The sequence below is a fragment of the Saccopteryx leptura genome, chromosome 2 (genome assembly GCF_036850995.1).
Source record: "Saccopteryx leptura isolate mSacLep1 chromosome 2, mSacLep1_pri_phased_curated, whole genome shotgun sequence".
NCBI lineage: Eukaryota > Metazoa > Chordata > Mammalia > Chiroptera > Emballonuridae > Saccopteryx > Saccopteryx leptura.
This window is the reverse complement of record NC_089504.1, coordinates 2,805,085-2,940,520: the sequence shown is the minus strand read 5'-3', so window position 1 is coordinate 2,940,520 and position 135,436 is coordinate 2,805,085. Positions and strand designations below refer to the sequence as shown.

Genomic DNA, 135,436 nt, shown 5'->3' with positions numbered 1-135,436 from the left:
CTCTTGGCCAATGAGCCTTCCTAAGTGACAGCTCCCCTACTGAGAGGTGGAGGCTAGTTCTTCCCTCCTTAAACCCAGGCTGCCTCTACAGCCTGCTTCCCCAGTACAACACAGTGAAAATGATGCCACGTGACTTCCAAGTCTAGGTCAGATGGAACCTTGCAGTTCCCCCAAACCCCAGATCTCTTAGGGTATCCTGGGAGCCCTGAGCCATGACACAAGGTACCCAACTACTCTTATGCTGGAGGACACATGTGTGGACATGTCCCAGCTGAGCCGAGCCTTCTAGTCATGCTGTGCCGGAGCCAGGCGTGGGAGCAAAACCGTCTTAGACTCTCCAGACTGGCCCGGCTGCCCCCTGCATACCCACCACCGTGAAGTCAGCCAAGGCCACACGGAACAGAAGGGGTTGCCTGCTGGGAGTCCTGCTGGGATTCCTGACCACACAGTTGTGACACAATGAAATGGCTGCTGTGAGCGACCAAACGTGTGGGCAGTATGTGACACAGCATTAAGCCAACTGGAACAGCGGGTCTGGATATTTCTGGTTCCCAGCCACGTCCTGGATGAACACGTGTCTACCGGTGGCTGCTCAGGTTGCATCACAGACCTACGCCCCCCTCCCCCGCCCTGTGCCCTTCCCCCCGCACCTGGGCCTTGTCCTTGCCCTGCTATGGGGTCCACTTGAGACCCAGAGCAGTCCAGCGCCCTGCCTCCTCAGCGTGGGGAAAAGCGGGTGTGTTTTGAAGCTGGTGCCCGCAGAGCTGTGAGAAGTCACAGACGGGAGGCTGAATAGAGCATGGAAAGAGCCCGGCACAGTGTGAGCCAAGGGCTGCCCTGGGCGCTGGTGGGCACCACCAGCAGCTCCAAGCCTGTCCACTCAAGAGCAGGGCAGCCCTGGAGGGCAAGCTCTTCTGGAGGGTGGCCCCTAGGCAGCCCCCAGGGGTCCCCACGCTGACCACAGCCTGGCACTTTCTCCTGCTCATGGGGGAGCCCTGGGGGCCTGGCTGACTGCCTGAGGGAACTGTTAGGGCAGGAGGAAGCAGGGAGGGGCAGGGGGTGAGCACGGGCAATCCACCTGCTCCTCCTGTGCCCGGTCTGGAGGGCGAGGGGTGTGCACGCCCCCAGCGCAGACCGGGGCCAGCTCCACGCTTGCAGAGCCTATGCCACGCTTTTCCACCCATTTCACAGGTGAGACCTTGGGGCCTCCGAGTTTTAGGGACGGGACCAGAGTCACCACGCTGGGGCCAGAATGTGAAGCCAGGTCTGCCTGACCCTCCACCCTGGGCCCTCTGCCCCTACATGGGGCCACTCTATAAGAACGAGAGCCTGCACTCAAGGATTAGAGGGTGCGTTTCCTCCTCGGAGGCCCCCCAGTTTGTGGCCACAGCAGGGAGCCTGCCTCACTTATCTTTGGATGAGCTTCTCCTGAAATCCCACCCCCTCTGGGGACACCTGTCTCCCTGTCCTGGGTGAAGTTCAAAGTCCTCTCTGACAAGTCAAACAACACAAACAACCCGTGTTTTATGTTGTGGGCTCAGAAAATGCCGCCAAGTGCTAGATGACAATGGGTGTGGGGAGCAGGGGCGCCCCGCGAAGCCCAAACAGCCTGGCACTTGGGGGGTGGGTGGGGGCATCTCTTTACAGCCTGCAGGAGCCCTGGTGTCCTGGGTGGACTGGGCATGGGCTTGATGACCGTCTGTGAGGTCGGCTGGAGGCTGATGTGGACATGGTGCTGCTGGGTCCTGTTTCTGTTGGAAGCTGTCATTGAGCTGGGGCTGAACCCTCTGCCCTCTGATCTGGGGGGGGGCACCCCCACCTGGCAAGACCCCAGCACAGATGCCAGGCCAGCCAGCGGGGTGGGCTCCAACATGCGGGCACACTGCTTACGGGAGAAAAGCCACCCCTTCCTCAGCCCCGTGGACAATTTGGAGCCTCTCTGGGTGCCTTCTTTTCCCCACAGTCAAATGTTACTTATTCAGTTTTGATTTTAGGGAGGCAAAGAGAGAAAAGGGGAGGGGGGCTGAGAGGGAGAGAGAGAGAGAGAGAGAGAGAGAGAGAGAGAGGGAGGAAGCATTCATTTGTTATTCTACTTAGTTGTGCATTCATTGGTTACTTTCCATATGTGCCCTGACTGGGGATCGAACCCACAACCTTAGTGTTTCGGGATGACACTTGAACTGACTGAGCTAAGCGGCCATGGCTCAAGTGTTATTTTTGTAAAACAAAATGTATCGACTGTTTGCTCTGTGTGTCCACTGTGCCACTCACCACAAGCACCCTGAGAGGGCCGGGTTGCTATGACAGCTGCCCACTTTACAGGTGAGGAAACTGAGGCCTGAGGAAGTAAGTTGCCTCAGAACACACAGCCACCCCATGGGCCCAGCCACTGCTCCCTCCGGCCTGCTCCGGAGCAGCCTGGGGGACACGCCCCTTGCGCCTGTGTTGGAGAGGGCCTTGCAGGTGTCCCCCCGGGCCAGGGGAGGCCAGCCAGCCCCCTTGGGAGACACTAGGCGTGTCCATTAGAGGGTCCACTGCAATGAGACACGAGGCTCAGGTAGAGTCAGCCTCCTTCAGAGGCGTGGCTGGTCCTACGACACTTCCCAGGAGTCGTGCACCTACTATGTGCCCGGCACTCTACGTGCGTGCGGCGTCTCTGACACCTACAGGGTCTCCCCCGAAGGTGCTGGACCCTCGCTTAGTGGGGGGGGGTAAGAGTCAGAGCGGCCGAGGTGCTCACCTGAGCCCCACGGACATGTGAACAGGCAGAGCGGGGATCCCACCTTGGGCACCGAGAAGGTCCAGCTCTCTCTGTGCCCCCTCCCCCTGGGGCCCCCAGTACTGGGACGGGGCGGCCTGCTGCGAGTGAGCTGGCTGGCCGTCCAGGCGCCTTTGCCTGCCAGTGCCGGTCAGGGGCCTGACCTCAGGCTCAGCTCCGAGCCGGACTGCGAAGTGCCAGGGCGAGGCGGGCGGTCAGGCAGGTGGCCAGGCGGGCGGTCAGGCTGGCGGTCAGGCAGGCAGTCAGGCAGTCAGGTGGGCGGTCAGGTGGGCAGTCAGGCAGTCAGGTGGGCGGTCAGGTGGGCAGTCAGGCAGGTGGTCAGGCGGTCAGGCGGGCGGTCAGGCGGGCGGTCAGGCTGGCGGTCAGGCAGGCGGCCAGGCAGGCGGTCAGGCAGGCGGTCAGGCGGGCGGGCGGGCGGTCAGGCGGGCGGCCAGGCGGGCGGCCAGGCGGGCGGTCAGGCGGGCGGGCGGGCGGCCAGGCGGGCGGTCAGGCGGGCGGCCAGGCGGGCGGCCAGGCGGGCGGTCAGGCTGGCGGTCAGGCGGGTGGTCAGGCCGGGCCAGGCGGGCGGCCAGGCGGGCGGTCAGGCGGGCGGTCAGGCGGGCGGTCAGGCAGGTGGCCAGGCGGGCGGTCAGGCGGGCGGTCAGGCGGGCGGCCAGGCGGGCGGTCAGGCGGGCGGTCAGGCGGGCGGCCAGGCGGGCGGTCAGGCGGGCGGTCAGGCGGGCGGTCAGGCGGGCGGTCAGGCCGGGCCAGGCGGGCGGTCAGGCGGGCGGCCAGGCGGGCGGTCAGGCGGGCGGTCAGGCGGGCGGCCAGGCGGGCGGTCAGGCCGGGCCAGGCGGGCGGCCAGGCGGGCGGCCAGGCGGGCGGTCAGGCGGGCGGTCAGGCCGGGCCAGGCGGGCGGTCAGGCGGGCGGTCAGGCGGGCGGTCAGGCGGGCGGTCAGGCCGGGCCAGGCGGGCGGCCAGGCGGGCGGTCAGGCGGGCGGCCAGGCGGGCGGTCAGGCCGGGCCAGGCGGGCGGTCAGGTGGGCGGTCAGGCCGGCGATCAGGCTGGTGGTCAGGCTGGCGGTCAGGCTGGCGGTCAGGCAGGCCGTCAGGCAGTCAGGTGGGTGGTCAGGTGGGCGGTCAGGCAGGCGGTCAGGCGGGCGGTCAGGCGGGCGGCCAGGCGGGCGGTCAGGCGGGCGGTCAGGCTGGCAGTCAGGCCGGTGGTCTGCACGGAGGGAGGAGCAGGGACACTGATTCCTTTTCAGACGTGGAAGGGAGTGATGGCGGGGGTGACAGGGCCGAGCAGCCCCGCCCGTCCTCTGCTCAGCATGCTCTGCGGAGCGGCTCGCAGACAAGGCCTCTCCCGGAGCGGAGTGGCCGCCCGATGAAGGTAGCTCCTGCGTCCCGGGAGGGCAGGCGGCCGGACCGAGAGGCTGGACCGATGCCCCACCGCTCGCCAGACGTGGAGTCCCGGGCAGGGCTGGGGTGCCCCTGGGAAGCTTTGGAGGGTTGGAAGGCCTGGCAGGCCCTGCCAACGGGGTGGCCAGGGGGGCCTGGCAGGGGCGAGGACCTTCAGGGAATTTAGGGGGTCTGGGGTATCCTGATTCTTGCTGGGGACAGCTTTGCTCACGAGTCCTTGGAGAGTGATGTGGGCAGGGTGAGGCCACAGGCTCTCTCCTTGGGCACAAGGCCCAGAGCTGAGCTGACCCGGGGTGGCGCTGGGAGGGGGGGGGGTGCGCAACGGTGCCCCGCCACCTCCTGCCCTCGCCAGGTTGGACCAGGTTTGCCCTCTCAGACCGGGTGCCCCGGCCACGTCCCAGCAGGGCTACGGTGTGAAGCGTGTCACCTGGAGGCTCAACGCGCTTTGCCCCCTGCAGAGTGGAGACGATGACGGTGTTCATCTCTGTGTGACAGTGAAAGCACCTGGGGGGAGGTGGGGGTGGTGGGAGGTAGTGCCCAGGGGACAGCAGCGCCCTGGCTTTATTGTCACCTGATGTCCGGCCCCTCTGGGCTCAGCCCTCCTGGGGCTCCTGCTCCCCTTTCAGCAGCACCCGAGCTGGGTGGTCAAGGGCCTGTCAAACCGGGGCCCCCGCAGCCCTCAGGGGCAGGACCCTCTCTGTCCAGCGGGCACCCCGAGAAGCTGGGAGCCCCGCTTTCCCGCGGCTGTCCCCCACCCTGACCACCCAGCTCCAGTCTGGCCTCCCTACCTTAGCCCTCCATGTCCCCTGCCTGACTTGGCCCCACCTCTGGGCCCCTCTGGAGGGTCCCTGCTCCCTCGTCCCCTTTTTCCTCCGGGGTCCTGTGTCCCGTTTCACTTCTGCTCCGTGAATGTCGGGTTTACCTTGGTGACCACGGGCAGGCCCGAAGGGGACCAGGCCCACGGGACATGCATCCACCTGGAATGTCACCTGGAGAGGGGAAGGTGACCGTGCAGATTCCCCATGCGGCCTCCACCCCGCCACCATGCACCGCCGGCCCACAGGAGTCCCTCCTGAGGGAGGGGTCTTTGTGTGTGTGGGGGGCGGGTGCCAGGGTCCAGGGCACCACCCCGCGCTCACAACCTCTCAGATGAGCCCGGCGACCTGCCGAGCGCGGCGCTGGCAGCCGGCCGCCGAGAACAAAAGCCAAGCGGCTTCCGCGCCAGCCTTGAGAACCGCTGAAATGAGCTCACTTGTCGCACCGCGGTCCAAATATTTTGGCCATTTAGACGCAACCTTCTGTGCTTGTGAAATTAAGTGTACTATTAATCTCACTTGGCCCCGTGACAGGGTGGGCAGATCAGATAAATATCCCGGCAGCGGATCGAGGGAGGGCGTGCCCACGCTTATCAGTGCACGGTAGACACGAACACGGGGTGTTTCCTCCTCGGGACACTGATGGAGCAGGACCCTCCCGGAGGAGGAGGGGGGGCAGGGGCAGGGGGCTGGGAGCCCCCCACGATGAGCACGGCGAGGAGAGGAGCATTCTCCGGAGGCAGGGTCACTGGTTTCCAGGGTCCACGATGCTGGCGTCTGGGGGACAGGAGGGCACAGGGCGGGCTGGGGGGGCTTCTGAGGTGGGGAGCCAGGGTTGAGCCGGGGTTGGCCACTGGCACCAGGAGTCGGGTTTCAGATGCATTTCAGACAGGCCTTTGCTAACCCTCCTTTTTTATTTTTCCTTTTTCTGATTATAAAAATAATAAAAGGCTCATTATCAGAAAATGACCAAGAAGGGTGTAGAATGTTGCCTGGCTTTACCACCAGAACTCTCCACTCTGAACAGATGGGGGGGGGTTCTCTCCCAGTTTCCGTGTCTGCATTTATAATTAGAATCCCTCTGTATATAATTTTAAACAGCCTCCCCACCCCCCTTCACTTGCCAGTAGGTTATTTTTAGCACACGCAGGGGTTTTACCAGAGACTGATCATTCGGTGTTCAACGGCCCGTCGTCAACGGTCATTGAGGCTGTTCCTGCCCCTCCAGCCGCCGGCTGGGCCTCATCGAGCCCCTCGGCCACCGAGTCTTCCTCTGAGTTTGTTTCCTTGGCCCCGGAGCCCTTGCTGGGCGAGGAGCTCCTGGCTCGGGCTCAGCCCTGGTTCCTGCTCTGCCCCGGGTACGGCAGGGATGCGGGCGGCCAGGGCAGCCCCGGGAGAGAGTTCCGGATCACACACCTGTGGGCGGTGGGGGGCTTGTTTTACAGAGAAGAGGTTGAGGTCGGGAAAGAGGACAGGCCTGCCCCATAGCCAACCAACCATCTGACGGGCCGAACAGACAGGGGCACCCACCCCCCTGAGCCTGAACCCAAGGAAGCAGCCCCACAGGCTATTGGGGTGACCGTGTTCCCGTCGGACACTGTCTCTCTGAACCTGGTGAGCCCAGAGAATCAGAGGGCCAGCGCCCGAGCGGGCATGTGCTGGGTGGTCTGGGGCCGGCCTAGCCCCCCAGCTCCTTGGGACGGTCTGATCACGGTGTGCTGGGTGGTCTGGGGCCGGCCTGGCCCCCCAGCTCCTCGGGACGGTCTGATCACGGTGTGCTGAGTGGTCTGGGGCCGGCCTGGCCCCCCAGCTCCTTGGGACGGTCTGATCACGGTGTGCTGAGTGGTCTGGGGCCGGCCTGGCCCCCCAGCTCCTCGGGACGGTCTGATCACGGTGTGCTGAGTGGTCTGGGGCCGGCCTGGCCCCCCAGCTCCTCGGGACGGTCTGATCACGGTGTGCTGAGTGGTCTGGGGCCGGCCTGGCCCCCCAGCTCCTCGGGACGGTCTGATCACGGTGTGGAGCGTTTTGTGTGGGGACAGTGGGGGGCTTCCTCTCTGCCCCGTGGTGACTCAGTGTACAGTCGCAAGGCGAGAGCTCACCTCTCTGCTGGTGTCCCCGTGGCCACCCCGTGACAGCAGGAACCGGTGCCCTCCCCGGTCAGCTCTGGGGGGGAGCACTGAGGGTCTGTGGGGAGGCGCTTCTGCCTTTCTGAGCATAGTGCTTCTTAAGACCTGAGACCCAGGGGCTGAACCAGCTGAACTCAGCTCGTGGGGAGGAACTCTGAACCCCCCCAGATCCCAAGGCCTGACCCACCTCCTCGTCTCCCTATCCACGGGTCGACCCTGCTAATAACAGACCTGTTCCCACCAAGAGGCCGCGGTGCCCTGGGAAGTTAGGGAACAGCACATAAACCCCCGGACGATCAGGAAATCTGTGCCTTGTGTGGCTTAAGGTGGGCAATGCAGGGGCCTTGCTTCTCACCAAACTGTTGGGCGCTCGGCTGGAGGCTTTGGTGGGTGACGGGCCCGAGGTGTGCTCTGAGCAAAGGCACCCCTGTCAGGGGTGATGTGCCTGCTAACTGTGGCGCTCAGGGCAGGCCTAGGCGGACTGCGGGGTGGACATCGTCTGACTCGACATCCCCTCCAGCCCGACAGGGTCAGTTCCGTCACTTCCCTCTTCCCTGGCTGCACGGTGGGCGGGGCGGGGGGACCGAGGCTGGAGGTCTCACTCTCTGGCAGAGAAGGGACTTGGGTCAGGAAGGTCTGACCCCTCAGAGCCCAGGACCTCCGCTCCCACCACCTGGCTGGAACTAAGCCGGAAAACATCAAGCGAGGAACAAACTCACTTTTTCTCAATAGTTCGGTATCTCCCGACAACCGCGCTTCAGACAGCAGGCACGCTGAAAAGAGTGAAGACCGACACTCCCGGGGGGTGGGGGACACTGGTGCGGCCCCCTCGCGGCTGAGGCGACTCGGGGAGGGGGCTCGCTGCCTTCCCTGAACGCGCACACTCCCCAGGTGGTTCCGAAGCCCCTGCTTCACTACCCAGGGAGGGGACGTGGGCCTGGTGGTGCCTGCGGTCCCTCCTGACTCAGTGTCCGTGACTCTGTGGGGTCCGGCCCGCCCCTCAGAGGTCGGGGGAGTGGGACGGCTCCAGAGGCTCCCCAGGGGGCCTCGGCCAGGGCGTGGCCCCTCCCAGGGCTCACACCTGCCCTTCCGCACCGGGGCATTTGAGGAAAGGGTCTGTTGCTTGGTGCACGTGAAGCCTCCTGGTCCTGGGCAGGCAGCTAGCTAGCTGTCCAATCTGTGGGTGGGACCCATGACCTCCTGGGTCTCCATTCCCCCTTCCAAATGGGGAGCCTGTCCCTCACATCCTGGGGAAGAGGCGGGGGCAGAGGGCCCAGGTGAGGGCAGCACGCCCACAGCGTGGGTGCCCTCGCAAGGCTGTGGGGGGCTCTGCAGGTGGGCAGAGGTTGTGGGCTGCCTGAGGGATGTTGCCATGCCAACATCGGGAGCCCCAGTTGTTGGTGGAGATACCTGGGGGGGAGGCCCCCCCCCACATGACCAGCATAGCTACAAAGCAGGAGAGTGGCGGGGGCCCCAGGAGGAATGGGGTCTCCCCAAAGGGGCTTAAGAAACGCATGCGATGTCTCCTTTGGCTCGTCAGTGAGGCTCTGGTCCGGTGCTCACCTCTGCTGTCCGTCTGTCCTGCCTGTGAGGGTAGCTGCCCCCCTCCTGCAGAGGAGGGGCCCCGGGCCCCAGGCAGGGCCTCCTCCTGGGTGACCCCGTTTCCAGGACAGCCCTCCTCTCCAGGCAGCGCCTCAGCTGTCCTTCGGGACCCTCGTAAATGGGGAAACAAAGGCCAATTGTCAGCCTGCGTGTAATTCATCAGCCTGGAGGGGTGGGGCTTCCCTAGAAGGAGCCCTGGGCGGGACCCAGGTGGGGGGGAGGCGGGGTGATCGTGGAAGGGGCTGAGCCCCCCCCCCCCCACCGTCAGACATTTCCTCAGGGCAAGACTCCGAGCCCTTCCCAAAGCAGACCCCGAAAGGCTTCCTCGCGGGTCAGTGCTCCAGACCTCCAGGGGCCCTCCACCTCCAGGGCTGAAGGCTCACTGTACTTGTAGGTAAACTGAGTCCCGGGAGGAGAAGGATGTTGTTCTGAGTATAGAAGAACTGAGAGGTCACCGGAAACCCTGGGCGTCCATTCCAGGTGACTGGAGCCAGGCCGTGGAACACAGGATCTCCCCTCCCACCCTCCCTCCTGGCGTGGACATTGCACGAAGTGTCCGGTGGGGAAACGGGAAGCCGGTGGGCCCTGGGCTCCGGAGGTGGTCAGGGGAATATCGAACAAACCGATGGGCCACAGGGAGGGACGGAGGGTGCTGCGGGCACAGAGAAGCCTCAGCCAGGCCCGGGGCTGGAGCGGGGCCTTCGAGGGCGATGTGGAGGGGCCGAGGGCGGACGGTGGCCCTGAACAGCAGTCCCTGTGCTGGCCTGGGCGGGAGGGGGCTCACGGGAAGGGCTGGGTGTGGACAAGAGGCAGATAGCTCAGGGGAGGGAGGGACAGCGGGCCCGGCGGGTTTTCTCACGAGTTCGGACTTTTATCCCAAGGGAGACGGGGGGAACACGAAAGGGTCTTTAAGCTGTGAGTGACCGGAGTGGACAGGCGGGGTAGTGGGCCATGGGTTCTGCTCTCTGCTGGGCCGAAGGAGACTCGGGATAGGACGATGGCTGGTCAGAGGTCGCTATCCAGAGAGGGCAGCGCCTGGGCCTTCCGGGGCCTCCTCCACGGGGACGCCAGCTTCGTGTCAGACCGGGCCCTCCACGGTCCTCGAGGGCTGCGTGACGGCCCGGCCCGGGCGGTCTGTGCCCCGCTTGCCGGCTGGCTGTGGGCGCGGGAGCCGCAGTGTTAAGGACGGCTTCTTAGGCTGCGAGCACCCAGGAGCGCCGGGCGAACACCTCGGTTCCTGCTCCCTCTCTCCGGGGCAACGGCCCCTCTTTAACGGCCGCCATCAATAATAACGGCTCCGTCCCTGTGGCCGCGGCGGCCACATATATAATATTTAAACCACGTCGGTGGGCGACAGAGACGTACGGGTATTTTTAATCCCAACAGGCTATTACGGTTCATAGCGTGTCTGTCAAATAAATATTATGAATCATTTCTCGTTATCTTTATGGGGGCAGGTGACGCCGTCGCCGGTGAGACGGGGCCCGGCCCCTCTTAGGTGCGTGGACGGGTGCAGAGGGAGATGGATGGGGGGACTGTTGACGATGAGGGCCCCTGAGAAAACGTCCTTTCCTTGCTACGGCGGAGAGGAGCCGGCCGGGGGGCTGGCACCCCAACGCTGGCCTGGGGCCGTCTCGGTCTCTGCCCGAGCCTTCTCCTCAGGTCCCGCGATGATGCGTCAGCATCGGTTTCCCTGTTGTGTGACGCGTTCTCACCTCATGCCAAAGAGACCCCCGCGATCGGCTGGCTCTTCACCCACCTCGTAGAAGAAGAGACCGAGGTTCAGAGAGGGCCATGTGGGAGTTGGTGGCTGAGCCAGGCTGTGACATATCCTTCCTGGGATCCGTTTTTTGCCCCAAGTCTGCTGCCTGGCCCTTCTCTCTGGACTCTGGTCTTACTTGGCACCTCCTGCCACCCCCTCCACCCCCTGAGAAGCAGGGAGGTGTAGCAGTTCCCTGAAGGTGGGTGTCCACAGCCTCTGGTTGTCCCGAGGCTTCTCGAGAGGGTTGGACCATTAGCCTCCGCTCTGGTGACCAGGTACTGGGGCCACGGCCCGCCTGGGAGCCAGGCACTGCTCTTCTGAGCCTCAGTGTCTCCCTCTGTGAAATGGGAGACAGGAGTCTGCAAGGCGGGGAGGGGACGGTGTCTGGCAGTGTGCAGAAGGGGCCCCTGGGGACGGTGTCTGGCAGTGTGCAGTGTGCAGTAGGGGCCCCTAGAGAACACCGGTGCCCTCTCCTGACTCAGATCTCTCTGGACCACACCCGGACTCGCCAGCCTCCGTGTCCCCCCCCCCCCAGGCCGCTGGGACACTTTCCTGGTGGCCTTAGGGTTGGGTGGGAGCATCTCTTTGGAGACCTTTTGGAGAGGGGGGGCTCCTCTGCTTGGAACTGCTCCGAAGTCCTGGGCTTCCCCACAAGCCAGCCCCTTCCCCGTAGGCCCGGTCCCCTGCACTGGTCTGCCCAAGTGGCCTTCCAGCTCTCTGGGGTTCAGGAGCCAGGCTCCCAGCTCAGGACAGAGGTAAGCTGCCGGCCTCAGTCACCCGGGACACAGAGTTCCTGACCTTCTCCTTGCCCCTTCCCCTCCCTCCTCTCTTCTCCTCGCCTCCCCCGGCCCCCCCGTGCTTTCTCCTCTCCACGAAGCCGAATGCGGGAAGCCAGTGGGGACCAGCACCTTTCCCCCAGACTGACGGAGAGGCAGGACACGGCGTGAGTTGCTCTACCTGGCTTTGCCGTTTGATTCTGGGCGAGTGTTTGCCTCTCTGGGCTTCATCCCCACCTCCCAGCTTGAGTCATCTGTCACCACAGGCAGAAAGTGTCACCCCCAAGGAGCCACAGAGACGGTGAGAAAGGGCCCTTCGGGGTAGGGCGCTTGGGGACAGAGACAGACCACCTGCCCAGGAGGACAGGCTAAAGCCACTGTCTAAGCCACCGCCATGCCCATTGGGGACAAGGGCCTCAAACCCCTGTGAGGTCCCGGCGGGCCACCAGCTGAGATCACAGGGATCCTCGTTCGGGGGACTGAACGGGCAGCAGTGGAGGTGCCCCTCGGTGCTGCAGGAGCTGCTGGGAGCCCGGATGCCAGCCCCAGGAGCCCCAGGCCCTGCAGACACCCGCCTTTAAAAATATTATTCACCAGCCATTCCAGAGACTGTTTACAAGACTGAGCTGAGGCAGGCGCACGGAATAGACCCGAGTGTACCTTAAAAAGCATCCTTCAGGAGAGGGGGGGAGAAAGGCCCCAAACAAAAAACAAAACGCTCTCAGATCCCACGTTGTAAATAGATGGGTATTACTACAAAAATACCCTTGGCTGCCAAAGCGCATGGCAGGAAGGCTGGGGGCGGATTTTTCCATGGCGAGCCTGGGTCTGGCCACTCCACACGGGGCGGCCGCCGTCTGGGGCGGGCGGTGTCGCATGGGATCATTTGCACCGAAGGGCCCCAGCTCGAGGGGAGAGTTGAAAATAGAAATAACAGGCTGTGCCTGCATTTTCCAGCCAGGAACCCGGGTGTTTGTGGGCCCCCCCGACTCCCAGCCCCCCCACCCCCCGGTTCCCCTCTCCCCAAGCACCCCAGCGCCCTGCCACCCCCGCAGGTGAGAGGGGCCAGGCTGAGAGCAGGCAGCCTGTGCAGGCACCACCGAGGCTGGATTTCAGCCAGGCCAGCACGGCGCCGGGCCCCCGGCTTGCTCTGGGCGGGCAGGCGGGCCACGTGGTCTCCGGGAGAGAGGCCGGGGCTGGGCGATACCTTCTCAGGTCTCTCCAGAACCGAGGGCCCCTTTCGCACCCTTGGCAACCCTGAGCACCTTGTTGCCTTTCCCGGAGTGGCTGGGGAGTCCAAATAAAAATGTGTGTGTGTGTGTGTGGGGGGGCTCCCTGTCTCCAGGTGCCAACAGTTCCGAACCGTCCTGAGTTTTCCGTGGCAAGGGTGCGGCTGGAGGAGGGGAGGGCAGCCCGGGGTGCGGCTGGGGGAGGGGAGGGCAGCCCGGGGTGCTAGGCTGGAGGAGGGGAGGGCAGCCCGGGGTGCCAGGCTGGAGGAGGGGAGGGCAGCCCGGGGTGCGGCTGGGGGAGGGGAGGGCAGCCCGGGGTGCCAGGCTGGGGGAGGGGAGGGCAGCCCGGGGTGCGGCTGGGGGAGGGGAGGGCAGCCCCGGGTGCCAGGCTGGGGGAGGGGCGGGCAGCCCGGGGTGCCAGGCTGGAGGAGGGGAGGGCAGCCCGGGGTGCCAGGCTGGGGGAGGGGAGGGCAGCCCGGGGTGCCAGGCTGGGGGAGGGGAGGGCAGCCCGGGGTGCCAGGCTGGGGGAGGGGAGGGCAGCCCGGGGTGCCAGGCTGGGGGAGGGGAGGGCAGCCCGGGGTACCAGGCTGGGGGAGGGGAGGGCAGCCCGGGGTGCCAGGCTGGGGGAGGGGAGGGCAGCCCGGGGTGCGGCTGGGGGAGGGGAGGGCAGCCCGGGGTGCCAGGCTGGAGGAGGGGAGGGCAGCCCGGGGTGCCAGGCTGGAGGAGGGGAGGGCAGCCCGGGGTGTGGCTGGGGGAGGGGAGGGCAGCCCAGGGTGCGGCTGGGGAAGGGGAGGGCAGCCCCGGGTGCCAGGCTCCCTGCCGCTGGAGGTGCCTGCCGATGCCTGGAGCCCGGCCTCCCAGGCCTCCAGGACCAGCTTTCCCACGAGCGCCTGGCGTGTTCCAACCTGCTCGCCCGGCGGGCGGCCTGCTGTTCCCTCGCCCGCCGGGCGCCTCCCACCTTCAGGCCCCTGCTCCTGCCTGTTCTTCTGCCTGGGGTGCCCTCACCCCTGCCTCTCTGCCTGACGGGAAGCTCCCACCTCCAAAACCCAACTCAGAACCAGCCGTGCCTGGGAGCTGCCCGGGCCCCCTGGCTGGACACGGCCTTGTCCTCCCCCCACGGTCCGGAAGGCTTCCTGTCCGCCTCACACGTTCTACCTCCGAGACAGTTCCCTGTGGGGCGTGTCTCGTCGCCTCTCTGGGCGGGGGCTGCCGGAGGGCTTCATCCGTCATCTCACACGAAGAGTAATAACAGTTCAAGTAACACGCTTTACTGCACTTCTGTTCGCTGCCAGACTCTCCCCGTGTTATCTCTCTTAGTCACGCCAGTGACTCAGTGAGGAAGGCGTGGCTCTCCCCACTTCACAGGGGAAGAAACTGAGGCACAGGGAGGAAAGGCACCCGGAGCAGCAGAGCTGGGGTCTGGCACAGCCTGTCCATCTGGGACCACCCACCCCTCCACCTGAGTGCCCAGCCTGAGCACAGGGTCTGGGCCTTGCTAAGGGCCCAGCAGAGATAGGTTTGTTGAATGAATGAACGACCCACCGGCACTGGGAAACAGGGGTCATTCATGTTTTCCTGTCCTCCCCTCAGAGGTCTGTCCTGAGACCCAGTGCCACGGAGTGGGAATGGGCTGCCCACACAGGAAGTAGCGGGCAGGCAGAGCTGCACCGCTGGTCAGTGGCTCACATCCTCCGTGGCCCAGAGGTTCTAAGGAGGGGCCCCCAGGCTTCAGATGCTGGCTTCATCCTCACAGCTGTGTAATGCGCCCTCATGTCACCTCTCCCAGCCTCTCACGGTCCTCACCAGTCAGGTGGGTTAGAAGTGCCCACTGCCCACCGGTTGTTGAGGTGACTGGGCACATAGTCCTGGAGGGCGGGCTACTCTTCCTGGTCACTTGTACCCAGAGGGGCCCCTGCGTGGTTTTTCTTCTCTAGCACGAGGGAAGCCGTCTGACCCCGGCCAGGAGGACAAGCTGGGGGAGGACGGGGCCCAAACAGGCCACTTTTTGTGCGCTGCGGCCAAGGGCACACCGATGGTGATAGAGCCAGGCCTGAGCACAGGGCTGGCACATGGCACGTGCCCCATAGATTTCAGCATACCCAGGTTTGCTCATCAGACCTTTCCGGGTGTGACTGCCTGCCCCCAGCCCTGGCAGGAAATCAGATTCAGAAGTGGGTGGCTGCAGGTAAACAGGCTGGGGGCTGGCGGGAGGGGTGGGGGGCAGAGGGGCCCAGGAGGCAGCACCGGGCAGGTTCGCTAGAGCAGGGGAGGGGTTCACAGGTCAAGCAGAAACCAGGAGGACAGGACAAGCAGGGGCCGTGCCCTGTGGCTGCACTGGGGGAGGGCTCCCCAGCCAGAGCTCGCCCTCCCAGACCCCCAGGATGCTCCTACCCCAAGGGCATGAGTGCCTCCCTCCTGGGCAGGTCCCAGGGCCCCTGTGGGACCCGACTCCTGGTGGAAGTTCCTCCTGCTACTACCCCATTTCAGAGAGAGAGAAAGTGAAGGCCACAGTGCTGTGAGCCTTACTCGTGGTCACACAGGACGCAGTGTGCACCAGGCAGAGGGACTCCCTCTCCTGCCCAGGGCTGTGGCTGTCTCTGGGCCACCAGGAGAGCCATCCATGCTCAGTCATCACCTTCCTCTCCATCAGCGCCGTCCTGGCCCCAGGACCACCACGTGCAGCCCATGCCCCTTAGGAAGGCTCCTCTGTCTCCCAGGGCCTGGGTCTGTCTGCACGGGGGAAGGTGGGTTTACACGGCAACAGACCCGTGGAGACGAAGAGGGCGAGCTGCCCGCTGCCCGCACTGCATCAGCCAGGCGCAGGTGGGCGCACGGAGGTCCCTCGGGGCTGTGCTTGCCCGGGGAAGCGCGGCTCAGTGCAGGGGTAACTCACACGACTCAACCCCAACTCCAGCCGCCCAAGCTGTCCAGGGGAGATGGCTTCCTTTCGTTTTCATACAAACAAATCCTAAATTTTAAGTCCAGGCAGAGCAGAGAGCTACCTACCCAACGCATAAAAATAGCCACCAGCCACAAGGTCAGTGCCCAGCTCTCCTCCGCAGCTGCATGTGTTTCAAACAGGGGGTCTCCCAAAGTCGGGGCTCATGTGCCCCGGAAGCGTGAGACCCCTCCTTCCCGCGGGCCCGTGGGTCTGTCGTGGGGGTGGGGCCAGGGTGCCCTTCAGCCTTGGCTTTCCCGTAGGCGTGAAGGGGACAGGCAGACTGGGGGGGGGGGGAGTAGTGCAAAAAAGAAAACGCCCCCGCCCACCCAGGGACGAGCAGAGCCCCGTGCTCCCGCGTCGGGGGCTCGGCCCCTCGGCCTCAGTTTCCCCACTGTCGGCCTCGGCGGGCGCTGCGGGGTCGGCGCGGCCGGCAGCTTTGTGTGGCCGCGCAGACAATGGCCCGGCCGCGTCGGGCTCCCCAGCCCCTCTCTTTTCCTCCTCCTCCTTCGCCGCCCGAGTGGCTTCTTTTTCTTTTTTTTTCTTTTTTTTTTTTTTGGCAGGCTTGGGAGGGAATTCTGCTCCCGCCCGCGCCCCGCCCCCGCCCCCTGCCCCCGCGCGGCTCCCGGGAACCCCTGGCGGAGGCAAACTTGCAAGTTTGCACGGCGCTGGCTCGCTCGCAACTCGGAGGCCGGGCCGGCGGGAGGCCCGCGGGAGCGCGCGCGGGCGGGGGGCGGCGGCGGAGGGGGGTGCGCGCGGGCGGCGGGCGGGGCGGGAGCGCCGGGCGGGGCGGCGGCGCTGCGCCGAGTTCGCGCCCGTCGCGGGCCCCCCGCCGCCTCCCCCCCCCCCCCCCCCGCCGGCGCCGCAGCGGTCGGAGCGGGGCGCGCGGGCGCGCGTGGCGGGGGCGCGGGCGCGGGCGCGCGGCGGCGGCGCGCAGCACAAGTAGTTTACATTGTTGGGCGACTTTTGCAACAACTCGCCGCGCCGCGGCCTCCGCGCGCCGCCGCCGCCCCGCCGCCGCCGGCTCCCGCCGCCCGGGCCCGGCCGGCTGCGCCGGGGGCCGCCGCGCTCGCTGCTGCCCGCCGCGGCCGCGGAGCCGCCGCCGACATGGATACCAAACATTTCCTGCCGCTGGGTGAGTGCTCGCGGGCCGGCGGGCGGCGGGCGGGGGCGCGTTCCCGGCGCGCGCGGGGCGCCCCCCGCCCCGGGCCTCCGTGGAGTTGGGGCGCCGGGCTCGGGGCGGGGGGCCGGGCAACTTTTCCCCGCGCGCGCCGGGCGCGGAGGGGGCGAGGGCGGCGGGCGCCCCGGGGCCGCGGCGGGGCCGGCGGGACGACTGGGACGGGGTCCGTGCCGCACGGCCTGGCAGCGCCCCCCGCGGCCCCGGCGCCCGGCTCCAGCCGGCGGCGCAGGGACCGGGCCGGCCTGGCGGGCGGAGCAACTTGTGCGCCTTGGGATCGGGACGGCTTCCGCGCCGCCCGGGCCGCCGAGTCCAGCAGGCCGCCGGCCGGAGCACACGGGACCCTCCTCCCCCAGCGCAGCCCAGGCGCGGTGGGCAGGGTCAGCGAGGGGCCGAACGGCCGGGGACGTCAAACCTGCCGGTGCCCCGTCCCAGAATGGGGCCCCCTTACTCTGGCGCACTCCGGGTGTTCTCCCGGGCCTTCTCCGGGGCTGGCCCTACACTTGGGGGGGGGGGAGGACGCCCCAGAGGTACTGACGGTCACTTTTCCTGTCCTTCCACTGCCATCCTGCTCGGTGGCTTCCTAGCCGCAGACTGTCTTTCAAGTCCAGGATGGGACTCACCTTGGGAGGAGGAGGGGGCATGGCAGGCGCCCCCAGCCGTTGCCCTCCCTAGGGGTTGGGAGCCAGTAAAAAGCAAGGGAGGGGGAGGTGGCCGGGAGACTTTATAAATGAGTGCAGGGAAGGATATTAATTTGGTGGTGGGGACAGCAGCCAGGCTGTCAGGCTGGGTGAAGAATTTGCCCTGAATGGAAATTAAAAAAGCTGATTCTCAATGAAACCCCACGGTCGCTTCCCCCCACCTCTCTGCCCACCCCTCTGCAGCCTGGGGTGCAGTTTGGCCACCTGCTTGGTGGTCAGAGAACCTAGCACGGCCGTGCAGGGACCTTGGTGTGGTTGGGAGCTGGTCCCCAGAGTGTCGGGGCCGGGCTCTGAGCACTGAGCGCCCTCACAGAGGACGAGGGCTTGCTGCAGGATGAGGGGGGCAGGGTTCCGAGTTTGTCAGATCGAGGACTCCCTCCCTGACTCTGTTTAATGAAGACCTCGGGAGCACCCCCCCTTTCCCTAAGCCCTGGAGGCGGTGGGCCCTCGCACCCATTTTACAGATAAGGAAACTGGCTGGCCACGGCCGGGGCCACCAGCTACCGAGGGGTGGACTTGGGATTCAGACCACCAGCTCTCGGAGCCGGGGTGTGTGGAGCAGGGAAGAGAGCGGAGTTGTTTGTGACTCGCTGGTGCCTGGTGTAGTGTGGGGCTGGCGGGCTCCTGTGTGGGCCGGTGTCTCCTCCCCATTAACGCGTGAGCACCGTGCACAGGCACACGCACACACACACACACACACACACACACACACACACACACACAGAGGCAGAGCTAGGTTCTCCCAGAGGAACCCTTCTAGAACAAGAATGCTCACTTTAAGCCCCCCCCCCCCCCCACGTGGCAGGGTCCTGCTGGGTACTGGGAGCAGGACAGGTCTCTGTCCCTGACGTCCTGGGTGTTGGCACACGTGGGGCCCAGGTGGCAGGATGGCTGTGCCCCATGAAGGGGAGAGGTCACGCCTAGGAGCCACCTCCGTTCTGCTGGTGGCCTCCCTTCCAGGCAGCCCACACACCCCAGGCCTGAGCCGAGAGGCCTGGGCTCTGATTACATTTTATTTTTTTCTAAGCTTGTGACCAGCTCTGAAGTCCACTGGAGTTGAAGGTCCATTTCAGCGGCTACTTGCCTAAGCCCTTTTGTCAACACAGCCTAATCCCTCCTGGGGGGTGGTGAGTGTCAGAGGAACGCCTGGGAAGGCCCTACCGCCCCTCTGTGCTGCCTGGCCACCTCGGTTAGAGAGGGCTTCCTCCTCCCGGCACCGCCCCTCTGTGCTGCCTGGCCACCTCGGTTAGAGAGGGCTTCCTCCTCCCGGCACCGCGCCGTGGGGCTTGGTGGGCTGGGACACTCGCCCTCACCCGCCAGGCGCCTCCCAGCTCCTGCCGGCTGGGCCACTGGCGAGGGCAGGGATGAGCCCAAGGCATGGGTCTGAAGGCCTCTCCTTCCTGCCCTGCTGCCCAGCCCCCCGTCTTCTTCAGTGGGCAAGGCCTGTGCTGCCGGCCTCCAGGACCGTGGGACGGACGGCGAGCCTGTGACGCTCTCTGGAGGTCTCAGATCACACCAGTCTCCCTTGGCAGCTAGTGACCCATTTCCCCAGGGAGGGGCAGGTGGCTAGTAACAGACGGATAGGCCTACCGGCTCCCCTCTGAGGGGCTCTTTGGGACCTGGATGAGCTTGGAGCCCTGGCGAGGGGGCTTCTGGTAACATCGGAGCCCTTGGGACCCAAAATAGAGCACGTTCTGGGGCCTCCCGAAATAACAGGGTCACGTGACTCGCAGGAGGCCAGGCTGGGAGTTGGGGCCGGAGCTCCCTTGCCCAGGGCTGGGAGTTGGGGCCGGAGTTCCCTTGCCCAGGGCTGGGAGTTGGGGCCGGAGTTCCCTTGCCCAGGGCTGGGAGTTGGGGCCGGAGCTCCCTTGCCCAGGGCTGGGAGTTGGGGCCGGAGCTCCCTTGCCCAGGGCTGGGAGTTGGGGCCGGAGCTCCCTTGCCCAGGGCTGGGAGTTGGGGCCGGAGTTCCCTTGCCCAGGCAGCTCTCTCCAGCCCGGGCACTGCTGACGGCTGGGGCGTTTGTTTCGGTAAACTCGAGAGGGGGATCTGTTTGTTGACGGGAAAGTGTCAGGGTGAGAAAAACAGCTGTCAGATGTGGCCTGACCCACCGTGGCCTGACCGCCTGACCGTGGCCTTGCCGGCCGCATCTTCCCCCAGGACTGGCTGTCATACCCGGGCCCAGCGTGCAGCCTGACCCCCTCTGCCCAGACATGGGTGGGACAAGCAGCTGGGGGCCCCCAGGATGGTCGGGGCTGTGAGCCAGGGTTAGGCGGCTCCACCAGCTCTTCCAGCTGTGCCTGTCCTTCAGGGCCTGCGGGGAGCTGCACCTCCTCCAGGAGGCCCTCTGCCTGCGCTCTCTCGGCACCCACCCCCACCCCACCCCCTCTGGCAGTATTGGTTGGTGGTCTTCATTTCCTCTCCTGGGAAAGGAGCCCGGAGGTGGGGTAGTTGTGGAATGACTGTGCAGGCGCAGAACGCGTGCTTGGGGGTGGGTCCCCTGCCCGGAGGGGCTGAGTGTGCGTGCCAAGGCTCTGGCACCCAGAGAGGGGCCCCGCGCTGAGTGAGGTGGGACAGACGTGAGCTACGCACAAGGCGGCGTGGGGGTGGGCGGGAAGCCTCACAAGCCTTCCCAGACCTGGTGGACGCTGCCCGCGGGGCCTCCTGTTCTCGGGTCGGGTGGGCTCTTTCCACAGTTGGCGTGTTTCAGGGCTGGAGCCTCGTGGGGGGTGGTCAGGGCCAGTCTTTCAGGAGGTGACGGCTCCTGCCCAGCTGCTGGGCCCGGTGCAGCAGCTCTCCGACGGACACGGAGCGGAGACGTCTGAGCTGGCTCGGCTGAGGCTTCACAAGCCAAGACCTGCCCTCTTCCCTTCGCCACCTTCGCCACCTTCCCCACCGGCTCCACCTTCTCCACCTTCCCCACCTTCCCCACCTTCCCCACCGGCTCCAGGTGTTCAGAGCCGCCTTTTGTGGCCAGGGCCCATTCATCGGCCTGTTTCCATGGGAATGGGCCACTGGTGGGGCTAGGGATGGGGGGCAAGGGTTTGGGGGCCTCGAGCCTGGTTGCCTGGGTGGTGGGGCTGGCATCGGTTTGGGGATCACCTTCCAGGCCTGTGTTCCCATGCTGGTTAGGGTGGTTGATTTCGAGGATGTGGGGGAAGGGTGGGGGAGGGGTGCCCCTCCCCTCGCCTCCCCTCCCCCGCCTGCAGCGTTGATACTTTGTAAGGTACGTTGATACTTTGTAAGGTACGGCGCCAGCCTTGACTCTCTCTTCCTCTTCTCCTTTTCCTCACGTTCAGACCCCGTTGTCATTGGCTCCCCCAGACCCCTCTCTCTGGAAGGATGTGGCCATCCCTTAGGGGAGGACCCTAAAGCCATACCTCCCGGTTGCTGGTCAGGCCACTGGGCATCTGGTCCTCTGTCCTTGCAGCCTGTGTGTGGCCTGCCTCTCCGAGCCTCCCCTGTCCATCTGTACAATGGACACACGTCTGGGCTCTTCCCGGCCGCGGGGGAAGGGAGTGGGTTTGTCGTGGGGGCGTGTGTACCTCCGACTCCTACTGGGGCAGCTCAGGCCCTGTTCTGAGTGCCGGGCCAGAACAGGGCCCCGAAGCCTGGCTGATGGTCAGGCGTGTGGGGCAGATCGGGGGCAAGGGGGCTGCCCCATGTCCTCCCCTGCTGGGTCCCCCTGCCCAGGCTCTTCCCGAGGCCCACAGGAGGCGCGTGGGAGCCAGGGACTCTCCCGCAGGCTGAGTCGAGCCAGGCGTGAGCTGTTCTGAGCGGTGGTGCCCGGGCGCCTCCCAGACGGGGAAATTGCACCCTGGAGTGACAGAACGCTCCTCTAGCTCAGCAGCCGAGCGTGCGGGAACTGGAGCAGAAAGCAGCTCGTAGCGTCGGCCCAGGCCCGTGCGGGGAGAGCGGGGATGTGTGCACACGCTCGTGCAGGGCCTGGGCGTGCAGCTCGCACACGCGCTCCGCCGGCTCTGGCTGCACTGTGCCCCTGCCACCAGCCCTGCCTGCAGCTCTGCCGGGCACTGTTGTGTGTGTCCCTGTGACCCCGTGTCTCTGTGTCCTCGTGTCCCTGTGCCCCATGTCCCTGTGTCCCTGTGCCTGTCCCTGTGTCCCTGTGCGTGTCCCTGTGTCCCTGTGAGTGTCCCTGTGACCCCGTGTCTCTGTGTCCTCGTGTCCCTGTGCCCCATGTCCCTGTGTCCCTGTGCCTGTCCCTGTGTCCCTGTGCGTGTCCCTGTGTCCCTGTGAGTGTCCCTGTGACCCCGTGTCTCTGTGTCCTCGTGTCCCTGTGTCCCATGTCCCTGTGTCCCTGTGTCCCTGTGTGTGTCCCTGTGTTCCTGTGAGTGTCCCTGTGACCCCGTGTCTCTGTGTCCTCGTGTCCCTGTGCCCCATGTCCCTGTGTCCCTGTGCGTGTCCCTGTGTCCCTGTGTGTGTCCCTGTGTTCCTGAGTGTCCCTGTGACCCCGTGTCTCTGTGTCCTCGTGTCCCTGTGTCCCTGTGCCCCTGTGCGTGTCCCTGTGTCCCTGTGCGTGTCCCTGTGACCCCGTGTCTCTGTGCCCCATGTCCCTGTGTCCCTGTGCGTGTCCCTGTGTCCCCGTGTCCCTGTGAGTGTCCCTGTGACCCCTTGTCTCTGTGTCCTCGTGTCCCTGTGCCCCATGTCCCTGTGTCCCTGTGCGTGTCCCTGTGTCCCCGTGTCCCTGTGAGTGTCTCTGTGTCCCTGTGCGTGTCCCCGTGTCCTTGTGAGTGTCTCTGTGTCCCTGTGTGTGTCCCTGTGAGTGTCTCTGTGTCCCTGTGCGTGTCCCTGTGTCCCTGTGCGTGTCCCCATGTCCCTGCGCCCCTGGGTGGGTGGAGTTGGTGACCGGGGTGCTGCTCGGCCTGGCTTCTGCGTCTCCCGATCTGGATGGATGGAGCTCCATGGTCCCTGCCTGTCCCATTTTTCTAAGTCTGTCCTGGCTGTTCAGGGCCCCGTGCTGCCCCTTCCAGGGTGCTGGTGGTTCTGCCCATTCTGCACCTGCTGTGTACCTGGGACTGGGCCCTCAGACGGGGAGACGGGGGGACCGGGCCCTCGGACGGGGAGACGGGGGGGACCGTGCCCTCGGACGGGGAGACGGGGGGACCGGGCCCTCGGACGGGGAGACGGGGGGACCGGGCCCTCGGACGGGGAGACGGGGGGGGGGGACCGGGCCCTCGGACGGGGAGACTGGGGGGGGGCGGGCCCTCGGACGGGGAGACGGGGGGGGGGGGACCGGGCCCTCGGACGGGGAGACTGGGGGGGGGGACCGGGCCCTCGGACGGGGAGACGGGGGGACCGGGCCCTCGGACGGGGAGACGGGGGGACCGGGCCCTCGGACGGGGAGACGGGGGGGGGGACTGGGCCCTCGGACGGGGAGATGGAGCCCGAGGCCTGTGGCAGCCTCAGTGCTGTGCCCGGGTCCCTGGGCGGCGACCTGCTCTTTCTTAGCCGACTGAGTTCCTAGTTGGGGCTCCCTGAGGCCCCGCCGAGCAGGACCCGTCGCCGGGATGGGGGGTGCCGCTCCCCAGACCTCCTTGATCCTCAGGTGGCGTGTCCCGATGCTGCTCACCTGCTGGGCCTGGGTCTGTGCCCCGGCCTGGGACTGGGGTCTCGGGCCCCTGGGAGAACCAGTGTTCTGTCCTGTGGACCTGGCGGGAAGTGGGAAGCTGTCTGTTCTGTTCCTGTTCACGCCCTGAGGCCCTCTGGGACCGCAGACCCTCGGTCCTTATTCAGGGTGTCCTGGGCTGGGGTGGGATGAGGCAGAGGCTGTCAGTGCTCTGGAAAGCCATGGGCTGGGACAGCAGCCGAGGACCCCTGTGGCCTGGTGCCCACCTCCTCACCCCTCCAGGGTGGAGCTGTCTGGAAGCAAATTCCTGAGGGACCTGGTGGTGGCAGCGGTGGGGGGTGGGGTTGGACAAGTCCCCAGGGCAGAGTGGGGCCTAGTCCTGTGTGGCCTCCATGCCCAGCGCACACGTACGCACGAATGCCACGTGCACACGCAGATGCACACAGGAATACATAAACGGTGCACGCACAGACCCACATGAACACGTCACAGTGGCATGCACACACACACACGTGCACACACAGGAATGCACATGCCTGTGCACGCACGTTCCCAGCCTGCCTGGCCGATCCTAACAGCCTCTACAACAGCCTGTTTCTTAGAAGGACCAGGCCGGCTGGCCGGGTTCCCTCCCCGCGGCCCCTGGGGCACACCCGCTGGGTGCTGGCCTGGTCCTGTCTTGCCTTCCTCCAGAGATGGGCGGGCGTGAGGAGTGGTGGGGTGGGGAAGGCTCCCTGTTGGAGCCGTTCTGGCCTGGGCTCTGCGGGAGAGGCAGGGCTGCCCCAGGTGGTGGGGGCAGGGCTCTCCTGCTGGGGGCAGGGCCATCAGTCCGTCTGTCCATCCATCCGTCCGTCCATCCGTCCGGCCGAGACAAAGGCCAGAGGCTTGTAGGGCTGGAGCTGGGTGAGGTGGCGACGGGTGAGAGGAGGCTGGAGAGACACGGGGCCCTGGGACCGGGTCAGGTGTGTGGGGGTCTGGTGTTCGGGGCCTGGGGTGGCTGCGGTCACAGCGACATTCGTAGTTGGAACTAGGTCGCCCGCTCTGTGCAGAGGGTGAGCTGGAGGCAGGCAGGGGCTCGAAGGAGGCGGCTCTCAGGTGGCTTGGAGCCGGACAGGCAGGTAGCCCCACGAGGGGCCTGTTCCTCCTTTACGCTGCTGGGCTTCTGGGCACAGCGGCCAGGGCTGTGGGTAGGGGATTTCAGCAGGCTTCCTGGGGGTCAGGCTGGGCCCCTGGGCTGGGCTGGGGGGTCTCCTCCTTCCCTGAGCACCTGGCTGAGAGAGGACCCTCTCCCCCTCCCCCTGGCTCTCATCTGGTTCCCTCTCTCCCTTCCTGCCACTTGAGCTTGGCCCGTCCTTGGGGAGATCCTCTCCACCCCAGGGGCCTCTCCCCGTGTGGATGGAGAGATCCTGGGGCATGGGGTGCCCGTGGCGTCAGCGAGGAGGCCTGGGGTCTCTGGGGAAGGTGGCTGAGTGGTCTGCTGGCTGAAGAGGCTCAAGCCCAGAACGCCGGGTGACGTTCTGGGGACAGGTTGTCCTTGGTGGGCAAGGAGGCGTCTGGGCTTGCTGAGGTCAGGGCAGGGCTCTGAGGACCGTGGTGGGGAGTGACCTTAGGGCCCTTGGGGTACCAGTCCCCCTGGGGTCACCATGTGCAGTGTTACCTCAGGTCCTCGACTGGCCTGTGGCTCAGTCCCTGAGACAGGTGGCCCCGGGCTCTGCCAGTGGAGGCCGGGCACACGAAGGGGAGTCTCACTCGGGTTCGGGCCGACCTGCGCCTGGCCCTGGCCTCCCCACGCCTCCCTGGGCTCGTCCGATCAACAGCGACGTCCCGCTGTCCCTCACTTTCCCTGGCTGTGCCCTGTACCCTGGGCACCGGGCCGGTGGTGATGGGCCTCAGCAGAGCCTGTGGCCGCGGTCCTGAGCGAGGGAGGGAGCGAGGGAGGGAGGGAGGCAGGAAGGAGGGAGGGGAGTGAGTTGGGCCACGGCCAGGCCGTGTGTAAACCCTCCAGTGCGCAGTTGGATAAGCCCCACGGAGTTCAAAGCCGCCCCGGTGTGGGCTCCGGGCTGTAATGAGGTTACTGATTCAACAGGCTTCCTGGTGCTGCCGCCCAGAACCAAGGAGGCTGGGAAGCCCCGGGGAGGGATCTAAGTATCCCATAATTGACCAATTTAGCTTAAGTGTCCGAACTGGCCCCGGGCAGAGGTCAGGTGGTGACAGCCCAGGTGGCCGCCCTCGCTCTGCTGGGCTCCCGTGGACGGCTCGGCAGGACGGCTGCCCTGTCCAGAGCCCTCTGGGGCAGCTGGGCCCGGCTGGCCTGGTGCCTCCACCTGGGACTCCCTCCCCCGGCCCTCTCCCCCTCCCTGCCGTCTGCTGTCTGGGGATCAGCCCTAAAGCCATGTCCTTCCGAAGCCTCCTGGCTCGCCCCAGCCCGAGCCTGCCGGCTGCCCCCTCGGCCCTCCCGTCTCTTGTGTGTGGTGGGGAGTGCAGGGTGGGGGGCACAGCGTTGGACGTGGTGCCGGGCTGCCGGCTGCCCCCTCGGCCCTCCCCGTCTCTCGTGTGTGGTGGGGAGTGCGGGGTGGGGGGCACAGCGTTGGACGTGGTGCCGGGCTGCCGGCTGCCCCCTCGGCCCTCCCCGTCTCTCGTGTGTGGTGGGGAGTGCGGGGTGGGGGGCACAGCGTTGGACGTGGTGCCGGGCTGCCGGCTGCCCCCTCGGCCCTCCCCGTCTCTCGTGTGTGGTGGGGAGTGCAGGGTGGGGGGCACAGCGTTGGACGTGGTGCCGGGCTGCCGGCTGCCCTCTCTGCTCTCCCCGTCTCTGGTGCGTGGTGGGGAGTGCAGGGTGGGGGGCACAGCGTTGGACGTGGTGCCGGGCTGCCGGCTGCCCTCTCTGCTCTCCCCGTCTCTGGTGCGTGGTGGGGAGTGCGGGGTGGGGGGCACAGCGTTGGACTCGGTGCCGGGCTGTCTGGGTTCCAGCCTCGCTCGTCAGGACCTCTGGCCCACGGCTGTCTTCCGTGGGGCAGTCACGCTGCTGTGGGGACATGTGAGGTCGGTGCACACGGGGCGGGGGCCTCAGGGCTGTCCTGGGAGAGCAGGTGCGTGGTCAGTGTGGGCCCGGGACGTGCCAGCCGCCCACCTCGCCGCCTTCTCTCTTTTCCAAGGCTTCCCGAGGGCCAGGCCGGGCCGGGGCAGGCCGATGTAGCCCCGCGGCACCCACACGGGGGTCCAGGATGTGCAGGAGACCCCCATGGCTGACGGGCCAGCCCCCGCTCTTCAGTGAGCCCGGGTTTCGTAGCCAGAGCCCCTCCTGCCTTGCTGTCTGCTGGCCCCTCAGAGGCAGGGCTGGGCGAGGGGTAGCGTGGGTCAGCAGTGGCCACAGGGCGGCCCTGTGCCGAGCTGTCCCGTGCTCCGTCTCCACGGGGACAGACTCAGGAGGCGGGGGCTGTCATTCCCACGTTTCCGGGACGAGGGCTCAGAAGCAGGGAGGTTGAATGACGTGCCTCAGATGCCCTTGCTGGGGAGGACCCGGCAGGCCGCCTTGGGGGGGTTGAGCCACAACGGGTGTTCTTCCTGAGACAGTCAGCACTGACCGCACAGCTCCTGAGACCCGGGTCCGTCCAGAGTGGCTGTGCCCTTGGCAGAGGTGGTCACTGTTGCTTCTGGGGGTGGTTTGTGGCTGGGAGCTCTGGGAGGTCCCCGAGTCCCCTCGTCCTGCCCCGGTCTGGTGGTCGGGCGGTCCCCGAGTCCCCTCGTCCTGCCCCGGTCTGGTGGTCGGGCGGTCCCCGAGTCCCCTCGTCCTGCCCCGGTCTGGTGGTCGGGCGGTCCCCGAGTCCCCTCGTCCTGCCCCGGTCTGGTGGTCGGGCGGTCCCCGAGTCCCCTCGTCCTGCCCCGGTCTGGTGGTCGGGCGGTCCCCGAGTCCCCTCGTCCTGCCCCGGTCTGGTGGTCGGGCGGTCCCCGAGTCCCCTCGTCCTGCTCCGTTCTGGTGGTCGGGCGGTCCCCGAGTCCCCTCGTCCTGCCCCGGTCTGGTGGTCGGGCGGTCCCCCACTCCTGAGCTGGGGTGCGGCCTGAGGCTGGGGCGGTGGCCCAGGTCTGCCCTTCGCCCAGCTGGCCGTGGGCCTGGCGTGCCCCTCTCCTCTCTGGGCCTCCGTCTCCCGGGGGCCCTCTGGCAGGACGCCTCCTTCCCCTCCGCCATCTTGGCCTTGTTCCCATGAGCTGGTGGCTGTCTGGTGGGGATGGTGCAATTGGGGGCCTGTTCCTTAGGAAATGACTCTCGTCACCTCCTCTGTTGAGGGTGCGGGGTTTGGTTCCTGAAGGCTGGGGGCGGGGGAGAAGCCATGGGCTCTGAGTTGGTGGAGTGGGGCGTGTGTGGTCACTCCAGCGAGGCCTCGCTCTGGGTTGAACTAGGAGTGTGGTGGAGAGACACTTTGGGGGTGAGCAGTGTGCAATGGGGAAATGGTGAATCTCACTTATTGGGGTTGGACTCAGCAGGGGGCAGTGGGGCCCCGCTTTCCTTGGTCTCTGACTACAACTGCTACAACTCTCTAGAACCCCCCCACCCATGCCCCCCAGGTGACAGCTTGGCCTCTACACAGTGTCACGTGGCCCTGTGGCCTTTTCTGCCGTGTCAAGAACCACTCCCCCGTCTCTCTGACTTGACTGGGTTTAAAACTCGATGATGAGAGAGGCTGCCCTGTGTGGTGAGTGCCCACCAGCTCTGAGCGGGCGGTCCTGGGGCTCTGGGCCAGCAGAGCCACTTGTCTGGACCTCAGTTGCCTTCCCTGTAAAGTCAGGGAGGCTTCAAAGAGGAGGTGATGTTGTAGGTGGGTTTTAAGGGATGAATAGGAGTTCTGTGAAATGGACGATGGAAAGAAAGTCAGGTGGAGAGAATGGTTGGACCCTTCCCAGGGAGTTCTGGCCCCAGCCAAGGGTCCGGAGAGGGCATGTCCATGTGGCCGTGGGTAAGGTCGGGGGCCTTCCTGGAGGATTTCAGAAGGATCTGACTGTGTGGCCCGGCTCCTCCCTTGCTGGCTGGGTTACAGGTCCCTGCTGGTGAGCAACCATGTGAGAGCATGGGGGGTGTGCGGGGTGTGGTCAGCTGGTCTGGGAATAATTAACTGTGGGAGGAGGTGGGGCTGGGAGTGGGCCTGGTCACCACCTGGAGCCCCCTCTGAGTCGGCCGGTCCTCTGCCGGCCCCTGGGCTGACTCCCCACGCTCTGGAATGTGCCGATCCAGAGCATGGCCCATGCCGGCCCTCCGCGCGCTGCTGCGCCCGCCCGGACCCCCGGGCCCTGGGGTGAGTGCCGCTGTCGGGCCCCCACTCCGCCCGGTCGTCTGTTCCCACGGCCCGTGACCCGGCCCCTCGGCGCCCAGCGCTCCTGTCCTGTGGGTGCTGTTTGCCCAGGGGTCTCCCGTGGGTGCTGGGCTGTGTGGTGGCCTGTCACCGGGTCCTAGCTGAGATTGAGGAAAACAGCTCTGATTGGGGGCAGAGTCCAGGGGAGAGTGGGGCGGCCCCCGCCCCGCCCCTGCTCCCGGACTTTCTGCCTGGGATCAAGGTCAGGAGGCGGGCTGGGAGGCGGGGCCGCGGCCTCGGGGCGGCTGGTCCCTCTGGGCTCAGCTGTGGTGAGGTGGGCCACGGCCGGGCGGGGGGGCAGTGCTGGCCACGGCCTCGTCCTGGGACGGCAGGGAGGGAGCTGGCCTGCCCTCCGCCCTCTTCTCTCCCGTGGGCACAAGGTCTGGGCACCGGCTGGGACCCCAGGAGAGCCTGAGGGGCTGGCACGCTCAGGGCCCCTGCCTGTTCGTTCCGGCTGCGCCACACGAACTTGGTGACTTCCTCACTCTTTCTCTCAGTTTCCTCATTTGTAAAATGGAAGGAAGGATGTTGGGCCCCGTGGGAGGTGAGGGGCGGTGTCGCTGCTGCCGCCTCTCCTGCAGGACCCTCGGCCGGCATGTGTGTCCTCGGCCTGGGGCCCTGCGACCTCAGCCCCTGCGCATCGGTGGGGTTGGCTCCGAGGTCTTGTTCACCGAGCCCGCAGCGCCGGGCGCTCTCGGCCACAGGAAACGTTTGTTGAATGACTTCGGGTCCTCTGCAGATTTCTCCCCGCCGAGGTCTTGTTCACCGAGCCCGCAGCACCAGGCGCTCTCGGCCACAGGAAACGTTTGTTGAATGACTTCGGGTCCTCTGCAGATTTCTCCCCGCCACCATCATTTCAGAAAGGCCGTGGGGTGAGCCCACCCCCTTGCGAAGTTGGCTTTTAAAATGAATGAAATGATTTGAACACCTTTCTTCTGGGGCGGAGGGGAGTCTATCCCAACTTTCAAGGGAGGGAAGTCCTGCTGTGTGTCTAGCCCGGTGCTGATTCTTGAGACAGTGGGCTGAGACGCTGCCCTAGGGGCTGCCCTGCGCCAGTGCTCGATGCCAGGGGTCCCGGGAGCCGTCCGCGAGCCCGCAGGCAGGGCCGTGACCGCGTGTGTTCCTGTCCACGGGGTGAGCCCCCACCCTCGGTTCTGCTCACTTGAGACGCACCTGCCACTGGACAGAACCTGGTTTCCTTGGACCCACTGTCCAGGTGAAGCGTGGGGGGGACCTGCGGCCAGAAATGACCTCCGTGTTGGAACCGAGTTCCTTCCTTTGCTGCTGGGCCCACGCTGTCGGATGGGTGAGCGGGGAGCCGTCCTGGGCGAGATTTCAGAGCCAGTCTCCTGTTGTCCTCTGTCCATCCCTCCCTCCGTCCATCTGTCCATCGACTAGCTACCTGTCCACACACGTCTGGCTCCTGCTGGCCGCTGGGGATACAGAGTCGCCTGAGGCCCAGACCCCTCAAGGGGCCAGCAGAGCTTGAGCTCACGCAGTGTGGCTCCTGAGACCGGGCCCAGACCCCTCGAGGGGCCAGCAGTGCCTGAGCGCACGCAGTGTGGCTCCCGGGACCGGGCCCAGACCCCTCAAGGGGCCAGCAGTGCCTGAGCTCACGCAGTGTGGCTCCCGGGACCGGGCCCAGACCCCTCAAGGGGCGAGCAGTGCTGAGCTCACGCAGTGTGGCTCCCGGGACCGGGCCCAGACCCCTCGAGGGGCGAGCAGTGCCTGAGCGCACGCAGTGTGGCTCCCGGGACCGGGCCCAGACCCCTCGAGGGGCCAGCAGTGCCTGAGCGCACGCAGTGTGGCTCCCGGGACCGGGCCCAGACCCCTCGAGGGGCCAGCAGTGCTTGAGCTCACGCAGTGTGGCTCCCGGGACCGGGCCCAGACCCCTCGAGGGGCCAGCAGTGCTGAGCTCACGCAGTGTGGCTCCCGGGACCGGGCCCAGACCCCTCAAGGGGCCAGCAGTGCCTGAGCGCACGCAGTGTGGCTCCCGGGACCGGGCCCAGACCCCTCGAGGGGCCAGCAGTGCTTGAGCGCACGCAGTGTGGCTCCCGGGACCGGGCCCAGACCCCTCAAGGGGCCAGCAGTGCTTGAGCGCACGCAGTGTGGCTCCCGGGACCGGGCCCAGACCCCTCAAGGGGCCAGCAGTGCTTGAGCGCACGCAGTGTGGCTCCTGGGACCGGGCCTCGGCTTTCTTATTTGTCAAGTGGGCCAGTGCCGTGTGTCAGGGCGGGTCACTCCCAGTGATTGTGCCGTTGAGGTTGACAGGGTGCCATGTTGTTCCTGTCCCTGTCGGGGGGGGGGGGGGAGGGGACGGCGTGAGGGTAGGGGCGGAGGATGTCCCGGGGCAGACGGGGCACAGAAGGCATGATATCAGCTTTTCCTGGTGTTGGGTGGGTTGGTCCTTCTGAGTCGGGTTATGAAGTATGCATAGGAGTTCTCCTGGGAGAGGTCGGTTTCTTCACCCGCAGACCCGTGCGTGAGCTTTGTTTCGTCAGGCCTTCTGGGCAGAGCTCCTTGAATCGGCCGTGTGGCTGGGGCGGAGCCAGTGGTGGGGGTGGGGCGGGGGAGGCAGAGATGGAGTCAGAGGCGGGGAGAAATCTCTGGTTCTTCTGCCCCCAGGGGGAGGGCCTGTCGTTGGAGGGTCCTGGGCTGGGAGGGAGGTGTCCCGCCTGTGGCTGGTAGGAGGCTGTGCTGCTGGGTGGGAAGTGGGGGGGGCCCCCCCGAGAGCCGAGTAGGGGAGTGGTCACCAAGTAGAGGAGTGGTCACCAGGTGGAGGGGCCGCAGGGCTTTTGGCCTGAGCCCCCGGGAGGACGACGTGCCTTTTACCAAATGAGGCGAACAGTGGCGAGCGGGGCCTGGGGGGCGATCAGAACGTAGGTGGGATGTGTTCTGACACCTGTGGGGAGAAGGGCGGTGGGCAGCCGCTGTGTGGGGCTGGAGCGCGGGAAGAGGCCTGGGCTGTGGGGTGACGTCCCCAGGCGGCAGGAAGGCTTGGCCGCCCGACGAGGTCCCCGCAGGGCTGGGCCCAGGGCGCGCTGAGGAGGCGGTGGGCCGGCCCCCGGACCCTGTGGGGGGACTCCTTCCGGGTCGTCTGGGTGAGCTGGTGTCCGGTTGTCTGGGTGCCAGGCTTTGGGGGCAGGACCCTCATCTCAGCTCATCTTTCTTCTCGGGGTCCTTTTTGTGGGGAGGGCTGGCTGGCCTCGCTCTCACTGCTGGGGAGAAGAACTATGGCCCCTGTGCTCTCGGCTCTGTGGCCACAGAGCAGCGGCCAGTAGCAGCTCTAAGGGAGGAAGAAGCCAGCAGCAGGTTGGAACCCCTGGCCTCACTCCGAGGAGGAGGGGGTGGCCCTTGTCTCCCTGTGGGGGGTGGGCGGGTGCCCTGTGTCCCAATCTCTGCCCTGTGATGATCTGTTGACAGGGAGAGAGGTTATTCCCTCTGCTGTGTCTGAGATCACGGGCTGGAGACTGGTCCTCTCCTGGCATCACTGTGGCCATGCCAGGAGGCCTGGCTCGGGCATTCGAGAAGGGGAGGCCCATCCCGGGCCCCTGCTGCCCAGAGCGCATGCCTTGGGCTGACACGGCTTGGTCTGGGTTTCTGGCTCAGGTTCCACGTCTGCGAAGGGGACTCCTGACAGCCCAGTGCCCAGGGCACCCGGGGTCACAGACGACACTGCTCACACCAGGTGTGAGCTCAGCCTGGGCGCCTGCAGCGTGTGTGCAGTGTGGGCCCTCCCTCCCCATGTCCCTGTACCCCGGCTGCCCTGTGCCTCTCTGAGCCCCCTGTTCTCAGCTTGGAAGGGTGGGCATCTGTGTGGGCCCGGCCCCAGCCTGGGCCCAGCCACCACTGGGCCTACAATCCCCGCTGACGTATTCCTGGCTCTTGGTGGCTACCGTGGTGGGGTTTGGTGCTCAGATGGCCACCTCGTGTCACGGCGTGATCTGACCCTCCTGGCCGCAGGACTGTGGGCGCTCCGTCCAGTTCTAGGGTGACCGGCCCCTGCCCAGGTGGCCGCCTGGATCTCTCGGAACAGGCTGGTGCTGCCTCCCCACCCCCTGCCCCGAGTCCCAGGGTCACGGGGGCGGTCACAACTCCGAGTGCCACTGCGGCCCGCCGTTGGTGGGAGAGGCGTGTTCCCCGCGGGCAGTCTGGGTGTGGGCGGCCTCCCTGCCCAGAGCCCATTGCCAAGCCTTATCTGCTGGTGGACATTGCTGTCTCCCACGTCGGGCGGCGGGGACACTCCTGTGGCCGACTGATGGAGTGGGCGGGGGTGGGGAGCCCCGCTGACCCCGCGTGAGGGTGATAAGCTGCGGGGCTTGTTATCGGAGGGCAGCGGCGTGCCCTCCTTGGCCGTCACGCCAGCCCTGCACCGCGGCCAGGCCCTGCGCTCTGCCCAGGCCCTCGCGTGGGGGGGGCGGGAGCCCGTGGACCCGCGGAGTCTGCAGACCTGGGCGTCTCTGGAGACGCCAGAGTGAGGAGGTCACTGCGTCCTGGAGCTGGCCCCTGGCCTCCCTCTGCTGCTGACCCCGCGCCCTCTGGGCGGCTGACCCTCCCCCTGTCGGAGGACAAGGAGATGATGTCGTCACCACCTGCCTGTCTGGACTCCGCGCTGGGTGCTTGGTGACTCACGCTGGCCAGTACCTGGGGCTCCAGGCGGGGGTCCGGGTCACCCGCCCGCATGCCGGCTTCGGGAGGGCTGCAAGCCCCTGACTTTGGGCTTGGTCCCCAGGACTGAGTCCGGGAGCCTGGGGTCTGCCCCCCTGTCCTGTGCCCCCCCCCATCGGGACATTCACCTTGTGCTCTCTGGCCAGTTCTGAGGGTCCGTGCCAATGGGCGGGTGCTGGGCAGAATGGCCGGAGGGCCCCCTTGCTCCCCAGACTCTCCTCGGGGACTTGGAGCCGGAACCATGCCGGGGAAGGGGCCGGGCAGTGCCGCTCCTGGGACAGGGGTCCACACCCAGAGTGTGTGTGTGTGTGTGTGTGTGTGTCTGGGTGATGGTGCATTACACGTGAGCCTGTGTGCCCGGGTGTATACACGTGTGTGTGTGTATGTGTGTGTGTGTGACTGGGTGATGGTGCATTACACATGAGCCTGTGTGTCCGGGTGTATACACGTGTGTGTGTGAGTGTGTGTGTGTGTGTGTGCCTGGGTATATACACGTGTGTGTGTGAGTGTGTGTGTGCCTGGGTGTATACACGTGTGTGTGTGTGTGTGACTGGGTGATTGTGCATTACACGTGAGCCTGTGTGCCCGGGTGTATACACGTGTGTGTGTGTGTGTGTGCCTGGGTGATTGTGCATTACACGTGAGCCTGTGTGCCCGGGTGTATACGCGCGCGCGTGTGTGTGTGACTGGATGATTGTGCATTACACGTGAGCCTGTGTGCCTGGGTGTATACACGTGTGTGTGTGTGTGTGTGTGACCGGGTGATTGTGCATTACATGTGAGCCTGTGTGCCTAGGTGTATACACGTGTGTGTGTGACCGGGTGATGGTGCATTACACGTGAGCCTGTGTGCCTGGGTGTATACACGTGTGTGTGACTGGGTGATTGTGCATTACATGTGAGCCTGTGTGCCTGGGTGTATACACGCGTGTGTGTGTGTGACTGGGTGATTGTGCATTACACGTGAGCCTGTGTGCCTGGGTGTATACACGCGCGTGTGTGTGTGTGTGTGTGACTGGGTGATTGTGCATTACACATGAGCCTGTGTGCCCGGGTGTATACACGTGTGTGTGTGTGTGTGTGACCGGGTGATTGTGCATTACACGTGAGCCTGTGTGCCCGGGTGTATACACGCGCGTGTGTGTGTGTGTGTGTATGACTGGGTGATTGTGCATTACACATGAGCCTGTGTGCCCGGGTGTATACACGTGTGTGTGTGTGTGTGTGACCGGGTGATTGTGCATTACATGTGAGCCTGTGTGCCTGGGTGTATACACGTGTGTGTGTGACCGGGTGATGGTGCATTACACGTGAGCCTGTGTGTCCGGGTGTATACACGTGTGTGTGTATGTGTGTGTGTGTGACCGGGTGATGGTGCATTACACGTGAGCCTGTGTGCCCGGGTGTATACACGTGTGTGTGTGTGTGTGTGTGTGACCGGGTGATGGTGCATTACACGTGAGCCTGTGTGCCCGGGTGTATACACGTGTGTGTGTGTGTGTGTGTGTGTGTGACCGGGTGATGGTGCATTACACGTGAGCCTGTGTGCCCGGGTGTATACGCGCGTGTGTGTGTGTGTGTGTGTGTGACTGGGTGATTGTTCATTACACGTGAACCTGTGTGCCCAGGTGTCTACACGTGTGTGTGTATGTGTGTGTGTGTGTGTGTGCATGTGCACGCAGGGCCCCTCACCTGCTGGTCCGCACAGACAGGTCCAAGTGGGAGGTGGCCCCCTGTCCCTGCGGGCTGGCCCCCTCACCCAGGTAGTGCCCTGAGGAGCGGGAGCCCAGGCCGAGGGGCAGACTGGGCCTGGTGTGGGCAGGAGGTGCGGGCGCGTCTGCCTGGCGCTGGGACAGAAGCAGTGGGCCTGAGGCCGGCGGTCTGCACGTGGCACTGCCCCTGGAGAACAGAGTGCAGACACGTGCCCTGGGGAGACCCGGGCCAGCGTGTGGGGGTTGGTGCGGCTGGCTCGGACCAGCGACGTCACTCCCAGACCTCCCTGGTGAACCCCTCAGAGTCCACCCAGTTCCGAGGGCGTGGCCAAGGGGGCGGTGACCGTCAGATCCAGTGGTGGGCCAGGCGGCCAAGGGGGCGGTGACCGTCAGATCCAGTGGTGGGCCAGGCGGCCAAGGGGGCGGTGACCGTCGGATCCAGTGGTGGGCCAGGCGGCCAAGGGGGCGGTGACCGTCAGATCCAGTGGTGGGCCAGGCGGCCAAGGGGGCGGTGACCGTCAGATCCAGTGGTGGGCCAGGCGGCCAAGGGGGCGGTGACCGTCGGATCCAGTGGTGGGCCAGGCGGCCAAGGGGGCGGTGACCGTCGGATCCAGTGGTGGGCCAGGCGGCCAAGGGGGCGGTGACCGTCAGATCCAGTGGTGGGCCAGGCGGCCAAGGGGGCGGTGACCGTCGGATCCAGTGGTGGGCCAGGCGGCCAAGGGGGCGGTGACCGTCAGATCCAGTGGTGGGCCAGGCGGCCAAGGGGGCGGTGACCGTCAGATCCAGTGGTGGGCCAGGCGGCCAAGGGGGCGGTGACCGTCAGATCCAGTGGTGGGCCAGGCGGCCAAGGGGGCGGTGACCGTCGGATCCAGTGGTGGGCCAGGCGGCCCTTCCATGGCACATGTCACCGGGCTCCAGATCTAGGCAGTGGCAGGCATCACTAATCGCTTGCTGCACTCCGACGGCCTTCCGGCAGGTGCCGTAGGCAGACTCGACCCGGTTGACACCTGGCAGGTGCCTTACTGCCTGCAGCCAGCAGTGCAGAACCCGCACCCTGCCAGGGATGGGCAGGCAGTGGGGTGCTGGAGCTGGTGCCCTGGCCCACATGGCCCTCCCGTGCCCTCGGGCTGGGGTGCCTCGCTCCAGGATCAGATCACTCGTGACCTGCGGGGTTCTAGACCTGAAGGGAATGATCCCGGGACAGTCACGCTCACTCTAGTGCGAACGAGCCTTGTGCCAACCCTGGAAAGGCCCAACAGGAAAGGATAGGAAGGAAGGCTTCCTCTGATTGTGTAGCTGAGGAAATTGAGGTCTGAGCTGCACGGGGAGCTGGGGCGGCTGGGGGCCGGGCTCGGTCTCTGACCGTCCGTCGTGTGGGCCCTTCCCTCCTGACTGCCCGCCTCCGGACGAGTGAGCGTGCCGGCGGGGAGGCTCCTGGAGGGGACCTGGCTGAGAGAGGTGTGTGTGCCGCAGGCCCAGTGTGGGGCACCCCTGCTCTGCTCCAGTGGGCTGGTGGTGCCAGGAGGGGGGTCGGCACCCCTGTTGCTGAGGAGGAAGCCCCAACGCAGGGAGGGGCCCAGCTCCTGGCCCGAGGTCACTCGGCTGGCAGTGGGCTCAGCGGGGATTCCAACTCAGTTCTTAGATTGCTTTTTGAGGCACTTCCTGCCCTGGGCCCTGGGTGTGAGGTTGGAGTCCCGGTGGCAGCTAGGGATTGGGTGGGGGGGGCCTTCATCTGGGAGGGCCTGGAGCTGAGCTGCCCGGCAGGGCCAGGAGATGCCTTGTTTCCTACACAAACAAGCAGGGCGGCTGGAGCGATTTTATTTGTATTTCCTATTTTTACTTCTCCGTTGGCTCTTTTTAGTAACTGTGGGTTAGAGAGGCCCCCGCCCTCCCGTCTCCACTGGGCTTCCTGGCCTGGCCCCGGGCCCTTGGAGAAGGCGAGTGTGTGTGACCCCAGGGAGGGGGAGGACCTGGCAGCTTGGCTTGCATACACCCGGTGATGGGGAACTCACTCCCTCTCCCGCTCCCTAGGGAGTTCTATAGGGCAGCCCTTTCTCATGCCCTGGGGCCAGACTTGGGGAGCCGGTCACAGTGGGGGTGCGTTGGTTCACGACTCAGTTTCCTTACTCCCCACCCCTGTTGGTTCTTGGCTGGAGGCTTAGGTTTGGCGGTGGCCACGATAGAAGAGAAAGGGTGACTGGTAGGGCTGTGTGCGCACTGGGCGGGGTGGGCCGCAGACGTGCAGGTGAGTAAGGATGTGGTGTTCCTGTCTCGGATGTGGCTGGCCCAGTGTGTGCAGGCGGGACTGGACTCGATCTTTTTCAGACCATGTCCACCGTGGACTGACCGCACTGTGGGATCAGTGAGACCGCCTTGTTGGTGCATCTGGCCAGCTGGGGTCTTCCCGGGTGCATGCTGCTGGCTGTGGGGTGATGTGGTGACCCTGGGTTCCGGAGGGGCATCTCCCCTGGGGCTCACGGCCCCGTCTTGGGGGAGGGGGCCTTCACACCTGAGCTCAGGTGGGCTTTGTACTGGCATGTGGTGGACCAGGGTCCTGAACTGGGAGATCACTAGGGAATGGTACAGGGCCCAGGCTCGAGTGGGCTGCCAGCCTGTGCCAGGCCCACTGCACGCCCTTCGCAGGTGAGGACCACGCTCAGCAAGGTCGAGCACATCCTGAGGACCACGCACACGGCTGGTGGGTGTGGGGCGGCAGGCGCCACGCCCGTTCCCGGTGTTCCCTGGACAAGGAAACGGGCGCAGAGAGCCGTGGGTGGCTGGGTCCCAGAGCGAGCTTGGGCACATGGCCTGAAGCTGTCATTCTCGGCCTTCAGAGGGGAGGGGCCCGCGGGAGCCAGGCCGCCAGGGGAGCGTGGCCCCGGTCCTGGGGAGCCCCCCTGGTACCCCGTGCCCTCTGCCACCCGGAGGTGCTGAGCGGGCTTCCCAGGCACAGCCCGTGGTGTCTGGTGTCTGCAGGGCACCGACCAGGGTGGCTTCCATGCCCAGCTCTGCTGTGCCCAGGCCCTCCCGGTGGGCGTGGGGGAAACCTGGCCCAGGCCGGCTCAGCGTCCGAAGCCGGGGACCCGTGTCCTGCCACACGGCCTCTCCTCCCGGCGTGAGCCGTGTGGGTGGTGAGGTCAGGGAGGTGCCGGCTGGTGCACGCATGAGTGGTGCCGGGATTGTCGGTAATCCCTTGATTAGAGGCCAGGAAACCGAACCCACAGCAGGGCAGGTGGAGGGGCAGCTCCTCCCAGAGAAGCCCCAGAGATGACGGGATTTCCACCTGCCCCACCCCGGGGAGGAGGCCTGGGCAGAGGGCATGCTCTGGCTGCTGGGGCCGCCTTGCCGGTCCCGGAGGAGGGACCGTGCCCTGCAGCCTGGGAGCGCGGGCTTCGGGCCGGGCGGCAGGGACGGCTGCGCCCAGTTCGGGTCGTCACCTCCACCTTCTGCAGCCAAGTGACGTGGGGCAGCGTGTCCCCTCTCTGAGCCTGGACTTTGCTATGAACTGGGGTGACAGCACTTGCTTTTACAAAGGTGGCCGTGAAGGGTAGGGCTCTAGACCCGTAGTTTGCGTTAGGAGCAAGGAAGAGCCGCGGTGGGGGCCCCGGTGAACCTCGGCATCCTCGTCTGTAGGGTGGAGAGAGTATGGTGGGGGCCCTGGTGAACCTCGGCATCCTCGTCTGTGGGGTGGAGAGAGTATGGTGGGGGCCCTGGTGAACCTCGGCATCCTCGTCTGTGGGGTGGAGAGAGTATGGTGGGGGCCCTGGTGAACCTCGGCATCGTCTGTAGGGTGGAGAGAGTATGGTGGGGGCCCTGGTGAACCTCGGCATCGTCTGTAGGGTGGAGAGAGTATGGTGGGGGCCCTGGTGAACCTCGGCATCCTCGTCTGTAGGGTGGAGAGAGTATGGTGGGGGCCCTGGTGAACCTCGGCATCCTCGTCTGTGGGGTGGAGAGAGTATGGTGGGGGCCCTGGTGAACCTCGGCATCCTCGTCTGTGGGGTGGAGAGAGTATGGTGGGGGCCCTGGTGAACCTCGGCATCCTCGTCTGTAGGGTGGAGAGAGTATGGTGGGGGCCCTGGTGAACCTCGGCATCCTCGTCTGTAGGGTGGAGAGAGTATGTAAGTCTGGAGCCAGGGGCCCCGGGAGGGACTGCCCGTCAGCACTCTGTGGTGCCCGGAGTGAGTGAGGGCGCAGGCCGCGCTGAGAGCTTGGGGGAGATGGGACTGTGGGGGCCCCGGCTCTGCCCTCCTGGGAGGGAGGCTCTGCCCCCCCGAGAGGAAGGCTCTGCCCCCCTGAGAGGAAGGCTCTGCCCCCCTGAGAGGAAGCGTTTCCCTGGGAGGGTGGTTTCAGGGCAGCTGCTGGTGGAACCATCCTGGGGCGCAGGGATCTCCCAGGTCAGGAAGCAGCACCCACCACCAGGTGCAGCTTTGACACAGACTCGGGGGGTGGGGGGTGGCTGGGGGGACGGCTGAGTCCCCTGGTTTGTCCCCGCCTCACAGACCTTTCCCTGCTTCCTTTTCCGGGCGGGCGGGGACTGTGTCCCGTGTGGAGCTCCCTGGCGGGTGGTCCCTGTGGTGGGGCCCTCGGGGGGCCGCCTCCCAGCCCTGGTCCTCGGGGGGCCGCCTCCCAGCCCTGGTCCTCGGGGGACCTCCTCCCAGCCCTGGTCCTCAGGGGGACCGCCTCCCAGCCCTGGTCCTCAGGGGACCGCCTCCCAGCCCTGGTCCTCGGGGGGCCGCCTCCCAGCCCTGGTCCTCAGGGGGCCGCCTCCCAGCCCCAGCGCGTGTGCAGCGAGCTGTGCCGTGGTGGGATCCCGGGTTCGCCTTCCTCCTTCCAGCAGAGAGGATCTTTCGTAACTGTGGGAAAGAGCGTTTCCTCCCCACAGATTGGGGGGGCCGGGGCTTGGTCAGCACATGTGACGTCCTGGCGCCCTCTTGCCCTTCTGCCCTCCTGCCTGCGACGCTCACGGGCCCCTTGCCAGGGCGGGGCGGCACATGTCTGGCCTGATCGTGTGGAGCCCCGCGAGGTCCTGGGGGCTTGGCCGTGCGTCCCCACCCTGAGCCTCTGCTCGCTGCGCCTGGTGTGCCCGCCCTGCCCTGTGTTTCTTGGTCCTTGGGGCCTGAGTCCAGGGCTCGCTCCTCCTTGAAGCCAAGAGCCTAGTCCCTGTGCTCTGTAGGGCCCGGTCTTCTCACAGTGGCTCCATGGCTCAGGAAGGGGACGAACCAGTCCCCCCCCCCCCCCCCGTCCCGGCCTGGGCCTCCCTTCCCCCGGTCCGCAGGGGGTCCCTTTCAGTGCCCATAAGTGAGGGCGCTGTGGCGGTCGGCAGGCCCTGGGTATGGGGTGCAGGCCAGGAGCGGGCGTGCTCCGCTGGGTTCTGGCCTGGCTCTGGCCTGGTGCGCAGCGGCGCTCAGCGGGGACCCGGGGGCCCGCGGGCCTGGCTCCGTGCCTGGGCTGCAGGAAGGGGCTGTGATTCGGGCCTCCCCCCCCCCCCCGGCTCCTGACTCAGCAGCCACAGGGTGAGGAAACCAGAGGCTTTTTCATAGACGCCCTGGCCAGGGTGGGGTGCCTGCCGCGGGCCCGGGTTTTCTCATGAAGAAGGTGGGAAGCACAGCTCTCCGTTCTGCCTCCGGGTTCCTGGCAGGCAGTGGGGGGTCCGGGCTGCTGGGCGCCCTGCTCCTCCTCTTCCTGGGCCCCGAGGTCGGCTGCGCTCTCTCTCCTGTGTTCTCCCCTCTGTGGCTCCGCAGTGTCCACAGATGTAGTTCTCAATGCTGCCCGGGCCTCTGCCACGCCAGATGCCCCCTCAGTCCTGCTGCTTCTGGGTCCTGCTCACGTCGTCCCTGGATCTGCCAGCTTCCTGCTCTGTCAGGTGTCCATGTATAAGCAGCCTCTTCCAGGCAGCCCCCCTGGGTTAGGCCCCCTCCACTCCATGACCGTAGTACCTTCTGTCTCATTTCCCTGGTGGTAGAGATGGGACAGGACTCAGGAGTCCTTGTTAGCATCAGTGGGTATGGAGTTGTGGGGACAGGGGAGCAGTGACAACCACCCAGCTGGGACCTGCCTCCTGGCGGTCTGGGCCGTGTGGCTAGCTGGCCTGGGCCGAGGTGCCTGGCAGAGAGCTGGAGTCGGCGTCCGTGGTTCCTGCTGCTGGGACGGGCGGGCCCTCCGGCCTCCGAGGCCCCAGCCGCCCTAGTCTAGCACGGGGTGTGGCCCTCTCTGCCCAGACCCCGACGGTAGAGGAAACGGAAGTGGACGTGCCCCAGAAGTCGTCAGTAGGTGCCTGGGGTCTTGGGCCTCAGCCTCCGGGCCTGCCAGGTGGGTAAGGGAGCCGATGTTTGCACAGCTGCCAGGCCTGGAGGAGGGTGTGCCCTGGGGCCGAATCCTGCGCTGGGGCTTCTGTGTCTCCTTGGCGGTCAGCAGTGCGGGGGCACGATGATAGGCCCAGGGCCCTTCCAGCCCACCCTGGGGTCAGCATGGAGGCCGCTGACCGGCCAGGGGTTTGCCGTCTGGGTTGAAAACTCCGGCCTCAGTGGCCTTGGTCAAGCAGCTTCGGTCTTGTGGGGACGCGTTTCTGTCCCCCTGACATCACAGGTTCCTGGCCTGGCCCTTCCCGCCGGGTGTCTCCGTTCAGTGTCTGATGAGTGGCTGAGTGTCCCCCACCCACGGGGCCACCAGCGTCTGCCACCACCAGCTGCCCGCTTGATCCCTTGAGGTATTTGTGGAACACGGAGCTCAGAAAGGTTCCTCCCGGTGGGCAGAGCCGGCGGGTGTGAGCAATCGGAGCTGAAATTAATGGTGCCGCGCGCTCCCCCCAGCCCCCCCAGCTGTTGATGCATAATGCATGGCGAGAGAGTGAGAAGTAATTAGAGTCTCGACTCCGGCCCGGTTCATTCATGACTAAATCTGGGTCAGCAGATAAGCGGGAGCGGCCGGCGTGGTGGCACAGTGGCCGCACTGTTGTGCCCACGTGGCGTGCCGTGCCCGGGTGCCGCCGTCTACAGGAAGCCCTCCTTGGTGCTCCCACTTGGGAGGACCTGTCCCCGTCCCGTCAGCCTAGCAGCCTCGTGCATCGGATGGCTGGCGTCTTTCCCCCCACCTTTCCCGTAGGGACTGTGTTGGGAGTAGGGGTGGCAGCTCCTAGCATTGGGGTACACGGGAGGGAGGGGGTGCCAGCCGGAGTCACGTGCTGTCAGGGGCCACAAGGGCCTCCTTGCTGTGCTCACGTGCTCTCAAACGCTGGACCCCGATCGTCCTGTTCTCTCTTGGGGTGCCTCCCATGCTGCTACGGCCCTCGGGGTGAAGGCCCAGCGCTAGGCCTGGCGCTCGTCCCTGCTTGTGGGGAACCAGCTGTGCTTCCTGTTGCTAGAATGTTCCCAGCCCTCCCCCCCCCCCCGCTCAGGGCCTTTGCACGTGCTGTTCCCTCCCCGGCGGGCCCTTCCCGTATCACCCCGTGGCTGCTGGGCTGTTCCTTCTGGTCTTGCCTGGGGCCTCACCCCCACTGTCCCCCCCGGCCACCTCGGCCGTCTCGCCTCCTTCTGAGGCTCCGCACATCCTGCGAGTGGTTTGCTGGTGGGGCTCCCACCTGTCCCTGGACCGGGCACGCGCTCCAGGACTGTGGGTGCCTGAGGGACCACAGGGCCAGCCGCACGCCCTGGTGACCCCCGCCCAACCCCGTCGGCACGGTGGGTGACGGAAGAACGGAGCTTGGGTGCCCGGGGGAGGGGAGGGGGACTCCCCAGGGGCTTCATTCCCATTTCGGGGTCTGCTGCTGCCCCTGCTCCCCCCCCACCTTCTCCCGCCCCCGTGGGAGCCCTGGAAGGGAGGTTCCGCCCTCGGGGGACGGTCCCCTTGCAGCATTGCTGGGCCCCAGGTGCTGGGTGGGGCAGAGACAGGACACTGGTGGGTGGAGGAGGGATGGCTAGGGCCTGGCCGAGACCCCGCCAGCTCTTTCTGTTTTATAGAAGGGGAAACTGAGGCCTGGGGAGAGGAGCTTTCCCTGCCTGGCCACTGATGGAAGCTCTGGGGGCACTGCCTCCTGGCGGCACACCTGGGCCAGACCTGGGGCTTTGGGTGTGGAGGCCCTGGGGGTCCCACATGGTCATTGTGGAGGTGACAGGCGGATGTGGGGTGGAGGCTGAGACATCTTCCTCGGACGGACGGTATGGGGCAGCTATGAGCAGTGTAGGGCAGAGAGAGGGTTAAAGACTGAGGGAAGTACTAATGTTTCTAATTTTCCTGTGTGATTTAATAAAAATGCAAATTGCGGGGTGGAGCACGACCCACCAGGCCATGGTGTTGACCGAGATTAATTGTGGGCTCCTGATGGTCAGCCGGCCTTTGTCTCCACGCCCCCACTGGAGGCCGGTGCATCTGCTGGCCCTGCGGTCAGGTGGGGGGGCGCGGGCACTGTGCCCTCCACCCAGGGGGCTGGGAGCCGTGTGCTGGAGTGTCCACTGAGCAGGGGGCCCTGGAGGAGCCTTCTGCGGCCTGGCCCATCTGCTGGCACTCCTCTGGCCCCCGCACACTCAGCTCTGGGGTCTGCGGTGACAATGGACATGTCCCAGGTATGTGGGGTGACATTTGAGGCGAGGTTGGAGGGTCAGCCAGGCAGCGACGGAGGAAGAACACGTACAAAGGCCCTGAGGTGGGAGTGAGCCCGGCTGTGAGGGTCGGCGCAGAGGTGGGTGTCGGAGCCGGCAGATGGGGTGCCGTGGGGGCGTGGGCCTGTCCCCACAGCAGTTAGGGTCTCGTGGAGCCTGGGAGCCTGGACTGCTGGTGAGAATGGCCCTGGGGTGGGGTGGGGTGGGGTAAGGAGGCTGGACGGAGGTCGTGGCTGCAGAACAGATGGGGCAGCGGGTGGGTTTGGGCCAGCAGGCCAGGCGTGGGGGCTCGGGGTGACTGTCAGGTCTGCGCCTGGGTGGTGGCGCATGTGGGGGGCGGGGCAGGCTAGAGGTCCAGAGCCCAGGTGGACAGTGAGGGCCGATGGAGGGAGCAGGCTGGTGCCTGGTCTTGGGGGCAGACTTAGGACTCGGAGCCTGCGGCTGGAGCACGGAAGGTTCTAGGCCCAGCGTTTTGTCGGCGTGACCAGGTCGTGAGGGTGGTGACCGGGCAGCAGGTGTCAGAGTGGCCTTGGCTGGTGTGGTGAGTGTGGCCGCCCCGGTGGGATGGGTCGCTGGCAGCCGGCTCCTCTCAGAGCTCAGGGCCGTCATGGGCGGGACCCACTCAGGATGGGGGTGGTCATGCCGGGGGAGCCCCGTGCCTCTGGACCGCTCTTGGGGACCCCTGTTGACGGGTCTTGGCCAAGTCAGCAGCTGTGAGACCTCCTGGGGTACTCCCTCCTGACAGGTCACTCTCGGGCCCTGTCCTGGGCTCCTGGGGTACTCCCCTCCTGACAGGTCACTCTCGGGCCCTGTCCTGGGCTCCTGAGGTACTCCCCTCCTGACAGGTCACTCTCGGGCCCTGTCCTGGGCTCCTGAGGTACTCCCCTCCTGACAGGTCACTCTCGGGCCCTGTCCTGGGCTCCTGGGGTACTCCCCTCCTGACAGGTCACTCTCGGGCCCTGTCCTGGGCTCCTGGGGTACTCCCCTCCTGACAGGTCACTCTCGGGCCCTGTCCTGGGCCCCTGGGGTACTCCCCTCCTGACAGGGGTCACTCTCGGGCCCTGTCCTGGGCTCCTGGGGTACTCCCCTCCTGACAGGTCACTCTCGGGCCCTGTCCTGGGCTCCTGGGGTACTCCCCTCCTGACAGGTCACTCTCGGGCCCTGTCCTGGGCTCCTGGGGTACTCCCCTCCTGAGAAGTCACTCTCGGGCCCTGTCCTGGGCCCCTGGGGTACTCCCCTCCTGACAGGTCACTCTCAGGCCCTGTCCTGGGCCCCTGGGGTAGTCCCCTCCTGACAGGTCACTCTCGGGCCCTGTCCTGGGCCCCTGGGGTACTCCCCTCCTGACAGGTCACTCTCGGGCCCTGTCCTGGGCTCCTGGGGTACTCCCCTCCTGACAGGTCACTCTCGGGCCCTGTCCTGGGCCCCTGGGGTACTCCCCTCCTGACAGAGGTCACTCTCGGGCCCTGTCCTGGGCTCCAGGGGCTTTGTCCTGCTGGCTGGTTCACCCACTGTCAGGTCGAATGCCCACCAGCGTGTCTCCGGGGATGCCGGACACTGCGGTGGGGCAGCTTGGCCCTGGGCGGAGGGGTGGGGGATGGGGAGTCACCCAGTCCCTGAGCGAGAGCGGATTTCTGAGGCTGGTGCTGAAATGCCGCCTCCAGCGTCGGGAACCACAGACACCTGCCCTGCCCTGTCTCACTGCCGCTCCGACACCCACCTCTGTGTCCACCCTCGTGGCCGAGCTCACTCCCACCTCAGGGCCTTTGTACATGCTGCTCAGCCTGGACTGTTCTTCCTCCATGTCGCTGCCTGGCTTCCTCTCCTCACCCTCCACCCTCACCTCAAACGGAGTCGGACCGCTCTGTGCCCTTGATCCCGTGTCCGCGGCCCTGCCCAGTCGGGGGAGGAGGCTGTGCGGGGCCGGCTCTGGGTGGGCAGGGTCCAGGCGGGCTGCTGTGATGGAGGGGCATCCACCTTTCCCACTGCCCCCTCCTCCTGGCCGGGTCACCTCCTGCTGCATCAGGCCCCCCGCCCCCACATCCTGGACCCCTGTCTGTCCAGAGCGCACAGGCCAGGGTCAGAAGAGCCGGCCCACCAGATGGCCAGGCGGGCACATCTGCCCAGCGGTATCGTGCGCTTTGATTTAACGACCTGTCCAGGCTGCCTGGGCAGCTGGTCAGTGTCAGGCGCTCGCGGCAGGATGCGCGGCGGCCGTGTGGAAGCCGTCCAGCGCCTGGGTGGGGGTGGGGAGCGGATGGGCCTTGGCGAGCTCAGAGCCCGCGCCGTGGGGTGCATCGGCGTTAGAGGCCTCGCCCCGCCTGGGCCCTCCACCCGGTGGCTGGGGCCCCCTCCGGCCTCAGTCTTCTCCTCTGTGGAGGGGGGTGCCTGTCCTCGTCTGGTGGCCAGCAGCGCAGTGCTGTGGGGTCCCCTGCTCTGTGTGTGTCAGGACGAGGTCTCCCCTGCCGCCTCCTCAGTGGCACCTGGCCGAAGCCGCAGGGAGGGCTGTGTCGGACCGGCCGCCGTGCCCTCTGGGCCTCGCTCACCGTGCGAATTTGCACAGGGTCTCGAAGGCAGCCAGTGCACTGGGCGGGGTTCTTGTGGTGGCCCACGCCACGCCGGCCTTCCGACTCCCTGCCCACCCCTGGGGCTGCTCGCTGGGGGCGTTCGCCCTTCGTGCAGAGGCAGGGGTGGGTGAGCTGTGTGCGGGCAGGTGCCCCCGTGCGCAGGGCGACGCGTTCCAGGAGCTGGAGGCCCTGGGCTCTCAGTGCCGGTTTAAGCGCCTCCCCTCACTGGCTCTGTGTCCCCATCTGGACCTCTGGTGACATCAACACCTTGTGGCTTTGGGAGGGGACAAGGGGTGGCACTGTCCCTGTCTCCCCGGGCCAGTGCCCCCTGGGCTGTGGGTGGGCTGGTCCCCAGGGAGGATGGGCCCACGGGAGGGCGGGCAGAACCTCTTCTCTGCTGCCTCAGTGTCCCCTCCTGTAAAATGGGGACAGCTGACACGGCCTTCACGAGAGGCGTGTGCACCCTCAAGGTGTGTGCGTGCCGGGTGGGGAGGACATGTGGACACGAGGGGGCCGGGCCCTCTCCTATCTGCTCAGGAGACTCGTGCGGGGCGTGGGCCTGCTTCCCCCAAAGCGGTGCCCTGGGGCTGGAGGCTGGGACACTGTGGGGCTGGGGCCAGGAGGCCCGGTCCGGCGTCACCAGTGACCTTGAGCCACAGCGCCCGTGAGCGGGGTCACGACGCGTGTGTCCCAGGGGAGGGGATGAGAAGGTGGGTGAGGTCGGCCTTGGCCCGGGGGCTTGGCTCTGGAGAGCGCCGTGACCCCAGCCTCCAGACAGCGTCCCGCCGGCTCGGGAGCCCCGGGCGTGGCGGGGATCCACACCAGGGAAACGTGATCCGCTCTCCGGCCCCTGAATATTTCATCAGTGGATTAAATATTGCAGCTGAGCCCCCTGCCCCCCTCCCGCTCCAGGAGGGTGGAGGAGGCCCGCTGCTCTCGGTGAGGCCCGCTGGGGTGTTTTTCTCGATGATGGAGCCGTGTCAACGCGGAAGCGACATTGCTGTTTAAGATGTCGTCCCGAGGCCCGCTTTAGTGAAGGCCGAGACGGAATGGCCGGTCCGTGGCCGTGAACAAATCTTTTCACCATCAGGAATGAGAGGTGACTGGTGCAGAGCAGGGCTTGTCCGGACTGGGCGTGCGGGGGCGCAGAGAGGTTTGGGGAGGCGCGGAGGGGCCGAGGAGGCCCTTGTGGTCTGTGTGTCCGCGAAGCCCGGACTGGGCGTGCGGGGGCGCAGAGAGGTTTGGGGAGGCGCGGAGGGGTTGAGGAGGCCCTTGTGGTCTGTGTGTCCGCGCAGCCCGGACTGGGCGTGCGGGGGCGCAGAGAGGTTTGGGGAGGCGTGGAGGGGTTGAGGAGGCCCTTGTGGTCTGTGTGTCCGCGCAGGGCGGACTGGGCGTGCGGGGCCGCAGAGAGGTTTGGGGAGGCGCGGAGGGGCCGAGGAGGCCCTTGTGGTCTGTGTGTCCGCGAAGCCCGGACTGGGCGTGCGGGGGCGCAGAGAGGTTTGGGGAGGCGTGGAGGGGTTGAGGAGGCCCTTGTGGTCTGTGTGTCCGCGCAGGGCGGACTGGGCGTGCGGGGCCGCAGAGAGGTTTGGGGAGGCGCGGAGGGGCCGAGGAGGCCCTTGTGGTCTGTGTGTCCGCGAAGCCCGGACTGGGCGTGCGGGGGCGCAGAGAGGTTTGGGGAGGCGCGGAGGGGTTGAGGAGGCCCTTGTGGTCTGTGTGTCCGCGCAGGGCCGGGGGAGAGTCCGGTCTCTGTCTCTGTGTGGGCACGGGCGCGTGCGTGGGCCCGTCGGGACGGGCGAGCCTGCCTGGCGGAGGTCCGGCTTCCTGTTGGCCACGTTTGCACAGCCCGACGTGTGAGGGGCGAGACCTGGAGTCGGGAGGGCTGGGTGCAGCCAGGAGCTGGTGCCCTGGGGTCCAGGGCTGGGGTGCAGGGTGCGCAGGGCTGGGGTGCAGCCAGGAGCTGGTGCCCTGGGGTCCAGGGCTGGGGTGCAGGGTGCTCAGGGCTGGGGGCAGGGTGCGCAGGGCTGGGGTGCAGCCAGGAGCTGGTGCCCTGGGGTGCAGGGTGAGCAGGGCTGGGGTGCAGGGTGCGCAGGGCTGGGGGCAGGGTGCGCAGGGCTGGGGGCAGGGTGCGCAGGGCTGGGGTGCAGGGTGCGCAGGGCTGGGGGCAGGGTGCGCAGGGCTGGGGGCAGGGTGCGCAGGGCTGGGGTGCAGCCAGGAGCTGGTGCCCTGGGGTGCAGGGTGCGCAGGGCTGGGGTGCAGGGTGCGCAGGGCTGGGGGCAGGGTGCGCAGGGCTGGGGGCAGGGTGCGCAGGGCTGGGGTGCAGGGTGCGCAGGGCTGGGGGCAGGGTGCGCAGGGCTGGGGGCAGGGTGCGCAGGGCTGGGGGCAGGGTGCGCAGGGCTGGGGGCAGGGTGCGCAGGGCTGGGGGCAGGGTGCGCAGGGCTGGGGTGCAGCCAGGAGCTGGTGCCCTGGGGTGCAGGGTGCGCAGGGCTGGGGGCAGGGTGCGCAGGGCTGGGGGCAGGGTGCGCAGGGCTGGGGGCAGGGTGCACAGGGCTGGGGTGCAGCCAGGAGCTGGTGCCCTGGGGTGCAGGGTGCGCAGGGCTGGGGGCAGGGTGCGCAGGGCTGGGGTGCAGGGTGCGCAGGGCTGGGGTGCAGCCAGGAGCTGGTGCCCTGGGGTCCAGGGCTGGGGTGCAGGGTGCGCAGGGCTGGGGTGCAGCCAGGAGCTGGTGCCCTGGGGTGCAGGGTGCGCAGGGCTGGGGGCAGGGTGCGCAGGGCTGGGGGCAGGGTGCGCAGGGCTGGGGTGCAGCCAGGAGCTGGTGCCCTGGGGTGCAGGGTGCGCAGGGCTGGGGTGCAGGGTGCGCAGGGCTGGGGTGCAGGGTGCGCAGGGCTGGGGTGCAGCCAGGAGCTGGTGCCCTGGGGTCCAGGGCTGGGGTGCAGGGTGCGCAGGGCTGGGGTGCAGGGTGCGCAGGGCTGGGGGGCAGCCAGGAGCTGGTGCCCTGGGGTGCAGGGTGCGCAGGGCTGGGGTGCAGGGTGCACAGGGCTGGGGTGCAGCCAGGAGCTGGTGCCCTGGGGTCCGGGGCCGAGGGGCAGAGGGCCTGGTCCAAGGGCAGCCGTGGGCTTTGGGGTTGCCCGGGCATGTGATGGGTACCTGGAGAGATGAGACGGGCAGTGAGGTGACACAGGGTCTCCCTGGCCATGGGGGACCCTGGACCTAGATGGACAGTGTCACTGCAGATGGGTGCATGGGACACGCAGGGCAGGTGCGCTGGGCCGGGTGGTGGAGCCTGGAGGTGGTGGTGTCCAGCCAGGTCCGAAGGCTGCTCTCTGGGGCCCTCAGGGATCGTAAGGGTTGCATTGGGGTCCCTGGGTGCATCTTGGGCGTGGGGGAGGGTGCAGGGTTCTCACTACAGGGCCCAGACAGGCAGCAGGGCCCTGCTCTCGGCCACACCCCTGCCCAGCAGCGGGCAGAGTGGCTGCTCGCCAAGCAGCAGACTGTGCAAGACCGAGTGTCTGGACCACCCGGCCTCAGCCACTCTCCTGCTGGGCCTCTTGTTTTCCTTGGGTGGGGCCGGAGCTGATCCCCGGCTGCCGACGCCACCTCCCGCACCGCCCCGAGATGCTGGGTGGACTTGGGGCGTCGGTTTCCCGGGGAACAAAGTCGTGGCCTGCCCGTGGGTGCCACGGGGCTGACTGAGGGGCAGTGTGCTGTGACATGGCCGGGGGGCGGCTCCACGTCAGCCCTCACGTCCGGTGCACGTCGTGTGGGGGCGTGAGAGGGTCCCGCTGGCCGTCTGCGCAGGCGGCGGGCAGAGCAGGGGTGCCGCCCCCTCTGGGGGTGTGGGTGGCTCAGCGGATCTCCTGGAGGCTGTGGGCACCGAGTTGCTGGAGAGCTTGGGGAAGCTTCTCCCTGTCGCCTCTCTCTGAGGGGACTCGGCCACCCTTCCTGGGTGGGCATTGGTGCCCGCTCAGAAAGGCAGGAGGACACTGTGCTCCTGGTCGGCCTCTGTGGCTTTGTTGGGCACGGGTTCTGGCCACGTCGTTCGGACTGGGCCTCTGGGCTGTGGGCTGGGGGGGCGAGCAGCCCAGAGCTCTCAGTGTGTGCGGAGTTGGGGTGCAGGGCCCCCTCTGGCACCGGGAGGAGGGGCTGGGCCTCCAGGGCGGCTGGGAGGGGCAGGCCCCTCGCTGGAGGCACTGGGACCTGAGGAAGTGAGCCCACACTGGACTGAGCTGGCCCTGCTGGGGTGGAGCCGTGTTTATTTTCCTAAATGGACTTAAAGGGCTGCCGGAGTCTCGCTCGTAAACATCCCAGGAGGTGGAATTTCTGACGGCCCTGGGCTGAGAGAGGCCTGGGGCCTGTGCGGGGGGAGGGGCGGGGCTCCCAGGTGGCCTGGACGTTGTGTGCTCGTGTGTGTGCGCGTGCACACGGCCAGGTGCGTGCACGCTGTACGCCCCTGCACGCAGCCCCTCGCGTGGCCTTCCCGCGGTTCTGCCTGCCTGAAGCCCCAGCCTTCACTTGCCTTCAGAGGGGCACTGCCTTCCTGAATTGAGTCAGTGTCCTCTCCTCGGACCCCGTGTGTCCCCAGTGCGTCCAGCCGGACCTTCCCATCCGGAAGGTGGTGGCTCACCTTCCCGTTCTGCGGGTGAGCCGGCCGTCTGCCTGCCCCCGGACCTTCCGGGCAGGAGGTGCGCTCTGCGCGGTGATGCCAGGCCCCGGGAAAGGGGGAGTCCCTCTCTCTTGACACCTCTGGTGTCTTTGGCACGTGACTCATTTCACGGGGCTGGGCGCCCCTGTCTGGTAAGCCAGCCGTCTAGGCCCTGCGCTTCCTGACCTCTCGCTGATGCTCTTGGCAAGCCTCAGGGACAGCTCCAGACACACCCGCCACTGTGCTGAGGGCCGGCGCGGAGGAGCCTCTGGGGCTGGTGGGGGTGGCCCGGAGCGGCTGGGGGGAAGGGAGCCCTGCTTCAGAGAGCAGAGTCCGGCTGGCCCCCCCATAGAGGAAGGGCAGGACTCAGACCGTAGCCGCTCTGGCTGTCCTAAAAGACACGTTCGGCCCACACCTGGGACAGCGAAGAGGCTGTGCCCATTCTGACGGACCGGTTGTGAGCCCTCGGCCGCCTGGCAGGGAGACATGCGGGGTCTCGGTGGGAAAGGGTGCCGTGATGGGTGGGGGGCGTCTGCCGGGGACGAGAAAGGGGCGGAGGAGGTGCGTGCCGCGCTGTCCTTGGTCTGCCGTCCTCAGCAGCTGATCCGATTGCATCCCTCCCACCGAGGGCTGAGTGATGGGGCCGGGGCCGTCATAACTTCTGCAGAATTCCCAGCTGCTCGCCGCCGGCCTGCAGTTCTGCCCCCTCTCCTTGGACGGCCTGGTGAGCGGAGGCTCTGATGGAGGCGGGCATGCGGGCATCCGCCTGCGCTAGCCGCAGCTCTGTGCCGACCTGGTCGGGATCATCGGGGGAGCGGTCAGAACGCCGGTGCCGGGCCACAGCCCAGGCCGGTTAGCTCCGCAGCCTTGGGGTTGGTGCCTGGGGCGTGGGGGGCCTTTTCACACTCCCCCCCGGTGATTCCAGGGTGCAGGCAGGCAGAGACTTAAGCGCTCAGGTAGTCGGGCCCTGTGTCCCCTGGGGTCCTTCCCACGGCCCCACTTCCGTGTGCTGTGTGTGTGTCGGGCTCCCTGCGAGATGTCGGTCCTCCGAGCTCTGCTGTGGCCGAGGGTCTCAGATCTGGCCGACCTCCCTCCCGTGTCCCAGGCCCTCTGTGTCTCGCAGGCCGTGACTGTCCGAGGCCCCGATCGGAGGCTTCTGTCCCACAGAGCTGTGCGCTCCGATTTCCCTGGCCGGCGCCCGTGGGAATTTCCAGGGCTGGTGACAGAGGGGCTGAGAGGCCACTGGGAGCCCTCGGTTGCGGGCTGGGGAGCCTGTCGTAGAGTTCTGGGGTGTTCGACCCCCAGAGATGGGCTCTTCTGCTTGTAGGAGGCCGCCCCGGACCCGTGATTCAAGGAAGTGTATGGGGCCCTCTGCCCAGTTTGGCCTTTGGTGGTCAAGATGGGTCTGGGGCCGAGCCACCTGGTCCCTGCAGACGGGCCAGGCACAGAGGGCTCGGGGATGCCGGGCTCTCCTCTGTCTGCTCAGCCCTGGGGCATCCCCCGGGGTGTGAGGGGCAGGGGCCTTGCTGAGGGAGGACCTCTGCCTCTTCCTCCCCGGGCCCCATCCTCGCCTGGGGGAAGAGCAGACCCCGGTCCGGGATCCAGGCTGTGGGCCTCCAGGGTCACTGTGAGGAGGGCCCAGCGGGTCAGGGCACCTGAACTCCCCAGCCAGGCCCGGTGCCCAGTCCAACATGGAGGGGACAGGGAGGGAGCCCTATTAACTGAGTGACAGGCAGTGAGAACCTGTCTGACCTCCCTGTGGGTCAGGGGGGTGTTGGGCCCAGCCTCAGTTTCTTGGTCTGCCCTTGGGAGAGCGGGGAGGGGAAGCCCCTGGCCCCGGGAGCCGCCGCCTGTCAGTGTTTGTTCCCGTCCTCTCGCTGGGGGGGAGGGGAAGGCGTGGGCCCGGAACTGAGGGGACGGGGACCCCGAGAGGAGGGCTGGGGTAGCAGCTGTCCTCAGAGGTGTGTGGAGCACCCTCTGTGACCAGGGCCGAGGGCCCCCAGCGGTCTTCTGCCTGGAGGGGTGTTGGGTCCTTGCAACACCTGGGAGGCAGGTCCGGGCCTGGCCCGTTGTGCAACCCGCAGCTGTGCAGGGGAGCTCCCTGCCCTGCCCCGGAGTCTGCAGTTTTTGGAAAGCTTTGTGGCACCCAGGTCCCAGAGGAGCAGAGGCTTTTGAGGAGGCTGTCCTCCCAGGAGTCGACACGCCAGGTGTGGGGGACAGCCACCTGCCCTCTGTGACGGCTGCTGGGCTTCGAGCCCCCCCCCCCCCACTGCACAGAGAGACAGGGCCATGCCCCTGTGGGTCCACCCAGGGCTCTCCAGGGCCAGGAAAGCATGACCCCGCCGGTCTTTGTTCCCTCCCCTGTGACCGACTGACCGATGTCAGGCTGGGGCAGGGCGGGGCCTTCTCTGGAGGGGGCCCCACCTTCGCCTGACTTCCCAGCTCCCAGCCCTCCGGGACTGGGCAGGCTGGTCGGGCCGAAGGGGGCTGCCTCAGGCTTTTGCGAGTGACCCTACGGGAGAGCAGGGGCCATCGGCAAGTTCCTGAACCACCCCGAGCCTTGACTTCCTCATCAGTGACACGGGGAGGGGAGAGCCCTGCCTTGTGAGTTGTTCATAAGATGGGAGAGAGCCATCTGGCTCACTCCTGGAACACGGGCAGGACACGGCAGGGGCGCCTGGGACCCCTGTGCCCGTACCCCGGCCTCGGGCTGGGCTCAGCATGCTGGCGTGGGAGAGATTCCCGACTCGCAGCCTCTCTGCTCCTGCCGTGCCTGTCACACTGCTGATGACGGTGGCTCAGCCACCGACCTTCTTACTCGGGAGCCGGGAGAGCCTGTGCCTCTCCTGAGGGTGTGTCCCTCGGCCCGGGCACGGCCTGTTTTCTGAGCGCCCTGTGTGCTGGGCACACGTGAAGGCCCTCCTGGAGCGGACGCCTGGGGCCTCGGGTGGGGAGGGGTTGACTTTCTCATCAGGGTCCTGCTGGAAGGGAGGGTCACGGTCTGGCTGGTGGCTCGTGTGCCCTTGTCATTAGGACAGGGAGGCTTACTCCGTGGGGGTGGGGGGGCCTGCTCGCCCTCCCCCACACTGTGACAAGGGGTCTCTCCTGGCCTCCTTCTCAGCCCAGCAGCCCCCCCCTGGGCACCCCCAGGAAGCCGCCAGCGGAGCGGGCTGGGAGCAGAGCACAGCGGAGGAGGAAACACAACACACAACACGACACAACCCACCCCCACCCCGCCCGGCCCACACCCGAGCCTCCTTATCTGTCTCCACGGCCTGTCGCAATCGCTCGCTGGGTGCCGGGTTGAGAAATGCGATGGGCAGATAGTCGCCAGGCGCTGAGCGTCTGGGCAGTCAGACAGGTTTGGTTCGCGGGCGGAGGGCCCTCTCCCCGGGAGGAAGCTGGCCGGAGTTCACCGCCGCCTCCTTCTGCCGGCTCCTGGGGTCCTGGTGGAGTCCTGGCGGGGCCCGGGGCGGAGGTGGCTGTGAGGGCCGGGCCGGGGGCCTGCCCAGAGCTGGGCTCAGCCCCGGGGCCCCTTCTGCTGTGGCTCGAGGACGTCAGGCTCTTCCCGGCCTCGGTTTCCTCACCTGCCCCGGGGGTGAGAGGTCTGTCTCTCTGCAGGACTGTCCACACGGGTGAGCCGCAGGCCCCCATGGCTGCGTCAGCTGGGAGGGCGGCAGCCTTGCTGTACCCCGCGGACCCACACCCAGCCGTACCCCACGGACCCACACCCAGCCATACCCCACGGACCCACACCCAACCATACCCCGCGGACCCACACCCAGCCATACCCCGCGGACCCACACCCAGCCGTACCCCGCAGACCCACACCCAGCCGTACCCCACGGACCCACACCCGGCCGGACCCCACGGACCCACACCCAGCCATACCCCGCGGACCCACACCCAGCCGTACCCCACGGACCCACACCCGGCCGGACCCCACGGACCCACACCCGGCCGGACCCCACGGACCCACACCCAGCCATACCCCGCGGACCCACACCCAGCCGTACCCCACGGACCCACACCCAGCCGTACCCCACGGACCCACACCCAGCCGTACCCCGCGGACCCACACCCAACCAGACCTCGCGGACCCACACCCAGCCGTACCCCGCGGACCCACACCCAGCCATACCCCGCGGACCCACACCCAGCCAGACCTCGCGGACCCACACCCAGCCGTACCCCGCGGACCCACACCCAGCCGTACCCCGCGGACCCACACCCGGCCGTACCCCGCGGACCCACACCCGGCCGTACCCCGCGGACCCACACCCGGCCGTACCCCGCGGACCCACACCCGGCCGTACCCCGCGGACCCACACCCAACCGTACCCCGCGGACCCACACCCAACCGTACCCCGCGGACCCACACCCAACCGTACCCCGCGGACCCACACCCGGCCGTACCCCGCGGACCCACACCCGGCCGTACCCCGCAGACCCACACCCGGCCGGGGCCCCGGGGGCAAGGCCCTGCGTGGCCTGGGATCAGCTGTGGTGGACACAGCCCCAAGCAGATGTTAGACAGGGGGTGCCCTGCCCAAGCAGCGGTCAGATGTGTGTTAGCCAGAACCTTCTGGAACATGAATGTGCCAGAAGCAAGCAGAAGGGACCCTCCTACCCTCCAGTCAGAGTTCTCTGTTCTTAGGAAATTGTGTGTAAGTTATTACGGCTTCTTCACAAGTTGGTCTCTTTTTTTTCTGGGCAACCTTGGACCTGTTCTGTCAGAGGGTGAGACCGTGGGGGTGGTCTGTAGCTGAGCCCAGGGCGGGGGGGGGGGGGAGTGGCGGCCCAGGAGGGCGCCCAGAAGACCGGCTGTGGCCTGGGCCCCGGGCAGAGGACCGGGGCCTCTGCAGTTGTGCACGGTGCCCGGATCGGCGCCTGACGCTCTGGCTGGGACATGGTTGGCGTGCGGTGTGGTGTCCACGTGTGTCCTCACGGACAGAGCCTGGTTGCCTGTGCACTCAGGAGCCGCCTCCTTCGCGGTGCTTGCCGTGGGAGGGCCTGTGTTGCACACCGACCCCCTGGGGGCCCTGGGCCCCAGCGGAGGAGGGAGCTGCGGTGAGCTCGTCCAGCTCAGAGCTGAAACAGCCCAGTCCTGCCCAGTCCAGTCTGGGAGCCTGGGCCTGACAAGCTGTGAGCCGGGCAGGAGGCCAGACGGGCTGTCAGCAGTCAGCTTCAGGCAGGGCGTAGGTGAGGGTGCAGGCTCTGGTTGGAATGAGGGGCAGGACATGGGTAGTGACAGCCCTGGGTGAAAGGGCCTTCATCCACCCGCGCTGGGGTGGAGTGGGAGAGAAGGCTTCCTGGAGGAGGTGACAATGTGCAGGTCCAGACGGGAATAGGTGGAGGAACAGCATATGCAAAGGCCCAGAGGTGCGAGAGGAGTTCTGGGGTTTGCATGGGGAGGTCAAGAGCCGAGGCTGGGCAGGCCTCTGAGGCCCTGAATGGAAGGGGTCTAGACTTGACTCCGTGGGGCTCGGAAGGATCGAGTGTGGGAACCAACAAGTCCCAGTTCCAGAAAATTATCCAGGAATCCAGCTTTCCAGGCTTCTGTTTGGGTGGCGTCCCAGCAGAGCTGCCCTGCCCCGGCTCTCTCCCCCGCCTCTCCTGCCCTGCCAGACACAGCCGTTCCTGGGGCAGGCCCGGGCCAGGGGTCTGCGCGAGGCAGCCATGGCGGCTTGGGAATGTTGGCAGGCCTGAGCCTGGCTTGCGTGTGGGAGCGTGTGGAAGCGTGCCGCGTGTGCGGGCGGAGGGCTCAGGAAAGGGACGGGGGCCCAGTGCCCCCGGGGTCTGGCCATGAAGGGAAGAGGAGGTGTAGGTGCCCCCCCCCCGCCCCGCGGCCGACCAGGGCCCCGTCGGCCGAGGGGCTCCTACCCCCGCATGGGGGCGGGTGGGTTTTCACCGGGCCTGGTGCCCCACCCACCGTTCAACCTGGCAGAGGAGTCTGAGTCTGTTCAGCTCAGGGAGCGTTTATGGAGCACCTCTTGGGTGCAGAAGTTTGGGGTGAGGCCTGGGGGCCAACGGGGGTCTGCAGCCCGAGGGTGGGGGCTGGGGGAGGCCTGCAGGGGACGGAGCACAGGCCGGCTTTGGAGAGCTCTCCAGGCCCTCTGTGGGCGAAAGCCGGGAGGGCGTCCCTTTTCTGTCTGGCCGGGCCCGGGGCCGCCCCTGCTCTGTTTCCGGGCGTCTCAGAGCCGATTTGAAAGCCACCGACCTCACCCTGTGCTGGGGAGACGGAGGCCCAGCAGATGAGGTGGAGGGCTCGGGTGGTTCTGACAGGCCGGCCCTGGGCCCGTGTGGGAACACCTGTGACAGTGACCTGGCCGTGACGAGCTACTGGACTGCTGCGGCGTGTCCCCCTCCCCTGCCCAGCAGTCCCCGGCAGCCTCCCTTCTCCGCACTCCCGGCTGCTCCTGGCTGGTACCTGCCCACCTGGCCCTCCCTGCCCCCACTCGGGCCCCCTCCCCACTTCTCCCAAGACCCCCAGCTCCTGTGGAAAACGGATTCCACGGACATGAGCAGGGCTTTGAGCGGGGCTTTGGGGGGCGGGGTTGGGCGTGGGGGTGGGGGTGCGCCCAGCCTTGGAGGGCGCGAGCCCAGGGCTGACAACCCCCTTCCTGCCATTAGTGGGTCCGCACTGACTCTTCCTTGAAGACCCCTCCCATGTACTCTGCTGAGTGAATAGTAACAAACCTGGTCAGCAATCCCTTGTGGCCCTGGGGTCCCCCCCCCCCCGGTGGAGCTCACAGCAGGCTGCCCCCTTCCGTCCAGTTGGGATTGCAGGGCCCTGTGACAGCTCTGGGTGCCCAGGCCCCTGGCCCAGGTCACCTCCCATCTGGTGGCCTGGGCTGGCTCTGGTCATCTGTCCAGCTGGGCAGGGGGCCGGGGGACTGTGCATGGGTCTGGGCTGTGAGGGGAAGGGGCCCACGGGACTGAGGCTCCTTGTTCATCTCCCTACCCCCCAAAGGGGCAGGTGAAAGGTTCAGGAGCCGCCTGGACTGGAGACGTGGCCGGGCACCCGGCAGGGCGTCTGAGCAGTGAGGCGGTCGGCCGCGCGGAGTGTCTGCGTGCAGTGTCTTCAGCTGCACGGCCCCTGCTGGCTTCGTCACGGTCACTTTATTTACCCGGGAGGCGGGGGAGGCCTCAGGCCCTTACCTAAACCTGGGGCGGCTCAGGGGCCCCCGGCTGGGCTTGGAGCCGCCAGCTGCCCCCGGCGGCCTTGACCAGGGCAGGGCCCTGGGAGGCTGGGCTGGTGTCTGGCCCCTCCTGAGCCAGTGACAGGCTGCAGCTATGTGCTCGTCCTCTGGGGCGGGGGCGGGGCTGGCAGGAAGCAGCTGTTCCTTCCCGCTCCCACCCCTGCTGGTCACAGGATCGCGCTGTGACAGCCCCGGTCTGCCCTGCAGACTTGCACGTGGTGGGAGTCAGTGGCCCGGGGCTTGAGTGCAGCCTCCCCGTGCCCGGCTGGGTGCCCTCCCTGAGCCGTTTCCTTTTCCTGAGAATTGGGGGTGAAGACGGTGTGGGTGTGGGTGTGGGCGCCTCGTCTGAACGCAGCTGCCCGCTGTGGCTCCCCACTCCCAGGTCTGGCGAAAGTTCTTCAGAAACGGAGGAGGAGCCGTTTCAGGGTTCCTTGGCCACGGGGCTCGCCTTGCGTGGAGGGCGGGGGCGGGAGGCGCTGAGCTGGGATCTGGGACGGTCGGGCCGGGCGTTCTGGTCGGACTCCCCTGGCAGGACAGCTCCGTCTAAGTCCTGGGGTCCCTCCGAGTGGGGGCGGCTGCCCTCAGACAAGGCCAAGGTGTGGGAGCCCCATCCGGGCTGGAGGGTGGGCACATGGGCCCGGCGGGCAGGGCTCCGAGACTGGCTCTCCGTGGCAGAGCTGGGGGAGGGGGCCCAGGTTGGTACAAGGTCCCGTCTCCAGTGCCTGGCAGAGCTCAGGGGAGCCCTGTCCTTCCCCGGGTCCGGGATCCGGGGGTTCCCTCTGGGCAGTCTGGAGACCCAGGAGGCCTGGCAGGGTTGGCAAGGTGCCTCTGCCCGGGAGTGACGGGTGAGAGCGGGCCTTGGGGTGTCAGGCCCGACTTTCCCGTGTGCCCTGCCACCTGACCCGTCAGATGAACGCAGTGACCCTTTCGTTGAACTTGTTCATCAGCGGATTGATTCTGGAACTTTCTCCGGGCCAGGCGCCGGGTCTCAGACCCAGCAGGGCGCTTGGAGATCCTGTCGAATGTCCACTGGCCGTGGGCGGAGGGCCTGCTGGGCACAGAGGCGGTTGGAGGACCTGGCCAGCTGTCTCCGGTGTTGGGCCCGTGGGCGTCTCTCCGCTCTCCGCCTGTAGGCTGGGGGTGGGGGGTGCTGGGGCAGGGACAGCGGTAGCCGGCAGGTGTGGGTGACCAGTGAGGTCGAGGGCACTGAGGTGTGGCGGCTCCCGCGGACTGGCCCGCCTCCCGGGTGCACGATTGCCCGGGGACCCGAGCGCTGTCACCTGCTGGTAATGAGCTTTCTCATTCTGTAATTTGTGTCCTAATTGCTAAGCAGGCATGCAACGGCCCTGATTAAAATCGGGGACTCTGGAGAGTCCTCGTTGGGGAGCCAGGCCCGTGGCGCTTGGGGCCGCCCACCGCCTGCCCAGGTGACCCGGCGGAGGCGGAAGATTCTGGAACAAGAGCTCGGTGCCTGAGCACCGCGGGGATTCCCCAGGCAGTACTGTAGGCTGGGGACAGCAGTCTGCTCCCAGCAGCCACGGTTCTGGGGCGCCAGGGCGTCCCCCATAGCCTCAGCTCCTGCGGGGATGCCCCCGAGGCGTGGCTGACTGGCTGGGCGGGGCCCCAGGCTGGTGGGAGGAGCCCCTTCCCAGCTCACACCCTGTGTCTCAGGTCAGGGGTCCCTGCCTGGGGTGGGGCGATCTGGGCTTGCTGCCGAGTTGGGGTCTCCACTGGCTGCTCCCTGCCTGTCAGCCTCACGCCCGAGCCTGCACCCACCTGGCTCCCAGGCCCCGTCCCCGCAAGCCTCATCGTCCACTGTCGTGACCACCCCACTCCCGCGCTCCCAGCCCTGTCCCGGGCGATGTCCTTGCTGTGGTGAGTTAGAGCAAAGGTGACACCCCTTCCTCCTCCCTCTCCCGGCATCCGAGGTGGAATCTCGGGCCTCCTGGGGTGCTGGGCCTTCATTTCTGCAGACAGGGGCCTTCTGGGGGTCGTTGCGTCTGGTGATGGGTGTCACCTGAGTGATGGCCGCAGGCGAGTGGGCAGTGGGCCTCCTGGCGCTCTGTCCCACACAGGTGGGGGACGAGGACCTGTGGCAGGCACAGCCCCTGTCCACCCCGCTTCCCTGCCTGGGGCTGGGGGAGGAGAGGTGGAGACATCCATTCAGAGGACCTGCTCGTTTCACAGCTTCCTGGCTTCCTGTCCGAGCGCCCGGCCCTCACGGCCTGGGGCGGACCCTGGGGCGGACCCCTGCAGGGCGTCCACCTCTGCCCCTTCCCTGTCTGGGCAGCACGGTCCCCCAGGGAGGCCGTAAAGGGTGCCCACAGGCCGAGGCTCCTGTGAACTGTGTCCGCGGGGAGGACGCTGCCAGGAGCCTGCGTCTGCTGTGCTGTGCCGGGCGCTGGGGCCACGGCTGTGCTCGCTGACACCCCAGCGGCGTCCTTCTGTCTGTCCACCCGGGCACAGCCCTCGGAGGGAGGCCTCGCGCCGCGGAGGCCCCGTCCCGACCGTGCAGGCTCCCGGGCCTCCAGCGCAGGGCGACTCGGGGAGGGTGCGGGCCCGTGGCAGGCCCAGCTGGTGTGTTTTCTGGGCATAAACATGGTCACGTCACCTCGTGCAGACGTCTGGGGCTCCTGACGTCGCCTCGTCTCAGCGGTTTTAGGGGAAGACTGTCTTGACAAAGAGCTTGTCCCCTAGAAAAAAGAGCCACTCGCCGGAGAGACGGGGTATGCGCAGCGGGGGGCGTGGGTGTGGGTGCTGGAAACACTTGTGTCACCCCCCCCCCCCCGTCTCCCCTCCGGCCCGGCTTTCTGGACGCTTCCACCACCGTGCTGTGCCTGACCCTCCCCCAACTCTCAAGCCGGATCAAGACACCTTCCCGCCGAGCTGGCTCTGGGCAGTCTGCAGCGTCTTGCTTGTGAAGCCCAGGTGTTGGAGGACAGGTGCAGAGGCCATGGGGTGGGCTGGTGTGTCCCAGCGGCCCGGCAGGTCCAGCGAGCGCCCTCTGAGGGTGCTGAGGGGCCCGGGGGAGGGTGCGGCCGGTGCTCGGGCGAGGGTGGGCTAGCTGGCTCTCCAGGGGGCTCCAGGGAAGGGCCCGGGGTTGGCGTCTCTGCTGACAGGAAGGACGGCAGCCCCCCTGGGCTCCCCCCTCTCCCAGGCACGGCCCTGTGCACATCCCCGTAGCCGAGAGGGTGGCGTACAGTTGCGGAAACTGAGGCTCGGACAGGCAGGCTGAGGTTCCAGCTGGGGCCCTGCCTTGCCCTCCTGCCTTGGCCCCTCCAGATGCTTTTGGGGGCTTCCTGGTGGAGGTGTGGACAGAGAAGGCACAGTTCCTGGGCCCGGGCCCCGCCCCCACCTCGGCCGGGCTCCGCCAGGGGCAGAGGGGTGGCAGCGTGGGCGGTCTGGGAGTGTGACGGTGTGTAGGCCATGCGGTGCCCAGCCTGCCTGTGGTGACGTCAGGGCCGTCTGGGCCCCAGTGGGCCCGTGACAGTGGCAGTGACAGGTGGGGGGAGGGGAGCTGGGAGTGTGAGCTGGTTTGGGGCCCTCGCTGTGTTTGAACATTACAGGTGAGGAAACTGAGGCTGGAGAGGGTTGTGCCCTGTCCAGGGTCACCTGGCCGGGTAGGGGACCAGTCCCACAGCGTCACGAAGGCCGTGTGCAGTGTAAGGTGGGAGTGGCACGGGGTCCGGGAGCAGTGCTGAAGCCAGACCCTGCACAGGAGCTCGTGGGTGGCCGAGAGGTCGGGGTCAGGGGTCAGGGGTCAAACAGGCGACCTCTAGGGGTGTTGCTCTGTCTTGGCACCTGTGTGCACCCGTCCTCCTGGGGCTGGAGCGGACACTGTCAGCATCTCTCTCCGTCCCAGCGGCAGCCTTGGCGGCACAGGCCTGTCACAGATGGGAGTCAGATGCCAGGGCCCCAGCCCGGAGGCGGCCAGGCAGGGGCTGCGGTCCTGGTGGGGGTGTGTGGGGTGTTCTCCAGCATCAGCGCGGCCTGGGTGGTCTCTGGCGTGCTCGGGGAACTGGGGAGCCGCCTCTCCTCCCCGGCTCCCTGCTCGCGCCCCTCCTGGGTCCACGGGGCTTGGCTGGGGCTCAGGAATTCCACATTATCTGAGGCCCTTTCCAGCTTCCTCAGCAGGGCGCAGGGCTGCTCCTGTCTTCCACCGGCCACATCTGGAACGAGTTACCCCAGGGTGTCGGCGGCAGCGGGCGCTCAGGGGGAGCAGACGCAGCGCCCCTTCCCCCCGCCCCGGCACCAGCTGAAGGGGTCCTTGTCCCTGAGCTCCTCAGGAAGGACGCAGCTGGCCTGGGGCCAGGGGGGCTGAGCCCTGGCCATGGGAGGAGGGCAGGAAGGAGCAGCCCCCACCGACAGGCTTGGGGCCTCCTTGTGAGCCGTGACTGGGGGGGACCGTCCCAGCCTTCCTGCTTCCAGAAGTCATACGTGGAAGGAAGGTGTCAGGGTGAGAAGGGCCGGGGGACTGTCCACACCACCCAGAGGGTGGGTCCCTGGCTCTCTGCCCGAGGCCACGCCGGGCGCAGGGACTGAGGGCTGCCTCCTGCCTCCGGAAGGCCGGTGCTCCCTCGGAGGGGCAGCCGGGGCGGTGGTCTCACCCCGGGCGAGCAGGTAGCTCAGACCCGGCGGGGAACCGGCACTGGGGCTAGGCTGGGAGCCCAGCCGGCTCCGAGCCTCTTGCCTGGCTGTTGGCACTTGGCTGGAGGGTGTGGTGGCTTCTGCCCCGGTTGCTGCCTTTGTCTCCAGTGCCGCCTCCCAGGCCTCGACTTGCCTGCCTGTGCAGTGGGCACACAGGAGCCCAAGGGCACGGAGACAGCCTCGGCTCCCACGGGGCAGAGCTGCCAGGGGTGACGCTGGGCCCGTGTGCCCCACCTCGTCTGCACCTCTGGTTCCTGTCCCCCACCAGCCCGCACCCGGGGGACCCCCTGGCCCTCTCTGGCAGCCATGCTGGTTCCCGGGCCACACAGCCAGGAGTTCTTGCTGACCTTGCAGGAACTGCTAATTAAGCTAATAGTTCCCAGAGCTCCCTGACATCCGTCGATGGAATCGGCCCTGCTGGAGGATGCTTGCCGATAAGGCACTCCCTGCCCGCCCAGGGTAATTTGTTATTAAACAAACACGGCGAGGTTCACTGTGGCGCTGACTCCCCGCGCTTTGCCGGCGCCGGCCCGCGTGGCTAGGCCTCAGGCTGGGCTGCCGGGAGGGGGTGTCTGGCTGCTGCGGGGGGTGCCTCAGGCCCCCTTGGGACTTCTCCTCCGTCTGAGGGCTGGGGGCAGGGGTCCTGAGCTTGAGAAGGCCATGGGCCCCCAGCCAGGGAACAGCAGCCCCTCACCTCACCTCCTTCTCACTCTGGACTTCCGGGACCCTCGTCCCCACCCCCCCCCCCCGTGGTCACCTGCGTAAAGATCAACCACACAGGGGTAGTGGCGTTAAGAGGAAATCTGTCCCTGGACCCGGTCTCCACGAGCCCCTGTCCCTGGAGAAGCCACTGCCCGTGAAGGACACGCCCAGGTATGCCCCCTCTCTGCCCGTGAAGGACACGCCCAGGTGTGCCCCCTCTCTGCCCGTGAAGGACACGCCCAGGTGTGCCCCCTCTCTGCCCGTGAAGGACACGCCCAGGTGTTCCCCCTCTCTGCCCGTGAAGGACACGCCCAGGTGTGCCCCCTCTCTGCCCGTGAAGGACACGCCCAGCTATGCCCCCTCTCTGCCCCCAGCTCGGCCCCCGAGGGCTCAGCACTCTCCTCTCTTTCCCCGGCTCTCCGTGGCCTTTCATGGCCTCTGTGTCCAGACTGGCCTCCCCGCTTGGTTACCCTCGGTTACCTGCCTCTTCCCCGTCTTGGCTCACTGTCCGTCTGCCCCAGCGGGTTCAGATCTGGAGCCGTGCCCGGCGTGATCGGCCCCCGGGCTGCCGTGGTGAAGGGCGCGTGGTCGGCCCTCGTGGGGCGTGCCGTGTCAGTGGGTGAAGGGCGCGTGGTCGGCCCTCGTGGGGCGTTCCGTGTCTGGGTGAAGGGCGCGTGGTCGGCCCTCGTGGGGCGTGCCGTGTCTGCGGGTGAAGGGCGCGTGGTCGGCCCTCGTGGGGCGTGCCGTGTCTGTGGGTGAAGGGCGCGTGGTCGGCCCTCGTGGGGCGTGCCGTGTCTGTGGGTGAAGGGCGCGTGGTCGGCGGGGCGTGCCGTGTCTGTGGGTGAAGGGCGTGTGGTCGGCCCTCGTGGGGTGTTCTGTGTCTGTGGGTGAAGGGCGTGTGGTCGGCCCTCGTGGGGTGTTCCGTGTCAGCGGGTGAAGGGCGTGTGGTCGGCCCTCGTGGGGTGTTCCGTGTCTGTGGGTGAAGGGCGTGTGGTCGGCCCTCGTGGGGCGTGCCGTGTCTGCGGGTGAAGGGCGCGTGGTCGGCGGGGCGTGCCATGTCTGTGGGTGAAGGGCGTGTGGTCGGCCCTCGTGGGGTGTTCCGTGTCAGCGGGTGAAGGGCGTGTGGTCGGCCCTCGTGGGGTGTTCCGTGTCAGCGGGTGAAGGGCGTGTGGTCGGCCCTCGTGGGGTGTTCCGTGTCTGTGGGTGAAGGGCGTGTGGTCGGCCCTCGTGGGGCGTGCCGTGTCTGCGGGTGAAGGGCGCGTGGTCGGCGGGGCGTGCCATGTCTGTGGGTGAAGGGCGTGTGGTCGGCCCTCGTGGGGTGTTCCGTGTCAGCGGGTGAAGGGCGTGTGGTCGGCCCTCGTGGGGTGTTCCGTGTCTGTGGGTGAAGGGCGCGTGGTCAGCCCTCATGGGGCGTGCCGTGTCTGCGGGTGAAGGGCACGTGGTCGGCCCTCGTGGGGCGTTCCATGTCTGTGGGTGCAGCCCTGCCGCTGAGAGCGTGTTGGGATTCTCAAGCCTGTTGTGCTCTGATGGCCTCGGTCACCCTTTTCTGCCGCCCGCCCCCCGAGCTGTCCCTGAGTCCCCTGGGCACGGTGCTGGACCATAGGGGTGGTGGCCCCCCCCCCGGTGGGGACGTCAGGTCCTGGGAGAGTCCATGGTGTGGTGGGCCCCCCCCCCGAGAGTCTGCGGGGTAGTTGGCGGGACCCCGGCCTTAGGCCCGCAGAGCTGAGACCAGGAGGGGCGGGCCACGGGCAGCATGTGCGGGGCTGCCCTCAGCGCTCAGCAGGGCCATTTTCCTGGCGCAGGGGGTGCCCTTGGGTGGCGGCCGCTGTCCCAGCCCCACTCTTACTTCCTCCTGAAATTCAGTAAAGGCGTGCAGACCTGGGCTCGGCTGGACAAGTAGGGCCCAACCGGCTGTGCGTGGACAGGGGGGCCAGCCCGCGGGGGGCTGCCCAGGCCTGGGCTGGGAGGGCGCCCCGGGCACTCGGGCACCCTTGCCTGCTCGGCTGTGCCGCCCAGCGCCGCTGAGGAGGCAGCCTCAGGGGCACTTTCCCTTTCCGGAATGCGCTCTCTCCCGGTTCGCTCGTGGGTGGCTGGTCACGGGAACCCTCCCCCTTCCCTGGCCACGGCAGAGGCGCCGGGGGTCCGCGCAGAGCCTGGTGGCCTGAGCAGAGCCTGGTGGCCCATTCTTGGCCTGGTGGCCCGAGCAGAGCCTGGTGGCCCATTCCTGGCCTGGTGGCCCAGACTCACTGGCTGGTGGCCCGAGCAGAGCCTGGTGGCCCATTCCTGGCCTGGTGGCCCAGACTCACTGGCTGGTGGCCTGGCCCAGCATCATGGGAAGCGGGCTGTGTGTGTGTGTGTGGGGGGGACTTTGCACCTTTGAAACGGCCCCACCCTTGACTCGTGAGTCCCTGAGGACGAGGGCCATCCCTCCCGAGTTGGGGTTCAGCGAGGGGCGCTGTGTGCCTGAGCTGGAGCCCGAGGCTGACCTCCGCCTCGCGTGGCCAGGTGGCTGGGTGGGCAGCAGAGATGGCAGTGGCCCTCGCTGGGCTGCAGCGTGTGGAAACCAGCGGTGACGTGGCTGGCGGTGTTGAAATAAGAGCTTGTGGGTTTCCCAACATCCTGCCAGCCTGTCACAGGACTGGGTGTCAGGATCCGGGGTGCTAGGCCCAGCCTGGACCTCCTTTTTGGGGTGGCTGGCTCCCCGTGTCCTCCCCCACTGCTGCTCAGGGCGAAGGAAGAGGTGGTGACGTCAGGGCAGCGTTGCTCTTACGCTGGGCCCACGTGCCCACGTGATCCTCGTGACCTGCCCGTTTTAGGGAGGTCAGGTGGCCTTGCAGTGGAGGGTGGGATTTGAACCCAGGACGTGGAGTCTGGGGCGTTGCCTCCCTAAGGCCAAGGATTTCCTGCCAGCCTGGTGGGCAGACACCAGTCAGGTGGCAGACAAGGGTGCTAGCCTCCTGAGTCCTCCAAGGGACTGCGTGGACTGGGGTGTTGTAGGCTCCTTACTGGGCCAGCTCCCCCATCCCGGGGACGATGGGAGCCCAGGGGGGCATCCTTGTCCCTTGGGCCGGAGCAGGGCCTGGTGGCTGGACTGCCCTGTGGCGGGCAGACTGTGACCACAATGGCCACACACGCGTTGTTTATCCACTGTGCTCCAGGCACTCGATTTTGGGGGATTGTGGTGCCCTCTCCATAACCTCTGGGGGGCCGTTCTCATGCTGAGTGTCTAGAAAGGAAACGGGCTCAGGAAGGCGGAGTGGGGCCCACGGCCGCGGAGCAGGGAGCCAGCGTCCAGGCCGCTGGATGGGCAAGGCCACGACTCTGCCAGGTCAGACAGGGAGGAGACAGACTGTGGGAGTGTTTGCTGGGGGGAGGGGCGCACCTGGCTCTGCCTTTCTGAGCTGTGTGACTTCAGGGGAGTAGCTGGGGCTCTCTGATCCAACTGAGGGGGCTCGGACGGCCCAAGCGTGGAGCTGGCTCTGTCTGCTTCAGGAGCTGGCTGTCTGAGGGAAGGAGGGGCAGAGGGCTCAGGACCCATGTCCCTGGCTGGGTCCCCTGCTGGGTGGGGCAGGGGGTTCTAGGAACTTGTGGTCATGCCTGCCTGTCGCCTGTCAGCAAGGGAGGGGCTGGCGAGGAGTCTTTATGGATGGATGAGGAAGTGGGAGCCCAGAGAGGGTGAGGGGCTGGCCCCGGGCCACACAGCGAGGTGGCCAAGCCAGGGCCGGCGGAGAGCGGCGTCCTGAAAACACGGGCTCCGGTAAGGCAGCCGTTTTTGTGGTCGGGTGGGGCGGACGCGGTGGGGTTCCAGGGGCCCTCCGCACCCTCGCCGGGACTGGGAGGGCCGGGAAGGGCCGGGACAGTGACCCCGGGGCGGTGCTGGCTTGTCGGGCTCCTCTGTGTGCCAGGAGTCGTAGCTGTTGCCTGTCGACTTCAGCAGCTGCGCGCCTACTGTGTGCCGGGCACCGTGTTCCGCCTGCGCTGCTCATGTTCTGAGACAGCCCTGCCCTCAGATGTCACCAGCCCGTCTTCCAGGTGAGAACACGGCTGCCCGGACAGGCGGCGCTGATGACCGCCGAGGTCTGGGGGAGGAGGCGGAGCTGGACCCCAGCCCTGTGCCCCCTGCTGCCAGGGTCCTCTGAGTCTGCCTGCCCCCTTCCCGGGCGGGGTATGTGGCTGGAGTGAGCGGCTGTCATCGTGGGGTCGTTTTACGTAGGTCTGTGTACAGAGAGCCCAGGGTTTGGTTTGGGGCGTTGTAGGCGTCTCCTGTGCTGTAGTTGGAGGGAGGTGAGTGGTGCCTCCTACAGGAAGCCCCCCTGGATATCTGCACCTGGACAGAAATGCTACCTCCTCCTGCAATACCAGCGACTGGGCCCTTTGGACTCCTGGAAAAGGCTGTCTGTCTGTCTGTCTGTCTGACTCTGGACTAGGCGTCCCTGGGCGGGGCCTGGCCTTGCTTATCTGCCTCTTCCTAGTCCAGAGGGCAGCGAGGGAGTGGATGCCCCGTCCGCAAGCGCTCTGTGACGTGGGAAGGGAACTGAAGCCGAGGCACTGTCCCTTTTCTGAGGACGAGGCCACGGCGACCCAGCGCGGTTGCGTCAGATGCCCGTGGCCCCACCCGGCTGTGAGTCAGGCAGCTGGGCCTCAAACCCAGGTCTGCTGGCTGACGGCTGCCTGCACCCTTACCACCTGTGTTTGTCACCTGTGGGGACAGGTGAGGAAAGGCCAGCTTTGTGGTCACTCGTCCACTGCCTCCTAGCCACTTCCTTCGCCTGTGACTCCTCTTTGCAGAAGAGGAAGTACAGGCTCAGAGAGGTTGCCTAACCTGCTGAGGTTGCACAGCTTGTCAGTCTCTTGGGGTCTCTTTGAGCCTGGTGCTTGCTCGGCTGGTTTTTAAGGGCTGTGGTGAATCCTGCAGCCTGCGCTGGCCCTGTCCCAGAGCTCCTGCCACCACCCTGTCCGTCCATTCATTTAGTAAGCCTTTATTTGACACCTGTTGTATGTCAGGCCCCAGGGATGCCTGATGAACCAGTTGTGGGTTTGCCCCTCGGGGCCCCCAGACCTTGGCAGCCTCAGACAGGTAGGCTGGGGACACCTGCCAGGGTGGTGAGAACTCTCGGAGAGCGTGCAGTAGAAGAGGCCTCTGTCCTGGCTGAGAGGGTCAGGAGGACTTCCAGGAGGAGGTGTTGCTTGAGCTGGATTGGAGGGAGCCAGGAGATGTGTTAGGGGGAGTTCCTGGCCCGGGGGACGGCATGTCCAAGCCTCAAGGTGAGAGAGCTGGTGTGTGTCTGGAGAAGACCCGGTTCCCAGGGTCTAGAGCAGGGGCAGTGTGGGAGTCAGGGTGTGGGTGGTGGGCGAGGGCCGAGGAGGAGGCAGAGGGGCCCCCGGTGGGCCTCACCTTCCTGGAGCGGTGGGTTGGGCTGGCCCTGGGATGCTGGGGAGGCTGCAGGCAGGCCCCGACCCAGAGCTAGCTCGGTTCACCGCGGGGTCAGCCCGGGACCGTGTGTGTGTGTGTGTGCAGACGGGCTGCTGGGTCAGCCGGCTCGTCTTTCAGCCGAGGACACAGGCTCCAGGCCCCCCCGGGGCTCCTTCCCACTCGTGGTGGGGGGTGTGAGTGTGAGGGGTTCTCGGGTAGGTGGGGTTTAGAGGAAACCAAGTCTGCATTTGTCTTGGCACACGCTTGCGGTCGGCGCATTCGTGCGAGTGGCGGGTCACGGAGACGCTGAGGTGCTGTGAAACGCCCCCCACCCCGTGAAGGAACCCAGACGACCAGCCGCCTGCAGCTCTGTCACCAACGCCGGACCAGGAGGGGAAGCGGCCCTCGCGCTCCCCGCCCGAGGTGGCCGCCGGCCCGGCCTTTCCCTCCCGGCGCCGAGAGGGCTCGGGCCTCGGCACCGCGTGTTCCTCACACAGGAACGGGACGCAGGCGTTCTGTTTTTGTCAGAGTTGGGATGTCCCATAGGAAGGAAGGACTCCCCCTCTCGGGGTGGAGAAGAGGGTGGCCTCTTGGTGGGACCGGCCAGCGGAGGACACTTTGGCCCCAGGACCAGGGTCCTGTGGAGGTGACAGTTCTCCCTTCTCAAGCAGGGCTCACCACGCGGAGGGCGTTTTGGGCTGAGACGTTGTGTGTGTGTGTGGGGGGGACCCTAGGGGCTCCTGGGCCCCCAGGCGGGCATGTGTGCAGATGTCTGTCTGCACTGACCCTGTCTGAGGGGCGTCCATCCCGTCGGGGCGGAGGGCTCCCCAGCGCCCCTGCCATCGGCCCCTCGCTGCCCCACGCCGCTCACCTGCCCTCCCCCACCGCACGGTGCCGCCCCCTCCCCTGCACCCTGCGCCCAGGCAGCCCTGGCCCCACAGTCTGGCCTGTGCGTGGCCAGCCGTCTGGCCCTGGGCAGGTTGGACTCTGTCTCCCTGAGCCTCATCACTGCAGAGAGACAGCAGTGCTCGCGGGGTTCTCGAGAGAGGCTGTCAAGGTGCGTGTGCCAGGGCGCCCAGGGCAGGGGCCTCTGTGCTGGGGACAGTCCCAGGCAGGCTGCTGGATGCTGGTCAGGTCCTCCTGGAGGCCCTGTGGCCCCGGCCGGGGTGCGGGGGGCTGGCGAGGGGCTGCAGGGGACCAGGGACCCTGGTCGGGGGCAGAACCCCAAACCCTCTGCTTCTGAGCTGTGGGAGCCTGGGAGCCCCGTTTCTGTTCCCAGGACCCCCGGCGGAGTTGGTGGTGACTACTCTCAACCGGAGGGTCAGTGGTGGGCGGAGCGGACACCTCCCTGTGCTGTCCCCCAGTGCAGGCATCGTGGCTCGTCCTCGTGGCCGCCTGACCGGGGAGCAGGTGCTGTGGGGTGGGGTTCTGCACTGGGAGCCCCAGCCTGGCCTCCACTCACTCCAGGGCCGTGGGGCTGAGGCCTCTCGGGAGCTGGGTGCCCGGGCGCCATGTGCCCGCAGCGAGCGCCGCTCCATCCGCGCCCGGGCACCCAGCTGCCCTCTGCCGTGCGGCCGTGTCTCTTCTTGGACTCACTGAATTGGCTCTTGAGCGGCCGGTGCTCCCCACGCAGCCCGTCCACGCTGTTGTCTCGTCCCACGCGTGCTGCGAGGGGGCAGAGCTCGTTCTTTGTCAGGTTTGCTGTGACCGGGCCCGGCTGAGTGGCCGTGGCGGGCCGCTGGCCTCGGTGGCCGGACTCACCCGGGGCTGCTGTAGCACAGCACGTGGGGGGGTGGCCGCTGTCGCGGGGGTGTCCCGGTTCCTCCCCCCGGCTAGGCCCTTCACAGCGGCTTGCTGAGTGCGTGGGGAGACGGCCCCCGATCCTGTCCCTGGTCGGACAGATGGCATGGACGGCGCTGGGTCTTGGTCCTCGTCCACACGCAGCTCCGTTGTATCGTACTGCCGGGGTGGTGGGGAGCCCGTGTTCTGGAGATGTAACTTTTTATTCTGGGGCGTGATTCCTTTCTAAGACTGTGTGTGTGTGTTCATTGGTCACAGGCTCCTGCTGTCCGGACAGACTCGTGTCCTGCCCGTCAGGTCTGGGAGGTGACGACGGTGCTGAGCCCGGCCCTGCTCTGTCGCCCGAGGGGCTGAGCCAGGAGGCAGGTGGCCACCCCTGTGGAGTGAGGCCGCAGGGTCCCGCCACCGTGCTGGTCCCGGATGGCGGGCAGGTGGCGGTGCTGAGGGCAGTGAGCAGGCTGTATCCTGGCTGTCTGCTCCGGGGATCGGGGCACAGTCTGCAGGAAGCTGGCAGCGGCCGCTGGTTCTGGGCAGGACGAGGGAGGCGCAGGCTGTGCAGGTGGGGCCCCGAGCTCCCAGGGGTGCCTGAGGGTGCCGTGTCCGCTGCGGGCATTGCCGAGTGATGATTGTGCATAGGACTGACCCCACGCCCGTGTGGGCTCCTGGCCCCCAAGCCGTTTGAATGCTTGCCCCCCGCGGGGGCCGTGCCATCTTGTGTCCAGAAGGTGGTGGGGAGAGAAGGAGGGGCCTGCCCCCATGGGGGACATGGCCTGGGGGGGGTGAGGACACCTGCTGCTTTATAGAGGCTGTCGGGTGACCAGAGAACAGGCCCTGGTCCCATCCCCGTCGATACCCAGCCCAGACCGTGTGCCGGGGCCGGTATGGGTGGGGCTCTGTCTGCCTCCCTGACCAGCTCAGGCCTGGGGTTTGCCAGGTTCGGTGGACGGCTCCTTCCCGGTCAGCGGTGGCAGCCTCGGCCCCACACACGCTTGCCTGCCCAGCTGCTCTGCTCCTGCTGCTCTGCATGCGCAGACTGCGTGTCCATCTGTCTCCAGGAGTGCAGTGGGAGGTCCTGCCACGGGTGGCCCCCAGCTGCACGCAGGGCGAGAGCCGGGCTGCCCTTGGCTGTGACTTTGTTTTGTTTCCTCAAGTCAGATTGTCCGGCTCCATCCTGTGCCCGGAAGAGAGGCCTGCCTCTGTCCTGGGGGTGGCCCTGAGCCCCCCAGTTCTTCCCGCTGGGGGGGTGGGGGTGGGGGGACCTGTGCCTCCCTGCCTCTGTCCTGGGGGTGGCCCTGAGCCCCCCAGTTCTTCCCGCTGGGCGGTGGGGGTGGGGGGACCTGTGCCTCCCTGCCTCTGTCTCGGGGTGGGGCCCTGAGCCCCCCAGTTCTTCCCGCTGGGCGGTGGGGGTGGGGGGACCTGTGCCTCCCTGCCTCTGTCTCGGGGCGGGGCCCTGAGCCTTCCCCCCCCCGTTCTTCCTGCTGGGCGGTGGGGGTGGGGGTGGGGAGACCTGTGCCTCCCTGCCTCTGTCTCGGGGTGGGGCCCTGAGCCCCCCAGTTCTTCCCGCTGGGCGGTGGGGGTGGGGGGACCTGTGCCTCCCTGCCTCTGTCTCGGGGCGGGGCCCTGAGCCTCCCCCCCCCCCCCGTTCTTCCTGCTGGGCGGTGGGGGTGGGGGTGGGGGACCTGTGCCGCCCTCTCTGTCAGCCAGCAAAGGCAGTCACTGCTCGGTCACTGTCCTGCTGACACAGCGCCTGGGCCAGCCTCCTGGGCCTCTCCCCTCTGCACATCTGTGCGTGCTGTTCCCTCTGCTGACTGCTTGTCCTTGCACTGCTCTTCCTGGACCCCACTCACCTGCACTGGCTGCGTCCCTGCCCTCCAGTGTCTCTCCACTCCCTGTGGCACGGATGACCCTTGGAGGGGGAGGTTAGGGAGGGCGTGAAGGGAGTCCAGGCTGGGCTTCTGGGAGACCCCTGGGACCAGGCCTTTGTTGCTCTCTGGCTGTCTGTGGGGCCACCGCTGGGGCCGATGGTCAGCAGGAGCCCCTGCCCTCAGGGTGGCGAGTTGGGCGGTGGACGTTGCCGCCTGGGGGCCCTTCTGTGTCCTGGGCCTGCGCTGGCCTCTTGGAGCCGACCCCTGGGAGGGGCTGCCCACACTCCTCTGCCCACTGGCAGGAACTCGCTCTCCTGTCCACTTTCCCTCCTGCTGCCCCGTTCCTCAGAGGTGACAAGACAGTCCTGACTCACCACTGACCACTGAGATGCAGGTGCTTGTGGCCTGTGGGGGACTGGGGCCCGTGGACCTGCCCGGCCTGTCAGGGGCTCATCTCTGGGCCGGGTGACGTCCAGAGGGGGTGAGGGGGTCTGGGCCCCTGGTGGGCCTCCAGGACGGGGTGCCGCCCTGCAGGGGCTGTGTGTCACTCTGTGTCGCTCTGCTTGGCCAGCGTCACCGTGCTGGGGACATGCGGTTCCCAGGCCCGTCCTGCCGTCGGCTGGCGTCAAGTCTGGGCAGGTGTGTGTGTTCAGGGCAGCCGCCCGCGGTGGGGGCCGGAGGCGGCATGCCGGCCCTGTGAGTCACGCCGGTCCCGGGAGTGGGGGTGGGGGGCCTGGCGCGGCACGGTTGGCGTGCCGAGGCATGCCGCTGGCCTGGCACGGGAACCTGCCGTGGCCGGGAGAGCAGGGTGGGGGGGCCTCCTGCCCGGGAGGGGTCGGCCCTGTGAGACCCCGCCTCCCACCAGGCTGTGCTCTGGGACCAGGCTGGGAGGCTGGCGGGCCGGGAGGAGCTGGACCTCCCAGGTCAGTGCTTCCCAAGGGGCAGACGCCGCCCTGGCCCCCCCTCGGAGCAGCTGGAAACCTGCTGGGGGGGGAGGGGAAGGGGGGTCGGTGTTCCTGGGCGTCCCAGGGGTCTGAGCGGCCAGGGTCCCACCTTCTCCTGAGGATCGGTGCCCCCTGCCCGCTCTGTGGCGGAGACAGTGGATCCCGGGAGGGGTGGGGGCTGTGCGCCCCCCTTTGGGGAGTGGTGCAGCCCCCCTTTGGGGAGTGGTGCAGACCCACTTTGGGGAGTGGTGCGCCCCCCTTTGGGGAGTGGTGTGCCCCCCTTTGGGGAGTGGTGCAGACCCCCTCTGGGGAGTGGTGTGCCCCCCTTTGGGGAGTGGTGCAGACCCCCTCTGGGGAGTGGTGCGACCCCCTCTGGGGAGTGGTGCGCCCCCCTCTGGGGAGTGGTGCGCCTCCCTCTGGGGAGTGGTGCAGACCCCCTCTGGGGAGTGGTGCAGACCCCCTCTGGGGCGTGGTGCAGACCCCCTCTGGGGAGTGGTGCAGACCCCCTCTGGGGAGTGGTGCGCCTCCCTCTGGGGAGTGGTGCAGACCCCCTCTGGGGAGTGGTGTGCCCCCCTCTGGGGAGTGGTGCAGACCCCCTCTGGGGAGTGGTGCAGATCCCCTCTGGGGAGTGGTGCGCCCCCCTCTGGGGAGTGGTGCAGATCCCCTCTGGGGAGTGGTGCAGACCCACTTTGGGGAGTGGTGCAGATCCCCTCTGGGGAGTGGTGCAGATCCCCTCTGGGGAGTGGTGCGACCCCCTCTGGGGAGTGGTGCAGACCCCCTCTGGGGAGTGGTGCAGATCCCCTCTGGGGAGTGGTGCGCCCCCCTCTGGGGAGTGGTGCAGACCCCCTCTGGGGAGTGGTGCAGACCCCCTCTGGGGAGTGGTGCAGACCCCCTCTGGGGAGTGGTGCGACCCCCTCTGGGGAGTGGTGCAGACCCACTTTGGGGAGTGGTGCAGATCCCCTCTGGGGAGTGGTGCAGACCCCCTCTGGGGAGTGGTGCAGATCCCCTCTGGGGAGTGGTGCAGACCCCCTCTGGGGCGTGGTGCAGATCCCCTCTGGGGAGTGGTGCGACCCCCTCTGGGGAGTGGTGCAGACCCACTTTGGGGAGTGGTGCAGACCCCCTCTGGGGAGTGGTGCGACCCCCTCTGGGGAGTGGTGCAGACCCCCTCTGGGGAGTGGTGCGACCCCCTCTGGGGAGTGGTGCAGACCCACTTTGGGGAGTGGTGCAGATCCCCTCTGGGGAGTGGTGCAGACCCCCTCTGGGGAGTGGTGCAGACCCCCTCTGGGGAGTGGTGCGACCCCCTCTGGGGAGTGGTGCAGACCCCCTCTGGGGAGTGGTGCGCCCCCCTCTGGGGCGTGGTGCAGATCCCCTCTGGGGAGTGGTGCGCCCCCCTCTGGGGAGTGGTGCGACCCCCTCTGGGGAGTGGTGCGCCCCCCTCTGGGGAGTGGTGCAGATCCCCTCTGGGGAGTGGTGCAGACCCCCTCTGGGGAGTGGTGCGACCCCCTCTGGGGAGTGGTGCAGACCCCCTCTGGGGCGTGGTGCAGACCCCCTCTGGGGAGTGGTGCAGACCCCCTCTGGGGCGTGGTGCGCCCCCCTCTGGGGAGTGGTGCGCCCCCCTCTGGGGCGTGGTGCGCCCCCCTCTGGGGAGTGGTGCAGACCCCCTCTGGGGAGTGGTGCGCCCCCCTCTGGGGCGTGGTGCGCCCCCCTCTGGGGAGTGGTGCAGACCCCCTCTGGGGAGTGGTGCGCCCCCCTCTGGGGAGTGGTGCAGACCCCCTCTGGGGAGTGATGCGCCCCCCTCTGGGGAGTGGTGCGCCCCCCTCTGGGGAGTGGTGTGCCCCCCTCTGGGGAGTGATGCGCCCCCCTCTGGGGCGTGGTGCAGACCCGTGCGGGGCAGGCAGAGCCAGGGTCCAGGCTGGTGCCGCCTCTTGCCAGATTCGTGAGCTGGGCGCAGCTCTTCAGGGGAAATTCCGACCTTTGGAGCCAGGGCCAGTGTGGACCCCGCTCTGAAGAAGGACAGCGTTTGGTCTGGGCTGGGCACAGGGGCCCTGGAGGAGGTGGGCGCTGCTGGAACAGGTCAGAGGCTGCAGAGGCTCTGACGAGGGCTCAGGGTGTGGGTCCAGAGCCTCAGTCTGGGGTGATGGGCTTAGACTTCAGCTGGCACCCTGTAGGGCAGGGGCTGTGTGCTCTGAGGGGATTTTTCGGGGCTGGGACTGGTGTCTAGTCTGGAGTTTTCTATTCTGTCTGGCAGGGGCAGGGAGGGCTTCCTGGAGGAGGTGTCTTTGGCAGGAAAACCCAGAGGGAGTGATTGTGCCTGCGCTGCGGGCCAGTGGCTGGGGCTGAGAGGGGCAAATAACCACACTGACTGGAGAGGAGGGCTGGGGGCTGGGTAGGGCTGGACAAGGAGGCTTGTGTGGGGCACAGTGCCCCCATCTGCACCTCGGCCTCAGGCCCCTCTGGGAGAGGCGGGCGGTGCTGGACTTGGTGAGTGATTGATGGAGACCCCTGGGCTTACTTGGGGCTTTTCCAAGTTAGCGGTCAGCAGTCTTGGGGTCCCGTGGGAGGTTCTCTGGCTCTGGCCATCTTCAACTCTCTGGTCATGGTTTTTGGGGGGTGGTTCCACCTCGGATTAGCTCTGACCTCCCTGGCGTTCTCTGCCTGTCCAGGGACTACAAGCGAGGGCAGTGTGGGGCAGTGTGTCAGCCCTGGGCCTGGCAGACAGTGGTGCTCTTGAAGAGGCTCATCCTGTCCCTGAGGGTGCCCCGGGGGGTAGGGCCAGGGCGGGGTGGGGTGGGGCGGGGTGGGGTGGGGTGGGGTGGGGGGGTCTAATGCCCCTCCCAGTGGGGGCTGCTCAGGTAGGCGGACAGTCCCCAGTGCCCGTTGTCAGGCGTGGCTGTCAGAGGGGCCCCCGAGGCCCTTCCCCACCCTGTCCCCAGACCCCCAGACCAGGCTGTGGCAGCAGCTGGCTGGCCCAGGTGGGGTCCTCGGTCTCTGCGCTGCCCCCCCAGCCCAGCCAGGATGTGAGTGGTTGGGAGGGGCCACTGGCCGAGGCCAGAGGGCAGCTCTGGGCTGGTGTCCCCGCCGTGGGGCTGGCGCCCACCCCTCCTCCCCGCCGCTGGGCTCTCTCTGCCGGCCGGCCACGTGCGGAGGAAGGAAGCTGAGGTTTGGGTGGTGTGTGTGTGTTTGCTTTTGCCTGGGCCCCGGGGGCTCTGGCCAGGGCCTGGGTGCTGGTCTCCGGCGCTTTGCAGGGGAGGGCGAGGCCTGGGGCGGGGGTGAGAGGGCTTCGGTGGGGCCGGGGCTCTCTGGGGGCCAGGAGCTAGGTGCCAGGGCAGGCCCGGGACAGCTGGTGGGAGGGAGAGGCCTGAGAGGGAGGCAGCGGGCTGGCCCATCCTCTGGGGTGGCCCCGGGTCGCCATCCCCGCTGATGCTGGACTGGTGAGCTGGACCAGAGCAGGGGACCGGTGAGGTGGACCAGGGCAGGGGACTGTGAGGTGGACCAGGGCAGGGGACTGTGAGGTGGACCAGGGCAGGGGACTGTGAGGTGGAGCAGAGCAGGGGGCCAGCGGGGTGGACCAGGGCAGGGGACCGGTGGGGTGGACCAGAGCAGGGGACTGTGAGGTGGAGCAGGGCAGGGGACTGTGAGGTGGACCAGGGCAGGGGACTGTGAGGTGGACCAGGGCAGGGGGCTGTGAGGTGGAGCAGGGCAGGGCAGGGGGCTGTGAGATGGAGCAGGGCAGGGGACTGTGAGGTGGACCAGAGCAGGGGACTGTGAGGTGGAGCAGGGCAGGGGACTGTGAGGTGGAGCAGGGCAGGGGACTGTGAGGTGGACCAGAGCAGGGGACTGTGAGGTGGACCAGGGCAGGGGACTGTGAGGTGGACCAGGGCAGGGGACTGTGAGGTGGACCAGGGCAGGGGACTGTGAGGTGGAGCAGGGCAGGGGGCTGTGAGGTGGAGCAGGGCAGGGGGCTGTGAGGTGGAGCAGGGCAGGGGGCTGTGAGATGGAGCAGGGCAGGGGACTGTGAGGTGGAGCAGGGCAGGGGGCTGTGAGGTGGAGCAGAGCAGGGGACTGTGAGGTGGACCAGAGCAGGGGACTGTGAGGTGGAGCAGGGCAGGGGACTGTGAGGTGGACCAGAGCAGGGGACTGTGAGGTGGACCAGAGCAGGGGACTGTGAGGTGGAGCAGGGCAGGGGACTGTGAGGTGGAGCAGGGCAGGGGACTGTGAGGTGGACCAGAGCAGGGGACTGTGAGGTGGACCAGAGCAGGGGACTGTGAGGTGGAGCAGGGCAGGGGACTGTGAGGTGGAGCAGGGCAGGGGACTGTGAGGTGGAGCAGGGCAGGGGACTGTGAGGTGGACCAGGGCAGGGGACTGTGAGGTGGACCAGGGCAGGGGACTGTGAGGTGGACCAGGGCAGGGGACTGTGAGGTGGACCAGGGCAGGGGGCTGTGAGGTGGACCAGGGCAGGGGGCTGTGAGATGGAGCAGGGCAGGGGACTGTGAGGTGGACCAGAGCAGGGGACTGTGAGGTGGAGCAGGGCAGGGGACTGTGAGGTGGAGCAGGGCAGGGGACTGTGAGGTGGACCAGAGCAGGGGACTGTGAGGTGGACCAGGGCAGGGGACTGTGAGGTGGACCAGGGCAGGGGACTGTGAGGTGGACCAGGGCAGGGGACTGTGAGGTGGAGCAGGGCAGGGGGCTGTGAGGTGGAGCAGGGCAGGGGGCTGTGAGGTGGAGCAGGGCAGGGGGCTGTGAGGTGGAGCAGGGCAGGGGACTGTGAGGTGGAGCAGGACAGGGGACTGTGAGGTGGACCAGAGCAGGGGACTGTGAGGTGGAGCAGGGCAGGGGACTGTGAGGTGGAGCAGGACAGGGGGCTGTGAGATGGACCAGGGCAGGGCAGGGGACTGTGAGGTGGACCAGGGCAGGGGACTGTGAGGTGGACCAGGGCAGGGGACTGTGAGGTGGACCAGGGCAGGGGACTGTGAGGTGGAGCAGGACAGGGGACTGTGAGGTGGAGCAGGACAGGGGACTGTGAGGTGGAGCAGGACAGGGGGCTGTGAGATGGACCAGGGCAGGGGACTGTGAGGTGGGCCAGGGCAGGGGGCTGTGAGGTGGACCAGGGCAGGGGGCTGTGAGGTGGACCAGGGCAGGGGGCTGTGAGGTGGACCAGGGCAGGGGGCTGTGAGGTGGACCAGGGCAGGGGGCTGTGAGGTGGACCAGGGCAGGGGGCTGTGAGGTGGACCAGGGCAGGGGGCTGTGAGGTGGACCAGGGCAGGGGGCTGTGAGGTGGACCAGGGCAGGGGACTGTGAGGTGGGCCAGGGCAGGGGGCTGTGAGGTGGACCAGGACAGGGGGCTGTGAGGTGGACCAGGGCAGGGGACTGTGAGGTGGACCAGGACAGGGGGCTGTGAGGTGGAGCAGGACAGGGGGCTGTGAGGTGGAGCAGGACAGGGGGCTGTGAGGTGGACCAGGGCAGGGGGCTGTGAGGTGGACCAGGGCAGGGGACTGTGAGGTGGGCCAGGGCAGGGGGCTGTGAGGTGGACCAGGGCAGGGGGCTGTGAGGTGGACCAGGGCAGGGGACTGTGAGGTGGACCAGGGCAGGGGGCTGTGAGGTGGACCAGGGCAGGGGGCTGTGAGGTGGACCAGGGCAGGGGACTGGGCAAGAAGACAGGACGTCTGTGCTCGGAAGGAACAGTCGGTCGTGGGATTGAGGGGTACAGTGGGGGAGGGGGACCTCCCAGGTCGCCCCTTCCAGTTCCGGGTGGGAAGCCGTGTCTGGGGGAGAGCAGAGCCCTGGCTGGTGGGGGCAGCTCTGCTCAGTCCGTGCAGTTCCCCCCCCTCTTCACGGTGTGAATGCTCCCCCCCGCCCCCCCACAACCACCTTCACGCTACCATGTCCCCCAGTGCTGGCCGGGGCGGGGCGTGCCCACGGCTGGTCTGAGCTGGCCCCACCCCCTGCCGCCCCCCTTCCTGCCCCCCCAGACGTGGCGCCTGCTGCTTGTGGCTCTGCTCAGCTCCCGCACGCTCCGCGCCTGTCGACTGTGTGCACCTCGGGGCCCCCAGTGGGTGAGACCCCGCCCCCCCTCCTTGGGGACCAGGAGGCAGCTGGCTTTGCTTAGCTTGGACTCCAGGGCTGTGTGACCGACACGACTGTGGCTTCTGTGGGCGCGTAGGCGGGGAGGGCAGAGCTTGGCCGTCTGAGCACCCAGTCCTGCGAGCAGCCTCCCACCCGGCGGGGCTGTGGTGGGGGGACGCGTGTCCAGGCTTTGCCACGCCTGAGGCCACCCAGCCGATGGGACAGGCCTTGCACCTGGTCACCTACACTCGCTCCTCCACCCCAGTGGTCCCTGGCAGGCGAGTGGGAGGTGGCAGGAGGGCCCAGAGGGGGCGTCTTCCTGCCGTGGACGAGCCGAGTTGTGGTGGGACAGGTGATGCAGGGTCTTTGGGGCAGGGGCGGTGTTGGGGAGCCAGGGCGTCATTGCGAGCTGGGAGCCAGGCTGCTGGTGAGGGCTCACCCCGGGCCTGGCATGGGCCAGCCCTGCTGAGGCCGGAGGCCGGTCTGTGTTGGCTCTGAGAGGTGGCCCTTGCGACACCGGACCTCGCCTGCCTCTGTGGGGCTCAGGGTGAGAGGGGTGACTCTGAGCGCCTTTTTCTCCTTGGCTGCCGAAGAGGGAGGGAGTTCCCTCTCGAGTGATGAGCTGTATTGGGCACAAATGACCTGATTCATTTGTGGGGTGCGGGCCAAGAGGATCTCACAGGAACCGCCCTGCCCCGCCCTAGACACAGGCTGACTGGCCGGGCCGGCCCTCGGGCAGCTGAGGAGGATCCTGGGGGTCATGGTTGACCACCAGCCCTCGCTGAGTTAGCATGGCTCACCTCTGGGGAACAAAGCCTTTGACTGGATCCGGGTGAGGATGAGGTAGGCAGGGCTGGGCTTCTCTGTCCAGGCCGGGCCACGCCATGCCCCGGTCCATCTGTGAGCTTAGCCCAGTGCTGTCACGGGCCCTGGACGTGCAGGCAGCGGGGAGGCGTGAAGGAGGGATCCCAGCCAGCACGGAGGCAGGGTGGCCACAGCCCCAGGACTGTCTGGCCAGGGTCTTGCTAAAATCAGGATCACCGCAAAAGGGGTTTGGGCCATTGTTGTGAAAATAATATCTGCATATGGCATAAAACCCAAGCCAAACAGCTCAGGAAATGACCTACCGCCTCCCAGCCCAGAACTGGGAGTCCTTGACCCCTCGACTCCGCAGTGTAACCCCTGGGGACTTCCCTCGTCATCCTCGGACCCCACTCTTGAGTGGGTTCTGGTGAGTGGGGACCTTTAGAAGCAGGGTGGGGTGGGAGGCCTGGGGAGAAGGGCCCTGCCTGGGTCCCATAGCAAGTTGGGTGTCAGGTGGAGCGTGCAGTGTGGATGGGTGGACAGATGTGGGAGCCCCGGAGTGGCCTGGGGCCAGGGGCCGCTGGAGGAGAGACTGAGGCAGGGCTGCTGCTGGGCCGTCAGCCGGGTCCGCCCGGGCGTGAGGTCGTTGGTTCTGTGTGAGTCCTGCAGGGGCTGCTTCTGGGCCGTCAGCCGGGTCCGCCCGGGCGTGAGGTCGTTGGTTCTGTGTGAGTCCCGCTGGGTCCGCCCGGGCGTGAGGTCGTTGGTTCTGTGTGAGTCCTGCAGGGGCTGCTGCTGGGCCGTCAGCCGGGTCCGCCCGGGCATGAGGTCGTTGGTTCTGTGTGAGTCCCGCTGGGTCAGCCCGGGCGTGAGGTCGTTGGTTCTGTGTGAGTCCCGCTGGGTCAGCCCGGGCGTGAGGTCGTTGGTTCTGTGTGAGTCCTGCAGGGTCCGCCCGGGCGTGAGGTCGTTGGTTCTGTGTGAGTCCTGCAGGGTCCGCCCGGGCGTGAGGTCGTTGGTTCTGTGTGAGTCCTGCAGGGTCAGCCCGGGCGTGAGGTCGTTGGTTCTGTATGAGTCCTGCAGGGGTGCTGCTGGGACGTCAGCCGGGTCCGCCCGGGCGTGAGGTCGTTGGTTCTGTGTGAGTCCTGCAGGGGCTGCTGCTGGGCCGTCAGCCGGGTCCGCCCGGGCATGAGGTCGTTGGTTCTGTGTGAGTCCCGCTGGGTCAGCCCGGGCGTGAGGTCGTTGGTTCTGTGTGAGTCCTGCTGGGTCAGCCCGGGCGTGAGGTCGTTGGTTCTGTGTGAGTCCTGCAGGGTCCGCCCGGGCGTGAGGTCGTTGGTTCTGTGTGAGTCCTGCAGGGTCCGCCCGGGCGTGAGGTCGTTGGTTCTGTGTGAGTCCTGCAGGGTCAGCCCGGGCGTGAGGTCGTTGGTTCTGTATGAGTCCTGCAGGGGTGCTGCTGGGCCGTCAGCCGGGTCCGCCCGGGCGTGAGGTCGTTGGTTCTGTGTGAGTCCTGCAGGGTCCGCCCGGGCGTGAGGTCGTTGGTTCTGTGTGAGTCCTGCAGGGTCAGCCCGGGCGTGAGGTCGTTGGTTCTGTATGAGTCCTGCAGGGGTGCTGCTGGGCCGTCAGCCGGGTCCGCCCGGGCGTGAGGTCGTTGGTTCTGTGTGAGTCCCGCTGGGTCCGCCCGGGCGTGAGGTCGTTGGTTCTGTGTGAGTCCCGCTGGGTCCGCCCGGGCGTGAGGTCGTTGGTTCTGTGTGAGTCCTGCAGGGCTGCTGCTGGGCCGTCAGCTGGGTCCGCCCGGGCGTGAGGTCGTTGGTTCTGTGTGAGTCCCGCTGGGTCCGCCCGGGCGTGAGGTCGTTGGTTCTGTGTGAGTCCTGCAGGGTCAGCCCGGGCGTGAGGTCGTTGGTTCTGTGTGAGTCCTGCAGGGCTGCTTCTGGGCCGTCAGCCGGGTCTGCCCGGGCGTGAGGTCGTTGGTTCTGTATGAGTCCTGCAGGGTCAGCCTGGGCGTGAGGTCGTTGGTTCTGCATGAGTCCCGCTGGGTCAGCCCGGGCGTGAGGTCGTTGGTTCTGTGTGAGTCCTGCAGGGTCAGCCTGGGCATGAGGTCGTTGGTTCTGTATGAGTCCCGCTGGGTCAGCCCGGGCGTGAGGTCGTTGGTTCTGTGTGAGTCCTGCAGGGTCAGCCCGGGCGTGAGGTCGTTGGTTCTGTATGAGTCCTGCAGGGTCAGCCTGGGCGTGAGGTCGTTGGTTCTGTATGAGTCCCGCTGGGTCAGCCCGGGCGTGAGGTCGTTGGTTCTGTGTGAGTCCTGCAGGGTCAGCCCGGGCGTGAGGTCGTTGGTTCTGTATGACTCCTGCAGGGTCAGCCCGGGCGTGAGGTCGTTGGTTCTGTATGAGTCCTGCAGGGTCAGCCCGGGCGTGAGGTCGTTGGTTCTGTATGAGTCCCGCTGGGTCAGCCCGGGCGTGAGGTCGTTGGTTCTGTGTGAGTCCCGCTGGGTCAGCCCGGGCGTGAGGTCGTTGGTTCTGTATGAGTCCTGCAGGGTCAGCCCGGGCGTGAGGTCGTTGGTTCTGTATGAGTCCCGCTGGGTCCGCCCAGGCGTGAGGTCGTTGGTTCTGTGTGAGTCCCGCTGGGTCAGCCCGGGCGTGAGGTCGTTGGTTCTGTGTGAGTCCCGCTGGGTCAGCCCGGGCGTGAGGTCGTTGGTTCTGTGTGAGTCCCGCTGGGTCCGCCCGGGCGTGAGGTCGTTGGTTCTGTGTGAGTCCTGCAGGGTCAGCCCGGGCGTGAGGTCGTTGGTTCTGTGTGAGTCCCGCTGGGTCAGCCCGGGCGTGAGGTCGTTGGTTCTGTGTGAGTCCCGCTGGGTCAGCCCGGGCGTGAGGTCGTTGGTTCTGTGTGAGTCCCGCAGGGTCAGCCCGGGCGTGAGGTCGTTGGTTCTGTATGAGTCCCGCTGGGTCAGCCCGGGCGTGAGGTCGTTGGTTCTGTGTGAGTCCTGCAGGGCTGCTGCTGGGCCGTCAGCCGGGTCCGCCCGGGCGTGAGGTCGTTGGTTCTGTGTGAGTCCTGCAGGGTCAGCCCGGGCGTGAGGTCGTTGGTTCTGTGTGAGTCCCGCTGGGTCCGCCCGGGCGTGAGGTCGTTGGTTCTGTGTGAGTCCTGCAGGGCTGCTGCTGGGCCGTCAGCCGGGTCCGCCCGGGTGTGAGGTCGTTGGTTCTGTGTGAGTCCTGCAGGGTCAGCCCGGGCGTGAGGTCGTTGGTTCTGTGTGAGTCCCGCTGGGTCCGCCCGGGCGTGAGGTCGTTGGTTCTGTGTGAGTCCTGCAGGGTCCGCCCGGGCGTGAGGTCGTTGGTTCTGTGTGAGTCCCGCTGGGTCCGCCCGGGCGTGAGGTCGTTGGTTCTGTGTGAGTCCTGCAGGGTCAGCCCGGGCGTGAGGTCGTTGGTTCTGTGTGAGTCCCGCTGGGTCCGCCCGGGCGTGAGGTCGTTGGTTCTGTGTGAGTCCTGCAGGGTCCGCCCGGGCGTGAGGTCGTTGGTTCTGTGTGAGTCCTGCAGGGTCCGCCCGGGTGTGAGGTCGTTGGTTCTGTGTGAGTCCTGCAGGGTCCGCCCGGGTGTGAGGTCGTTGGTTCTGTGTGAGTCCCGCTGGGTCAGCCCGGGCGTGAGGTCGTTGGTTCTGTGTGAGTCCTGCAGGGCTGCTGCTGGGCCGTCAGCCGGGTCCGCCCGGGCGTGAGGTCGTTGGTTCTGTGTGAGTCCTGCAGGGTCAGCCCGGGCGTGAGGTCGTTGGTTCTGTGTGAGTCCCGCTGGGTCCGCCCGGGCGTGAGGTCGTTGGTTCTGTGTGAGTCCTGCAGGGCTGCTGCTGGGCCGTCAGCCGGGTCCGCCCGGGTGTGAGGTCGTTGGTTCTGTGTGAGTCCTGCAGGGTCAGCCCGGGCGTGAGGTCGTTGGTTCTGTGTGAGTCCCGCTGGGTCCGCCCGGGCGTGAGGTCGTTGGTTCTGTGTGAGTCCTGCAGGGTCAGCCCGGGCGTGAGGTCGTTGGTTCTGTGTGAGTCCCGCTGGGTCCGCCCGGGCGTGAGGTCGTTGGTTCTGTGTGAGTCCTGCAGGGTCCGCCCGGGCGTGAGGTCGTTGGTTCTGTGTGAGTCCTGCAGGGTGGTGAGCCCCCCACGCCCAGCGTTGCTGGTGCCCCACGGCTGGGGCAGTGCTCTGGTGGGCAGCAGGCTTTCCAGATGCTCAAAGAGAAGTCTCTGTGGCCAGCCCCCAGCGATGGTTGTGGGCGTTAGGTGTGTGCCTGTGGCCTTGGCCCCTGCGTCCCGGGCAGGCGGCCCGTGGACTCGCTGGGGGTGGAGACTGAGGGCGCCTTCCCCTTACCTGCCAGGGACGGTGAGGCTGAGACCGCGTGCTGTGGCCCCCATGTCCCCTCTGCCTGGGCCGGGCCACTGGCTGATGGGTCACAGAAGGCATTCTGTGCCCCGGGGGAAGGACCCCGTTGTGTGGCTGGAGGGTGGCCAGGCGCACGGAGGACCCTGCCCCCTGTGCTCCCTGCGGAGCCCCACCTGCACCTGCCCAGTCCTGCTCGGGCCCTGCTTCCCTGGCGTGGGGCTCGGCTGTGCCCGCCTCTGCCCGCCAGGCCTGCTGGCCGTCTCCCAGCCTGGCCTCCTGGCCTCTGTGCTGGCGCCTTTGCTGTCCCTCCTGCGGGATACTCGCTGCAGGTGCTCGGGGCTCCATGCACAGAGTACCTCCTGCCAGGGAGCCGGGGGGGGACGGCACGGTGGGGACCTGAGGGTGGACAAGGGCATGGGACCCCCCAGGAGTGCCACCTGGGCTTCTCCCAGGAGCACCACCCCAGCCGAGGCCAGGCCGAGACAAGCACAGGGCGTTTAATGACCAGCATCCCTGGGGCACCGGCTGGCACTGTTGGGGGGCATGTCCGCTCTCCCTGTCTTGACACCAGCAGGCGGGTGGGAAACGGTCTCAGCCGGGTCACCTGACTTGCCTGCAGCCAGACAGCTGGCCAGCTGTGGGGAGGATTTGAACTCGGGTCCGCCCCTTCCCCGCTCCCCGACCCCAGGCCTTGTCTGCCCCCCACCCCCCACCCAGGCCCCCGGCCAGGTGACGGTCCCCCTGCTGTGCCAGCTGCGGGCTGGCACTGTCGTGTCTCAGATTGAGGAAACGGACTGGGGTCCCTGTCCTCTTCCAAGAAGCTCTGGGCCTCGGCCAATGGGAGCTGCCTGTGGTCACAGGTGTCTGGGTGAGGGTGGTGGACCGGGCGGGCCCGGGAAAGGGGAACTCAGCCTCTGGGCCGGGCGAGCCCCACTTGCTGCCGACGAGCTCCCAGCCGCCGCGCAGAGACGCCGGCCCTCCTCAGCTCCTTCCCCGTGGGCCCCTGCCGCTCGCCCCGCCGCCAGACTGCATCGCCGGAAGCCACGGGACCCCGAGCCCTCGGGCCGGGGAGCGGTGGGGCCGTCCCCGTGGTGGGACCTCTCGCCCACGCTGGCCATGAGGCTGCACCTCCTGGCCTCTCTTTCGGGAGGCAGCCTGGGCTGGAGGGCGGGCGACCGTCGGTGGCTGGCAGGTGAGGGCCAGGCGTGCAGGGCACGGGGGCAGCGGGGCCTGGGCGGGTGCTGGGGTCTTGCTTGTGGGCGTGGAGCTCATAGCAGGTCTGTCCGGGGGCCAGGTGCTGGGCAGTGGCCGTCTGTGTGGGACGCGCCTTCTGACACCCGGTCACCACTGCTGAGCCCGTACGTGGTGTCGGCCGTACTGGGCGGCTTGTGTCTGTACTGATTTTCACAGCCTGAGGCCAGGACCACTGATTGGGCTCTGGCCTGCCCAGCGTGTCGGGCCCCGGGTTCCAGGGGGGACAGGCGAGTGGCTGGCGGTTCTCTCTTTGCCTTGACGTTCTGTGGAGAGCTCCCCGGGGTCTGGCTCACTCCACTTTACAGAGGTGGACACTGAGGCCCGGGGATGGTGGGGATTATCTGGTTGGAGGGGAGCAGTGGACCTGGCCACCCTCCTGGGTCTGGTGTCTGGAGCATCTGTGAGGGAGCTTCGTGAGACCTGGGCTTCCCGGAGTCAGCCTGGGGCCAGGTGGACGGATGGACAGCCGGCCCGGAGCCGGCGTGCCCCCGCTCCTGGGTCCCGGCTCCCTGTGGCAGTGTGAGAGGGTGTGCGGGGGCTGCGTGCAGGGCGGTGAGGGGCTGGAGTCCCCGTGGGTCCCGTCTGGCCTTGCCAGGGGGCTCCTCCCTGCCTGTCCTGGCTGTGCGTCCCGTTCCTCTATTTTGCTTCTTCTGCACACACCCTGTGCGGGGCTCGTGTGGCTAGTTCCCTCACCTCCACTGACCTCCCTAGGAGGACGCACTTTCCTGTGCCCAGGTTCTGGGGGAAACTGAAGCTCAGGGATGTGCAGTGGCTTACCCAGGGCCACACAGCGGCTCAGGGGAGGCCCTCGAACAGGACCTGGCCAGTTGGGCGGCAGCTCGGACCCGTTCACTCGTTCAGGCCTTTTAAGGTCTCTTTGCAGTTATTGAATGGTTAGTGCTTTGCATCGAGGGGCCTGGCTTGCATCTTGGTGGAGGAGGCCGTGGCCTGGCTTCGCTCGTGCCGTGTGGACAGCAGTGGACACCACACGAGGCTGCACCGGGCTGTCTCTGGGAACCACGTGGTTTTGGAGCTGGAACCTTGAAATAAGGACACCTGCCAGGTGCCGTGCGTTCTCGACAGGGACCTGCCCCTGATGTGGCCTCTGCAGGATTCTCTGCTCGGTCAGGGATCAAGGGACGGACACCCAGGCGTGCGGGCCTGCACGCTGTCCTGCGGCCAGTCCTGGCACCTGGGGACCCGGAGCCGGTGCCGGGCTCCTCGGCCCCGTTCCGCCTGCCGTCCTTGCTTCGCCGTCCTGGCCAAGGGGCCGTGAGGCACGGCCCAGGTCTGGGTCTGCCAGCCCGAGGTGTCTGGAAGGCCCACCCCCTGCAGAGAACTCCGACGTGTGGTGGGGATGGGGCTCAGTCTTCCTGTTCGGAGGTGGTGGTGGGGGTTTGGGCTCCCATTGTCTGGGGGCTCCCCAGAACCGTACCCATGTCCTGTGTGTCCCCACCACGCCCGACTCTGACCCTGACCCTGACCCTGATGGGCCTCTTAGCTCCTGGCTTTGGTCTCCTTCTCTGTGAAGTGGGTGCGGGAAGAGAGCTTCCCCAGCCAGGCTCTGGATGTGACAGGATCCTAGTTATGTAGAATGACTTCTGTGCTGTCGTGCCCTGCTGTGCGTGTGTGTGTGTCTCTCTGCCCGTCTGTCTGTCAGGTGGTCGTCACGGGCACTTGGCGGCTGGGCCAGGCCCTCTTCTAGTGTTCTGTAGGCGTGCTGCCTGCGTCCCTGGCAGGAGAGCTGGGATCGTTGCTCCGGCCACGTGCAGGGGACGAGCGCGGGGTCTTCGGGCTCCTCTGCCTGTCCACGGCGGGTCCAACGTGGGGGTGTGCTCCGTCCTGCTGGTCACCCGCTGGTCGCCTGCTGCCGCTTGGAGCTCCTTCCAGTTTGTTCTCTGGGGAGGAGAACATGTTAACGTCGTGCGTCAGCGCCAGTCACTGGCTGTGAGCAAGGGTGTCGTAAGGCACATGCGTGAAACCCGTACATTAGACGTGCTTACTAACCTCTGGGGTCTTCCTGCCTCTGGTTCTGCGGTTGTGCTGGGTCTGGATGGGGGGGCTGGGTCTGGATGGGGGGCTGGTTCATGGTTGTCCTGGGTCTGGATGTGGGTGCTGGTTCCGCGGTTGTGCTGGGTCTGGATGGGGGGTTGGTTCCGTGGTTGTCCTCGGTCTGGATGGGGGTGCTGGTTCCGTGGTTGTCCTGGGTCTGGATGTGGGTGCTGGTTCTGTGGTTGTGCTGGGTCTGGATGGGGGGGCTGGTTCTGTGGTTGTGCTGGGTCTGGATGGGGGGCTGGTTCCGTGGTTGTCCTCGGTCTGGATGGGGGTGCTGGTTCCGCGGTTGTCCTGGGTCTGGATGGGGGTGCTGGTTCCGTGGTTGTCCTGGGTCTGGATGTGGGTGCTGGTTCCGCGGTTGTCCTGGGTCTGGATGTGGGTGCTGGTTCCGCGGTTGTCCTGGGTCTGGATGTGGGTGCTGGTTCCGCGGTTGTCCTGGGTCTGGATGGGGGGCTGGTTCCGCGGTTGTCCTGGGTCTGGATTGGGGGCTGGTTCCGCAGTTGTCCTGGGTCTGGATGGGGGGGCTGGTTCCGCGGTTGTGCTGGGTCTGGATGGGGGGGCTGGTTCCGTGGTTGTCCTGGGTCTGGATGGGGGGCTGGTTCCGTGGTTGTGCTGGGTCTGGATGGGGGGGCTGGTTCCGTGGTTGTCCTGGGTCTGGATGGGGGGCTGGTTCCGTGGTTGTGCTGGGTCTGGATGGGGGTGCTGGTTCATGGTTGTCCTGGGTCTGGATGGGGGGGCTGGTTCTGTGGTTGTGCTGGGTCTGGATGGGGGGCTGGTTCCGTGGTTGTGTTGGGTCTGGATGGGGGGGCTGGGTCTGGATGGGGTGCTGGTTCCGTGGTTGTCCTGGGTCTGGATGGGGGGGCTGGTTCCGCGGTTGTCCTGGGTCTGGATAAGGGGCTGGTTCTGTGGTTGTGCTGGGTCTGGATGGGGGGGCTGGTTCCGTGGTTGTGCTGGGTCTGGATGGGGGGCTGGTTCCGTGGTTGTGCTGGGTCTGGATGGGGGGCTGGTTCTGTGGTTGTGCTGGGTCTGGATGGGGGGCTGGTTCCGTGGTTGTGCTGGGTCTGGATGGGGGGCTGGTTCCGTGGTTGTGCTGGGTCTGGATGGGGGGCTGGTTCTGTGGTTGTGCTGGGTCTGGATGGGGGGGCTGGGTCTGGATGGGGGGCTGGTTCTGTGGTTGTGCTGGGTCTGGATGGGGGGGCTGGGTCTGGATGGGGGGGCTGGTTCCGTGGTTGTGCTGGGTCTGGATGTGGGTGCTGGTTCCGTGGTTGTGCTGGGTCTGGATGGGGGGGCTGGTTCCGTGGTTGTGCTGGGTCTGGATGGGGGGCTGGTTTCGTGGTTGTGCTGGGTCTGGATGGGGGGCTGGTTCTGTGGTTGTGCTGGGTCTGGATGGGGGGCTGGTTCCGTGGTTGTGCTGGGTCTGGATGGGGGGCTGGTTCCGTGGTTGTGCTGGGTCTGGATGGGGGGGGCTGGTTCCGTGGTTGTGCTGGGTCTGGATGTGGGGGCTGGTTCCGCGGTTGTGCTGGGTCTGGATGGGGGGCTGGTTCCGCGGTTGTCCTGGGTCTGGATGGGGGGCTGGTTCCGCGGTTGTGCTGGGTCTGGATGGGGGGCTGGTTCCGTGGTTGTGCTGGGTCTGGATGGGGGGGCTGGGTCTGGATGGGGGGGCTGGTTCCGTGGTTGTGCTGGGTCTGGATGGGGGGCTGGTTCCGTGGTTGTGCTGGGTCTGGATGGGGGGCTGGTTCCGTGGTTGTGCTGGGTCTGGATGGGGGGGCTGGTTCCGCGGTTGTGCTGGGTCTGGATGGGGGGCTGGTTCCGTGGTTGTGCTGGGTCTGGATGGGGGGCTGGTTCCGTGGTTGTCCTGGGTCTGGATTGGGGGCTGGTTCCGTGGTTGTCCTGGGTCTGGATTGGGGGCTGGTTCCGTGGTTGTGCTGGGTCTGGATGGGGGGGCTGGTTCCGCGGTTGTGCTGGGTCTGGATGGGGGGCTGGTTCCGTGGTTGTGTTGGGTCTGGATGGGGGGGCTGGGTCTGGATGGGGTGCTGGTTCCGTGGTTGTCCTGGGTCTGGATGGGGGGGCTGGTTCATGGTTGTCCTGGGTCTGGATGGGGGGGCTGGTTCATGGTTGTCCTGGGTCTGGATGGGGGGGCTGGTTCCGTGGTTGTGCTGGGTCTGGATGGGGGGCTGGTTCCGTGGTTGTCCTGGGTCTGGATGGGGGGGCTGGTTCCGTGGTTGTCCTGGGTCTGGATGGGGGGGCTGGGTCTGGATGGGGGGGCTGGTTCCGTGGTTGTGCTGGGTCTGGATGGGGGGCTGGTTCCGTGGTTGTCCTGGGTCTGGATGGGGGGGCTGGTTCCGTGGTTGTCCTGGGTCTGGATGGGGGGGCTGGGTCTGGATGGGGGGGCTGGTTCCGCGGTTGTGCTGGGTCTGGATGGGGGGGCTGGGTCTGGATGGGGGGGCTGGTTCCGTGGTTGTGCTGGGTCTGGATGGGGGGGGCGTGTTGCATTCGATGGAGTGAGGTTGCACATGGGTGTCCTTTCTCTGATGATCCAGGGGTCAGCTGAGTGCTCGTGGGGCCAGGTGCTGAGGGTTCCCCTGGCATCTGGCAGGCTCTGTGTACCCTGGAGGGACTGGGTCTCCCCATTCGGGGCGGCTGGTCCATGGACTGGGTGTGAGTTACGCACACTGGGGTGGGTCTCCTCTCTGCTCTGTCAGATGCTGAAGGGCCTCCCGCGCTCTCCGGAGGGCGTGAGGGCTGGAGGCTGCTGCCCGTCCGGCTTGTTCCCCAGGCCTCTGTGCTGCCCTCCCCACCCCCCAGGCAGAGATGGCTGGCCCAGGACCCTGCAGGTGGCCCAGCCATGGGGGAGGCGTGCGTATCAGTCACGTGACCGGCCTGAGGTGGGTGCACAGTCCACGCCCCGACCCTGTGCTCTGGGCATTGCAATCTGTGCTCGTGGGAGCGACTTGCACCCTTTCCCCAGGACAGCTGCCATGTGGGAGTCAGCTTTCCCCGGACCCTCCCCCAGATGACCCTGCCGGGGCCACCCACAGGGGTGCTGTGGGACCCAGCGGAGTGGATGGTGGCGAGGTTGCGACGGCCAGGGCGGAGGCCCCGTGGGGGGACTGGCTCGGCCTCAGGTAGGCCAGGGCTTCGGAGTTTAGGGGGTGCAGTGGGGAGCTGTGGGAGGTTCTGCCAGCCCCTGAGTGGACAGTGACCGTCCTGCCGCGTGACCGGCGGAGGGCTGGCTGTGGGGAGGGTGTGCAGAGCTGACTGGGACTACCTGGGACTCTCGTCGGTACAGAGGGGGCCGTGGGCATTCCGGGTGGCCGTGCTGTGTGGCTGTCCTGGACTCTCTGTCGGTCTGTCCGTCCCCCCTTCCGTCTGGAGGCCCTGCGGGCGGGTGACCGCTGCAGCCCCGTCCTGTGAGGTGACCGCTGCAGCCCCGTCCTGTGAGGTGACCGCTGCAGCCCCGTCCTGTGAGGTGACCGCTGCAGCCCCGTCCTGTGAGGTGACCGCTGCAGCCCCGTCCTGTGAGGTGACCGCTGCAGCCCCGTCCTGTGAGGTGACCGCTGCAGCCCCGTCCTGTGAGGTGACCGCTGCAGCCCCGTCCTGGGCTCTCAGGGCGCCTGTCGCAGCACCTGTCCACCCTCAGGTCTGGGGGGTCGGTGGCTTGTCCTCCCACCCTCAGGTCTGGGGGGCCGGTGGCTTGTCCTCCCTGCTGCCACGGTGTCCTGATGGGTGTGCCATCCCGGCCACGACCCCCTCCCCCCAACACCTGGTGTGTCGGGAGTGAGGCCATGGGTCAGAGATGTGGGGATGTGGCTCCATGTCTCATAAGGACGAGGGTGCAGGCCCTGGGTCTGTCCGCACGTGTTCCTGGCCTTGGGCCCCCGTCTCCTCAGCACAGGCTGTGGTCCGTGCGTCTGCCCCTGCGTGTGCCCGGGACCCGGCGGGGGGAGGCGCAGAGCTGGCGCATGGCAGGTCCCGAGGGGCTGCTGGGGGGGAGGTCGGAATCAGTCCTGTCAGCATGGTGGGGGCAGCCTGAGCTGGCCCAGCAGGGGCACCGCAGTGAGGGCTCGGACTGTGCGGGGACGGCGTGTGGGGGTCTCCCCGGAGCAGCGAGGAGCCCACGGGGCCTTCAGCATGGTGGGGGCAGCCTGAGCCGGCCCAGCAGGGGCACCGCAGTGAGGGCTCGGACTGTGCTGGGACGGCGTGTGGGGTCTCCCCGGAGCAGCGAGGAGCCCACGGGGCCTTCAGCATGGTGGGCACCAGACTGAGCCGGCCCAGCAGGGGCACCGCAGTGAGGGCTCGGGCTGTGCGGGGACGGCGTGTGGGGGTCTCCCCGGAGCAGCGAGGAGCCCACGGGGCCTTCAGCATGGTGGGGGCAGCCTGCTGAGGCCAAGCTGTGAAAGGGCAGGTCTGGGTGCAGTGGGCTGGCTGGGTGGGGGTTGGATGGCTGCTCTGTGGGTGCAGGTGAGCGCCTACACAGGACCCCGCCCGTGAGGGGCGGCGCCTAGGCCACCGTGGCCACGGGGAAGCCCCGTCCGGGCGGGTGAGCGGACGTCTCTTTCTCGGTCTGTCTCACGGGTGAGGCCCTGTCTCTGGTCTGCAGAGGTTCCGCCAGCCCAGCCCCCGCACATGGCGGGCACCGGGCTGGCGCTGCCACCGGCTGAGTCAGGGAGCGTGGGTGAGCCTGTGTCTGCCACGGGGAGGGTGCCCTGTGGTCCAGCCTCACCAACGTGGTGGCAGGGGTCTCGGAAGACCCTCCCCTGAGCCCCCCGGGAGTTGAGCCAGGGATGCCTGGCTTGGCTGTGCCCCACCCACTGCGTGGCCCTAGGTGGCCACGCCCTGGAGGCTCTGAGCATCCCTGCGCATGTCCTCGACATGGCCACGCTTCGTGGGTGCTCGGAGGACTCGGGGCGTCCCCAGGAGCAGCCGAGTCCGCACAGGGCCCAGCGGAGCTGCGCTCAGAGCGCCCGCTCTCCCTGACCTTCCCGGAAGGCTGTGCCTTGCCAGCCACCTGGCATGGAGTCCCCCAGCTTCCCCACCTGGCATGGAGTCCCCCAGCTTCCCCACAGGTGGCCCAGGCACCGCTAGGCTTCGGCCTGCCTGTCCAGGAGTATGTTCCAGGAGCCAACGGGGACACACTGAACATTAGAGAAACAGCTGGAGGGGGCGGAAAACACAGACGTTCCACGACAGAGCCGCGGGTGGCGGCGGGCCTCTGAGCCAGCCAGCGCCGCACGGCTCAAAATGAAACAAGAATCTTTTCTTTTCCTGTTAAAGAGAAACCGCCTCAGCCAGCCCGCAGACCCAGGGGCCCCCTCACCCCGCAGGCTGCTGTGGAACAGGCGGGGTTTCACCAGGAATTCCCCCTCTCTGCCCACCCTCCGGCACGGTCTGGGCGGGCACCCAGGAGGTGCTGGCTGGGGACCGCTCGGGGGGGACTGTCCGGAGGGGAGGCCACAGTCTGCCTGGGAGTCCCTGCCTGGCCTCGGAGAGGTGAGCCTGCTTCCAGCTCCCTGCGCTCCTGTGGCCCCCACGGCGGGCCTCCCTGCTGGGCCCCGGGGTCTGCACCTGGAGCCCTGTGCCCGGGGGTCTGCGCCTGGAGCCCTGTGCCCGGGGGTCTGTGCCCGGCCACCGTGGGGGGCTGTGGGGGCGGGGAGCGGTTCTCTCTGCACCTGAAGTGTGCTGGGAGCTCCTGGGGCAGACGCAGGCCCGGCTTCTGGCTGGGTGGCTCTCCAGCTTGGGAATCGCCTCTTTCTCCCTGAGGCCCTTGTCTCGTCTGCCGGCTGGGTCAGAGCTCCTGTAATAAACGTTCGCACGAAGTGGACGGTGCGGGCGGTGTGGACGTGCAGTAGGTGCAGCTGCGTAGACCGTGGCTTTGAGCACGGAGTCTCTGTCCTCGGGGACTCCAGGCGCGTAGGAACCTCCATTTGGCGGAGTCCAGGGTGGTAATGGACCACACACAGGTGCTCTCAGCTGCCTCTCGGCTGCTCTGAGCCCTGTCCCTTTTGTCACCCCCTTTGTGCGCCGGCCCCTCCTCCCCAGGGACCCTGGCAGAGGCAGGGCTTGGCTGGCTGGCTGCGGACCAGGGTGGTCTTCCTCGCGCACCCAGGGCGCCGGAGGGCTCTTCAGGGCCTCTAGCCATCGAGGTGGAAACTGGCTCTGGGCACTCGGGGAGGGGCCCCTTGGCATCTTTCTGGGTGGGTTCTGGCCTCCACCAGGGAGTCTCCCTGGCAGAGGCTCCTTTCTGGACACCAGCCGCAGGGCAGCGGGGCTGGACAGGGCCTGAGCTGGGCACTGCCGGCCACCGTGCTCTCCTGACTTCCTCCTCGTGCCGGCCACGCCAGGCAGTCCTCACCTCGGGGTTCCTGGGACGGGTGGGGGGTCCCCTCAGTGAGGCCACACGAATCCTTGTGACCCCCCAGCTCTGTCCAGGGTCGGGTGGGATGTGGTGCCTCTGGGTAAACCAGACGCTTGGAGAGGTCCTGAAAGGATGGGGAGTCCCCGAGGATGGCCCGAGGCCTGCCTGCACCCCGAGGACAGGCGTTTTGTGAGGTGTGTGCCCGCTGGGCGGGGGGGAGCAGCACCTGGACTGAGACCCTGGCCTTGGGCCGGGCACTCCGGGCGGGTCTCCGAGCCCCATGGCCACTGTGCCCACCATGCCAGTCCTGCTCCACCACGAGCCCACCCACCCACGGCCTCTGGGGACAGGCCTGCCTGCTGGGCCTTGTCCGGGGCTCTGCCAGGGGTCACCTGGCTTCTGGAAAACCGGCCTGCCCCGAGGTACGAAAGCCCTGGGGTGACAGGGGAGCGGGAGGGAGGGCGGGAAGGTAGGGAGCTGGCATCTCCTGAGCTGGCGTTTGGGGCATCTGTGTGGCTGGTGTGCAGGATGGAGCCCCAAGGAGGCAGACCCGTGCAGCTGGTGCTGCTACCATTGTCCTGAAGCTGCCAGCGTTTCCTGTAGCGCCCAGGTGCACGCAGGGTGGCCTGGCAAAGAGGGGCGTGAGATAGCACGGGGGGGGGGCAGGGGGCTGGGCCCGGGGGGGGGGGGCAGGGGGCTGGGCCCGGGGGGCAGGGCTTGGCGGGAGCTCGGCCCAGCCTCCCAGGGGTCCGGCTGCTGTGTGTCCCTGTTCTTGTGTTGGCCCGTTTCTGTGAGCCAGTGAGTGGATACGGCCTCAGGGCAGGTCTCTCCCCTGTCACGTGGAGTCTTGAGCCACGCCCCCCCCAGGTTAAATGTGCAGCTTGGCCCCCAGGGTGCCCCCAGATAGGGCCTCCCACGCCTCTCTGTTGGAGTGCCCCCAGCCGGGAGGGTGATTGCAGTGCCCACTGCGAGAATCAAAGGGAAGGTGGTAGGAGTGGTGTTGGTTGACTGGAGCTGGGCCTGTTGTGAAGGCGGTGGCCACAGTCCCCGTGGACCGTGGGCTTCTGGAGGGCGGGCTCGGGGATGCGGCAGCCCCCTGCCAAGGCCGTGGCCCCTGGACCCCAGTGCATTGGTGCCACCATGCCCCAGCCCGTTCCTGAACACTTTCTAGGCCCAGGTGCTGGGTGACTGGTCACAGGGAGCCCCTCTGGCCGCCCCTTCCTCCTGCCTGTGCGTCCCACTTCCCCACTGCGGCTGGGCTCCAGCCACACCTGCTGCCACTGGGCTCAACCACAGCGCCCCAGGTTGTGTGAGTGGGCTGAGCGAGGGTGGCTGCTGTCCTGGCACCACTTTCTCTTCCTGCCCCTCTCCCTCACAGCCCCAGCCTGCTCGGTGTGTCCAGCAGAACCTGAAACATTGTCCTTTTGTCACTGTGGCAATACCCGTTTAGTGTCACCATCAGCCATACGGGTTTCAGCCTTTTGGCTGTGCAGTGGGACAGGGCGGGGGGTTGTTCAGAGGGTGAGGATGAGGGTGAGGAGGAGGAGGAGGGTGATGTGATGATGGTGGTGATGGTGACGATGGTGGTGATGATGGTGATGATGGTATGATGGTGGTGATGATGGTAATGGTGAAGGTGATGATTGTGATGATGGTGATGATAACGGTGGTGATGATGGTAATGATGGTGGTGATTATGATGGTGATGATGATGGTGATGGTGGTGGTGATGATAGTAGTGATGGTGATGATGGTGGTGATGATGATGGTGATGATGGTGGTAATGATGGTGGTGATGATGGTGGTGATTATGATGGTGATGATGATGGTGATGGTGGTGATGATGGTGATTATGATGGTGATGATGATGATGATGGTGATGATGATGATGGTGGTGATGATGGTGATGATGATGATGATGGTGATGGTGATGGTGGTGATGGTGGTGATGATGATCATGGTGATGATGATGGTGATGATGGTGATGATGATGGTGATGGTGGTGGTGATGATAGTGGTGATGGTGATGATGGTGGTGATGATGATGGTGATGATGGTGGTAATGATGATGGTGGTGATGATGGTGGTGATTATGATGGTGATGATGATGGTGATGGTGATGGTGATGATAGTGGTGATGGTGATGATGGTGGTGATGATGATGGTGATGATGGTGGTAATGATGATGATGGTGGTGATGGTGGTGATGGTGGTGATGATGGTGATGATGATGGTGGTGATTGTGATGATGGTGATGATGGTGATGATGGTGGTAATGATGATGGTGGTGATGATGGTAATGATGGTGGTGATGGTGCAGACGTGTTTGTCATTGAGGGCTCACCAGATGCCAGCACAGATATCTTTCTGCCCTGAGCCTTTGTTATGGAGAGTAGTTTCCCTGGTTAGACTCTGGGGTGACCTGTCACCATGAGGCACATTGCAGAGGGTGTACCCTCTGCCCTGGAGAATTTGATATTGGTCAAGATTGAAGGACTTTGGGTTGATGTCATCTGGCTGGGACCTGGAGGTCAAGATGTTTGAGTCAGCATTTCTTGACCTCATGCCTCTGTAGGTCATGGCGGGCCCTGGCCAGAAGTCCAGCAGGTCTGGGTTGAAGATGCTGCCCTGCCTTTTTACTTGATTTCCTTGGTGGTGGTGGGTGGGGTCCAGCTACCCGGTCCGTCACGTCTGCACACGCCCTGCGTCAGGGACCGCAGGCCTCACGGAGCACCCCGAGGCCCCTCGCCTTCACCCCACACCCCCTTACTTCCCTGCGGGTCTCGGGCTCCTGCTCTGAGCCGACCCCTGAGCCCGTATGGGGGCTGAGGTAGCTGGACAAGACCCCAGCCCTCGAAGCCTCTTGGTCTAGTGGGGCATCAGGTCGAGAGGTGAGGTCAAGGAGAGAGCCCAGCTGCAGGCTGCTCCCGGGCCCGGGGAACAGGGGGCTGAGACCCTGCCTTCCTTGACTTGGGCGGGGGTGGGTGAGACCACAGAAGTAGGCTTGGCATTCCCGAGTTTTTGTGGGCTCATGCCCAAAGGGAGCCTGGGAGACCCGAGCTTGTAAAGGCAGCGGCCAGACTGGAGTCCAGGGTTCTGGCCCAGCCCGGCCCAGCCAGGGTCACTCTGAAGTCTGGACCCCAGAGGCTCTCAGGAGCGCCTGTCCCTTCTCCAGCCCTGGGCAGAGTCTCCATTGGTGTAGGTCTGCAGCCGCGGGTCACTCTGGGTGCCCGTGTGACCTGGGGGCTGGCTCGGGAGTGGTGTCCGCCCCTCACTCAGCAGAACTCCTGCCTGTCCTTGGGCCTTCGGTGTCCAGCCTGCCTGCCCCTGCCTTCCCCCTCCTCGGCCCCGGGACATCCCTGTCTAGGCAGGGTCTGGGGGCAGAGCTAGAGGGCAGCACTAGGGGAGGCCCGCGGCCGTCTCCGTGGGGCACGTGGAGGGTGGAGCTGTGAGGTGTCCAGGCTGGCGTCCCTTAGACCCACGTCATGTGGCGGGGGGCGGGCAGGGGTGAAGGAGGTGCTTGTTTTGTTTCACGGGGCCTCCTCCTCCTCTCTCTTCTGCAGCCTGGGTGGGTCTGGACCACCCTGGACTCTGGTGTCTGAGTTCTGGTGTCTGAGCGGGGTCTGAGTTCTGGCCCCTGCGGGCCGACCAGTTTGCTGGTTCCAGCAGAGGGAGGGGCCTGGGTCCCTTCCGGCCTGTGGGGGGCCTCTCCCCAGGGGCTGCCTGGTCACTCCCATCTAACCGAGGCTCCTGGAGGCAGACTGGGGTTTTTCCGGTCACCCGTGACGGTCGCACTGTGTCCTCAGCAGGGGCTGAGATTTTGGGGCTGGGGCCATTGGTTGGGCAAAGGGCAAAGTGACCCCAGAAGAGCTGAAATTTCAGCCCGGGCCACCCGAGCTGTCAACTGACACTTGGCTGGAGGCAGAGGGTGAGCCGTGCTCCTGGGGTCGCAGGGGACAGGCCCCCAGGTTGGCCTGCCTTCCGCGGGGAGGTCAGAAGCAGGCACACGGGACATGTGCATGTGCCCCCTGCCAGGGCTTGAGGGCCCACCCCTCCGACTGTGTCGGCAGCCTCCGCATGGGCATTCGTGTTTACGGAAGGGGTCGCTCGGGCCCGGGAGCGGGGGCCCTGCAGCTCTCGCCGAGGCCAGCCCCGCCCGCGGGCCCTCAGCCCCTGTGGCCCCTCTCGCCCCCCTTCCCGCTGCCGCCGCCCCCAGCTTCCCCCAGGCCTGGCTCCCCGTGGTCCCACCACAGCCCCCGCCGGCCGCCACTTCTGCTCCTCGGGCTGCAGGGGAAGCAGCTCTTCCGGAAGGTGGGGGCTGGCGGTGGGTGTCCCGGGAAGCTCCTCACTGCAGGCTTTCCGTTCTGGGGGTGGGGTGGGGGTTACCAGGCCGGGGCCCAGAGCTGCAGGGCTGGGGGAGCGATGCTTGTCTGGTTGGGTGCTGGCTCACTGGGGGGGTCTTCTGACCCCTTTGTGCCCCTCCCCTCCTGGGCACCCCCGTTTCTACCTCCGTGCCCTTCTTCATGCCCCTGCTGAAGCCCCTGGCTCAGTCCAGCCTCAGGGGACCCCTCCCCATCCTTCCCCTAAGCTGACCTCCCTGCTCGGAGGAGCACTGTGTCCTCTCCCGCCCCCGCGGCGGTCTGCTCAGACCCTGCTGTCCTAACTGTCTCTGCAAATTCAAAAGAGCCCGGGGGAGCCCTGAGACACCCTTTCCAAGAACTGGGGGTTCCCTGCCTGCCTGGGCGGGGCTGGCAGGGTCTCGCCCCCCCTTCTGTAGTACGAGGCTGGCATTTCCTGCCTCCCCGCCTCCCCCTTCCCCGCCTGCCCGGCAGAGGCCGGAAGGGAGCTGGTGGGGGTTCCCCGGCTTCCTGCTCTGGGGTCCAGGAGGGTCCTGGGGGCATTTTGGAGGGAGCTGGTACAGCTCAGCAATTTGAGTCAGTGGGGATATCCCTTCCCTCTCAGAGGGACCTCAGGGCTCAGCCGACCCTGTGAGGTGGCTGTCGTCTCGGCTTGCATACGTGATGGTCTGGGACGCATCGCCTCGGAAGCAGCCTGGCCACTGTCAGTGACCGTGAGAACACTCTCTACTTTTTTTTTTTTTTTTTTTTTTTTTTTTTCATTTTTCTGAAGCTGGAAACAGGGAGAGACAGTCAGACAGACTCCCGCATGCGCCCGACCGGGATCCACCCGGCACGCCCACCATGGGGCGGCGCTCTGCCCACCAGGGGGCGATGCTCTGCCCATCCTGGGCGTCGCCCTATTGCGACCAGAGCCACTCTAGCGCCTGGGGCAGAGGCCGAGGAGCCATCCCCAGCGCCCGGGCCATCTTTGCTCCAATGGAGCCTCGGCTGCGGGAGGGGAAGAGAGAGACAGAGAGGAAAGCGCGGCGGAGGGGTGGAGAAGCAAATGGGCGCTTCTCCTGTGTGCCCTGGCCGGGAATCGAACCCGGGTCCTCCGCACGCTGGGCCGACGCTCTACCGCTGAGCCAACCGGCCAGGGAGAACACTCTCTACTTTAACTGCACTAACGGAACGTCCACACTCGCACTCGGGCCCGGGGAGCCCCCCTGAGCCTGCTCGGAGCGACGACCATCACGGGCCATTCCACCTCAGCTTTCCGGTTTCCGTGTTTGGCCTCCGGGTATTTTGCATCTTTAGTCAGTTTGGTGGCCTGAAATACTTTTCTGTGGCAAGAGAGAGAGAGGTCTGTCTGCCACCTCTTCCATGCTGCCTCCCTGGGTTTAGTCTGACAGCTCTTTGAGGTCCCTTTGCTCGTGTTGAGGGCTGCCGGGGCCTCCCCTCTGCCTGGACACAGGTCTGCCTTTTTCTGGAGGTCCCTGTGAGTTCCCAGGCTCTGGTGTCCTTACCCTGAGTCCCAGGGATTGCTGGTGGTCTCAGAGGGTAGCCAGCCGTACGGGGTGTGAGGGGCTGGGGTGCGGGCCCCGGTGAGGCCCCGGTTCTGAGGGCCCCAGATTCAAGCGCTTGGGCTTTGCCTTTCCTCAGATGCCCCTCGGCACCCTCTTGGGGGAGGGTTGGGCTGAGTGGGTCAGGCTCCCAGGGTCAGGCTCCCAGCCGGCTGGCGGCCCCTCAGCCCTGCTGAGCGAGGATCAGATAAGCTTGTGGTGACAAGTCCCCTGCTAGTCCAAAGTATGAGCTTTTCAGAAGCACGCCTTATCGCCTTATCTCACAGCCCTGCTTATCTGTGGGTGGGGACAGGTAGTGGCCGGGAAGGGCAGTGCCCGCAGCGCAGCGGGGAGGGGGGGAGGGAGGACGGGGGGCAGGGCCGCCCCTGCAGCTGCAGCCGCGGCAGCAGAGGACCTTGGGCGCTTGAGCTTTCCTAACATCCCCTTCCCGGCCCGAGTGTCTCCCTCCTGAAGACTCCAGAAAACACACCCAGCCCATTGTCACCCAGGCTGGGGAAAGTGTCCTGTGTCCAGTGTGTGTAAACAGGAAGTGCCCGCCTGGGGCCTGGGGGCAGCTGGTGTCCTGGAAAGCGGGCGTTGGGAGTCGCTGCCTACTCCTGTGGTGTGTGTGGGGGGACCAGGGGCTCACAGTCTGCCCGTTTGGAGCAATTGCTGCACCCTTGACTTCGGGGTGCAAAGGATGGGGCGTGCCCGAGGAGCCAGGCCCCCTGACGTGGGGTGGGCTGACCCAGAGGCCGAGGCCCCTTCCCTGGTGGCCCCCCCATTCTCCGGAGCCCCTCCTTGTGCCTGTCTTTCCCCGTCTGCCCAGTTTCCCCTCCGCGTTGGTTCTGACCTGGACGGGGTGCGGATGGTGCCTGGGGGGGGGCTGGGGATCTCTGGGTGCAGCCTGGCAGTCACCTCCCTTCCCTCCCTGCCTCCCTCCCTTCTTCCTTCCGGCCAAGCTTGCTCCTGCGTCTCCCTCCCCTTCCTGCCCTGGAGCAGCAAACAAGCAAGCAGGCGGCTCAGGCCCAGCCTGCCCGGCTAGCCGGCCCCTCAGCCAGACCCTCGGCCAGACCCTCAGCCAGACCCTCAGCCAGACCCTCAGCCAGACCCTCAGCCAGACCCTCTGCCTGCCCGGCTAGCCGGCCCCTCAGCCAGACCCTCTGCCTGCCCGGCTAGCCGGCCCCTCAGCCAGACCCTCTGTCTGCCCGGCTAGCCCTCAGCCAGACCCTCTGCCTGCCCGGCTAGCCGGCCCCTCAGCCAGACCCTCAGCCTGCCCGGCCTGCCCGGCTAGCCCTCAGCCAGACCCTCTGCCTGCCCGGCTAGCCGGCCCCTCAGCCAGACCCTCAGCCGCTGCAGCTGTGTGGGTGGGAAGCCCCCTGCCCCGGGCAGGGCACTGCCTGTCCGGTGCGTTGTGCGGCTGGCCAGCGGCTCTGGGCCTCCTGGCGGACAGCAGCTCTTCCCTGTAGTTTGGGGACCGTCAGCCCCCAGGACTTCCCTGGCAGAGGGTGGGGAGAGGTGGGGAGCTGGGAGAATCCAGGAGTGACTGCTCCTTCTTGGCCCATCTCGACCCCCGGGGCTGGGGGGAAAGGTGGCAACTCCCCCCCGGGTCAGCCAGGTCCTCAGGCTTCAGGGACGTACTCCTGGGGTTGGGGCCCCTTCGTCCCTGACCCTTCAGGTCCAGCCTTTGCCCGGACACCCCAGCGGTCGCCGTGGCTCCGGTCAGCTTGGGCTCTGGTGCCGTCTGCAACCCCTCGTGCACAGTCTGTCTTCCTTCCCTCTCTCCTGCACCTTGGGGTCAGCAGGGGCTTCTGGCCCCCGTGACCAGGGAGGGCCGCCCGGGTCACCCCGGCCTGCGCCTGCACAGTGGACCTGCCTGCCTGTCCGCACGGACCGGACGCCGAGGCTTGGGCAGGGACGGAGCTGGCTTGCAGGCAGGCCGTGGGAGGTGGACGCTCCGGGCATCTCGGCAGGGGCCTGGGCAGTAGTCATGGTGGCCCGGCCGAGGGGCCGCTGGGGAGCTCCTGGGGGCGTGCCTTCCTGTCTGTAACGGGGGCGGACAGGGTGGACTGGGTCACAAAGGTTCAGTGACATCAGGATGTGCCAGTGGGTTCCAGACTCACGCGGGCAGCTGTGCTGGACACCTTTCCCTGCCGGTCCGCCCTCGTCGGCCCCGACGGAGACCTCTTGGTCCACGTGTGATCCAGGCGGTCCAATGACCAATGGGTCGGCTGGCTTGTGTTCCTGGTCTTTGCTGATGAGCACTGTGGCCGACTGGTGCTGGGATTCCTCAAGCTTCTGTTTTCAAGTTCAGTGGAGCGTTTTAGTCCCAATTTTGTGAATGGTGAGGGTTTCGAGTGGAGCACAGGAGGCTTGTTTGCCAATGGAGTGAGTCAGACCGGGTACAGGGGCGGACAGGCTGGGGGCGACGGGGTGTGAACTGGTCAGTGCTCCCGGTGCTCCCGGAGGAGGGGGTGCGGCAGGGGTTCCCGTGGGACCAGCCTGCCTCGGGGGTGCCCGGCACCGTCACACACAAGTTCGGAAGGCTGTGGCTGGAGTCAGATCCTCTGGCTGGACGGTGCGTGTCCCCCCGAGACTCAGTTTGCACAGGTGACCGGTGTTGACGAGAGGACTTGGCATGCACAGGGACTGTCTGCTCTGGGCCTGGTGCTCCGGGAACACTCGGACACAGCTGCTGCTAGGTTTAGGGAGCTCAGTCGGTCTGGGGCTGTTGAGGGGTGTGGCCACGGTGTGCGCTCTGACCTGGGGTTCGTGTGGACAAAGCCACTGCCCCGTTGTTCCCGCGGGGCTTCTCGGGAGCAGGGGTGACCGCTGCTGGCTGGCTGGCTGGCTGGCTGGGGCAGAGACCCTTGGCAGGTGGGAAGGCTGAGGCCCCGAGAGGGGCGTGGCTTGCCCGGGGCATCCTGCCTGGCTGCAGCTCCAGCCCCCTGCTCAGGCCCATGGGCAGTGGGCAGTGGATTCCCCACCCGCCACCCACCCGAGAGCCTCACTGCTGGGGGCGCTTCCCTTTGCTGAGCCCCCAGGGTGGGGTGGGGAGGCCTAACGAGCACCCATTGGGGCCCTGACATCCTGGAGATGAAAGGCTGTGTGTGGGAGGTCTCAGCCCCTCCTCACGGGTCTGGCGCACAGCCGGCCCCTCCACGAGGCCCACCCGGCAGCTCCTGGCCCCGGCTGCGTGCCTCCCGGCCCGGGCTCTCGGGGTTGGGAGCCAGAGGGTCCTGGGGGTTCTGGGGTCGTGGCCACCGCTGCTGGGGTACCGCAGCAGGCCCAGGGAGGGTGGCCTGGCAGTCAGGGGCATACACTCGGGAGGGTGCCGGGGCAGGTGTGAGCACAGGCCCCGTTTCTCCAGCTGAAGTGGGAAGCACCCTCGCCCCCTCCTCAGTCCCAGGCGTTTCTCTGCACCGGGCGCGGGGACATGGCTCCGCCCGTAGCGGACGTTCTGGCAACATCAGTCTTCATTTTCCTGTGACTTTTCCCCATTCACTTGGACGCCCGCTGGGCACATGGCAGAGAGTTCGGCTGGCACTCCTGACTACCGGGCGTTGCGGGTGGACAGGCCTGGGGGTGTGCACTCCTGACTAGTGGGCGTTGCGGGTGGACAGGCCTGGGGGTGTGCACTCCTGACTAGTGGGCGTTGCGGGTGGACAGGCCTGGGGGTGTGCACTCCTGACTGCCGGGCGTTGCGGGTGGACAGGCCTGGGGGTGTGCACTCCTGACTAGCGGGCGTTGCGGGTGGACAGGCCTGGGGGTGTGCACTCCTGACTAGCGGGCGTTGCGGGTGGACAGGCCTGGGGGTGTGCACTCCTGACTAGCGGGCGTTGCGGGTGGACAGGCCTGGGGGTGTGCACTCCTGACTGCCGGGCGTTGCGGGTGGACAGGCCTGGGGGTGTGCACTCCTGACTGCCGGGCGTTGCGGGTGGACAGGCCTGGGGGTGTGCACTCCTGACTCCCGGGCGTTGCGGGTGGACAGGCCTGGGGGTGTGGAGGGTTTGAGCGGCAGGCGGCTGTCTGACCGCCTTGCCCACCCGGCCAGGGTTCCGAGCGCGCCTGCGGGGGTGGGGGAGGGCCCGGCCTGCTTTCCCTGCATCTGCCCGGGCACCACGGCCGCCGGCCCGGCCTGTGTGGGTGGGAGTTTTCGCTGGTGAGCCTTGCCCTGGCTGGCTCTCCCGTGTCAGGGCCTCCTGTGGTTTCTGGCTGGGGGGGGGTAGCAGGCCAGTCTGTGTGGATTCCTGACCGCCCTCCTGTGCATTCTTGTCTTGCAGACTTCTCCACCCAGGTGAACTCCTCCTCCCTCAACTCCCCCACAGGGCGGGGCTCCATGGCGGCCCCCTCGCTGCACCCCGCCCTGGGGCCTGGCCTCGGCCCCTCCCTCGGCTCCCCCGGACAGCTGCACTCGCCCATCAGCACCCTGAGCTCCCCCATCAACGGCATGGGCCCGCCCTTCTCCGTCATCAGCTCCCCGATGGGCCCCCACTCCATGTCTGTGCCCACCACGCCCACCCTGGGCTTTGGCACCAGCAGCCCCCAGGTGAGCGGGGGGCGGGGCTGGGCCTCACCTGCAGGATGCCTGCGTCTATGGACCCCTGGGGCGGGGTGCCAGGGGGGTGCGGGGCGTGGCAGACGCTGTCCTGCCTGCCTCTGGTCTGTGGGAAGCGGTGGCTCAGAGAGGCCCCCTCGGCCTGGGATGGGGGTTGAGCCTGGGTCTGGCCGACGTGCTGACTGGTGGCCCTTGGAGGTCACCAGCCAGGTTTCCTCAAAGCAGCTTCTCCAGTCCAGCAGGGCCCCTCCCTCCCGTGGGGGGTTCCCTGCTCCTGTGACCCGGAGCTCTGTAGAGTAGGGACTCCATGTTCCTTGTGCTTAAAGCCACACCCCCCCGGGAGCCCTGTGTCCCCTCAGTGGCCCCTCCGTCCCTCAGTCCCCTCGCTCGCTTGACCTGTCTTGGGCCTGGGCCCTCCCCCCCCTTCCTGGTCTTGCTCATGCCCACGCCGGGTCGCGTCAGCAGCCCCTGCCCGCTCTGGACACGTGTCTACGCGCTGCCAGGCTGGCACGTCCTCCGTGGTCACGAGTCCCAGCAGAGGCTTCTCTGGGACGGTCTGGCTTTGGAGTTGTTTCTGGATTAGGAAGCAGCTGGTACCTCTGGGGTCTGGCTCAGTCCAGTTCTTTTTATTTTGTGGGGACCCAGGAACCCTGGTCCACCTTCCCCTGGACACCCTGGGCTGTGAGGGGCACAGGGCGCAGCTGGGCTTTGCCACTCCTGGCTCCGGCCGAGTTTTCATGGCCGGGTGACTTGCCTGCACCCCCGTGGGCACTCCCTCTCTCCCAAGCTCCTGCTGTCCACCTGGAACAGGCGGGCTCCCTTTCTGCTCGCCCCGTCCAAGCCCAGGTTTGGCTGCTGGTCCCCCGTAGGTGAAGGTCGGTGGTGGAGCTTCCATGGGCCGCCTCCAGGGGGCCTGCCGGGACAGACCCCCAGGGATGGGCACGAGATGTGGCTTCGCTGCCCACAGGTGTTAGCCCCGTGTCCAGTGGACTCCCAAGCGCCCTGTTGGCTGTGGAGCCACACGACGTCCAGGGCAGCTGCCCGCGGGCACCGCTGGGGGGTGGAGCCGGCCCACGGCCCGCTGCGGGCCCTGGTGCTGGGGGGCCGTGGTGGAGAGCGCTCTTCCAGGGCGACCCTGTGGGTCTCTCTGCACCTGGGCGCTGGGCATCCGCGCGGGCTCCCCGTGCCTGCCCCCTCACGTCCCCTGGCCTTCCAGAGGTGGTCAGCGGCCCGAGGTGCTGGACGAGGGAGGCTCGGCTGCCTTCCTGTGCGTGACCGTGCTGTTTTTAGGGTAGCCGCCCCACTGCGTTCTTGTTGGCCGCAAGGAGCACGCAGCAGAGGGCGGATGAACTCTGGGGACCCAGACAGAGGTGGGCGCCTGCTGGCTCCCGGAGCCCCCGAGACTCTGGCCGGTGGCAGACCCTCTGCTGGCGCTGGTGGCCGTGAGTGCTGGTGCACGGCTGGAGCCTGCAGTGGGGATGTGCAGCGGCTGGGTCTCGGGGTGCCCACTGCTGACCTCGGGGTGCCTGGTGCCCCTTGACCCTGTCAGCCGTCTGGGGGCGGTTCTGGGTGGGGGGTTCAGGGCCGTCCCCACTCTGTCCTCTGCACACAGCCCAGATCCTGGCACCGACAGATGCCTGTTGGGTCCAGGTCTCTGGGGAGCGAAGGGCCCAGGTCCCTTCAGGTTGTTGAGGGAACCCGGGCAGGCGTGGGGCCTGGAGGGGCAGGGGGAGACCGCACCGGTGTGCTGGACGTTCCCTGAGGTCCCGCTGGTCAGCTCTTGGTCTGGCCGCCCATGGTGGTTGGGCTGCGCTTGGCTTGGCTTTTGTCTGAGCCCCGTGCTCACCCTCTGGACGGGGCCCTGACCCCTGCCCGCCCCTGGAGCCGAGTTTGGCTTCCCGGCTCTAGCAGTTTGTCTTGGAAACCCGGGGTTCCCCATATTCGTGGGAGTGTGGGTGAGTTCGGGGGGGGGTGTGCCTTCACCCCCTGATTCCAAACTGCAGCTGCAGCTCGAGCTGTGGGGACCAGCGAGGCTCTCTGCCTTCTGCTGTGGTCGGGAGGGCCCAGTGCTCTGCCGCGCCTGCCTGCTCGAGTCCGTGGCTGGGGAGGGCCGTCCACACTCCCGAGGCCACCCCACTTGACCCTGCCTTGCAGGGAGTGGTGCTGGGGTCTGGGCCGAGCCAGACCCCACCGTAGGCGCTGGCGCCGAGCTGCCCCCGTCTCTCCTCAGGTCTGGGGGCTCCACCCGGTGCACAGGGCCCCGGAGCGTCCCCATCACACCCCAGAGCTCACCCACGGCGCCGGGCGCACAGGGCCCCGGAGCGTCCCCATCACACCCCAGAGCTCACCCACGGCGCCGGGCGCACAGGGCCCCGGAGCGTCCCCATCACACCCCAGAGCTCACCCACGGCGCCGGGCGCACAGGGCCCCGGAGCGTCCCCATCACACCCCAGAGCTCACCCACGGCGCCGGGCGCACGTGGGCACCTCAGTGTCCAGGCCTTGCCAGCCCAGCCAAGCCTCCCTGGTGCAGGACCCGCCCAGGCCCAGTGGGGTGGCCGGTGCTGCTGGCTGCAGGCACCGTGGCTGTGAGGAGTCAGCGGTCCCCCTGCGGCCAAGGGCCCCACACAGGGTTTGCCCTGCTCTGACGGGCAGGTGGAGGACAAGGCCGGCTCTTGGCGCAGGGCAGGCCCGGAGCCTCCCGTGGGCGAGGGCTTCCCCCACGAGGGCCGGTGGGGGGGCCTGCCCTGTGCTGGGCCAGGCAGGGTGTGGTGGGTGTGGAGGAGAAGCCGGGGAGAGATGGGCAGGGGACCGGGCGGGGCGTTGGTGAGGTGGCTGGATCATTTAGTAAGTGCTGCGGACTCCAGCGGGAACTGAAATCCAGGCCCAGGATGTGAAAGGGGAAACGGCCCCTCTCGTCCACACCACGGAGACTTCGGGCTCCAGCACCGGGCTGTTGGTGCGCTGGGTTTCCTAGGAGACGGGGTGGGGTGCAGCAGGGTTAGCATCCCTGTGGATGGGGGTGACGTGGCCACACGGGGCCACGGGGGCTGCCCGAGCTCTGTTCTGGGAGCTGTGAACCCCAAGGCCCAGCAGCTTGGAGCCAAGGCTGGGGGGGCATCACTCGCTGGCGACAGCTGAGTCCCCCATAGCTGTCCCTGGTGGCCCCGGGGACTGCCTAGCAGTTGAGATGGAGAGCAAGTGGCCAGAGCCTGCAGAGGGGGCTGCAGAGGGGGCTGCAGAGAGGGGGCCGCAGCTCGCCTTCACCTCCCCTACGGCGGGGTGTCTCCCCACGGTGGGACGTCCGCCCCCACGTCGGGGTGTCCTAGGGCTCCCCAGCTCTGACCGACCGCGGTGCTCAGGGACGCCGGAGCCCAGGAGGGCTGACCGTCACAAACCTCTCTGTGCTGCCTGCTGTGCCTTCCCTGCCTCGGTTTACCTCAGGCTGGCCCGGCCCCCAGGCCCTGCACGCAGGGGGCAGGTAGTCCCTGTGGGAGAGGAACACCCAGCCTGGTTTGGGTGACTACAGCAAGAGGGGGTGTTCCCCCTCTTTCCCTCGGGGCCACCGGGCTGACCCAGCAGTATCGGGGACCCTCCTCGGGGCCACCGGGCTGACCCAGCAGTATCGGGGTCCCTCCTTGGGGGCGGTGGCGGCCTGGGAGAGGCCCCCTCTCACCAGTCCTCCTGGCTGTCACCTCAGGGCCTGCCCTTGGCCTCTGGTGCTGTCCCCTCCGCCCCCCACCCCACCTCCGGACTGTTTGGTCGGACAGCCCCCTGCCTGGGACGCCTGCCTTCCGTTGTCCGGTCAGGGTGGCGGCCCCTCCTCCCAGAGGTCCGTGTGTGAATGGGGCTGCGACTCGGGCTCCATCGCCACGGCCCAGGGCCTAGCCGGTCACCCCAGCAGCAGCCCTCGGGCGGGTACGCCTGGCACCCGGCTGTGACAGGAGGAACCCCAGGCTTAGCGTGGTCACTTCTCCAGAGTCACACAGTGGGGGGAGCAGGCAGAACCTGCAGCACAAGCGGTCCCCGCCCTGCCCTCGGACTGGCGGCCCTGTGCAGGTGCCATGGTGGGCGGGGTCCCTGAGGGGCTCTCCCTTCTGCAGCGAGCAGGTCACCTCTGTGCCCACCACCCGCTGACTCTGAGGCCCTGGCCCACGTGCACCCCCACGCTCGACCACGGAGCGCTGTGTGCCCACGACCGTGCCTGAGGCCAAGCCTCCGTGTGCGTCCACGGCTGGGGAACGGGTGGGAGGAGGCGGTCCCCTGTGGAAGCCCCATGCCGTGGGTGGCTGTGTGCCCACAACCGTGCCTGAGGCCGAGCCTCTGGGTGTGCCCACAGGTGGAGGAGGCGTCCCCCGTGGGAGCCCCACGCCGTGGGGGGCTGTGTGCCCACGACCGTGCCTGAGGCCGAGCCTCTGGGTGTGCCCACAGGTGGAGGAGGCGTCCCCCGTGGGAGCCCCACGCCGTGGGGGGCTGTGTGCCCACAACCGTGCCTGAGGCCGAGCCTCTGGGTGTGCCCACAGGTGGAGGAGGCGTCCCCCGTGGGAGCCCCACGCCGTGGGGGGCTGTGTGCCCACGACCGTGCCTGAGGCCGAGCCTCCGGGTGTGCCCACAGGTGGAGGAGGCAGTCCCCCGTGGGAGCCCCATGCCGTGGGGGGCTGGCGTGCGCTGCCTGGGGCACAGGGGCGGGTGGCACCCTCCCTCCGTGCCTTCTCAGTCCCCTGTCGCTTGGGACACGCCCCTGCCTCCCAAAGACAGCGCCCGGGGGCGGGGGGGGGGGCACCTCGCCCTGCAGGGCCGCCCTGCTCCGCCCACCTGGGCTCCTGTGTCCTGACAATCGAGTGGTCAGAGCTGGCCTCCCGGCTTTCCTGCAGCCCTGAGCCCTGCGGGGGTTGAGTGGTCACAGGGCCCCCAGCCCACCTGGGGGGAGGACGGACCAGAGAACGGCTCCGGGAGGGGGGGGAGGCCTGCAGATGTCACTCAGGACGGTTTCTGCTGCGTGTGCTCGGAGCACCGGGCTCTTCCTGTCCTGTGGAGACGGGGGCTGGGAGTTGGGGGCCATGGGGAAGGAGAGCGGACGAGGTTCCTGTGTCGGGCGGGGCCCGGGGCTACCAGGGGGCAGCGGCCGCCACCGCCGCCTGTGCACAGAGACAGCTGTACGACCCAGCTTCCGCCTCTGTCGGGGGGTTTGCAGAAGTGGGGGTCCCGGGGGCCGCCCGGCTGGAGTCCAGGTGCCTGGCGAGACCGGCTGGCCCGCGGGGTACAGCGGGAAGCACCTCTGGGCCCACAGGGCTGACGGGAGGGCCAGGGTGGGCGCAGCGGAACCAAAACTGCTGTGTCATTACAGCCTCGGCAGCTGTTGCCAGGGTGACGGGTGAGTTTCCCACGCTTCCCCTGGCGTGGCGTCAGGCTGCCGTGGGCAGGGCGGACGGGGCGTGTGGAGAGGGGACAGTGTCCCTCTCGGCGGATGCGGGGGGGGGGGTGTGTCTCTGTTCCTCTCTCCATGAGACACGTGATCGGAGACCCCGCTCTGGCCCCTCTCTCCCCACGCCCCACCCCCACCCCGAGGCCCTGGCAGTGTGGTCTCTGGGTAGACCCCCGCTCTCCTCAGTGCCCCCCTGTGTGTCAGGGATCCCCAAGGTGCCCGGTTCCCTGGGAGGACATGGAGCTCACGCTGGCCTGTCAGGGGGGCGTTCAGTGAGGGGAGGTGCTTCTCCTTTAGGTGGGGCACGGGGCAGGGTCTTCACGGGCCCCCTGCTGAAGCCGGGGTCGGCGGTAGGAGGTGGAGCGGAACACGGGGGTGGGGAGGTGCCGGGGGCCGGAGTCCCGCTGGTGCTCGCTGCTGCTCCCCGGCTGCTCCCCGCTGTGGCCCGGGGTGGGCAGGCCCCGCTGAGCCTCAGTTGCTCTCTCTGTGAAGTGGGGGTGTGGCCTGCTTCATTGCCGCGGGGATTGGTGTGCGCCCTTGGGGTCCCCGCACGTGCCGGTGCTGAGCCTGGTGCTCCCTCCTCAGCTCAACTCGCCCATGAACCCCGTCAGCAGCACCGAGGACATCAAGCCCCCGCTGGGCCTCAATGGCGTCCTCAAAGTCCCGGCCCACCCCTCAGGGAACATGGCGTCCTTCACCAAGCACATCTGTGCCATCTGTGGGGACCGCTCCTCAGGTAGGCCGCCTGGCGCCGCGGGACCGCGGGGCCCTGGGGCGGGTGGCCGGCAGCAGCAGGCCGGGATGCGGGCGGCCCGCGGTGGGGGCGGGAGCTCAGGGCCCACACCCGCCCGCCCACCATCCGCGCCCGCCCGCCTGCAGGCAAGCACTACGGCGTGTACAGCTGCGAGGGCTGCAAGGGCTTCTTCAAGCGGACGGTGCGCAAGGACCTGACCTACACCTGCCGGGACAACAAGGACTGCCTGATCGACAAGCGGCAGCGGAACCGCTGTCAGTACTGCCGCTACCAGAAGTGTCTGGCCATGGGCATGAAGAGGGAAGGTAGGCTCCCCGGGGCCCCGCCTCCCCGAGCGCAGGACCCCCCCCCCCCGGACTGGGCAGCTCTGAGCCTTCTGGTGGCGGACGCCTCCTTGCTTGCACGCCTCTGGGGACGGGGTGCTCACCGCCGGCGGGGCTGGTGCTGCCGTTCCGTGGCTGGTGGCCTGGCGCCCCAGATCTTCCCTGAGCACCTGCTGTGTGCCAGGCGCTGGGGTCACAGAAGAGACGGCTCTGGTCTGCACCCTGGCAGCTTCTAGTTCCGTTGGGGGACAGGTGTCACTCAAACCTTCTTCGCGGTCACAGTGCGTGGCTGCAGGGGGACAGGCAGAGGCAGAAGGACAGTGAGGTCCGGGGCTGGCAGTGGGGGCTGGGCTGGGAATGGGAGCTGGGACGGCGGGTGCTGTCCAGCCAGGGGACAGTCGAGGGGGCCCTAGTGAGGACGGGATTCTGGAGGCTGTCGGATGTCCCCAAGCCTGCTGGACTCCAGGGTTGAGCTGTGCTCTCCCTCCTGCAGACCTGGCGGGCTGACTCCCAGCGGCCAGGGGGTGGGAGCGACTGGACTCCAGCCGCCAGCCTCTCAGCCTCGAGTCTGTGAGCCCATCTTACTGAGAGCGTGTCAGGGGTGGGATGGGGTCAGGAGTTAGCGTGAAGGTCAGTCCCCTGAGGTCACTGAAATGTCAGGCGGTGCAGCCAGACCTGGGTCCGAGCCCTCAGCCCTGGCCTGCCCTGTATCCTCCTCGCTCACTCCGTGCTGCCTGGGGCCTCGGTTCCCCCATCTGTCTGGTGACTCCTGTCCTCTGGGTGAGGGTCAGCGTCCACGCTGGCCCATGGGGCTGGGGTCTCTCGCTCTGCTCCCTTCTTCACTGTGGCTGGCATGGGTCTGTCTCCTTCCCGTCGGCTCCTGGCTGTCCTCTTGTGGCCGCAGTTTTTATCCAGTTTCCTTACTTTATTTTATTTTTTGCTCCTACTCAACCCCAGTTCTTGTTCAGAAACCGAAGCCTCAGCTGGGCCCCGTGGTCCTGCAGGGTGAGGGGGCCCAGGGACGCTGCCCCGTCTCCTGCCGTTGGCACCACCCCCTGGCAAGGGGCAGTGGGTCTGGGCACCGCCCCCGCCCCCGGGGGAAGCGCAGCGGCCGCACCACTGAGCCGGAGGGCTGGCCAGGGCTGTGCGGGGTCTGCCCGCGGGGCTTTCCCTGTCGGGATTCAAGTGTCACCTCACGCTTGACCCGCCCGTCCTCGTGCGGGTGGAGAAGCTGAGGCCCACGTGTTCCTGGGCTTGTCCGGGTCACAGGCAGGGCTGGGCCAGGACCCCGGGCTCCCAGTGCAGGAGCGCCTTCTGTAGGAGATGGTGCCCGGCCCCGGCAGCTGTGGGCGCCCCGTGCTCAGTATGACTGCTCCTGAGAGACGGAGACTTGGGCTGGGGGCGGGCATGCGGCGGGCAGTGGGCTGGATTGGAGCCCGGCCCGAGGGCTGGGTCCAGTGTGCTGGGGAGAGTGGGGAGGGCCCTGGCATGTGGCTCCAGGCTCCCACGCTGCAGTGCGGAGCGGGCGTGGGTCAGCGTAGAGATCCCTGGCTTGCTGAGCATGCCAGTCCGCTGCCGGCACCACGCTGGGCACCACACCGGGTGCTGGGCACGCAGCGAGCTGAGGACCTATCCGTTGAAAGGGAGGGAGCATCCCGTAACCAGGCAGCCCCTCCCATGTGACGTAGGGGAGGTCCAGGCTCCATGGCAACCCCGGGGAGGCACCTGCCCCGGCCTCGGGCATCGGGCCAGGGTTGGGCGGGCAGGAGATGGCCAGGCTGACGGGGGCCTGAAGAGCAGGACGGGGTTAGACCCCTCGCCCAGCCAGCGGGGATAACGTGTGCGGAGGCTGGGGGTGCCAGCAGGTGGGGTGCCACCCTGTGCCCCAGAGGATGACCCTACAGGTCCCTGGGATTGTCCAGGAAACTGGCCTCTTCCTAAGGCCCCCCTGAGCCTGTCCACCTGAGAGCCTGGTGTCATCACACGCCAGCTTCCTGTCCCCTCGGGCCTGGGGGAGACGGGGGTGTCGTGTTTCATTCCAGTGGAGCCGCAGGCCGCGCTGGGGAGACCTGTCCCCGGCCTGACCCTGGCCTGGGCCCGCTGGTGACTGGGGATCTTGTCACAGCAGCTGTGAGGGGCGCCATCAGTGTACAAGGCGTTGCTGCCCCCCCCCCCGACTCTGCACACTGTCTCTCACCCGGGGCGCTGGGGGTCTCTCTCACCCGGGCCGCTGGGGGTCTCTCTCACCCGGGGTGCTGGGGTCTCTCTCACCCGGGATGCTGGGGCGCTGTCCCCACGCCTCATAGGCGGGGTGTTTCAGAAAGTCTTGGCCAGTGAGGCAGCGTGGGCCCCAGGCCTGATTTGTGGCCGTTTGATAAATACCTGGTCTGTCGGGCCACCTCCTCCCCTCTCCTCCTCCTGGTTTACGGCAGCAGCGTGCAGTGAAGCTCTCATACCCCCGACGCTGGGGCGCGAGACTGGCCTCCCTGCCTGTCCATGTCCCCAGACCCTGTCCCCGGGCATGCAGCTCCCCAGGGAGGTGGTGGCTGGTCACGTGTCTTGGCACATGAGGGGCAGAGTCCCCAGCTGTCCTCTAGAGGGGTCAGCCGTGGCCCCAGTGCAGTCCCTGCAGGAGGCTTCACGGTGTCCTGGGACGAATGGCCCAGAGGGGTCAGGCGACGTGCCCCCCCCCCGGCCCACACCTGTCATGCGGCCTCGCTGGGTGCGGGCACTGCCCTCAGACCCCGGAAATGGTCCTGGGACACAGCTCCTCCTCTCTGCTGTTCCGAGCAAACCTCTTCTGTAAGGAGGACTTCCTGGCAGTGGTGGCGTTGCCGGCCACGAGTTGGGGCAGTATGACACCCTTGGGTGATGGGGGCCAGGTGTGCCAACCTGAAGCACCCTCAGCCAGGAGCATATAGGGTGTGAGCTGTAGGCTCCCAGAGCCAGCTCCGGGAGCCCCTGTGCTGAGGCGTATGGTCACGCCTGTTACAGGCGAGGAAACTGAGGCTCGCACACGGGCAGCACTGCCCAGTGAGTGGTGGGGAGGGGCAGCTCAGGGCTGGCACTGGGCTGGCTGACCACACGGGGGGAGTCCGGCAGGTTCCTGCTCGGGCCGATGAGACCCCACCTCCTGGGCTGCCGAGGGTGCCGCAGACTGATAGCATCGCTGTTGGGTGAGGGCAGGTCTGTAAGCACAAGCAGCCGCCAGGACCTCACTCATTCCACAGCATCCCCGGGGGGGGGGGGCCCATGTGGGAAACGCCATCGGTCCAGCCCTCTGCCAGGCTGAGCCGGGCCTGCCAGCTGGGGCGTGTGGCGCAGGGCTCAGGGGCCACCTGGCCTGACGGGGGAGACGGGTCCCGGGCTTGGGGGTTCCCAGTCTGAGCAGGAGACCTGGCCCCACCTGGGGTGACACCGGCCCAGGCTAGAAGCAGAAGTGGGTTTAACAGCGGGTGCCCCGGGCCCTGACTTCTGAAGGGCCCCGCAAAACCCCAGCTTGATGCTTTGTGTGTGTGTGTGTGTGTGTGTTTTTCCGAGGTTGGAAACGGGGAGGCAGTCAGACAGACTCCCGCATGCGCCCGACCGGGATCCACCCGGCATGCCCACCAGGGGGCGATGCTCTGCCCATCCGGGGGGTCGCTCTGTTGCAACCAGAGTCATTCTAGCTCCTGGGGCAGAGACCATGGAGCCGTATTCAGCTCCTTGGGCCAACTTTGCTCCAGTGGATCCTTGGCTGCGGGAGGGGAAGAGAGAGACAGAGAGGAAGGAGAGGGGGAGGGGTAGGGAAGCAGATGGGCGCTTCTCCTGTGTGCCCTGGCCGGGAATCGAACCCGGGACTCCTGCACACCAGGCTGACGCTCTACCACTGGGCCAACCGGCTAGGGCCGACACTTTTCCATGACACCAAATTTGGTTTCTTAGGTGCAATTTTTACTTGAATAGTACATAATATTTTTTATTTGCTTAGAAAAACGGTTAGTGTGTATTTTTTTTTTTTAATCAGAAATGAGTTGATTTTTTTTTATGAGTAATTTTTTTTAATTTTTATTTATTTATTTTAGAGAGGAGAGAGAGAGGGGGAGAGAGAGAGAGAGAGAGAGAGAGGAGAGAGAGGAGAGAGAGACGGGGGGAGGAGCTGGAAGCATCAACTCCCATATGTGCCTTGACCAGGCAAGCCCAGGGTTTCAAACCGGCGACCTCGGCATTTCCAGGTCGACGCTTTATCCACTGCGCCACCACAGGTCAAGCTAGTGTGTATTTTTATTTTCCCTGTTTCTCTCTTTTTTTTATTTAAGGGGCTCCATATATTCTTCTGCACCTGGGGCCTCAGCCGATCTTAATCCGCCTCTGGCTAGAAGGGGCACCCTGCTGCCCCATTGCTCTCTGCTTCCTCCTCCAGGAAGGCCTCTCCCTGTTTCCTTCCTCCCTCTCTGTTTCCTGTGCCCCATCTCCAGACTCTGAGGGCCTGGGGTGTGGAAGCAGCAGTGCCTGGTGTGTGTGTGCGCATGTGCGCGTGTGTGCATATGTGTGTGTGCGTGTGCATGTGCGTGTGTGTGTGCATGTGCGTGTGTGTGCGTGTGTGTGCACAGGTACACATCCCCACACACGGCTGCTGTAGGGAAAGAGTCCCGCTGGGTTCAGGTGCCTCCCTGCCATCACTGGGCAGGTGACCTTGCTCCTCTGGGCCTCAGTGTCCTCACGTGCCCAGTGAGGGCATCGGCAAGATGCCCCCAGCACAGCTTGTTGGGAGGAACATGGTGGGAGGCAGCGCTGTGCCTGCTGGTGGGGTTGGGGAGCAGTTTCCACGGACATGCCTGTGGGAGCACGTGTGAGTCACGTGGTCACTGTCACCTGCAGACTCCTTGTCCTGGGTGGAGCCCCTTAAGTGAAGGAGGGACGTGTCCTCTAAGCTCAAGAGACCCTAACTTGCCATGTGACCTCTGTCAGGGCGCCCCCCTTCCGTGGGTCTCAGTTGTCCCGGCCCTTAGATGGGGTGCTGGGCCAGAGCCTTTTGGTGACGTTCAGTCCTGCCTCTCCCGGGGGCCACGTAAGGGACAGAGGGTGGCCCCAGAGGGCTGGCAGTGCACGACGGAGAGGAGGCAGCAGGGCTAGGGTGCCCGCCAACCAGGACACCCCCCTTTCCACCGCCCAGGGTGGGTGGCCGTGGGCACCGTGGCAGGGGTGGGGGGTCCCGCTCTGGCTGAGGGGCTAAGTCAGCAGGTCTCCTGATGTTGGGGACCCTGGTTGTGTTGGAGGGAGGAGTTCCCTTCCCCAGGCTGTGTTTGGCTGCTGCAGGGGGGGTCTTCCCAGGGGTCTCTAGCCTCCTCTGCCCACTGTGCCCACCAGGGCCCCGTCTTACCAGATGCCTCCTGCCCGAGGCGTTCGGCGCCAGCGGAAGGCAAGTCAAACAGGACTCCGTCTAGAAGGTGACCCACCTGGCAGCTCTCCTGGTCCCCTGCTGCCTATAAATAAAACCGTGACGTTCATACGACGCTGCCCGAGCTGCCAGGCCCTGCGTGGCTCCACAGCGTCACGGCTGGTTGGTTCTCGGCCGCGCTCCCGTGCCCCTGCCCGGTCCTCCAGGCGGGCGCTGCCCCCAGGCCCTGGGCGCGCCTGGGCCCCCTGCACGCCGGGGCCGCCTGGAGGGGAAGGAGTCCCCGTGAACAGGCCGCACTGTGGGGAGCGTGGGCGGCCAGGTGACGGTGCCGTCACCCTCGCTGGGGCTGAGGAAGCCGGGGACAGAGAGGCCACACGGCTGTGAGGGGCGGAGCAGGGTCTCGGGCTGGGGGTGGGGTCTGGGCCGTCAGACCTCGGAGAGCCTGCTGCTTTAAGCTGCCCACTGTCCTGAGAGTTCAGCCACGCCCCTTTGGCTGTCTGTCTATCTGAGCCTCAGTTTCCCCACCTGATAAAATGAAGTGGCTGAGCTAGGCCACGTGCTTCTCAGCTGTGTCCTGTGTCTGAGGCTTTAGGGTTCTGTGTAGGGGACAGACCTTGGAGACTCCAACCTCAGGGCCTCAGGGGCATGGACCTGTCTGGGTTCTGGGTCTCTGTCAGCACTGAGGCTGGCCCAGTCAGTGTGTGCAGCTGCCTCCTGGCTGGTCGGCTCTGCTGGCCTGTTACCGTGTTTGTTGTGACGGAGGGTGACCCAGCGCTCCCCCACATGGAGGGTCCGAACCCGGCGGAGGCGGGGGCGGGCTGGAGCCCAGCAGCCTCTGCAGCGGCCCCGTGGGCTCCAGGCCATCTGCCCGCCAGCTCGAGCTCCCCACCCCGCCCCCACCTGCCCTCAGACTTCCCCGCAGAGCCAGGCTTGCAGAAGCTTGGCCTCCAGGCCTCCTGCCTGGCTCCCTGGCCCAGCTGGTGCCCTGTTAAAGGTGCAGCCTCTCCCTGAGTCTCTCACCATGAGGACAGGCAATCCCTCACTCGAGTCGGTCCTCTGAGTCTTGGAGAGCGCAGCCCCTGCCGTGTGGACACAGGGAGGACACAGGGCCTGCCGCCGGGGAGCTTCGTGGCCCCGGAGAGGGGCCTGGTTGGGTCCCAGCATCTCTTGAGTGGCCGCCGGAGGGGGCCTGTCTAGAAGCACTTGGCTGTGGGTGGCGGGGAGCTGTTGACAGGGACACCATGGCTGTGTGGCAGCGTGACGGGTCACCTAGCAGGCCCAGGGGAACCCCCTCGCACGAGCAGGGAGCCCTGACACCTCCAGCCTGGAGGAGGGAACGTGGGTGTGCCAAGTCCGGAGAGAGGGCTGCTCACTGAGGACTGTGGCCTTCGCAGAACGTGGCTACTGAGAGGCGGTGGGTGGGGCCAGAGCCGTGGGCACCCCTCCTCCCCTCTCCCCTCCCTCCTTCCTTCCCTCCGGCATTGGCCAAACACCTGCAGAAGCCAAGGGGGCCAGGGGTGGGCCGGGCTGCCTGGAGCTCCGCCCCTCGGAGCCAGGGCAGGGGGCTGGGTCTGGCGGTGCAGAGGTGGTGGACAGCTGGTGTAGGCGAGGGTGGGGCGGGGGGGCTGTGTCTGCCCCACAGAGGCGTCTGGGGAGGGTGTGGGGAACGAGCCTGTCTGAGGCCAGTGGGCAGTGGTGCGTGGGAAGGCCCGGGAGGGGCTGCAGCTCATGGGGAGGGGAGGCGTGGGGCTGGTCTAGGATGTAAACCAGGACCGGCCAGAAATAGGGCAATCCAGGTGGGGTCAGGCTGGGCGGAGGGGGGGGGGGCGGGAGGCAGCAGCGTCTGGCCTGGGGGGCGTCTTTGGGAGGCCGAGGCCCCTCTGCTGAGCCCCCACCTCCAGAGCTGGTGGAAGCCGGCCAGAGGGTCAGAGCCAGCCGCTGTGTGAGTCAGCCGGCCTGAGCACACACCTGTGCGGGACGGGCCTGGCCCCCAGGGCGCCTCCCTGCGAACGTCCTCCCCGCGGGGGCCCCCAGAGGCCGCGGCTCATCAGGGCCTCTGGGAGGTGCGTTCAGGATGGCCCCCAGGGAGGGGAGGAGGTAGCTGCGAGGGGCCGGGGCCGAGCGGGGTGGGCTGCGGGCGCGCCCCCTGCCTTTGGGGGGCCCAGCGTGTGGATGCCGGAGGTCTGCAGAGGGCACGGCTGACTCTGGGCCGCGAGGTCCACGCTCAGGCATGGTGAGGGGCCCCAGGGGCTGTGCGCAGGGCGCCGTGACCGCCTGAGCTGGTCTGGGAGTCGGGCTGCAGGGCGGCTCACGCCCTCGCCCGTCCCCTCTCCCCAGGGCCGACGGCCGCCAGCGCCCACCCTGTGTTCCCACAGCCCTGCTGTTCCTGCAGGGGGCAAGCCGCCCATGCCACTGAGGTGCCAGGGGGGACCCGGGCCTGGCCTGGGGGCTCTGCATCCCAGCGCAGGACGGCTCCACCTCCCACCAGGAGCCTTGTGGACCAGGGTGCAGCCCGAGGGGGCTGGCCCAGCTCTGCCTGTCCTGGTCCTCCCAGGGCCTGGTGGCCCTGGGTTTGAGCCAGGGGCTCTTTCCAGGACCTTCCTTGCAGCAGGGCGGGCGTGTGCACAGAAGTGTCTACACAACGTTCCACAAGTTGCCCCACCCAGGCTCCCACCGTGGGGTGGGGCCCCCAGGGGTCCCGAGAAGCCGGGGGTCTTGCTTGGGGTGGGGGCCGAGGAGCTGGCCCTGAGGAGGCCAAGGGTGTCCCGGGACTCAGCAGGGCAGGGCCTCAGGAGGGTGGGCTCAGGCGGGCTCAGGGGAGGACCGCTCGTCCCGGGGCTGGTCCTGCCACACCGTGGCATCCGGGCGTCCCTGGGAGGCCCAGCCCTGACCCGCCAGCCAGCTCCGCTGCAGCGCTGCTGTGTGGGCAGCCCCTCCGGCCCCACATCAGCCTCAGGCCGTGGCTCTCCCCCTCTGTTTAAGGTCCTTGGTGCCCCCACCAGAGGAGGGGGTGGGATGTGGGTCAGCCCGGGAGGCTGCAGGGGTCCCAGGAGCCGCCTGGGTGCTCTAGGTGGGCTTGACGGTTTGGCTCTGGTTCATTGTTGGTTTGGGCTTGCCGGGTGACTTCGGGGAGGTCCTGGCCGTCTCCTGGGCAAGGGCATCTTGAGCTGCACGGGCTTTGAAGTCCAAGGTCTTTACACACCCTGTGTGGGGGCCCTGGCCTCCTTGGCTTTTCTACCGCGTGGGTCTGTTTGGGAAGAAAGTTGAAGCGAGCTCTTTCTTCGTCTCCTCCCATCGACTTCTCTTCCTAGGCTCCCTGAAGCCAGGCCGCCTCCGGACTCCCCCGAATCTAGTCAGCCCTCCACACATCTCTTCTCTGGCTCTGGGCCTTTGCACGTGCTAACTCCTCTGCCTGAACTGGTATCCCTGTGCTTCTGGCTCCTCAGTCTCATTGCCCCTTCTTTCGGGAAGCCTTCCTGGGTTTGCCTCAGCCCATGGTTCGTCAAAGCCCTTCTGTCTCTCTGTTGGGATCCCTGCTGAACAGTCAGGTCTATGAGGCCCAGGCCCCACCTGCCCCGGCAGGTCCCGGTGGGCCCACTGGTGGAATGAGCTAGTGAGAGGCAGGCATGCTCTGTGTCTCAGCCGTGCAGGAGGAGCGGCAGCGGGGCAAGGACCGGAACGAGAACGAGGTGGAGTCCACGAGCAGCGCCAACGAGGACATGCCGGTGGAGAAGATCCTGGAGGCCGAGCTGGCGGTCGAGCCCAAGACGGAGACGTACGTGGAGGCCAACATGGGGCTGAACCCCAGCTCGGTGAGTGCGGCCCTCCTCCCGCCTCCCCTTGCGGCGTCGGGGACCGTGGGCCCGGGTGAGCGCGCTCGGGCGGAGGACCCGTCAGCCCGGGCCCCGCTGGGGAGGCCTGCAGCCGGGCCCCGCGGGCGCGTGGCTTGTGGAGCCCGAGTGGACGCCTGGGCTTTGCACTGACCTTCCTGCTTCGTGTCGTCTCCGGTCCATGGCCAGCCGGGCGTCGGGCTGTGTCTGCCCCAGGTTTGCGGGCAGCATCGTGTGTAGGCTTCATCTTTGTCTCCCATCCATTTTTCCCCTGGCTCAGCGGCCCAGACACACCCTGCTCATCTCCCCTACCCTAACCCCAGGCCCTTTGCACACGCTGCCCCTGCCGACTCCTCAGGCTTGAGTCTTAGTGAGGGTGTCGCTTCTTCAGGGAGCCCCTTTCCCTGGGGTTTTCCTCATGCCCCTGCCCAGGTGGATTCAGCCCAGACCTTTCCCTTCTCGGCTCCTAGCACACAGTGATCACATGGTGGTGTGTGTGGTGAGCGAATTCTCATTTGTCACCATGACGCTGAGGGTGGCATCCAAGCTGTCCCTCACTGCCCTCCTTCAGTCAGGGACAGTGACACACCTCCCTGGGGGTGAGTGCTCACACATGGCCCGCACCCCCAGCCTAAGAGAGTGGGGGTCCCCCCTTACCTGCTCATGAGGCTCCAACAGGCTGAGACCCCCTGTCTCCCGCCCTTCTTCCTGCGCTCCACGATGTGTCGCCCTTCTCTGTGACCCTGGACAGTGCTGCCTGGCCTGAGGTCCACCTCTCTGGGCCCGGGGAGGGGAGGGAGAGGCCAGCTGTGAGGGTTTCATGATTTAGCAGAAACACCAAAAAAACAACAACAATCGGGTGATTGGGGAAGGGCTGCGAACTTTTAATTTTGTCGAGTAAGGACATTACTTGGAAAGAGCGAAGCTGGCATCTGCTCCCCACGTGGCTGCAGAGGAAGGTGGTTGGAACTGCAGAGACAGGCGTCTGGCGGAGTTCAGGGCATCCCCCGGGCGCACCCGGGGTCCACGAACAGCACGCGCCCGCCCTCTCACTCGTGTCTGCCCGCGTGCCGGGGCTTCCCGGGGGCTGGCGCGGGTCCCCTTCCCTCAGAGCGGTCGGAGGCCCAGGAGGCCCAGCCGGCGCGGGTCCCCTTCCCTCAGAGCGGTCGGAGGCCCAGGAGGCCCCGCCGGTGCATCGTGGGCCCTGCAGGAGCCTGGGGCCTCTGCCCACTCGGGCCCACGGAGTTCATTACATGTGTGTTGTTGAGGCCTGTCTGTCTGAGTGGGCGTCAGGGCTTGGAGACGGGTGTTTGCTGAGTGTCCCCCCCAGCCCCTGCCTGACAGGGAGCCCCCCAGGCCCAGCCCTGTTCCTTCTGTGCAGGTCCCATTGCCCGTGTCCCCTGTCCCCCACATCCTGTCTTGACCCATCCCAGGGGTACAGCAGACGGGTAACCTGGGCGCCCCACTTCCAGGGCCCGGCCTGCTTGGGGTCCCCGCTGACACCGTCCCCATGGCTCCGGGTGCCCCGCTCGGAACCCCCGGCCCTGCTGAACCCGGTCGCCTTGGTGCCAGCTTGCCCCTCGGCTGGCCCTTCACGCAGCCCGGAGCGCTGAGACTGCGCTTTGCTCCTGGGCAGGTGGTCTCTGTCGGGAAGCTCTTCCGAGGAGCCCCAGCCGTGTGGGTTCTGGAACGGGGGCTCCCTGTGTCTGCCCGGTGTCCAGCTGCCGGCCCCTCCACTGCGCGGGACCCAGAGGGTCTGCCGTCCAACCCCACTGGCCAGGGGTGGGGAGCAGGGTCCCCTGAGGCCCGCCTGGGTTTCCTCGTCTGTGGGAGTGACCGGGAGTCCCTGCTGGCTAGAGCTTTCTGGAACAGCCTCTGCTGCCACCCCGTCCATCTGTGTGACACTTCTGTGTCTGGCGGGAGGAAAACGTGGGAGGAGCTGGGAGCGCCCGCCAGCTGGGCCACGGTGACCCCAGAACCCGAGCCCAGCCCCCAGCACCATCCAGGTCTCGGCTTCTTCCTCGGTGACACGGGGTCACCTACCCCCTACCCCTGCAGTAGGGCCGACTGAGTCACGGGATGGGTGGTCTTTCTGTGGCTACTGTAGCAAGTGACCCCCACCTGAGTGCTTAAGACAGCACAGACTTGAGGGTCTAACACTTGTCAAGGTCAGAAGTCTGGAAACAGCCCACGGGAGTGAAGGCAATGTGTCAGCCCGGCTAGTCCTGCTGGGGGCCGGTCCCCCCTGGAGGCTGGTTCCCCCTGGAGGCTGGTCCCCCCTGGAGGCTGGTTCCCCCTGGAGGCTGGTCCCCCTGGAGGCTGGTTCCCCCTGGAGGCTGGTTCCCCCTGGAGGCTGGTCCCCCCTGGAGGCTGGTTCCCCCTGGAGGCTGGTCCCCCTGGACGCTGGTCCCCCTGGAAGCTGGTCCCCCTTGGAGGCTGGTCCCCTGGAGGCTAGTTCCCCCTGGAGGCTGGTCCCCCTGGAGGCTGGTTCCCCCTGGAGGCTGGTCCCCCTGGAGGCTGGTCCCCCTGGAGGCTGGTCCCCCCTGGAGGCTGGTCCCCGCTGGGGGCTGGTTCCCCTGGAGGCTGGTTCCCCCTGGAGGCTGGTTCCCCGGAGGCTGGTTCCCCTGGAGGCTGGTCTCCCTGGAGGCTGGTCCCCCCTGGAGGCTGGTCCCCCCTGGAGGCTGGTCCCCCTTGGAGGCTGGTCCCCCCTGGAGGCTGGTCTCCCTGGAGGCTGGTCCCCCCTGGAGGCTGGTCTCCCTGGAGGCTGGTCTCCCTGGAGGCTGGTCCCCCCTGGAGGCTGGTCCCCCCTGGAGGCTGGTTCCCCTGGAGGCTGGTTCCCCTGGAGGCTGGTCTCCCTGGAGCCTGGTCCCCCCTGGAGGCTGGTTCCCCCTGGAGGCTGGTCCCCCCTGGAGGCTGGTTCCCCCTGGAGGCTGGTCCCCCCTGGAGGCTGGTCCCCCTTGGAGGCTGGTCCCCCCTGGAGGCTGGTCCCCCCTGGAGGCTGGTCCCCCTTGGAGGCTGGTTCCCTGCTGGAGGGCCTCCCCCTGGGGGCTTCTTCCTCCTGGAAGCTTCCATGCCTTCCCCAGGACCAGAGGCCTCGCACTCTGGGTCACAGCCCGTCCCTCCAGCTTCGGGGTGGCCTTGTCCTCCCTGCTCTGTCCTCACATCTCCTCCTGACTCGGACCTCCTGCCTCCTTCTCTAAGGACTCTTGTGGTGGCACTGGGCCCACTGTATCGTCCCGGGTCCCTTCCCACCCTAAGACTGTTAACTCATTCACTTCTGCAAAGTCCCTGTGGCCATGTAAATGTCACGGTCAAAGGTCCCGGGATTCGGACGTGGTGTCTGTGTCTGGGGGCATACTCAGCCCCTGCTGGGCTAGCGGGGCCTGGTCCGGGCTGAGTTCTCTGCGTGCTGCTCACCACGATGCCTCCCTCACCCAGCCCAACGACCCCGTCACCAACATCTGCCAGGCGGCGGACAAGCAGCTCTTCACGCTGGTGGAGTGGGCCAAGCGGATCCCTCACTTCTCTGAGCTGCCCCTGGACGACCAGGTCATCTTGCTGAGGGCCGGTGAGTGGCAGCCTGGCGGGGCTGGGCGGAGTCATCCTGCCACGGTGGGCAGGGCTGCCCTTCTCCCCGGGCCTCAGTTTGCCCCTCTGTAGAATGGGTGACCCTTGCTTTGTAGGATTGTGGTCAGGATTACGTGGTTAATCCACGGATGGGTCAGCCGTGGAACCCGCAGCCTTGGGAGCCCTCAGGAGCAGAGGCCACGGCACTGACCCTGTGACTGTTCCACTGAAGGTGGCTTCGTGCTACCTGACTCATAGGAGTTGTGGAAACATTTGGATACAAGTGGTTTTCAGTTTTCTTTCTAGACCGTTTCTAAGCCTTGGACGCTTGGTGTTTGGTTTCTCTGCTGGCATCACAAGCGTGCCAAGTGGGCCGGTGGCTCAGACACGCCTCGTTTTAGATGGATCGTTGACTGTTTTGTGGGGTTGCACAGAGCACATGTGGAATTCTGAGAGTTTGCTATTGGGGCCCGACAGGCAGCCGCTGCTCCATGGTTGTGTCAGCAAATCGCGGGAGCTCCCACGTCTCTGTGGCATGAGCTACCCTGTGTGTCCCAGAGAGAACAGTGGGCACACTGATGAGTGCCCGTGGCATGAGCTGTCCTGTGGCCATTCCGTGTGTCCCAGAGAACAGCGGGCACTCTCACTGATGGCTAAGTGACAGGAGCATCCTGCACTTGGCAAAAAGACTTCCCTGGGCACACGAGTCTGGGGGTGCCCGAGTTGAATGCCCACCGGGATGTTCTGTGAGGGCCTCAGGGCCTTTGCTGCACCAGCGTGTCCTGTAGAAGGGGGATGTTTTCCAAGTGTGGGTGCTCAGGAACCTCTTCTGTGGAGCGTTCACGGGATTAGGGTTCCGTGGGGCCCACTCTGGGCACCCTAGCTTCTTGGCTCCCCCAACATGACGGGCCTGTGATGGCACATGCTGCCTTTGAGGGCACCGGCGAGGGGCGGGCGGGCCCCGGGGGCCTGGACACAGCTGACTGACCGTCTCCCCGCTCCCCGGCGCCCCAGGCTGGAACGAGCTGCTCATCGCCTCCTTCTCCCACCGGTCCATCGCCGTGAAGGACGGGATCCTCCTCGCCACGGGGCTGCACGTGCACCGGAACAGCGCCCACAGCGCGGGGGTGGGCGCCATCTTCGACAGGTGGGGCGGCCTTCTGCCCGGGCTCACGTCCGCATGCTGTTTGCTCTGTTGGTGACGGTCACGGGTGGGGCGCTGAGGGAAGTCCGAGGCGAAGGTCAGCGCTCTCCCACCGGGATCCTCGCGGCCACGCTGCTGCTTTGGTTTCTTCCCACCCAGTTCTCTGTCCTCAGTCCCGTACGTGGGGAGGAGAGCTGTGCTCTGTATCTTTTATTTTTTGTTTTTTGTTTTTGTATTTTTCTGAGGTTGGAAACGAGGAGGCAGTCAGACTGACTCCCGCATGTGCCCGACCAGGATCCACCCGGCATGCCCACCAGGGGGTGATGCTCTGCCCATCCAGGGCATCACTCTGTTGCAACAGAGCCACTCTAGCACCTGAGGCAGAGGCCATGGAGCCATCCCCAGCGCCCGGGCCAACTTTGCTCCAATGGAGCCTTGGCTGCGGGAGGGGAAGAGAGAGACAGAGAGAAAGGAGAGGGGGAGGGGTGGAGAAGCAGATGGGCGCCTCTCCTGTGTGCCCTGACCGGGAATAGAACCTGGGACTTCCACATGCTGGGCCGACGCTCTACCGCTGAGCCAACGGGCCAGGGCCACGAGAGCTGCACTCTTTAAAAAGCAGAAGTTGCTTGTTCTGCAGATGTGGCTTCACGGTGTCTGTAAGGTCTTGCGTGTCAGTTTTTGGAGCTGTGACTGTTACGTGTCACAGCCGGCACGTGCCCCGTGTGGTGACCTGTCCCTGAGCGGTCAGCTCCGTCTCAGCTCCTGCTCCTGGCGCCTGCTTGGTGGAGCTCGGCCACTGCTCAGCACCCCCGGGGGCCTCGTGGGGGCAGGCCAGGCCCGCGCCCAGGTCCCGGCAGCCTGTCTGTTCCGTGTAGACTGCACGCCAGGGACACGGCTCACCTGGCAAGGTGGCAGGAGCTACCCGCCCCTGTCTGCTGTCCCCTTGACTGGAAGAGGTGGTTGTGATGTGGGCGCTCCAGGGCTGTGCCTTGGGCTGCCCGTGCCCTCTGCAGCTGGGTGTCGGGTGGCCGTGGGCTTGGTCCCCCATGTCCGGGTCCCTGGCTCACCTTGTCTTAGCTGTCACAAGGTGCCCTTAGTCTCCACTTTCTCAGAATAAAGTCCCACATGCAGAGCCTCTCCAAGCAGCGGGGACACCCCGCCCCAGGGCAGGAAGGGGCAGGCCTGGCGTGGCAGACCTCGAGCCCTGTCCCCCTGTCCGGCAGCTCCCAGGTTGGCCTCGCCCTTCTCAGCGGCCCTCCCGGGCCATGCCAGGCTCCCTGAGTCCTGTGGGTACTTCGGGGGGCAGCCCAGCGAGGGGCCCGGTCTGACACGGGTCTGGGTGTTTGCCCACTCCCTGCGCAGGGTCCTGACAGAGCTCGTGTCGAAGATGAGAGACATGCACATGGACAAGACAGAGCTGGGCTGCCTGCGCGCCATCGTCCTGTTCAACCCCGGTACGGCTTCCTGCCCCGCGGTCTGCACTGGGGGACCCCTGCCGGCCACAGCGGCCCGTTTAGGAAGGGGCACGGCCACGCTGCCTCCTCCTCTGGCCCCGTGCAGGCCCCACGAGGCGGTCGCTGCAGGCAGTGGGGTTCAGCGAGCCACACTCGTTCGGGCTTTGGCGCGGCCTCCGGCTGGGCCTCAGGGTTCTGCCGTCCAAGGCGTGGCGCCGCTGTGTACCAGAACCCTGGGGTCAGGGAGAGCCAGGCTCCGCCTGAGCGTCCAGTGCTGAGGGAGGACAGTGCAGGTGGTGTCCCTGACGGGCAGGCTGAGGGAGGACAGTGCAGGTGGTGTCCCTGACGGGCAGGCTGAGGGAGGACAGTGCAGGTGGTGTCCCTGACGGGCAGGCCTGCCCTGGGTCTAGTTGGACCAGCCCGCCCCCCCCCTCGGGTGCTGTGTGGAGGGGGCGTTCTGGGAGCTGGCCGGTGCGCAGGTCCCCGGGAGGCTTCCCAGGCGGGGGCTCTGACCTGCGGCCCCTTCTTCCCTGCAGACTCCAAGGGGCTCTCGAACCCGGCCGAGGTGGAGGCCCTGCGGGAGAAGGTCTACGCGTCCCTGGAGGCGTACTGCAAACACAAGTACCCGGAGCAGCCGGGGAGGTGAGCCCCGCCGCGGACCGGCCCCGGGCGGATCGCGTGGTCCTGCGTCCAGTCCCCCTGCCCCGGCCGGACTGTCGCCAGCCCTTCCGGCACCCCTCCTGGGTGGAGGGGAGCCTGGGCAGCACCTGGCTCGCCGGGCCCCGGCGCAGACATGTGCAGACACGCTCGCACACGCTCCTGTGGCCCCACCGCAAGATGGGCCCTGTGCCGGCACACAGTAGGTGCTTGTCTCTGTGGAGGACGTGGAGAAGGCCGTGCTGACCCCACCCCCAGGGGAACCAGCAGAGCAGGGCCTTGGTGCTCGCCCCCTGCAGGGATGGACACCGGCACATAGTAGGCACTTTGTGAGCGCACGCAGAGTGGACAGATGGCGTGACCCCAGGGCGGAGCTTCCTCTCGCCCGCCGGACAGGGGCTGGGTGGGTGGGGCCGTCTGGTTTCCAGGCTCGCAGTGTGGCGGGCACAGTAGGTGTTGGGAGAAGGGAGCCCGCTCAGTGTTGTCCCGATTGTACCCCCTCCTTCCAGCAGGGCACACCCCCTGGTTTGGGGTCCTCCGGGGCAGCGGGCCGCCCACCCCGGCCCACTGGCTGGCGCGCACACAGTTAACCGTGTCCGGGCGGCTGGGCCCTCATCTGGTTCGGTTTAGGGGGAAGCTTCCCGGATGGAGGACGGAGTGGCAGGCTGCTTGTTTTTCCTGGCTCCCCGCCGCGGCCTTCGCGCCAGCTCAGCAGAAAACAGTGCGCTGTCTGGCCCCGCTCCAGAAAATGGGGGTTGTGGGGAGCCCACCACAGGGCTTCTGCCCCCCCCGAATACAGGCGTTATTAATAAGTCTCGAGGTTCCCCCAGACCTGCAGCCCCTCGAGGGTCCTGAGTGGAGAGACCCGGACAGCACGGGGGGGGGGGGCTAGGGGCAGATGCTGACGTTTTTTTTGGGGGGGGGCGGGGGACATTTGACCCAGTTAGCCGAGCCTGAGGTTTCTCCTCCACGAGCCCCCAGACTTCTCCCGGGGTCCCCTGAAGAGACTCCCGGGGTGGGGGGCCGAGGGGCGTCCTGTCTCAGGCCCGGCTCTGGCAGAGCGGTTTCTGGGGGCCGGCTGGGCCCGGCAGGGGCACGGGGCGGGGCTTGCTCGCTCAGACCCCGCCCCGGCTCAGGACCACCTCCCCTTTCTTTGATCTCTCCCTGCGGCAAGTGGCTTCTTGTTGTCCCCCTCCCTCCCCCCTTGTGTAAAATACCGTTGCGACTCCCTGGGACCCTCGGAGAAAGCCCGTGTGTTGTAAACCCCCCACAGAGCCCTGGTCAGCCCTCCTCAGCCCGGCCACTGTCTCGCCCCACCGGCCCCCTCATCCCAGATCCCAGATCTCGTCCACCCTGTGGGTTTTCTTTTGGGGGTCTTCGTGCCCGCCCTCCCGTCTCCAGGCCCTGCCCTGCTCTTCCCACAGCTGGAGGGGCTCCCCTTTCCCGCTGGGGCTCAGCGCACAGGTCTCTGCACATCTGGGGGGGCTCGGGAGTGAGGCTTGCCAGGGTGGAGAGGGTGACCGCCCGCTCGCCCTCACGCCCGCTCTCCTCAGGTTCGCCAAGCTGCTGCTCCGCCTGCCGGCTCTGCGGTCCATCGGCCTCAAGTGCCTGGAGCATCTGTTCTTCTTCAAACTCATCGGGGACACGCCCATCGACACCTTCCTCATGGAGATGCTGGAGGCCCCGCATCAAATGACTTAGGCCCTGGGGCCGGCCGCCCCGCCTGGCCGCCCGCTGCTCTGCTCTCCTCCACGGAGCCCCGTCCCTGCCCCTTCTCTGCCTGGCCTGTTTGGACGATGGGGTGCAGCCCGTCCCTGCTAAGCCTAAGAGATGTGTTGCCACACTCGTGATTTTCAATACTACTTGTCTCTGGACCCAGCAGGGCAGCGGCCTGGCCACGGACTGGGGCGAGGCTTAGCCAGGCCTGTCTGCTCCCCGGGATGCTCAGAGCTGCTCACGGGGATCTCAGGCCCCTGTCCTGGAGCTGCAGCAGGCCGGAAGGGCGGCTTGGTGTGGGTCACTGTGGTCTTGGCTCCCCTGTGAGGAGTGCTTGGCCAGCCCGGCTCCACCCGTGATCAGGGCCGGGGGAGGGGAGGAAGCAGGTGGTGAGGCTGGCGGTCTCCGTGCAGAAGACCCCGCCCGCTCCCTGGGGCCCGCGGGCATCTCTGCCCTCCTCGTGCAGGGTGGGGGTCTCTGCCCTCCTCGTGCGGGGCGAGCGTCTCTGCCCTCCTCGTGCGGGGCGAGCGTCTCTGCCCTCCTCGTGCGGGGTGGGCGTCTCTGCCCTCCTCGTGCAGGGCGAGCGTCTCTGCCCTCCTCGTGCAGGGTGGGCGTCTCTGCCCTCCTCGTGCAGGGTAGGGGTCTCTGCCCTCCTCGTGCAGGGCGAGCAGCCCCTTTTCCAAAGATGAGGTGCAGCTTAGCCCCGAGCCAGTCGCCGCAGGAGTGGACTCTGGGGTTGGGGCCACCTCGAGGCTGCAGGGGCTCTGTGTGCGCCCACCTGCCTCGGCCTTCTCTGCCTCGTTTCAGCTTCTTTTTCCGCCGCCCACCTCCTCGCCTCGGTCCCGTCCCGCCCAGGGTAACACGCTCAGCCTCTTCCAGGCGCTGAGGAGGGCTGAGGCTTAGTCAGCCTCTGCTTGCTGGAGGGCTGGCCTCTGGCTCTCGGCCTTCCTGGACACACTGGCCGTGCCCATGCGGCTCTGCTGCCCTCTTGTGGGCAGAGGTTGCCCCCCCAGCCTGGGAGGCCCACAGGGGTGCCAGGGGAGGAGGGCCGCTCTCCGAGGTCTCCCATCCGCTGTGCACGTCTGCAGAGAAGGTCTCCCATCCGCTGTGCACGTCTGCAGACCGCAGGCAGAGGGAGCTGGGGCATGGCAGCCCGGCGGGGCGGGGCGGGCGGGGCCCAGCCGGAGCTCCGGGAGAGGGCCCCTTCGCCAGCGGGCTGTTCTGTCAGTAAGAGTTTTGGAGTCAGAAACGACTGCAGGCAGCCTCCTCGGGCAGCTGGCTGTTGTCTGGCTGACGGAGCCCTGGGAGGGAGCCCCTCCCAGCACCTGCTCTGGCTGAGGGGGCCGCGTTCAGCTCAGCACCCACTTATGCAGCCTTCTGACCCAACCCGGGCAAGTGGGCACTCGGGGCGTGCGGGTGGGGGTCCCTCAGGTGGAACTGGCCCCTTTTGCACTGTCGTCCCTCCCTCTGGTCTGCATGCTTTCTGTCTCCACAGCCCGTGAGCCCGGCATCTGTCCGTAGTGGGGGCCCAGCAGGAGCAGGGAAGGTGTGGGGGGACGTGGGTGGGGTCCTGTCCATTTAGCCCAAGGGCATCTCTGTAAGAGTGGCTCCCCACCCGCCTCCTGCCACCCACCGCGAGCAGCCCTGGCGGACCGTGTGTGCAGGTGGGGGAGCGGCCTTCCCCAGAGTCTGTGTCCCCAGCTGGTACAGGGCTGCGTTCCCTGGCAGGGCTGGGCAGGAAGGCAGGCCTCTGGGCCTCTGAGGGCAGACGGTCCGTTCTTTGCCTTCCTCTGAGTCCCCAGCCCGGGCTGAGCTTGAGGCATCTGTGCAGAGGCTATGAAAGACTCCATGAACACCTCCCTCTGGCCGCCCAGCCACGCGGCCGCTGCCCCTCTGTCCTCTGTCCGGGGGGTGCTGGAGCCTGTCTGGACGCCCTCTCCGGGGAGGTCCTGGTAGCCTTCGGGGCGTGGTGGCGACAGGCAGCGAGGCAGGCGTTCTCGAGGTGTTCCCTTTCGGGGCCCCCTCCCAGTGGGGGCAATGCGAAGCTGCCCCACACCCAGTACCCCGGTGCCTTCTGCAGCCAGACACACCCGTCTCCCATGCCCAGCCCCTCCTGCTGCCCCGGGCCTCTTGGGAATGTGGGCAGCCCCAAAGGAGGGAAGCCAGAGGGGGTCCTCTGTCGGGGGCTCGGTTTCCCGGGAACTCCGCCGTTCCTGGCCCTGCCGGGCAGTCCGTGCAGCCCCGCGGCGCCCCTGGCCACCAGCTCCCGGCCTCAGGGGCCCCCTGGCCCTGTTCCTGCTCCCACTCGGCTCCTGTAGCCCCACAGCGCCAGCGTCTTAGGCCCATGGGAGCCGCCCTGTCCTCCCTCACCGGCAGCTGCCATGGTCATCACGCCCACGACACCGTGTTTGGAAGAGTGGACCGTGTGGGGCGGTAGCTCATTACTCAGTAGCGAGGTAGAGTTTGTATCTAACCAGATCTCCAGTCGTATTACCCATCTGGTTCAATTAAGGTGATTCTTTTTGTAATTATTATTCTATTTGTGGGACAATCTTTAATTTTCTAAAGATAGCACTAACATCAGCTCGATAGCCACCCTGTGCTGGTTTCTGCCTCGGCCTGGCTGGACACTGCCGGGGCCTGCTGGTGCCTCTGGCCAGTTCCTCGGCAGCGTCACCTCCCCCGGCTGTGACATCCAGACGGGGCTCCCAGGGCTGAGGATTGCAGATGACCGCACCCTGAGTTCGGAAGGTGTCGGCAGAGCCGGTGTGCCCCGCCCCCCAATCCCTTTGGAAGCTGACCCCGCTGGGATGTTCACCAAGATGGCCCCGTTCGCTGAGGTGGCCTCATGTCAGCCTCCGGTCACCCGGAAGCCTGCGCGCGGTCAGCGGAGAAGACGGCCGCACCCCCCCGGGGTTTCCAGGTCTCAGTGTTCCCAAAGGATTCAGGCTGGAGTCTGGGCCGGGGCTCCGTCCTCTGCGGGGCCGCGGGAGGGCCAGTGGGTAACCAGCTGATGTCCCCATCACGGAACTAGGGAGCGCGGCCTGGCCCCCGACCCACGCGGGAGCGTGGCGTGAGAGGCACGTGCTGCGCAGAACCCGCAGGTGGCCGCGCCCCTCCGCAGCGCCGTGGTTCCCAACGTGGCGCGTTTATTTTTAATCAAGAGACTTTTTTTCCCCCTCCCCGTTTTCCTATAAATTTGCTTCGTATAAGCAAGTACATGAGGGCCCCTCCTTTGGTGAAATCGGGTTTGAATGACTTATCTCCAGGCGAGGAACCGCATCTATTTTAAGATGCTTTTGGAGCAGACAGCTCGAGCTGGTCCCCACCCTTAGCCATGCCTTAGCCGGGATGCGTAGCTGGCGCTTCTGAGGTGACAGAGAGAGTAAAGATTAAGAGAAATGTCTAAAGCATCGGGAAAGGTAAAAAAAAAAAAAATCTATTTTTGTACAAATGTAATTTTATCCGTCATGTATACTTGGATGATACGGCGGGAGGGGGGCGGGGCTTGTTCTGTTTCTGCTTCCACAGCGTGAGGTGGGTGTTCTGGGGACACACGTGGTTGGGACGGCGACGGAGCAGAGGCAGGGGTTCTCCGATGACAGGGCACAGGCTTCGTGGCGCCGCTGCACAGGGACCTATCCATCCTTCGGGCCCTGTCCCTGCTGCCGTCGCCTCCTGCAACTCTTGACTGTGAAATCACTTCCCGACGCAGTCGTTCTGGGGCACCGGCCGCAGGGGCCGGGGTGACGGACGGACAGCAGCGTGCGCGCGTCGTGGGAAAGAAGACAGGAGAACCTGAGAGGAGGAACGGAAAATATGAGCGTTTAAAAATACATCATCCTCTCCTCCAGGCCTCGTTTGTTCTGCTCGGGTTTCTGGTTTGGGTCTGGAAAGTTGGTGCAAGGGGCTCTGGGGGCTTCCTGCAGTCCCCCCGTGGAGGGCCAGCTGTCCTCTGCCCGACCCAGGCCAGGTCTGGACAAGGCTCATCGCCAGGACCCCACACGGCCACGTTCGGCCACTTCCCTGCACCATCTGCTGTGCTCCACAGTTCTCTGGGGTCCAGGGCGGGTGCAGTGGCCTGGGAGGGATCCCTCCGCGTCTGCGGGCTCCGCCCTTGTGCGACCGCCTACCTGGCCCCAACGTGGGACGGCTCACCCAGTGCCACAAAATGACAGCATCTCACTGCCCCACAGCTACCTGAGCGATGCCTGCCCTTGGTCTCCAGTGCCACAAAATGACAGCATCTCACCACCCCACAGCTACCTGAGCGATGCCTGCCCTTGGTCTCCACGCGGCCTGGGGGCGGGGCTGGGCCCGAACCCTCCTGTACCTCCTCGGGTCAACGGGCATCCTCCAGGGAGTTGCTGAGCACCCTGGAGCCGGTCTTGCCCCAGGCCGCTGGACAGGTGGTGCTGAGGTTGAGGGCCGCCCCGGCCAGGAGGGTAACCTTACAACACGGCCCACAAGGCAGAATGTGCTCACACACTCAGCATATGTGTGTGCACACACTCAAATGCACAACACTCACACGTTTCCAGCGCTCCCAATGCCTCCCTCCTGGGCACGGACTAGGGGTAATTCAGGAGCAGTGGGGGCGGAGGGACACGTCTCGGGCTTTGGCAAGTTCGAGGCCGGACCGAGCAGGCCTCCAGCAGCAAAGTTGGATACCCACTCCCACGCTGTCCCCCTTCCCTGGTGTGCTGGGGTGGTGGTTGCACCCTGGACCTCTGAGCTGCTCTCTGGGCCCGACTGGGTGATTGATTGGTGCCAACGGGACTCGGAACCACAGGAATGATCTGTCCTCTAGTTAAGACCCATGGCCAAGCCAAATGCCGATTGCGGGGCCGCACGGGAGTCTCATTTCCTTACCTGGTCGGGTCCCTGGCCTCGCCCCCCAGGGTCAGTCTGGACCTCCTGACCTGGGGTGGGCGTGGGAGCCAAGGACAGGAGGGGCCTGGCTGAGGCCCTGGTCCTGCTCCCTCAGCACAGTCCTCACCGGCCTCTGGACCTTCCTGGCACCGGCCCACTCTGGTTTCCCATCATAGAAGCTCATGTGTGCCCTGGTGTCGTGCCGGTGTGACCAGGTCTGGGCTGCGCTCCCACTGGCCCAGCACGGATCCCGAGGACAGTGGCCAGAGCCTGCCACTGGTGACCTCTCAGACTCAAAGTGGCAGAGCGGACCGGCCATTTAATTGAGCATTTCCACCCACCCTCCAGCCCCAGAACCTTCTACATAGAAGGCCAGAGAGAACCCAGAGGGGTCCGGCCAGCCTCCCGGCCTGCAGACCCCTTGGGAGGAGTCCTGAGCCTGGAGATAGGCCCGGAGGCAGGACCAGCCCAGCCCCCAACCCCTTGGTGTGGAGGAACCCCCAAAGAAATGCCTGGCTGTTGGTACCCTGGGTCCCTCAGAACCAAAGCCCTAGTGCTGTGTCCCAGGTGCGAGGCAGCACTGCCCCCTGCTGGTGATGCTGGGGCAAGGCCACCCTGGTCCATGGGGTCCCTTCCCATCTGTGGGTGTTTCCTGCAGTCCCTCCCCTGACTCCTTCCCTGCTCCTGCCGCTTCCTGCCTGAGGTGCCCGCGGCTTCAATCACTGCTTCCACTGGGCTCCTGTCCCTCTAAGTGCTGCTGCCCCTTTGGCATGGGGGCCCCCTGAACACTAGAGTCACTGGGAGTTTTAGGGGACCCTGACACCCAGACCACCCCCCAGGACGATCAAATCACAAGGTCTTGTGGGGGGGGGGCAGCTGGCTTCGTGCTTTGTGAAGATGCTGGGAGTGGGCCCTGCAGCCCTACTGTGCTCTGAGCCTGGGGTGGGAGGTGGGGCAGGCTCTGTGCTCTCTGGGCCTCAGCTTCCCCGCCCTCTCAGTGAGGACGGAAGTCCCCATGTCCCACGGCCGTTGTGATGAAGGTGTACAAAGGCCTTGATCCGCCAGAGAAGGCCCTGAAAGCTCCACTTCCTGCTTTATTTTGGTGTGAGAGGCCCTAATGCAGGGGAACCCTGGGCAAGGGGAAGAGACTGGAGCCTCAGAGTCAGCCTGGGGGTTCCTCTCTGGCCTGGGTTCCGGGGCCCAGTAGGTGATGTCAGGAGAGGGACTGGGAAGGTGGTTGTGCCCTTGAAGGTGAAAATCCAAGATTTCAGAGCTGCTTTGTGGGGGCGTATGGGAATCAGGAGAGACTTCATTCATTCATTCATTCATTCACCGGACAAGCTTGTCAGGCCCAGGCGCTGCCCTGAGGGGGGGCTACACCATTAGGACAGGAAGGCGGGGGGGGGGCACCACAGGACAGAAATCCCAGAGCACCCGGGCAGCCCCCACTCCCCTCTCCCAGGGAGAAAGCATGATCACTGTGATAAAGGGTCAGAGCTGGTGACATCAGTATGAACTCATGTTGAGGCCCAGAGGGCCCCCCCCACACACATACACACAGAGTGTGACCCGGCACCGCTGTCCCTGACGCTGAGCTTCAGGCCTGTCTTGACCCCTGGTGGCCCCGACCTAACCCAAAGGGCTGGCTTGTGGAGCCTGTGACCGAGGCCTGCGCAGCAGGACACTCGCACCCCGTGGGGCTGAATAAGCCGGCTTCCGCCTGTGGGACCCGTGTTTACGAGACTGGCCCTCGCTCGGCAGGTGTGTTCCCAGGTATTTATACAGCTGATTTGAAAACAAATGTTCCCCCTCCCCCCCGCCGCCCAAACCTGCATGTGGACATTTATAGCAGCTTATTCATCATCGGTGAACACTGGGAGCAGCCGAGATGCTCTTGGGCAGGTGCACAGCTGCAGACGGCGGAGTCCTCCCTCTTAGGGATGGAGAGAAGTGAGCTCGCCAAGCCAGCAACGGAGACAGCTGGACCACGGAGTGAGAGAAGCCTGAGAAAGGAGAGTGGA

General features: G+C 66.8%; 1 protein-coding gene across 8 annotated transcripts; it reads left to right on the top strand.

Moving 5' to 3' along the window:
• Positions 1-16,381: 16,381 nt before the first annotated feature.
• On the top strand, positions 16,382-132,398 carry RXRA (retinoid X receptor alpha). 8 transcript variants are annotated; one of them, XM_066366740.1, is made up of 10 exons: positions 16,382-16,559; positions 104,020-104,285; positions 110,304-110,454; positions 110,598-110,777; positions 119,800-119,987; positions 123,444-123,573; positions 124,587-124,719; positions 126,079-126,170; positions 126,707-126,812; positions 128,381-128,670. In XM_066366740.1, the coding sequence occupies exons 1-10, from the start codon at positions 16,532-16,534 to the stop codon at positions 128,526-128,528; spliced, it is 1,422 nt and encodes a 473-aa protein (XP_066222837.1). In that variant the 5' UTR covers positions 16,382-16,531; the 3' UTR covers positions 128,529-128,670. The 8 variants fall into 8 exon arrangements, 7 of the variants coding, with proteins under 7 accessions (XP_066222837.1, XP_066222835.1, XP_066222841.1 ...); XM_066366738.1 differs by lacking the exon at positions 16,382-16,559 and adding an exon at positions 28,011-28,168; XM_066366744.1 differs by lacking the exon at positions 16,382-16,559 and adding an exon at positions 66,576-66,708.
• Positions 132,399-135,436: the final 3,038 nt, after the last annotated feature.

Coding starts and splice junctions, on each gene's coding strand:
- RXRA (XM_066366738.1), top strand. CDS start 28,111: ATGGCCCATGCCGGCCCTCCGCGCGCTGCTGCGCCCGCCCGGACCCCC. Junction 110,455..110,597: donor CTGTGGGGACCGCTCCTCAG/GTAGGCCGCCTG, acceptor GCCCGCCTGCAG/GCAAGCACTACGGCGTGTAC. Junction 126,171..126,706: donor CATCGTCCTGTTCAACCCCG/GTACGGCTTCCT, acceptor TCTTCCCTGCAG/ACTCCAAGGGGCTCTCGAAC.